The 144,179-nt window shown below is 40.8% G+C and overlaps 2 protein-coding genes across 2 annotated transcripts; one reads left to right on the top strand and one right to left on the bottom strand.

The window, feature by feature from the left end:
* Positions 1-8,518: 8,518 nt before the first annotated feature.
* ELF5 (E74 like ETS transcription factor 5) lies at positions 8,519-27,899 on the bottom strand. Its single transcript, XM_081892109.1, has 7 exons — positions 27,768-27,899; positions 21,423-21,550; positions 16,472-16,705; positions 15,951-16,001; positions 13,251-13,319; positions 9,967-10,162; positions 8,519-9,435 (listed from the first exon to the last, which is right to left on the bottom strand). The coding sequence occupies exons 2-7, from the start codon at positions 21,547-21,549 to the stop codon at positions 9,339-9,341; spliced, it is 774 nt and encodes a 257-aa protein (XP_081748235.1). The 5' UTR covers position 21,550; positions 27,768-27,899; the 3' UTR covers positions 8,519-9,338.
* Positions 27,900-87,293: 59,394 nt separating this feature from the next.
* On the top strand, positions 87,294-139,078 carry EHF (ETS homologous factor). Its single transcript, XM_081892067.1, has 9 exons — positions 87,294-87,449; positions 113,582-113,681; positions 118,910-119,155; positions 121,053-121,112; positions 123,543-123,611; positions 123,712-123,780; positions 131,951-132,013; positions 133,241-133,436; positions 134,231-139,078. The coding sequence occupies exons 2-9, from the start codon at positions 113,585-113,587 to the stop codon at positions 134,328-134,330; spliced, it is 900 nt and encodes a 299-aa protein (XP_081748193.1). The 5' UTR covers positions 87,294-87,449; positions 113,582-113,584; the 3' UTR covers positions 134,331-139,078.
* Positions 139,079-144,179: the final 5,101 nt, after the last annotated feature.

Raw genomic sequence — 144,179 nt, 5'->3', positions numbered from 1 at the left:
AAAAAGATTGTGTGGCTTGCTTCGGGATAGAACTGGGCGAAATTTGCTGAAATGTCCGGGGGGAAATGTCGGGAAGTGTAGATTTTGGTGAATTTCCTTAAGAATAGCTCAAAAACTTTTTTTAAAAAAAGATTTTGCAAAAGAAGCTGAACAATTTTGGACAAAACTAAAAAAAACTTTCACTTTTTGAAATGTGGCAACCCTAGAATTGCTTTTGAGAACCAAACCCACAATATGGTGGTACCTCGGGTTACAGATGCTTCAGGTTACAGACGCTTCAGGTTACAGACTCCGCTAACCCATAAATAGTACCTTGGGTTAAGAACTTTGCTTCAGGATGAGAACAGAAATCGTGTTCTGGTGGCACGGTGGCAGCGGGAGGCCCCATTAGCTAAAGTGGTACCTCAGGTTAAGAACAGTTTCAGGTTAAGAACGGACCGCCGTAACAAATTAAGTTCTTAACCCTAGGCACCACTATATCTCCAAGGTATGCCTGTAGTAGTTTTTGCATTTTTTTGCTTTTTAAAAACCTTTTTTTTTTGCCTTTTTTGTAAAAAATACTGAATACCTAGAAGAAACAATTTTTCAACCTGAGCTTTTCAATATGATAACAAGCAGACACCATATGATAAAGCTATTAAGTATTCACCCATGCTGGCCCAAGACATTTGGGCAGTAAGGTAAACTGGCAATAGTATCCCTACCCCAACCAGGGAAGAAGGGTGAGGTGGGGCGGTTAAGATCTACATCAGGAAATGTGGTGTGTGCTGATGGGGAATAAAGATCGACACCTAGAACAAAGGAGGGGAGATAGAATCATAGAATTGTAGCATTGGAAGGGTTCCTGAGGGTCATCTAGTCCCACCACCTGTAATGTAGAAATCTCAACTAGATTGTACATGACAGAAGTATTAAAATGCTTAAAAACCTCCAAGGAAGGTACACCACCTCTCATGGGAGTCTATTCCACGGCTGAACAGCTCTTACGGTCAGAAAATTCTCCCTCATGTTTACAGTGGTACCTCGCAAGACGAATGCCTCGCAAGACGAAAAACGCGCAAGACGAAAGGGTTTTTCGTTTTTTGAGTTGCTTCGCAAGACGATTTTCCCTATGGGCTTGCTTCGCAAGATGATAACGTCTTGCGAGTTTGCTTCCTTTTTCTTAAAGCCGTTAATACCCAGTGAATCCACGCTCCGCAAGACGAAAGAATCGCAATACAAAACAACTCACGGAACGAATTAATTTCGTCTTGCGAGGCACCACTGTACTTGGAAGAGCCTTTCTTGTAACTTGATCCATTGGTTCAGGTTCTAGTCTCCAGAGCAGGAGAAAACAAACTTGCTCTATCTTCCATGTGACAGCACTTTAGATATTTGAAGATGTCTATCATGTCTCAATCTCCTCTTTACTAGGCAAAAGAAACCCATTTCCCTCAACCCTTCCTCAAAGGCTGGGTTTTCCAGACCCTTGATCATCTTGATCATCCTCCTTTGCACACATTACAGCTTGTCAATATCCTTCGTAAATTGTGGTGCCCAGAACTGGACATAATACTCCAGGTGTAGTCTGACCAAGGCATAATATTTCCCTTGATCTGGACGTTATACTTCTGTTGATGGAGCCTAGAATAGCAGCTTTTCCTCCACTCTCTCTTTCATTTTCAATTATCTGGTTCCATCTGCTGGTGGCAGCATGTAAGCACCCCAATGAAGACAGACAAAGATGGATGACAAATTCGCATATTCAGCTGTGAAAGCAGAACATGTCAAAAGGCACATATATAGTTAAATATTTCAGCATGCTTAATTTTGAACATAGGAACAAGCCAAGGCAGCACAAAAAGAACAAATTCATAGGTAAGCATATCTTTGGAATATGAGGTTCTGGTGTTTAAGGATAGAGATGTTCCTTTAGCCCTGTCCTCATTGTTTCACAGTTCATACCAGTTTCACCATCTTCACCTGTAACATTGACAACTGGGAGTCTCTTTTACATGCAGAGGTGGCTCATGCCATTAAGAACCTTAACCTCCCAGGGTGTCCCTTCATGTTGTAATGCTTGAAGAGAGCTCAGGTTTGATCAAAATGAGCTTTGCAGGCACAGGTCTACACTTTGCAGGTCCATAGCCAAGGGTTTGGTTCCACACCCCCCCCCCCATCATTTTCCCTGGGAGAACCCTCTGTTTACCACTGAACTGGAACAAAAATAAATCTGTGGGAAATCTGATTGCCATTTGTTCCAATCAACAACTGCTCAGAAATGGACCTGGAAAGCATGGACCTATGCCTGAGAAACACAGCACAAAAGAAAGTCTGGATGAGCTCTAGGGTTTGTTGAGAACTCAAAAGTAAGTTAAGAAATCGTAACACACAGGAAGAAGATGAACCTGGGTTAGGAAGTGTGCATGTTATGATTCTATTTTCAGATAATACTGAACCAGTTTGGTATTATGTCTGAATCATGCCAATGTGTTGATGAAAGACAAAGGTCAAAATCCAAGGAAATATCAGCTTCTTTTAAGGAGAAAATGTGAATATTTGCTCTTTTGAATTACTTGGGAAGTGCAGGAAACCAATTCTATATTACTGCCTGGGTTCCTATTTTTAATTACCAAGTTTCACTCAAATTATTTTAAACTGTTTGTGTGCAGCAATCATCCTTGATGTAAAGAACTATGCCAATAGTTCCTCATTGAAGTTGAGGAATTTATGTTTCTCAAAGTAAACCCTTCCGGTTCCACATGTTGTTCAAACTTTGGGGAGTTTGATGTACCCTGCTATTTGAATTAAAAAGTGCAAAAAAATTCCATTGTGGGCATGTAAGCTGCTGTGTACATCTGAAGTAGGTTTTTGGGTCCCTGCCAGTCATTTGAACTTTTGCATGACTATCATGGGACTTTGACGCACTTGTTATAGCAGTACCAAGAATTTAACTACTGTATGAAACCTTTTAACATATCTAGCAAGATGCTGATTCACTCTGTGAAAGGAGCCGCAACTTTTCTCAGACTGCTTACAATATACTCTCTGTCAGTAAATTTACCGTGCAAAATGAATGCATGTCTAAAGTCACCAAGCCATTCCTTGCTGATGTATAATAATCAAATTCATTGGGTATTGTCCAGGCTCCCGGCAGTGAAATCTCTCCTTTCTCCATACTGTTTGATGTGATTCTTCAATAATTGAAAACACTGGAGAAAGCTCTGGATTTTCAAGCAATTGCCCTGCCTGTCTTCACAGGACTTTGCTAATCCTGAGCAATTCTATGACAGAAGGGTGGCTGTACATTTTGTGTCAATTTTCTTACTTAGCACCGTTATTCTGAAGGTTGTTCTAGACATGATAATTGTCCTAATTGGCTTTCACTTCCATATAGGAAAAGGTCTTAACATTGTCACATGTCCTAAACATAACTTGTTGTGGCTTTCTAATGGGTGTACACTTTATGTGTAGCTGTGCATTCATCATATAATGTGCTCTTCCCCCCCTTCAAAGCAGAAGCTCAAAAAGTTGCCAGCCCAGCAGCACTGGTGAAATATTCACAAGAATGGCAGCATGCTGTGTTTCATCATGTTGCATGTGGCAAGCGGTATAGCCATTCCAGGCTGTGATTTACTGGTGATGCCCAAGCACTATAAGACTTTGCAAAATTGGCTCTCCACTGCCAATGACATCAAAACAACAAAATCTCTGTTCTTCTTCTCTTTCTTCTTTGGTGATCACTTGTAGCCAAGTAAGATTGTCTTCCATTAACACATTCTTAACAGTGAGTTTGTAAGTGACCGTGGAGGCCAATTCTGGACCCACATGTCCTTCCACAGTGGGGACATTAGTTTCTGGGTGGGAGTTGATCACGGTGTGGATTTGCCAAGCGTGCCTTCCTCCTAGCACATTTCTCCCTTGCGTCCTGAGTTCAAATCTCTTCAAAGCCCATGACACCTTTGGCAAAGGCTGTTCTCCAACTGGAGCGCTCGCAGGCCAGTGTTTCCCAGTTGTCAGTGTTTATAATACATTTTTTTAGATTTGCCTTGAGACAGTCTTTAAACCTCTTTTGTCGACCACCAGAATTACACTTTCCATTTTTAAGTTCGGAATGGAGTAGTTGCTTTGGAAGACGATCATCAGGCATCGGCACAACATGACCAGTCCAACGAAGTTGATGTTGAAGAATACGAAATACGCACGTTGGCACAACAGAAAGGTTGACTGCTTTGGAAGCATCTGTTGCTCAGGCCCACTTATGTGTCACCACATCAAATATAGGGCTGGCTTAGTATAATATTCAAAGTAGCACAATTTGAAGATGTGGCTATGCTATTTTAGGATTGGTCCATGTTGTACCACAGCACACATGGCAAAGAACTGTGTCTTGGCTTACATGCTCACCTTTGCCATTGGACGGAAGGCATCATGTATGACCTGGCATGCATTTATGTAGAATTTAATGTGCGTATGAAGCAATTGTATGTTTGATCATTCTGTAACAAAATGAGGAAGATAGACCGTGTGGGCAGAACTTAGGTTGAGCACATAAATTCTATTGCATGTGGTGGTGGGAGTGTATGTGTGCATGTGTGAGGCCAAGAAGACCCATGACATGTAGAAGGTTCACAATCAACTCCCCACCTCATAATATATTTTTTATTGTTTTTTCGTATATCCAAAACAGTACAAACAAACCCAGTTAACCTCTGAGCTGGCCCAAATTTGCAGTTGGAGAAGTGTTTGTCTGAAAATGTCCCCACTTGGTTATGATGTAATGTTACTATATCAGAGAGAAGTGCATTTTACTATATCCCCTGAGAGGTCACATCCCACAGTATTTACAGTTGTACCATGGCAGTTGAACATAATCTGTTCTGGAAGTCCATTTAACTTCAAGATGTTCAAAAACCAGGATGTTCCTGCAGCCAATCAGAAGCCACGGAAGCCCCATTGGACGTTTGGGTTCCAAAAGAACATTTGCAAACAGGAACAATCACTTCCGGGTTTGCGGTGGTAGGGATCCAAAATGTCCAAGTTCCAGGGCATTCAGGATCCCAAGGTATGACTGTACACCGGGATAATTTCAGTCAATAACTCTGCACATGACACTGAGGTGTACTTCTACATGACAACTATCCTTCTTTGGTCAGAATTGCACTTATGAGCCTCTTATAAAACGCTACCTGAAATTAGTAAAGTCTTTAACTTAAAGGCTCATAATACAAATGCCCCTGACTTGAATTGAGGCAGGGTTTACAGTAAAGTTCTTTTCTGGATTGCATTGTAATTTGAAGCACGGAAGAATCCGTTCATTTCCCCAAATCTACGTAGTGGGGTCCCTGCAATAGACACAGCCACCCTCAATGCTTTTTAAAGGTGCCAATACACACCATGAAGTTGTTACAGTAAGTGTTGCACTTGGGATGCCGGTACTGCATACTATTGAGTACGCTCGGGGGGGGGGGCAGGGGCGGGGAAGCACTGGTCTAGATGAGAACTATGTTTCCTAATGTCAGCAGCACAGTCTGGTGACGCTGTTGTTGCAGCTTTCAGGCACTAGAGGGAGAACAGAAAGTCCAAAGGAGAAAGGCAATACCCACTTGGCCACTGCTGCTCCACCCAGAGGTACGTTTAGGGAAAACGAAGGATAGTGGAGCGGTATTTTAAGGTTGGAGGGTGCATGGAATTAATGCTGAGGTAATCAGAGGTGACATCACTGGGAATGACACAGGCTTTCCAAATCTGGGGCGGGCTCAGGAAAAAGGTTGACATGAATTCTGTTCTGTGAACCGTTGTGAGGCCTCCAGATGGTATATAAATTCAATAAATAAAAATAAATACAATGAATTGTAAAATAACATCCAACATAAATGACGCAGGTTACAATTACATTTTTTTATGCACTACAAACTACAGTGGTTTGGAAAATACACAAATCCAAAATTATTGTACAGGATTTAATATTCTTACACACACACACTTCACACCCATGCTTCATTCTGTATCATAAATTTATATGGAATGCAACTTCTGCTGCTGCTTTGAAAGGAATGTAGAATTCCACACTGTGTTCTACCTGAAAAAATTCTAGTGCAATTTTAGCCAACTCCAAGATGGTTGAATGCTTTTTAAAACACCAGCAGGCCTGAACATAGCACTCTATCACTGCCCACAAGTAACAAAATATTTGGGGACCTGAATGCAGGAGCTTCTTTAGATGCATTTTTTCTTTGAATTGCAGCTCCTCACACAACCCCAGTATGCTGTGGGACAAACTATTTTCGAAAGCCTCACTTGTAATGTGGGGATAAAGGAAGGTTTAATTATGCGCTGGTTGTTATTATGATTTTATAAGCCAGATGCCCTGCTAGGTGAATAGGGTTTTGACCTGCAAATAGCTATGGCAAACATAGCTGAAAGTCCTATATATACAGCTCCGGGCCTTTTCTCTGATGGTGTGCAGAAATCACTGTATGCTTCATTTAAATCTCAGCCACAACACGTTTTCTTTTAAATGTTTGCAATAACATGTCAAAACCAGATCCTGTGAATGGCAATGCAGCCTCACAATTGTCCTTTGCTGGGAACCGTCATATTAATAAATAAAACAAAGCTTTACAAAGCAGAGTCACAAGCACCCACTAGCAAGGTGTGGAGAAAACTCACATGAATTAAGACGCAGCTTTTTTGGCACAGGATTTAGCCCATTATTATATAATGCAGAATTCACTTGTAATTTGGCAGTGACTAGAAGGGCACATGCTCATAGAAAAAGCAGTGTGAGTCCTGTGAACTGGCACCTCACAGATGTGGTAAACTATATTATCGATAAGCCTTCTCTGTTGATCTTTCTTTTAAAAAAGAAAATCATAAATGTGACGTATTCTCTGTGTCCCCTTACCCAGTACCACAAAAATTCCACTGTTGAAATCAAAATTGAATCTAGTTCAGTAACTTTAAAAGCAAGGCTTCCAGGGAGAAGTGTAAAAATTATTGAGAAACAGATGCACATAATATATGTTGTGGCTCAGTCTTGGTGCTGTGTGTTGTGCAATAAACTGGGCATTTCCCCCCATATAAAGTGCAGTTGTCAGGTGTGTACCACTGTGACCTCACTGAAAATATGCTCAGTGTTTAGTTTAGATAACTAAAAAGGTGATGGGGTGGAAAGTTTGGTACATTGGGCAAAATTACAGTACATAAATGAGGCATGCCAGATTTCTCATCCTATGACATGAAAAGGACAACAGACTGGGAAAAGTAACACAGAGGGCAGACATCACCATACTAAATGCTTCATCGAAAGGATGCCATTTTGTCCTAGCTACAATCAAATGGTAAGGCAGGGATGAAGTGAGCCAAAAGGAAAGATACAAGGTCAACATTCAATTGGAAACCAGCACCTGCAGAAAAATCCCTAAATTGCTCAGATCAGTGAACAAACTTGACTTAAAATCTGTTAAGTATCAGGGAGTACACTTTAACCAGCTTTGATCTATTGTTCTTACAAGTCTTCCACATTGGTCTGGTTGAAATCCCCACAGTTCCTTTCTCTGGTCATAGCAGGATGGCCTGGGTGGGTCTGAGTCCTGATAAAATATCCACTTGCCAAAAGGGATTTATCTCTGCCAGCTCCTTGTGCGTAACTCAGTTCCACGTAATGTGCTTAGGATGTGCCCATCATTAAAGGATAAAAGAATTAAAGCGAATTCTAAAACTGACAAGGTAGGAGAGGACTATGTGAGTTTGCAGAAGCCCTGCTGCTTTAAAGATGAACAAAAACCCACAGTTAAACTGGTCAAGCACCACCTGAGGTAGAATCCTGAACCTAAAAGGCATACGTAATTGCTATTAGGTTATAGTACAAATACACTGCTTTAAAAATAACCATAATTCATAATCCGTTATACATGTTCAGAAGGATTTATATAGCCTGAATTTTTGTACCTGCATAGTCTTAAGTGCATGGCTGTGCAATATTTTTAAATGTTTCAAATCTGTTTAATTGTACAAACTGACTGATGATGAAATGTTGTGGAGGGATTTAGGAATACAAATAATGAAACTTCATTGCCCTAAAAAAACCAAAAACCTTCTAGGCTCTTTAGGAAGTGGAGAAGGGGGATATCACAGTTTTAAGTGCCTGATATAGAAATGCCATAAGCTTCTGAGCCTCACTGAAGGCAGGAGTGGAAAAGACATGCTAGTTACATAAGAATATGAGTGGCAGAAAAATGTATAAACTGATGCACGTATGTCCTCTGAGTTTAATAGGGATTATGATTCAGTGTTTGACCAAACTGTGGGAGGCAGTGGAAGACAGGAGTGCCTGGCATGCTCTGGTCTATGGGGTCACGAAGAGTTGGACACGACTAAATGACTAAACAACAACATGATTCAGCACTATTCTACTAGATTACAGCAGTGTTCCCACAAACTTATTTTTCATTATTTTTTGACCAGAACCACAGTATTTTGCTTTCACAAATTCCAGTGTGTCTGTCTGTCTCTCTGTGTGTAAAATAGACTCTCATTTTATTTTTTTTATTTAATTTATTTAAAATATTTATATTCTGCCATCCCCATGCTCAATATACTCCACTCCATAAAAACGAATGTAGGACAATATGCAGTCAGATAGTATTTGACTTACTATAACCAACCAGCCCACTAACAGAGTATGAATAAGTGATAACTATTTGCACTAAAGTGCATGCAGTGATGGAAGCACCAGAAACGGGGGGGGGGGGGAGTTGATAAAAATTGATAAATATATGGGCTCATTTTGAAATTAGTTTTCAAGCATGTGTTCTTTTGAAATCTATGGGTTTGGCTTTTTTAAAGTGACAGAACTGTGGATTCAGTGAGGGAATCTGATATATAGCTAAGTTCATCATACTTTCTTATCGACTTGGATAGGTTGGAAATATGGTGTCCCTTCTTCACATTTTCTGGTGTAACTGCATTTGCCGCAGGCTTTCTACTTTCTTGCTGCCTCATTGATCTCACCACATAAAGTGTGAGTTACAAATTCCTGCACAGTTTAGAAGATGCTCTGGGGAGCCCTGACTGGCAAACTGCTGCTCTTCTTGGCATTGGGAACAATGCTATATATATAGCCCCAGACTATGGTATAAGTCTACAGAGCAGTTTTTGGGTGTTATTTTGATAAGTGTCAAGCATTTGATGATGCTAGTCCAAAAAATATGGAGAACAGTGAATTCCCCAATACAATCCTCAAAGTCTATTGTTGCTATTTTATCCAGTTATGAATCTAGAGAGGTCCTGCAAAGAGCTTCCCTTGGTGACTTCATCTTGCATATTTGACAGTGAGTCCGAAGCAAAAGAGTATTTCATAGCTTGCTCTCTTGCCATCCATGTGCGTTCTTTCCAAACTTGTACACTAACCTCCTGTCCACTCGTTCCAAAATACCAGTTTTATAATAGTATCTGCAACAACAAAATTGAAGTTGGACTTAGAAACAGCTTTAACATACAGTACTACGTTAAATGTTTTACTATGCTAGTCAATAAGACATTCTTTTTGAGAGATCACTCTAGTCTTCTGTCAAAGGGGAACTTGCACACATACAGCACAGTTAAACTGCTCAGAGTTCAACACTTTCCCAGACACCTTGAAGTTCAACTCCCTCCTTTTGAAACACTGTGCATTATATTTGTTTTCCTAAGAAAACAGTTCAGAGTCAAATTCTAGGATTGTTGCCAAGGAAAATGGTAAGGTAATAGTATTAAGCGGCATATTCATTAGGTAGGTTGGCAAATGATCTGTTGACTAATGTCTCATTATCCTCATTTATTCTCCTCACAGATTTGGCAACATGATCCTATCTTTAATCAAAAGAGCCATAGCTGTGTCTCATGACCTTTGCATTATACAGCATAAAAATAAATAAATATTTGGAATGAGTTAAACTGTGAAATCAGCTGTCTTATATAATACCGATTAAATAAATAGCTCACCTGAGTGCTCTGCTTAGTTTTTCATAGGTCATTCTATCGTTTTTCTTTCTTTGCCCCCACATCTTTGCTAGAGCATCTGATTTAACAACTCGAAAGATGCCTTGGTCTCTGTCTTCCCATTCCAGAATACCACTGTTCTCCTCAGGAGACAGGAGGAGGTCTCTTACAAATTCCCACAAGTGAGAGCTCTGTAGACCTACAAGAATTAAAAGCAGCACATAGTTTTTACTAGTAAAAACTCATTTCAGAAGCAAGGGTTTTGAGAATTCCATTTGGGTAGGGGGACTATGATGCAGGGAAGGGGAGTTGCACACTACACTGCAAATCTGTAGAGCAAACTGACATGGGCCGTTACAAAAATAACCATGCTTGGCTGGAGATAGTGCTAAACAGCATTTGACTAGACCCCTTTAGGTGTCGCCCTAGGGACTTGTGAAGACTAAATGGTAATAATGCCACTGAGCACATGCAAAATGCTGTTTCCTCACTCCTGTGTAGAAGCCACAATCGGTTCTCAAATATCAGCAGTGACAACTGGGACCTGTAACAAATGTGGAGTGCTTCTGCTTAGTGTTCCAGCCATCAATCATACTTTCAGGATAATACATTCACTTTGTTTCCTCTTGGTTTTTGTAATATTTTCTCCTGCAAACCCTCCCCCCCCCCACATATGGACATTCAGAATTCCATGGCCTCTGGGCATTCTCAGTCATCACTGGGCTATTTCTGAATATTTTTACCCCCTTAGATGTTGTTGTTTAGTCGTTCGGTCATGTCCAACTCTTTGTGACCTCATGGACCAAAGCACGCCAGGCACTCCTGTCTTCCACTGCCTCCTGCAGTTTGGTCAAACTCATGCTGGTAGCTTCGAGAACACTGTCCAACCTCAATCTTTCCCAACATCAGGGTCTTTTCCAGGGAGTCTTCTCTTCTCATGAGGTGGTCAAAGTATTGGAGCCTCAGCTTCACGATCTGTCCTTCCAGTGAGCACTCAGGGCTGATTTCTTTAAGAACTGATAGGTTTGATCTTCTTGCAGTCCATGGCACTCTCAAGAGTCTCCTCCAGCACCATAATTCAAAAGCATCAATTCTTCGGCGATCAGCCTTCTTTATGGTCCAGCTCTCACTTCCATAGCTTTAACTATATGGACCTTTGTCGGCAAGGTGATGTCTCTGCTTTTTAAGATGCTGTCTAGGTTTGTCATTGCTTTTCTCCCAAGAAGCATGCGTCTTTTAATTTCGTGACTACTGTCACCATCTGCAATGTTCATGGAGCCCATGATCCTTCATGGATCACTGCCTTGTCATGGCAAAAGGGCTTGAATAACTCAGAGGAGCTATGAGCTATGCTGCGCAGGGCCACCCAAGACGAACAGGTCATAGTGGAGAGTTTTGACCAAATATGATCCACCTGGAGCAGGAACTGGCAAGCCACTCCAGTATCCCTGCCAAGAAAACTCCATGGACAAAGACCCCCTTAGATATTTTCCCCTAAATATTTTCATTTCTCAGTACCCTCATTTTTGCAACACAACTCTTGGTATTAATATTGATTCATCTCATTTATCTATCACTATACATACCATATTTACTTGAATGGAATGTGTACCATTTTGGCCAAATGACCTCACAAAAAATAGGGTGTGCATTAGAGTTGATGGTGCCAGCAAAAACTTTTTTGTTTTCAAGGTTTTGAAAATTGAGGTGTGCATTAGATTCGATGGCACATTAGATTTGCATAAATACGGTACATACATACAGTATATACAATGTACAATATGATTATTATGGCATTCTCATTGCTTATGGGTTGATACCCAGCTGTGCTTGAGTGTTGACACTTCTATTGAAATTAACTGTTGAACTCCCTATCCCCATGAAGCTGGAGAACAAACAATTTAAGGAAATGAATGAACTATGAGTGTGCTTGAGTCATCATCTCTTGAGTTCAAGGAGGTTTACAGCTGCAGGAAGCTAATGCTGATAATTTCTGCTGAACCTCTTCTATTCCCCAAATCCGAACTTGAAATGCAATGGCCCCACTTCAGATTTTAATAAGATGAGTCTGTATGCGTACATAATAAACTCAGGTTTTTCTCTGCTATATTTGAGACTAAATTGCAAAATCAGATCAAATAATAAGAGCTGGGTTTTTTATTTAAAAAAACCACACACACACACACACACACACATTACAGCTTATTCAACAATTTCAAATAAATAGATCTTTTTTAAAAAAGCAGTAAAGGGATATATGCCTGTGACAGACTTGTGAGAACAAAACTCGTCTCCCTCTACTATGAAACTTACTGAGCGAATTTGCCCTAGTCAGCACAGCCTTCTTTGCATGCTATTCATGCACACAGAAAACTGATATAATCACCATTTCCACTTTAGAGCTATTCATATATATTTTATGCATATGACCAAATGCCTCCACTCCTACTGACTAGTGGTTGGGTGGAGCTGTGGAGCTGCTTTGCTGATATTGCTGCCTCTGCTGCTTGCCAGGATGGGGCAGGGCCATGCAGGTGCACTGATGGCCCCACCCTTGCTGCTGCCCCATCCAGGTAAACAGCAGCAATGCCAGCGCCAGGAGGGTGGCTCCACAGTTCCACCCTGCCACACACGCCACAGCTGATAGCTTCCAAACCAATTCTTCCACGGATCCTTTGGATGCTATTCATATCCTGTCTTTATTCATTCTTGTTTGTTCAGCATTCTTCCAAATCATCCTCTGACTCTCTTTATGTCTTTATTCTCAGGCTTTGTGCTTTCTCAGCTGCTCCACCCCTTCCTCTGCTTCTTTTCTCCTCCCGACTAAATGTAGAGTTGCCATTTTTTTTAAGAGTATGAGAGAATTCCCTTGTGACAGGAATAAGTAAACGTATGGAGCTTTCCCTACAACTGGGCTGCAGTGACTTTGTAGCTGTTGTGTCTCGAAACTGCTAGTAAAAAACAGGAAAAGCCTAGTTAGACACGGCTGCTTCGTCATCTTTGGGCCTTCAAGGCCTACAACACCTGCTTTTTGAGTTTATTCTCCAGTAGCAACCTGAAAAGGTGTTTGTCTCTTGGATTAGGATTAGGAGTGCCACCTGGTGGCTGTGTGATATGTGACCATTGCAGTAGGTATGTAACTATTGCTTATATATGAGAACTGGAATAAACATTAAAATGAAAACAAGCACTGTTCATACGGTCTACAAGGGTATTTGGAGATATACTGCAAACAGTGACATTTTCTATGATGTTTCAAAGGTTATAGATGGCGGAGGTATACCTACTTGTTCTGCTGTGACTTTGAAACTCTTGGCTCTTGATGCCACCTGTCCTCAAACATGCCTTATCAATATCTGGAAAAGATTTTTTTAAAAAGCATGGACATAAATAAATATGGATGAATTTCAGGGTCGGGTGACAATGTGACTTAAAAGAGGTCAAAGTGTTCACCTAATAACATTCCATGCAATACTAAACCAACATGGGTCTGTGATTTATCTTAACATAAAAAATCCAACTTTAACATAAAGATAAAGCAAAATGAATTATTAACCAGAAGCTGGACAGTTAGCTAAACTGGCAGCCGAAAAAGAGAGAGAAGTACATAAGATACCAGCGGCCAGATTTCAATTATCTGAAAACATGGTTATTTGGAAACACAGTGTGTCCTGATTGTATCTCTATGTAAATAGTGCTTCTACCTACAGTATAATCTTAAGGCCATATTTATGGAGTATTGTAGGCAGTGTCAAAGTTCATTATTGGACATTGGTACCTCTGTGCTGCTCTTTAGACTGATCTTAGTGTTGATGCAGATTTTCCTTTTTTTGCAAGTGCTGGTGTTTTTTGCAGATGCTTGGAAAAGCACAGTGTAAACCTATGGGTCTGGTTTCTAAGAGACTTGCACAACCGAGAACCACAAAATATGATCTTATATTTACACAGGTCTTTGGTCATGTCCCATTTATTTACTTAATAGCATTTCCAAAATCTGTCCAAAGTGGCTTGCAACAAAGAAAAAGAGCAAAGAAAAAGAGGAAACTTCAAAAATAAATAAAAACTGAACAAAATAACTAGAAATGCTTCAGGCAATCAAAAAATTGGTCTAGGCAGAAATCCCCAAAAGCCTGACCAAAGGGGGTATCAAACATTGCTCAGTTCCAGAAGGAATTGTTCCATAGCCTCAGGACCATGCTGCTTCCAGTGTCAGATTTCACAGAGCACAGATAAATGCAAACTAATGCAGGGTTTATTTGATGAACAAAGATTGCAGGAAGATCAAGGACCAAACTTGAAGCTACAAACATGAGTCTGACCAAACTGCGGGAGGCAGTGGAAGACAGAAGTGCCTGGCGTGCTCTGGTCCATGGGGTCACGAAGAGTCGGACACGACTAAACGACTAAACAACAACAAAGCAGGGTTTATTTGATGAACAAAGATGGCAGGAAGATCAAGGACCAAACTAGCCATTGTGATAAATGCTCTTTTTTGTTGTTGTTGTTGCATTTTATGTGGGCATAAGAAGGAGGAGGAGGAGGAGGAGGAGGAGGAGGAGACAAAGAAAGCAAACATCAGCCATACAAATAGGGAGATTAGCAGCACTGTAGTAGAGGTTTTTTAAACCCTTTCCTCCCTTGCTGCATTTCTGATAAAAAAATACATTGGATCTTCTTTCTTCAACAGGAGGAACAATTTCATTTAAAGTGTATGTTAATATAAAGATGTGTTTTAATGTCATATCTAAGTTTGGCCTATGGTCTCTGAGACCATGGATCCCAGACTGTGTAAACTTTCATAGGCATAAACAAACAACTTGAGTTGGACCTGGAATAAGTGCTCCAGTAAACTGTATAGTTGGCATAACCAAGGCTGCACATGTTCCCTTCTCTGGACATTTAACAGGAGACAGACTGCAGCAATTTTGCACCAATTGATACTTTTTTAGTCTTAAAAAAGCCCCATATAAAACACATTACAGTAGTCAACCTTGGAAATTTCAGTCATTGTGGGCAAAGTTCCTATCCTATCAGAAGGTTGTAGGTTCGAATCCCCATGGTGGAGTGAGCTCCCATTGCTCTGTCCCAGCTTCTGCCAACCTAGCAGTTGGAAAGCACATCAGTGCAAGTAGATAAATAGGTATCGCTGTGGCGGGAAGGTAAATGACGTTTCTGTGCACTCTGGCTTCCATCATGGTATTCCGTGGCCCACTCCTTGGCCACTTCCGCCAGCCTGAAGCGGTTGTGCTAGAAGCGGTTTACTCATGCGGCCACATGACCTGGAAAGCTGTATGTGGACAAACGCTAGCTCCCTTGGCCTGAAAGCGAGATGAGTGCCACAACCCCATAGTCACCTTTGACTGGACTTAACCGTCCAGTGGTCCTTTACTTTTTACCTTTTTCCTGCACAACAGATTTAATTGCCAGAGTGTTGTTCTATGTACCACAAAACTTGCTTATCAATCTACGGTATTTTAAACAATGTGTGTGTGGGATAATTGTTTTCATTTGTTATGTATTTTTGTGGGTTTTTTATTGTAAAGCATCTGTGATCCACGGATGAAGAGTGGTATAGAAATTTAATAAATATTAATAATAACTAGGCTCTTCAATTGTTGCCATATTTCACCCTCAAGGACAGTATCACCTCCAATTTTCCTGGATTCAGTTTCAGTCTATGTGTCCAAATCCATTTGATCACAGCTCATGAGACATAGAGCTGGGTGTCATAAGTACAGTGGTCACACCCAACTTCAAAATTCCCAGTGGTTTCATTCACATAGATTCTAAAGAACATTGGGAAGAGCACTGAGCTTTCAAACACCAGATGTTAAATTTTATGGGACCAGGTTTGTCTCTCCAGTTTGTCTCTCACCCTGCGAGTTCTGGTCCCTGTGGACTGCTGTATATTGAAGCTGCAGTTACGGCTTTTAGCTATGAGCTTTCACTTATCTAGAAAAACACACACTTTAAAAAAGTTTACTTACAATCTTTTTCAGATGACTTTGTATCTTCATTGTCGTGAAAGAAGGAGACACCTATAGAGAAAACCAGAAAAGTTTTTAATAATAAATGTCTGTATTGAGAGTTTCGGTACATACACTGCATTAAAAAACCCCAATCCCTGGTCCAAAACAGACTCTTAAAACTACAATACTGTTGTAGCATTTCAGACTCCTCCATTACACTTCATCAAAAACCTAGTTTCCCTTGTATATTCCCTTTTTAATTTCCATGTCCTTGTTCCCCTGTCCTAATCTTGTCTACCTGCCTACAGCACAAGATATGATTTTGTAAAAAGATTTATTCTTGTGTAAAATTCACTTTCCACCTTGTTTTATTCTTGTTTTCCCCACACTGAGTGCATTTACATACATGCCCAGACCAAAGTGTGGTTCAGTGCAACGTATAAATCTTTGTGGATGTCAGTTCAATGCCTTGTGCAAATATTATCAGTCACAGTCAGAATGAAACAATCATACTCTGATTAAATCTTTGGCACACTGACCATGAGCCTTGATGTTTTGTAGGATGAAATACAGGTATTCACCACAAATGCCTGCAGCATTTAGAAACTCCTCTTGGGTCATGCCGCACAGTTGTTGGCCATTGATGTTAAAGTGGGAAAATGAAATACAGTTGGCATCCAGTTTGTATTGATCACAACAAAATTGTAGCCACTCGCATACGTTGTTTCTCGTCCAGTATTCGGGGTAAACAGATGTCCAGGAAGAATCAGAACCTGCCACAGTGCAATGAAGGGAAAAAAGCAGTACATTTAAACTGTGGATGGTTTATTTTAGACATCAAAAGTTTAAATGGAAACACTGTGTTAACAAATATTGGTTAGGGTTAGTTCCAATATCTTTGTGCAAGGATCACAATCTGTGGCAATGTCCTATTATCATAAACAGATAACGGTATATCACACTTGTATAGGGTTGCCTTATAAACTGGGAAATTCTTGTAATGTCCTGGTGGTGGCGGCTAAATTGGCGCCCGGGTAAATGTAAATATCCAGGACTTTGTCTGTTCCCCATTGGAAGTGCTCAACAACTTTTTGAACAACCGCCCCCAAAAGCTGAGCAACTGTGTCTGGATTTTTACTTCTTGAAATATGGCAACCCTACACTTGTGCAGCAGGAGAATTTCAGTTCCTAAACTGGTAACATTTGGGGGGACTGCAATAGCTACATGAGCAGTGTTGCACAATGTATTATGGGGCATAGATATGGGAAGACAGTGGGATGGAACAGGGCAAAACTGAGACAAAAATGACAGTTTAGGCAGAGAGTTTATGCAGAAATTCACAATCCTGCTCCCTTATTCACTCACTGATTATTCTTTATCCAGGCATTTTATGACATCTGAAAAGAGCTCTAGCCAATCAGTATTGGAGACAAACAGGCAACATGTATGCTTATCAATATTTATTAATCTACTTGGACCTAGTTTTAGCAGGAAATTGATTTTAACAGGAAATCTGTTTTTTATGATAAATGTGTTATGAATCATGATTCCTTTTTCATTACTATGAAATGGACTTTTCTCTCTGTATAAAATACATTTCTCTCTATATTCTCTACAGTGTCTGTTCTCTACAGCTTGAAGAGACCAAGACAACTGCTTTTCTGATGCTGAAATGTATTAACCTTGAAATGCTTTGGTGATTGTTTCTAAAACTTGATGGATTGACTTGATGGAGATAAATATCAGCTTTGCTAGTAATAAAAATGCTAAGGCATGTTCCTTTCTTTCATGAATGATTCTTGCCAGGTCTAGTTCAGTCTTCTTGATTGCTTTCACTTCTAAAAAGCTCAGATGATTTTTTTGAAAACACTGTGTAGAGGTGATTATGTATTTAATCAGTCTGCCAAATATGGCAACTTTAAATTTAGTGTCTTCTCATTTATTTTCATATTCTTTTGTACGTTAACACTTTTGAGGGAAGAATCTATATCACCTACTTGTGCAGTTGGGCAAGAATGGATAGCAATAGTGACTTCAAGAGTGTGTGTGGAATCATGGGCATGCAACACAAAATGTAGAATGCCAGGATAACATAATGTAAAATGCTGAATGAGAGCAATTGCAGGAGAGGGCTATTGCTTGAGGTTTTATTTACTATTTCTGCCACTGGGAAATGGGCCTCTACGAAGAACCTTGTTGCATTACTGAATTGGATTTTAAAAATTATCTGGTGGGAATTCAAAGCCACTATCAAGTTTTGAATGCATTTGGTGAAATTAATAAATTTATGCACTGTAATTTTATACCTACAGCTAAAATGGTGCTATTAAGTATTTTCAGAAAGGAACTTCAGGACACAGTGCACAAGTCATAGATTGTCTTTCTTTTACTAGCATAAATAATATAAATAACACTCCAGTATAAGAGTCTGGATCCTCCTACAACAGAACAATGGTATAGACAAATATTGTCCTAACAAAACAAATTTATATCTGCAATAAGTGACAAGATCCAGCCTCTTTTATGGATGACTGGTATTCATCTAATTTCTGGATTTATTCTACTACATTAGTTGTTCTGCGATGCTTTCCCAATGCTACTACATTATTGCTGTTAGTGTGTGTGTCCCTGAAAAAGTGCTTTCTTTAAAAAAAAGTTGTGAACGTGGCAAAAGAGTGCAGCATCCAAAATGGCCACCATGATCTCATGAGAAAAAAATGGGATGTCCTGTTTTTTCCGGGACACTTGGCAGGTATGGGATTGCAGCCGGAAGTTACAAAATATGCACTGACTGGAAATAAAGCAGTATAGCTGCCAAAAAGTTTTGCAGGCACAAATAGTATTGAAAGTCGGATTGTGTGTGACTGCCCTGATAGCATCATGAGCTCAAAAATCATGAATGTGCAGTAAAAACGATATCTGGAAGGAACCTAAGACTACATATAGCCAAACAATTCATCAGGTCAGCTTCGCGTAAGGAACACTTCTACGGCACTTGGTACAGTAGTACCTCGTTGTGAGTCCGGCCCATTTGGCGTCCATTTCATGGAATGTCCGTGGCAAACCCGGAAGTACCCGGAACAGGTTACTTTCAGGTTTGCTGCATGCACAGAAGCGCTAAATTGTGCCTCACGTATGCGCAGAAGTGCAAAACATGTGCGTGCACAGAGCAGTGCTTTGTCAAACGTCCCTTTCATCAAGCATCCAGGGCTCCAGAACGGATCCCGGACTCAAAACAAGGTACCACTGTATATTGCTTTTTCATTAGTCATTGCAGCTTGGCTCTGTACAACCTTTCCCAAGCAACAGGGAGCTATGTGAGAGAGTTATGTGCAGGCGTTGGCTGGTCTAGCTGCACATGGGGACAGAACATCAGGCTGCTCCTTCCAGCCAATCAGGATTTCTGAAGAAACAGGAAGTGAACTTACTTCACCCTCTTTCTTCTCTTGCAAAAGCAGTCCAGTTGTCTACAAGGCCCTGCTGAAGCAAACAAGAACAGAAACTTGCACATTCTCATCCTCAGCTCCTGGACTTGTGCATAATCTTTAATTCTGACCTGGCCAATTTGTTTATCATGACGAACTCAGCAGGGATTGGCTGTTGTCAATCTTAGTTTCCTGACATCATCATTTCATATTTGCAAATGATGCATTACAACCTAATGTTTGTAAAAATGGGCCTAAAGTTTATGTGGCACTATACATATGCTGTACACAGAGCTCATAATTTAAACAGAAACTAAAAGGAAAAACAAGTTTACAGAAGAATGAAATAAAAGGATGTGTTAAGAGAACAAGAGGAAAATAAAGGAGAAACCATGAAGATAGACACAAGTGAGGAAGGACACCAAGAGGCTTAAAAGTCAGAAGACGATAAAGTTAAGCTTGAAATAGTACAAAAGAAGAAACCAATGAAGAGGAGTATGTGAACAGGAAGCTTTCCCCCTATGCAAATTGTTGATGTGGGCTTTATAGGGCCACAGCACATGGTAAAGAGTTGAGCCCCACTACTCCCCAGCCTAAGGTCCTTATCCAGATCCTGCCAAAAATTTCTATAGCCCCCAACAAGAACCCTGAATTTTAGTTACAGATAGGTAGCCGTGTTGGTCTGCCATAGTCAAAACAAAAAAAATTCCTTCCAGTAGCACCTTAAAGACCAACTAAGTTAGTTCTTGATATGAGCTTTCGTGTGCATGCACACTTCTTCAGTGTGTATCTGAAGAAGTGTGCATGCACACGAAAGCTCATACCAAGAACTAACTTAGTTGGTCTTTAAGGTGCTACTGGAAGGAATTTTTTTTGTCCTGAATTTTAGGGCACAGATATGAAGCAAATGTATTATCTAGTTTGCCCTTCAGTAAGCAGAGCAACTTAGCACAAACATACAGTTAGTGAAAACATAGGGAAATACTTCTGGGAACAGCTCAGTTTTTGGAATAAGAATGGACCTGGATGTTATGGCATGGAGGTGCCATTGTTCATCCAATTCCCTTTTGTTTTCATATTATTTTATAGCGTATCGTACAACACTGCATGAGATGTTATAATTCTGTGTGCCTCCCCCTTCTCACCAGCCAATGATGTGAGTATAAGTTGGGAGATGCACAGCACGTATTAAACTCCGTTCAGTCATGAGACAGATAAGAGGCTGTGCTTTCTCCTCTGCCCCCACTGTTGTGCTACTCTGAAATTCAGTTGTAACTTCCATGATGGGGAGCCTTCTCTACTCATGAAGGCTCCCCGTGCGATTGAGATCCTTGAACCTCTCCATCTGAGAAGTTGCAGCAGAACATTTGATCAACTGGCATGAGCAGTGCAATGACAGGGGCAGGTCACATTAAGTACATCTGTTCTTTCCTCTGTGCAAGAATAATAATTGAGCTAGTAGTGTGTTGTGTAAGATTTTACAAGGGAAAGCAAACAAAGTAGTTCTGCATCTAGTCAGGCAGAACCTCTAGTTCTCCTCTAAGATGCCTGAAGGGATGGTGGAATCAGCTACTTACTAGGTTCCCAAGGAAAGGTTAGTCAGGCTTCTCTTGTGGATTTCTAAGGCATAGATTTATATTTCTTTGCTTAGGGTTTCAACAAGATAATAATTATCTCCCTTTCAGCTCTTCGATTGCATGATTTACATGGTAAGCTGCCCTTTCAGCTACCAGACTGTCAAGCAAATAAACCTATTTTCAAGGTCTGAACCTGAAATGTCTTACATATACAATTAAAAAAGGTAAAGAATGAAAGCAACAAATATTTATTTGCAATAAAAAAACGGATACGGTTGCCAGTGAGCCAGGTCTCTGCACAATAAATGAACAAGGGCAGTGTATCTGAAAAGACGGTCAGACACAGAATATTACATCACTGAAAGACATATTTATTTGGGTAGAGGATGTTTTGTTGTGGTTGCAGTACAATTCAAATTATTAAGTAAAAGTAGTAGCTGGCAGTTACTGTGTTGAGTGCTTGTTAACGAAGCACCAATGTACCCACCTGTTAGGTGATCAAATGGAGGGTAGTTTTCTTCAGGTGCTCCAAACAGTTCTGACCAAGACATCAGGGATTCACATAGCATTGTGTTTGGCAAGAAGGTATTGTGGCTTACTGAGTCCAGCATCATCCTGAAATATAACATTATTATTCTCATTGGTTAATTCCTACACATGCAACCACCACAACAATAGTTCCCCAGTGCTTAGTTCCCTATCCCTATCCTCTACCAAGTAAGCTTGACCACTCATGCCTTGAACTGATATATATTCTTAGTAGACTTGCAATAACATGTCACATTAAACTATAAACAATGTTTTAATGCAGGGGTTGCCAACCTGGCACCAGCAGGTGCTGCAGCACCATTGAAGGCCTTCATTGGCTTCCCCAGACAGGAGGTACAGATCCTGAGCTTTCATTTTTAAAGAAAGGTCAGTCTCTTTCACCCTTAGGAAGAAAGTTGTGAAGCAAAATGTGCAGGCGCCCCTCTAGCAATTTCTGTGAAATGAGCCATCCTCTGTTTGTTTTTAGCCAATGAATGAAGTCAGAGCTGTGTTTGGACACCAGCCAGTGAAAATTCATGGAATCCTGAGAATCCCTTCCCCTTTAGTGCTCTGGGGTCATCCCATAAATTTGAATGGTGGAAGATTCAGGGCAGACAAAAGAAAATACTTCTTCACACTTCATAATGGAATTTGTAATAAGATGTAGTAACCAACTTGGATAGCTTTAAAAAGGAAATTAGATACATTCATGGAGGATAAGGCTGCCAATGACTGCTAATAATGATAGTGATAGTTTATCTGCAATATCGGCAGCAGTGTGCATCTATGTACCAGTTGCTATGGAACAAAAGTTCCATTGTTGGTAGGCTTTCCATAGCAATGTGGTTGGCCAATGCTTGGAAACAGAAAAGATGGGTGTTTGGTCTGATCCAGCAATATGCTGCATTTTGTTTGCATGGAAGTATATATACACTTCTCTGAGCTTTAAAAAATAAAGAAGAATTTCTTGTAGTCAAAAGCAAGTATAATATATGAAAACTTGCCTTTGACTATAGCTGCCTTGAAACCAGAGCATTTTGCTCCATTTCATGCATTCCCTAGGCAAATAAAAGAATTTATTTATCTATGAAAACATTTATATATCGCTTTATCATAAAAATGTATTGCAGCAGTTTACAACAAGCAATTTAAAAATATAAAGCCAAACAATACTGTACATTCATAAAAAGCTAAGAACAAGCCAAAAACAAAAATAAATTAAGAGCAAACACCTGTAGACCATTCTGGAGGATGTAATCTTAATTTCCTTCATAGGCCCGGCAGAATAGAAAAGTTTTCAGCGGGTGTTTGAAAGTTGGCACAGAAGGGGCCCACTGAATCTCTATTGGCAGGGTGTTCCAAAAAGGGTCCTGAAATGGGCCTCATAAACTCAGTGAATGACCAAAGATGCTCCTGGATTAGAAACTTTGACATTCCACCCAATCAGGTTGATATTGCGACTCTACATAGTCAAGGATTTATGATGTGAACTGCCCTGGGATCTTTGGATGAAGGGTGGCATACAACTTTAATAAATAAAAATAAAGACAACTGAGAACGAGAGCAAGTTAATAAATAAGCAAACTTTTTGTTAAAACAAAGTATCTTTAATCACTGCTTAAAAAGTGACAGCTTTGGCCCGACCTCTTCATAACCACCACATTTAGGATTATGTGGCACATCTTCATACTGTACTCAGAAAATTTCAGCTCTTTGATAGGTTTGATCCCTGACATCTCTCTTAGATTGTCAAGCATAGTGAATGTCGGGGTAAAACAGACAAAAGGGGGTAGTACAAAATGTAAGGATATGTATTAAGTTATAAAATCCCTTGGCAAAGAACTGGATATTGAATTGTTTGGTTCAATTGATTTCACTTACACAATAAGAGGGATGTGAAATAGGCTGAAGGAAGGAAGTGACTTTTTTTGCATAGAGGCAGGACTAATATGCAGGACACCCTTGCTAGATTTTCCTGTATCTTAATTAGCTACATAGAGAAGACAAAAGCACTCAAGGTGCTCAGGGCTTTCTATTTGTCAAGGGATATACTGAAGTTAATCAAGTATGATTCAAGCTACGGGAAGAAATGAACAACTATTTGAGTTATAGCCCTGTCTCACCACAACCCATGGAGATCAGTTAACACCTTTCATTGAGAAAGAAAAGCTGTTCACTGAGATTTTGAAGGAAACTTTATTATGGCTTTTGACACAAATCCAGCCCATTGACTGTTCCATCTCAGATTACAATCATTTCTGAGGAAAGAGAAAATTGCACTGGAAGAATTCTGAGTCATCCTATAATGTGGCTAATCAAATAAGAGCTGATATTTGACAAAAGCAATACATCAAAGAGGGATTGCAAATTTACATTTTCTCTGAATGCTAACTTCCTTCCCTGCAATGGAAGTTGTATACAAGTGGATTTTCATGTGAAAATGAGGTGGCAAATTCACTTTTTATTTTGGCAGCCCAGGTTAAATGTTTGAATCAGCCCTTATTCTCAGATTTAATGAATGCAATCGCTCTTTCTACTGTTCTAAGGAATCTGATTGGTTTCAGGATTCCTGTTGCCATAGATATATGCATTTGACGTTGGTTCACTAATACACCCTTCATTCAAAGAAATCTGCCAGAAATGACTAGCTGAACTTCACTGGTGGATTCAAATTTTGCCTTTTTATTATTATTAGCATTTCCAAGCAAAACCAGGTATGAGGCTGCTAGTGTTTTATAAGGTGGAAATAGCAGTTCATAATTAGTTCGGCAACTGAAGCTAAGCTCTATCTACCTTTATGAAAGTTAATAATATTGTATGCTAGAACTATAACTGAAAGGCAAAGTGACCTTAAACATTTGACTTTAAACCTTTCTATTACTGCTATTAAAACTTTCTATTGCTATTCTATTCTGGGTGGGGGACACATTGTGTTCCTTCTGGGGTAGTTTGTCCACTTTTGGTCCCTACCCTGCACTCAGCTCTCACCTGGGGCACCTAGAAGCTGTTAGCATAAGACAGCAGCCACACCCTGGCCGGCTAAACCAGGTGAGGGTAGCTGATGGGTCTCAAATGCTCCATGAACTAGGAACTTTCCCTGCATGCAAAGACAGGCTCCAGCAGATTGAGCGGACAAGACCAATAGTGGGTCCAATGGTCAAGAAGACAGTTTTTGCACATGCTGTAGAGGGAACTGAGGGGCCAATGGGGCTCATCAACCTGGGAAGGTAGCCCTTTTAGGAGAAGGAAAACTTTAATCCGAAATCTCCACTTCCCTGAAGGATATCTTCAGGAGGAGAAAAGGCTAAGGAGTAAACCCTACACAAATCCAGAATGGAGTTCCTAAAATGGCAGGATGACACCTTGTACACCTCCTTGCGGCAATTCCTGCAGCCAAGATGGTGCCATGAGGGTGGTCTTGTTGTCTGGGCTTCCCAGGACCTCCATATACACTGTCCAGGCAAGGTCACTTGGGTGCTGCTAACACAGCGGTTTCACTTCACCCCCAGAGGTGCAGTCCATTGTCTCTCAAGACAGATGGGTGCCAACAACAACTTATTTATCCTACATTTGATGTTCTTATGTGGTAAACACTAGTTGCCAAATCAATAGTAAATTGCTTGCCTACTCATTTTTTAAACTGTTTACAGTACTTCCTTCTAGATGAAGTTTCAATTCGGGCTGAGCAAAACCTGCCTCTCCAAATTTCCCATACTATTTGTGGGTGGCAAAAGGGGTGGGTGGGCTGGGGAATTTTCAGATTATGAGGACATTTACCCACAAAGCTCACTTCTGAGAGATTTGGGCTCACATAATGTTGAATGACACTCTGTTGTTAGTTCATATTGGAGGATGAAGGAAGCAGTGAGTTAAGAGAGCATAAACTCAGATACACAATTACTGTATATTTGTTTTTGTAAGTGCTGAGGACTTTGTTAGTAATAGTAATATCTACTGTTACAAATAAACAGTGATATATAAAATAGCCTTCAATAGAGCAAATTTGACCCAAACCAAATTAAATAGTCCTCTCTCCTCAAATTCTTGGTCTATGTCTATGACAATGACAAGACTGGTAATCTGTACTTCAAGCCTAGAAGAATAGGCAGCAAAGATAACTGAAGCAGCACGACATTTTAACAAGACTGAATGTAAATTCCTAGCCTTAAATTGCATTCCCCCCCCCGTCTTCCCCCACTTCAGAAAAAAAAAGATACACACCAAAGCAGGCTGCCAAACAAGGTGACGATTGCCACTGTGAGCCACAACCAATTTAGCCTGGAATCTTGACTTGACTATCATAAGCTTAAGAAAAACGGTTTCTGCTCTATTTCCATGTCTTTATTTGTATTTCTAACAAAATAATTACTGGAAAAAGTCTGTGACAACAATATAGTTTTTGGAATAAAAGGAATACAATACAACAAGGTGATTGTTATAATTGCAGAATCAGGAATCGTATGGTTTCCTGGCAATTACTTTTTAGATCAGATTTGCGATATGAATCTAAATGCACCACTTCAAAAACAGTTCCATGGACCTCAACAAACAATTAGACAGTCTGAAGTATGCATGTACAGGACTAAAAAGGAAGGAAGAATTAATTTTATATATTTTACAATTTTGCCAACAATGTACTTCAGCATTATATCTGTTAATTGAAGGAATACTCAGAAATAAAATCAAAATGAGGCTTCTGAAAACATTTTAGTTTCTAATAAGTAGAATTTTGCAAGACTAATGAAGTCTCCTTTATCACATGATCACTAATATTCCATATATTCTGTATATTCCAGATATTCTATTATGAAAAAGCTGGCCAATATCCATCCAAAGTTTTTAGCACTGTTGGTTTCATAAAGAGAATTAAGCACATGCTTTAAATCTTTTCCATTGAATCCAGAGGGATTTAAACGTTGGGCATCTTTGGGAGAAGAAAAGGCTAAGGAGTAAACACTACATAAATTCGGAGTGGAGTTTCTAAGATGGTTGGATGGCGTATTGTATGCCTCCTTCCGAAAACTCTTGCAGTCAAGTTGGTGCCAAATGTATTGCTCTGCTTTGGATCATATCAGTATGACTGAGATGGGATCATTGTTTGAGCATCCCAAACTCACTGCCCAGGACTGCGGATGGGAGAGGTCATTTTGGTGTTGCTAACACAGCAAAAACATTGTGTGAAGCAGCAGTTACAGGTTACCAGTCTCTGCAGCCACAGAAGGCCCTGTGATTCTCCCATGGTTTGAGTTCACCCCCAGAGACGTACTCCATTGTCTCTTGAGGCAGACGGATGCCAACAAAAATGTGAAAAAGATTGGCTGGATCATTACCAAAATAATATATCATTATACTAGTGAATAAAATTTCTTCTGGAATCATCTTTTACTACAGACACCTCAGCATCTGGTAGATTATCAGGACTCTGGTTCTTTCGTTGCTTCCACTGGCAAATGGTCAAAGTGTATTGTGGTTGGAAACACATATTCAAAGTTATATTACTGTTATTGTTCAGACCCATATACATCTCCTAGAAAATTCAAGCATTGCCGTTTTTAGATTAAGCTTTGCGTGTTTCTCTTGAAACCACGTATCTTAAGGATAGCTTTCTTACCAGCAACCACCACCAGAGGTCTCAGCAGTACATAAGATAACATTTATTTACAGAAGATCTCAGCAATGCCTTCCACACCCACTAAATTGATAATTTGGTTTATGGTGTCGATCCTAGATAAAAACGCACATTTGCATGTATTTGTTTGTAATCTGATTTGCAGGATTAATTATTTTTATACACCAGGCCTTGGCACCATTCATTAGAACGATGAGGATTTCAACATTACCCAGTGCTGTGTTCTCTCATGTACAACAAAATTCATTCTTGGAGACCAGTGGCAAGAGCGGAAAGTTCTTTAATGAATGTTTATAGCCTTGCCCTTGCCATCTTTTCTTAAAAGGAAGTCTTATTGTTGTCAATGGAAACTGCTCCCAGTCACAAGCAAGTATGCATAGAATTGCAGTCTTAATGTTCTTTGAATGATCTTCAACACAAAAATTAGACCAGGTGCCATGATAGAAGTGCTCCTGTGTTGTGTTTGCTGTATGACAAGAGCACAAAGTGCATCAGATAGCAGTTCGGTTAAGAGCTTGAACAAATTAATGTTGCCAGCCTGGAAAGGTTGGCAGTTAGGGCAGAAAACACCGGTGACAGGTGATTTGCACTGCTCAGTTGATTTGCACTGCTAACACCACACTGCGCAGGAACCTCCTTTAAGACCCTTCAGCTAAATAAATAAACAGAGCTTACGTGCTGCTGGGAGTGCTTATTCTCTTCTCAAGGAATTGTTAGATCCAAAAGCAGGTCTCCAAAGCCAAGAGGCTTTCCGGCTCTGCGAGTTGTACACTGGAAGGAAGGCCACCTGTGGTTCTGTGATATATGGAACACTCTCCAGACAGGTCTGTTTGGTTTTTCAGGTTCTTATATACACACCCCCTTTGATGACAGTGATAATAAACAGTGTGACACAGCTGAAAGGAGAATGAGAGTAAAAAAAATGGTATTTTAAGTTCAGACCAGTTTCATTTTTAACCTTAAAGTTTTCCCTTCTCTTTATAAAACAGGCGGGTTTTAGGGGTTAAGAGAGGTAGACAAGGCCCCTGATGTTTTGAATTGTGTCTGATCTTTATAAAGCTAATGGAGTTGAAGCATTTTACTTTTTTTTAAAGTAGTTTTTTCCATTTAATTCACATACCTAGAAGTAGTTCACATATCAAAAGGCTGGCTATATATTATTAACATAGAAGAACAGGGGAAAACACTTCCCAAATTGTGGGCTGGGTTGTTTGTGAGAATTTCCCCAGAGGTGAGGAGTCAGAACAAGTGTAAAATACATGATTTTCTAGGTGACTTTCTGGGTGACTAGGTGTTAGGAATAAGAGGTGTTATTTGAAAAAGAAAGCAAAGTTTCTTTGAGGTTTTAATTTAGTAACTAGTCTGTTAAACACCAGACTACAGTGACAGAGAAGGAACAGAAACAAATGAGTTGCAAAGTAAAACTTTATTAGTTAGGCCAACAAAACTTTAAGACATTCAAAAGATGTAGAGTATTCCCCACAGCTGTCACCCACCCCCTTTTTGCTGTAAATTATTCATTATTAAAAGGTCTGAAATATAACTGTTACTGAATTTAAAATGACAAATATCTGTACTGTTGAAGTCATTTTTTTTGCTCTACACCAGGGGTCAGCAACCTTTTTCAGCCATGGGCCAGTCCACCGTCCCTCAGACCATGTGGCGGGCTGGATTATATTTTTTGGAGGAGGAGGGGAATGAATGATTTCCTGTGCCCCACAAATAACCCAGATATGCATTTTAAATAAAAGGACACATTCTACTCATGTAAAAACACGCTGATTCCCGGACTGTCTGCGAGCTGGATTTAGAAGGCGATAGGGCCAGATCCTTAGTTTGCCTACCTCTGCTCTATACCCCATTATTATTCTTGATAAATAAAAATATACCAAAAAAGGTCTCAATTGATTTTCATAATGGAAATGTTTTGTAATTGGCTGACAGAGTAAATTCTGTAGACTGTAAATGGTCATGTAAAATCTATACTGCAGGTGAAAAAAGGAGCTAACTCAGGGCCAATTATGCCCCAGAACCAGGACTTCCACAGGTAAGCTCCTCCAGCAGCTCCAGGGAGGAGATGGATCCAGTCCTGTGACGCTTTTGTGAGCAATGGAGCCTCTCTCCTTCCCTGAGCTCAGAGGAGACCACCAGACTCTGATGAGCTCAAGAGAGCTCTGAGGAGAGATTGCCACACTTGGAAACCCCGATACCTTGAAGGAACCAATGATTGCAAAAGGTGACACTGCTGTGTAAGTGGCCTGGGGTGAGGCTACTGTCAATGACGACCTAGCTTTGCTGTAAAATGTAGCCATTTGCTTCAGGCTTAAGGTGTTGCCTGAAGTGAGTTGCTTCATCCTGCAGCGTATGGTTAATTTGTTTTGAGGGTTGGATATATAAAAAAACTTTTCAAAATAGCTGAGCAGTTCCACATGATGCCATTGTATAATGCAGTTTACCTTTAGCACAAAGCTTCTAAGTCAAGCACTTCTGCAAGCTTTCATTTGCCAGAACTTGCTTCTGTTTTGGAGGAAATGAGAAAGAAGAAAGGAAGGAACCAGAAACAGTTCCTAACATAGACATTTTCTTGGAACTGGAAATCCCAAGTACCAGATGGTGCCTCCTTTGCAAACTTGTGATTTACACACATCCTGCAAAATATTTGAAAACCTGTCCAAAATTGAATGTAAATCATGTGCAATAGACTCTTCCTATCCCTAATCAGCCTGGATGACTTTTTCATCAATTTAATAGAGCCATATAGCCCTTAGGAAGATATTATTCTACTGCTAGTAGGACAAAATTTATCATGCCTGTGTATCTAAATATCTATGTAACAGCTGATTTTCCAGATAACCCACCATATAAATACAGCATGGATGCTGACTTTAAGAAAGGTATAATTCAGTCAGATAAGCAGGTCTGATTATAACTCCAGGACCATTAATTAAATCACTTCTCTTCTTCGTTCTGTGGGGGAGGATGCAATTTTCAGCAACCCCCCTCCCTGCAGATCCCCGCAGAACCCTCTAAATATGCTCCAGAGATTTGAGGGAGCTTCTGGAGCAGATTTAGAGACAGCACAGGAAACTGCAGGGGAGAGGAGGATTGCTGGAGCTTGTCTCTCTGAAGGGTTCTTCTCAAGGGTTCCCTTCCATTTGTGGACAGTCACTGATGGGTATCCCCCAGACAGTAGTTTGGTTCTTATAATAGGTGTACAGTGGTACCTCTGGTTAAGAACTTAATTTGTTCTGGAGGTCTGTTCTTAACCTGAAACTGTTCTTAACCTGAAGCACCACTTCAGCTAATGTGGCCTCCTGCTGCCACTGCACCGCCACTGCATGATTTCTGTTCTCATCCTGAAGCAAAGTTCTTAACCTGAGGTAATATTTCTGGGTTAGCGGAGTCTGTAATCTGAAGCATCTGTAGCTTGAAATGTATGTAACCCAAGGTACCACTGTAATAGGAAATCAAAGGAAAAATGGCATTTCTTTCCAACAAAGTGGGGTCGGTTGTGCTTTTGAAATTCTAAGTTGCCATGTTTGTCTTGATAATTAAGGGGGGGATTAAAATATGTAAATATATTAAAATGACTAAACATTAGGAAGGACTTTCAACAGTGGAAAGGACTACCCTGGAAGGTGATGGACTTGCTGTCCTTGGAACTCTTTAAACAGAGGCTGTGATTCCTGCCTTGCTAGGGGTTAGACTAGATGACCCTGAGGGTACCTTCCAACTCTACAGCTATGTTTCTATGATTCATAGAATCATTTGTAGATAGATTCTATGGAATTAATTAATGGATCACATAAAAAAGTAGGGGATCAATCAATTGAAACACTTTAATTGATTGACAGTGCAAAAACAAAGAAACGGGGAGTGGTATATATGCACACTTTCTGCAATGCCCCAGGGAAACATTGCTATTGTCTTTGTTGGGGCCTGTTCTTGAGTTCCTTTTCATTTTTCTTGATCCTATTTGCAAGGCAGTCAAGGGAGTCTGTCCTCTCTAACTGCCACATTCACCTCCCCAATTTCCCCTTTTAACCCTGCCCCTATCGCTGATCTTGCCTGTGTTTGAACATACCACACAAATCTGAAAAAAGATTCCCAAGAATTCATAAGTTGGATGTCTGGCATGCCACAGTTGGGACTGAAATGGAGGGGGTTTCAAATTGCACTTGCTTTACTCCCTAATTCTAAACCTAGCGATGGATCTTTCCATTCTGTGCTCCCCTCTGAGCAAAATTCAGAATGCAACAACAACTGAGAATCTCTGTTTCTCAGTGGAAAGAAGTGTCATCAAGTCAGAGGCAGCCGTTTGGTAAACTGGTAGAAGTTCACATTATCGCCATGTTTATTCTGCTCCGAAGTATTCATGTGAAAAAAGGGGGAAATTGTTTTAATGTGCATTATGTTTTGGAGTACTGTTCTAAAGATACCACATTTCACACTTGAAACCAACAGATTGTATCCAAAGCAGTGTTAAGTACCGTACCCTCAGTGCAAAGATTTCCATTTGAACAATGAGACTTTCCCCACCTTCCTTTTCATTGCACCCCCTAATTCTATTCTAGGGGTTCTCCCAACCTTCTGGAGCAGAGTTGGGGCGGGTGAGGAGTATGTGTGGTGTAAGGAGGGGGAGGAAAGTCTTGTTGCATAAGCAGAAATCCTTGTGCTGGTGGGACGTGTTTGAGGGTTTCTTTGCACATGATTCTCTTTTATGTTATACTGCATAATATTCCCTGTGGTCATAAGCAATGTATGCTACAGGTTGAAATGCTAACTTTTCATTAATGAATCACATTGCTGATGTCCCAAGGTATGGTATAAAGGTGTGTGAGGCTACCATGGGTGCTGAATCTAAGCAGACCTGAGTCAAGCCAGTGCTGGGATGCCATGTGAACACTTGCCTTGGGTTTCATAACAGAAGAAAGGTGAGATGTAAGAAAATAAAGAAAAAAATAAAATAAATGTGCAATGGCCCCCAAATTGTATGCATTATAAATTGTGCAAATATTGTGCAGATGTTGTAAATTGTATGAATGAAGCAGAATATTGGAAGATTAGGGAAAGGCAAAAGAAAGCCTTCATTCACACAGTAAAACTGTGGAATTTGCTCCTACAACTTGGTGGCTTTGAAAGAGGGTTCGACAGATTCATGGTGGATGAGACCATTCATGGCTTCCAATCACAATAACTATGTTCTACCTCCACTGACAGAGCCAGGAAGCCTCTGAATACCTGAATACCGGGAGAGATCATCAATGGGTTTGGGCTGGGTGTCCATCAATATGCGGATGATACCCAGCTCTACATCTCTTTCAAATCAGGACCAGTGAAGGTAGTGAAGGTCTGTGTGACTGTCTGGAGGTGGTTGGAGGATGGATGGCGGCTAACAGATTGAGGTTGAATCCTGACAAGACAGAAGTACTGTTTTTGGGGGACAGGAGGTGGGCGGGTGTGGAGGACTCCCTGGTCCTGAATAAGGTAACTGTGCCCCTGAAGGACCAGGTATGCAGCCTGGGAGTCATTTTGGACTCACAGTTGTCCATGGAGGCACAGGTCAATTCTGTGTTTATCAGCTCCATCTGGTACGCAGGCTGAGCCCCTATTTGCCCGCTGACTGCCTCGCCAGAGTGGTGCACGCTCTGGTTATCTCTCGCTTGGACTACTGCAATGTGCTCTATGTGGGGCTACCTTTGAAGGTGACCCAGAAAGTACAACTAATCCAGAATGCAGCAACTAGACTGGTGACTGGGAGTAGCCTCCGAGACCACATAACACCAGTCTTGAAAGACCTACATTGGCTCCCAGTACATTTCCGAACACAATTCAAAGTGTTGGTGCTGACCTTTAAAGCCCTAAACAGCCTCGGTCCAATATATCTGAAGGAGCGTCTCCACCCCCATTGTTCTACCCGGACACTGAGGCCAAGGGCCTTCTGGCGGTTCCCTCACTGTGAGAAGCCAAGTTACAGGGAACCAGGCAGAGGGCCTTCTCGCTAGTGGCACCCGCCCTGTGGAATGCCCTCCCACCAGATGTCAACAACTACCAGACTTTTAGAAGACATCTGAAGGCAGCCCTGTTTAGGGAAGCTTTTAATGTTTGATGCATTTCTGTATTTTAATATTTTGTTGGAAGCCTCCCAGAGTGGCTGGGGAGGCCCGGCCAGATGGGCGGGGTATACATATTAAATTATAATTATTATTACTGTAAATCACACATGTAGAGAGTGCTATTTCACTTAGGTCCTACTTTTGGGCTTCCCATGGGCATCAGGCTGGCTGCTGTGAGAACAGGATGCTGGACTAGATGGGCCTTTGGCCTGATGCAGTAGAACTCTTCTTTGATTTGTTTAGTGCATATGCTTCAGTCTGTCACTGAAATTGCTAGGATTCAATAGAGCTTAACTTCAGCTGCAAATATGCCTATTGTTGCTTAGCCAGAGTAATTTGTCGGGGTTTAAACTAAACTATGTATTTTAATAGTTTTAACTAGAAAAAATAAATAAATTACTACCCTATTTTAGCAACTTTCTACGTTGATTAAAAATGCAGCTCAGTTTTCAACTAACTCAACCTGATGGTCCAAGTCAGTGAATCGGTCTCATCTGTTATTTTCTCAGTTTATGACCCACTATTACTTTTTATCTCTGCAAGTCATCTAAGTGGCTCCAAGGAGGCAATGATATATATTATACGGGCTGGAAGATGTAGTGGTGAAACAACAGTAAAACCAGAAATGGCAGCAGGTTTCTAACACATTCAGAGGGCTGAAAGACCAAATGCTTAATTATAGTCGGCACATTGCAATATGTATCAATGCTCGTTCAGTCCATTCATGAGCTCTTTCCATTAAAAGTTCATGCTGCAAGCAACCATTTATGCTCTGATCTAGCAACAATATACAGAAACATATGTCCATGCGCAGATGCTTGAACAAGTGGAACACAAAAAACTGTGCTGCAGATAAAAAAAAAACCTTCACATACTAATCAGCCCATAGATATTCTAATGTGGGCAAAATTACAGCTTGTTTGAATATTCAGGGAGAAGGAAAGCCTATCTCAAAGTGATAGACTGAAAGCTAACATAGATGTTACAGCTCTCTTACTGTGACTTGGCATCAGAAAGTCTGGCAGATCACTTGCTTGAAAAATGTTCCATACTCTGAAGGTGATAAGAGGCAAGTGGGGTGGGGGAAGGACACATTTACAGTGGATGGATTTGTTTTATTGCATACAAGCAACAACCATTTTATGCTTGTGTAATATGTGTGCAACCGTGTGCATGCACATTGGCCCAAACCCAGAGGTGATCATCACAAAAATATTACAAAATGGGAGGGGGTGGGAATGGGGCTGAACAGATTGGGGTGATGATGTGGGCAAGGGGTCAGAACATATCACCCACGCAAATTGGTCAATGCCTATATATGAATACAATAGACACCATAGATGTTCCGGCAGCTTATATTTTGTTGTTGTTTTTGATGGTCCGATAGCTGATTGTATATTCTTCTATTTTCTTGGATCCTGATCTGTGTTGCTTTTAACCGTAATGTATGTACTTAAGTTTATCTTAATTTTACTGTGATTTGAGCTGTGTTTTAATCAATTGTTTGATTTTGTGTTTTTAATGTATTGGCTGGGGAGGGCAGGGTATAAATACTATTATTATTATTATTTTATTTTATTTTATTTTGCTGACACCAATGTTGTGTGGACGCTGCCAAAACATGCTTGTATGAGGATCACCCATCCCATAAACACCTGACTTGATGAATTACCCTAAGCTAGTTGAGCTTGATTTCCATTGATTTTTAAGGCACAGCTAGCTCCTTCCCTTTACTTCCGGGGCACTAATTTACAGTGAAATCCTTCAAGGAGCAACCAGTGTGGTGTAGTTGGACTATGAAGCTGTCCTACCAACAGGGGTGTCACTGACACTTACCAGGACAGTGCAGGGACAAGACAATGTGGAGACGAGGTTAGGGCAGTGCGATCACACTGCTGATAGTGTGGGATGAGCTCTGCTGCTGTGTCTGCACTACCCTAGACCCACGACTGCCCTGCCCCACTTGAATAAGTATCAGCGATGCTACTATTGAGAGGCTCGCTCTGTGGTGTTACCACACCAGCCTCTCCCAAATCCTATGTGTGTCTGCTCCGGAGTAAGTTCTACTGAGTTCAGTGGAACTTGCTTTCAGGTAAGTGGATATAGGATTGCAGACAACTAGATCCAACTGCCTGTGCAATTTGATAACCCGTAACATTATACATACATAAAATACACAAATACATCTTACATAGGTGGGGATCTGTTTACAGAAATCAAAGCAGACTTCTTAAATGTTAGCAGGGAATGAACCGGCTTTGAAACCCAACATGACAGACAGTGTATAATCAGTCTGGCCTCTAAGCGATGTATGATTGAGTAGCCCCCTATAGCAGCCTCATTTTCTTCTTGTTCTTACATGAGTTCTGCAAGGTCCTCTGACATACGTTTAGTCAATTTCTATAAAATATGGGAGTTACTAATTTTTAACTCAAGGCTAATCATTTGGGCTACATGTTCTTTAGGCTGTGCATACATTACCAACTTAAAACACAGCCAGGTCTTTCTTCTTTTCAATTCAGATGAAAGCTGTGGGTTTTCTTGGGAGAGGAGAACTGCAGTATTTTATAAAGAATGACTGCATAGATGTGGATTGTGGCTAACATCATGTGTACTCCACTTCCCAAACCAGTGGTGGGAAAGTACTGGATTCCGAGTAAACAGGGTCGTGTACACAGCCTTAGTCTTTATATCCTACAGGCAGAAAAGGTTACAATGATCTGAAATACAGATTTCTTATCAAAGCTGGCATAAATGGGAAGAATAAAGCTGATAGTTGTCACCACCACCTGTTAAGAGCCATTTTTGGCAAATACTTCCAGTGTAAATAATGCTAACCGCAAAGACTGCTACCTATTTAAATAATATCAAATGGTCAGTTCCAGGATTTAAACAAGAATTTATTGTTAAATTACTTGTTGATTACTTTTGCTGAACTAGTTTTGTGGATTTTCTGGGTGATTTTCTGGTTACTTTTATAATGTTATTCTATGCTGCTTAGAGACTATGGTGTTCAGTGGTATGCAAACTGTTTGATTGATTGATTAATTAATTAATTAATTAATAATTAAGAGTATGTGTAAAATTAAGACCACCCAAAGAAGGTATCACATTGTTTATGACTATAGCACCAGGCAAAATGCAGTAGCATCAACCATGTGTCTCTCTTCATGACACATATTAACAGAGGGTGTGACTCACTGGCTAACTGTATTTATATGCTTTCCAAATGGTACAAAATAATGAGTAAATTATTATTAAGACTATTGTTATGTATGGGATCCCCAACAACTTGGGGCCCATGGGTTGGAGGAGGAAGGAAAAAAATGTAGGATCCAGGGCCTAGGGCAGGTTGAGAGGGAGGAAGAAAAAAAAAGAGGATTTCTTCTTGTTTGGTGATCACTCGTAGCCAAGTAAGATTGTCTTTCATGAACACGGTCTTAACAGTGAGTCTGTGAGTGACTGTGGAGGCCAATTCTGGATCCACATGTCCTTCCACAGTGGGGACATAAGTTTCTGGACAGCAGTTGATCATGGTGAGGGTTTGCCAAGCATTCCTTCCTCTTAGTACGTTTCTCCTTTTCGTCCTGAGTTCGTGTTTCTTCAAGGTCCATGACACCTTTGGTAAAGGCAGTTCTTCAGTTGGAGCGCTTATAAGCAAGTGTTCCCCAGTTATCAGTGCTTATACCACATTTTTTAAGATTTACCTTGAGAGCATCTTTAAACCTCTTTTGTTGTCCACCGGTATTTTGCTTTCCATTCTTAAGCTGGGAATAGAGTAGTTGCTTTGGAAGATGATAATCAGGCATCCAAACAACATGACCAATCCAACAAAGTTGATGTTGAAGTCATTGCTTCGACACTGGTGATTTTTGCTTCTTCCAGTTCACTGGCATTAGTTTGCTTGTCTTCCCAAATGAGCCTGGCAGAGACTAAGAGTTTTCATGTGTGTATAGTATTAATTTTCTCTAGAGATGATTTGGGGGAATTAATGGACTTACTTTGTGTGAAATGGATGTTCTGTTGATGCAGAACGTGTGTGTTCAAAGGAGTGGCTTAGCGTTTGGGGGCTCACATACCCTGCCTTTGCCTAATTTTCTTTTTAGCCTCACTAGTTTGAAGTGGGTGTTTACTTTCCGTGTTAAAGATTGTTCACATTCCCACAGCCACTGTTTCATAACAAGCTATGTTGCCAGGGGTCTACCTTGCCATTGGTGAAGTTAGCCTCTGCCAAGGGCGCAGCTCCAGAGGCACGTGAAAATTGTGCCACTGGTGAGTGTGTGCATGGGTGGAAGGGGCGTGTGAATCCACCCTCCCTCTCCATCTCCAACCTGGCCTGAGGCCAGGGCCATAGCCAAGGCTCCCCTATGGATCATTGCTCCTGCCAGATCCCTGCCCCAGGCAGGAGTAGGAGCAGGAGGTCTCCAATGTGGCTGTCTTTGCAGTAACCTGAGAGGTGGCAGCACCAGGTGCCAGCATTCCACCTCTCAGGCTCTGGGGAACTTGTCCCGCTGAAGTGCAAGAATGATGGAGTCTTGAAGAGGAGGTGGGGAAGCCGAGTTTCTCTTTGCCCCTAGTGAGGATGGACAGACTGAGGATTGGCTGGGCTCTCTGGCACTGCTTGCAACACCTGGAAAAATTGAACTGTCCCCCTCCAACTGGCAGTGCCCTCTCCCCACCTTCCCCCCACCCATGTGTGTGTATTAAAAAGTAAAGTAAAAATGTAAGATTCACCCCATCTGTGGATGCCCCCCAACATAATTTAGGAAATATAGTGAGCTGCCTTAAAGTGAGTTTGATCATCCCTCCATCTAGCTCTGGGCCATCTACACTGAGGCTGTCAAGGGTGTGAAGGCAGGGGTGCCTCTCACCCCTACGAGGAGATACCAGGGATTGAACCTGGGACCGTCTACAAGCATCACAATTGCTTGACCACCGAGCTAACTTGTGGGGCAGACTTCAGTTTTGAGAGAGGTGAGCCCTGAACAGTGTGATCCTATACATTTCTGCTCAGAGGTAAGTCTCATTTAAATTCAGTGAGACATACTCTTAGGCAGTGCTTTTTTCTGGGGGGACGCGGGGAGACGCATACCCCTAAACATTTTGTGAATCTAAGTTTGGCCTCATTGAGGGGCAGTATTTCAATACGAGTCGGAGAGTGAGAGTACCCCTAAACATTTTTTTAAAAAAGCACTACTCCTAGGTCAGAAGCTCTATTTTTTCACCTCAAAGTCAGTTTGGTTGTTGGCTTCCACAGTCTCTCTCAGTTTCATAGGTGCCAATATAGCTCCTTGCCAAGGGTACAAGGGAGCAGGGGTGGAGGAAGCCTCTCTGGTACCCTGGGCGGTATGGACTGCACATGTGCCCAAGCTTGTATGGATATCGCACGTATTAAAGCCCATACGGGCTGCCGCGTGCACGGCATCCGTACCCGTATGGACCTCAGCCGCTCTACAGCTGGGGGGAGGCAGCGGGCCATCTTGTCACCCCTCCCAGAGTAGCACCTGGGGCCCGCTGCCCCTGCCCCCCTTTGTACACCCCTGCAAGGGAGCCTAGTACACCTTTGTGTGTTCTGCCATGCCAACCATTTTGTGGCAGTGCCCACACAACATTTTCTCAGGATTCTAAATGTTTCTGAGTTCTTTAGCCCTATAATTCTTTCTGTGGGGCAATAATCATGCAGTACACACTACAAGTTTTGATCTGTACAAAGATTTTGGAATATTCATGAGCAGCTGAATGAGAACTTGCCTACATCCTTATCTAAGGAGCAACTTGTTTGATTGTTGAAATCCATGATGAAGTCAACTCAAGTTGAATTATTTTATGTGTCGTAAATGGATTGGTGGAAGGTTCAACAGGTTTCCTAAGCTGACTCATGAATATAGATGAAAGCGTTTCCTGGAAATCTATAATGTTTCCCTGGTATTCCATATCACTATTTTCTGTCTGCTGTCACTGTTGATTGTGACCAACCATTCTGGAAAACTCTTCAGAAAGGTGGTTGAACCAAAGAATGGTAAGAACATTGCTTTTCTTTTTTCGGGGGTACGCAAAGGTATGCAGTACTGGCACCTCTGTTGTTGTTGTTAAAAAGTGTGGCACTTACCGTAACAACTTCATGATGAATATCAGCACCTATTTTTCTAGAAAAGAAGTGCTGGGTAAGAATAGAGCCATTTATAAACTGGTTAAACACAAGGAAATCTACTTAACTAAGCAATATCCATACATGAGCAGGCCCTAGGATGGGAGCTAAGATGAGAAGCATAAACAGATACATTCCCTACCCTAAAATTTCGTCATAGTTTCAATCTGTCAAGTAACAATACTGCTGATGCTCTAGTTCCCAAACCCTCTGTGGATTAATAATAATAATAATAAATTCTTGAGATGCATTTGTGCAACCTTGAAAACTTGTGTGTGCTGCTTATCTCTCCTTCATCTTCTTATCCCAGCTTCTTATCTGAGTCATATTGATCTGAAAGCCTATAAAAGATGATGCGCCTAATGAGATGTTTCAACAGGGTTGACAGCATGCTTTACATGTTTGCCTTCATTTCTCTTGAAGTGGTTGCAGGTCTTCATAACGGCCTACAGTGACACAGTTTAGGGTTGTGTCAGACAGTGACGGAGGCAGCAGTGATGTCAGTCTTGATCATCACCACGCCATTTCCTCAATGAGGGGGCTTATCTGAGAAGCAAATGGCAGCTGCTTCAGTGAGTTACAGATATAATGGCGCTATCTGACCTTGGGCTATTGATTATACCATTTTACTGGTTTTTGTACATTGCTTTGGTACCTCCAGTAATAAGCAGTTTATAAATTCTCTGAAATAAAAAAAAAAATAGTATACTTCATCTTTTGTATGTATTTATATCCTGCATTTCTAGAAATCATAAAGGTGATTTAAAGTCAAGTTTACAATACACGAAACAGTAAGGTAAAGGTAAAGGGGCCCCTGACCATTAGGTCCAGTCGTGACTGACTCTGGGCTTGTGGCACTCATCTCACTTAGTGGCCGAGGGAGCCGGCGTACAGCTTCCAGGTCATGTGGCCAGCATGACTAAGCCGCTTCTGGCAAACCAGAGCAGCACACGGAAACGGCGTTTACCTTCCCGCCAGAGCGGTACCTATTTATCTACTTGCACTTTGACGTGCTTTCGAACTGCTAGGTTGGCAGGAGCAGGGACCGAGCAACGGGAGCTCACCCCATCGCGGGGATTCGAACTGCTGACCTTCTGATTGGCAAGTCCTAGGCTCAGTGGTTTAACCCACAGCGCCACCCACAACCCTACACAAAACAGTACTGTAATGCAAAAACAAGAACACCCCAAACATCAGCCACAATGGGCCCTGGCAGTTGCTCCAACACACTGGATGTTTAAGCCAGTCCTCTAGGGCCTCAAGTGGTAGAAGTCCTAATGTCACTTACACCCGCTAAAACAACACGATTGATTCAAAGGAGTCAGATGGAAGAGCCAAATCATTCCCCATCTCTACTAGAAGGTTCTAAATGCTAATGGGGTTCATTCAGAAAATTGTGCCAGGAGGTTGACTATCCCAATGACACACATACTTGTACATATAATAGACTGTGATTTTCACCAAATAATAATATTTTTGCAGCTTAATCCTAAGGATACCTACTCGGAAGTAATTCTTGCTGATTTTAATGGGGTCTACTCTCAGGTTAGTGGGGTTAGGATTGCAGGTTTAGTAAGCTTTTTTTCTTACTAAGCTGTGGCCTCCATAGTATTTATGGATGTGCATAAACTTTATTTGCGCTGACACAAGCTATTTGTCTGTTTGTATCTCATCTTAATTCCATCCTGGAACTCAAGGCAGTGCACCTTGCTCCCAGATTATTTCCCATCCAAACACTGACCAGACCTAAATCCCCTCCGCTTCTGTTGCAGAAATGGCTCTCATCTTGTATGTGTGCATCGAAGCCCTTAGATCAGGACTTATTTGGATGTGGATCAGAAATTACCTGCTCGATTTCACAAAGACTAGGAAACATGAACAAACCTGTTGATTTTAGACTCATGTAAATGCCACGACTTAGGTCTGCTTGGAGCAGAATGTTTTACTAGGCTTGTTGCTTCTATAGAACTCTTTCAAGTTTATCAGCCAAGTTTTTTGGTTTTTTTTGCCAAGCCACAAAGATCCTGTCACCTAATCTTTTGTAAACTCATTTGCTTCACTGCATGGAGTACAAGCAAAGTTCACTGGCAACATAGTTTTCAGTACTCATTGGAAAAATCCTTAAATCAACCTCTCCCGAACCATCTTTCCATTACAGTTGCCTTAGTGTGTGAGTGTATACATGTGTACCTATATGCTGTGCAATCAAAGAATGATAAAGATGGAAGGGATCTTGGAGACAATCTAGTTCAACCCCATGCCTTTAAAAGAGGATTGGACAAATTAATGAAGGATAAGGCTGTCAATGGCTACTAGCCAACATGGCTAGACTCTACCTCCATGGTTGGAGGCAGCAATTCTAAATGCAAGTTGCTAGAAGCCACAGGAGGAGAGTGTTCTCTTGTCCTCAGGTCCTGCTTTCCAGTTTCCCACAGGTATCTGGTTTGCCATTGAGAGAACAGGATGCTGGACTAGATGGGCTATTGGCTTGTCCCAGTAGGATCTTCTTCTGTCCTTAATACAGGATCTACAGTATAAGTTGCAGCTACAGCATGCTTGACTGAAGGTCATATGGGAGACTATTCCAGTCTTGTGGCCTCCAGATCTCTCATCATTCCTAAGCACTGACCATGCAAGCTGGGGCTGATGTAGTCAAATTGTCTGGGTGGTACCAGGTTGGGGAAAGCAGCTATACATCCTTCGCTTTAGTAGCTCCAGTGTAAGAGGACTCTCCACCTCCTAAGGCAGGATATTCCACTGACGAATTGCTTTTACCGGTAATTTTTCTCCCCACATTTCTTGGATCCCTTTCTAAAACCTACTGTATCATTCATCACTTTCCAGTCCTCAGGTATGGAAGCTGATCTTAGGAACAATTTACATAGCTTTGTTAGAAGACCAGCAATTTGTTAGACAATAAGCTAATTGAACAGGTCAAAGTTTTCAAATATTTTGGCCTTATTTTCCAGTCTACAGGGTCATGGGGAGCACACCAGAAATATGCAAAAGATAAAGCGTCCCAAAGCACCAAATTCTGACATGCTTTTTCCACACAAAAGGTGGTAAACATATACCATCAGTCCTGGAAGTGTTCCAAGCTAAACCCTAGCACAGTTATTATATGCGGCTCAGATTTGGACAGGCACTCACCTTGCATCTACGGAAGCTATCCAATCAAAGCTCTTAAGGCAAATTTTATCTGTACCATCCTGTGTCCCAAATGCATCATTGTGCCTAGAGACTAATCTTCCCTCGGTAGAATTACAGATCTGGCGTAGGACACTTAACTATTGGCTTTGCTTAAACTCAAATCCCCCTGGTCCAATATCCCTAGTGCTGCAAGATTGTCACAAGAGCGTCTGGACTAAAATTGTCTATCAAAAACTTCACTCTTGTGGTTTATCACCACAACAGCTACTCACTTTGGGTTTTAGTAAAGCAAACAGTCTAATCTGTCAGCAACTAAATGATATTGAGTGTCAGAACAACTTGGCCACAATAAAGAATTTTTGCCCATTATATGACTATTTTCCACCTTCCCATTTCGACTCTCTGTCACCCTATCTGCATAACCTAGCAATTCTAAAATATAGACACACTTTTACTCTTGCAAGATTGAATGTATTGCCCTCGGGTGTACTTGAGGGATGATTCCAACAGATTCCACACGAAAAACACTTTTGTCCCTGTGGAGATGGCAGTACCGAATCGGTGGCGCATGCCTTTCTGGCTTGCACTCTTGATAAAGACTTGAGGAATGAGATTATAACTCCTTTTTTATTGTCCATTCGGGGTCGCCCAACCATTGCCACAGTGTCCTTTCTCTTGGCAAATCAAGATGAGCAGGTGACAGCAAAGGTTGCAAGGTTTTTAGCTGGGGCAATCAGAATAAGATCCACTATTTAACTATTGATTCAAAACCCTAAAATGTATTTTATATAATTGACTTTTTATTTTTATACTTTGTATATCATATTGTTGTTTTATTGCTATGGCAAATGCCTGACACAAATACAGATTCATTCACATCTGAATTATTAAAGAAATCTCAGGTAAAGGCCATCCAGATCCTGTGATTTGACCAATTTTAATTTGTCAGTGAGGCAAATGAGAAATGTGGCTTAGCATCTATACAAATATTATAGGTTACCACCTCCTCCCCCAGTGTCACAGCCCAACACAAATTGTGCCCCTGTACAACAAATCATTTTTTCACATATATTTTTAATATTATATATATATTCACACATATATTTGGCCTCCGTTGTTGTTTCTTGCAGTTAACTATTGCTACATTGTGTTTATGACTGAATTTTCCTAGAATGTCCATGGCTACCTGTTTTCAACCCCCAAGTGCTTCATATACATTTTCTTGATAATTTTTACAGCAACCCTTTAAGGTAGACCAGTATTATCATTCGGCTGCACTGCAGATAGGGACCGCAGCTGAAAGACAATCACTTGCCTAAGGCCACCTAATGAGTTCTCTGCAGAGATAACATTTGAACCAGGAACTTCCTGATTCACAGCTCAGTTTCTTAGCCACTTCAGTACAGCAGCGCTCATTTTATGGTGTAAAGATATTCTTGGATGCGGTAATCTGAGGCAGCCTACTATTTACAGTTAGTTTAATTCCTTCATCCCTGAAAGATTCCATTAGAGGCTATCTTCTAAATAATATAACCACACCTTGAATAATAGGAATAATTGGCCCTTGATTATTATTTTTTAATTTCTGGAAATACAAGACACACAGAACCAGGTCATGGAACTATTAAGTGACTTCCTCCTGAATATCTAGGAAATGAGCACGAGTTCTCTCCCACATTCCATGACAGCTGCCATGAAATACACTGGACAACTCATGACAAGAATATCACCTTGCACTTCAGGTCCTCTTATTGGAAACTGTCCGACTTGAGGAAAGGAAATTATCCATGAGCACTGAGAAGCTCATGGTGACAGCAATGTTATAATCACAATTAGATTATCATTATAGTCATTTTGTGAATGATCTAATAGGTGCAATCATCTACAGGATAGGTGAGATGCTGGCTATTCATTGTAGGATAGTGAGATGTGGCTGGCTTTTAGGTTTTAGAGTGATATTTTACATTGGGACAGATCACTAAGAGATGCTGGCAGATGGTTCAAAGCCAAAGCCCACTTTACCATATGTACTCTGATTCTGTTGCCTGCATGAACACCAGTATCCCCTAATACCCAACCCACCACTATGTAATATTCATAGCAAGATGGAATTTTACTGTGATCTTGGTGGTGGTGGGGTCTGGAGCCTCTGTTACATTGAAGAAAGGAGGAAGAACAGCAGCTGGAATATATTATTGTACTTAACTTTAAAAAAAATTAAATATGTACTTTTAATATTTTGTATTTTATATTGCATTCAATATTTTATATTTCTGCATGTTGTATTTTTGTTTTACATTGTAAGCCACATTGAGCATTATTGTAATAGAGAAGCTGAGTATAAATACTTAACCTTAACTCAGACCTGAGGGCAAAATATGGAAGCTGTATTTTTCCAGCTGAAAAGACCTGCTTACTTTTCCCTCCATGTGCACTGATTAGAAATGAAGCATGGTGACCGCCCCCAAACCTTTGCAGGTTCAAATAGTATTGAAAGTGGGATTTCATGTGACTCCTCTGATAGCACTATGAGCACAAATCATCATGAATGTGCAATATAAATGACATCTGGAAGGGCCCCTGGCACACTTAATTAAATGGGGATTACTTCTGAGTAGGAATGCATAGCATTGAACTGTAAGACTCATGTACTGTACTCAGTTACCTGGGAATAAATCTCATTGAAAAATAGGCATGCATGGGATTGTTCTGTAATTTCGTAGACTTTATCAAAAATACTTCCTTGCTGTATATGGGCTTAGTTCAGGTCATTAGTGGGTGAATAGTTTATTTTAAACCTTGTATTACTAGATATGTGCACAGTCCAGTTCATTTTCTCTCCAAGATAATTTAAAATAATCTACCAAAAGCCTTGGAGCTCCATTTCTGGCCATAGGTGAACCAAATACAGTATCCCCGAGGCTTCTGAAGGTGGGAAACCCCCAAGAAGGCACCTACTCAATTATGAAATGCTGTTCAGGGGGCAATATCCATACATTTTTCTCACCCTGCTTCAGGCTGAAGCTATAAAGAATGACATTTGATTACCTATGTCATTAGCTCAGGTTGCATAACTGCAAAGGTTATTGTTTATGCTGGTCCAATCTTTTAAGACTCACTGCCTTATTTACTTTTGCGATAACCTCCCGTGGCAGCAAATTCCAGAGCTTTACTAGACCCTGCGTACAGAAAAGTTTCCTTTTAAGGATGGGCCCTCATGACTAAATCACATACGTTATGGCAATGCGTAGAAATGATCATAAACCATCTTGCTCTCTGCCAGCACAATAAAAGAAACCAACCCAATTGGTTGTTCTTTTCCTTTTTAAAACTTCCTGCCATTTCAGTTTTCATCATTGATTTGTCATCTCCTTTTATTTAGATTCTAAATTTTAGAATATCCCTTGTGATGACCAAAAGACTCTTGCTACCTTTGGAGAACAATTGCATCTGTCTGCTTGTGTACAACCATGCACCTATCCTTCCAAAATGCATGTGAAGCACAAATCATGATCTATGCCCTTGCAATAATAGGAGTGCCCACAAATTTGACACAGAAAGCTTCTTAAATCTTTTTAATTGGCCCCAAATTGCTTGTGTACCTTGCACTCCAGTTAATCATCTGCATGACTTTGCATGACCTAGTAGGGAGCTCCTCAGCCATTGGAGGCTTTTGTAAATATTCCTGTAGCAAATTTAGAGATTCATATACATCATCATCATTTATCATTAAATGAGAAATCCATATGAGCTAGGTCAGTATTTGACCAGTGTAGGATTGACCAGTTCCAATCTAGCCTTTGGTTCCCAACTGTGGCCAGACACAGACACACAGACACTAAGCTTGTAGGAAGAGAAAGGACATTCCCTATTGTCTTCAGTAAGCTCCTGGTACCCAGAAATATGTCATCACTGAATTAAATTGGTTATGTATTGAATTTTGTTTTCATATTATGCTTTTCATTTTTAAATTTCATCACTATGTCAAATCAACACAAGGCTGCAAATGGAATTTTATATGCCCTTTAAAATTTTTTGCATGTTTGCTTCAAGTTTAGGCAGCAAGGGCATTTGCAGGAGAATTCTTAAGCTTCCCTTACATGTTACAAAAAGTGATGGTTACATATGGTTGGGGGGGTGGGGTGGGGAGAGGCCAAATGCTTTAATCAGTGTTCTCACTTGACACTTTGACAGAGTAGTTTTCCAAAGTTCACTGTGTGAGTCAACAGTTGTATGCAAATGGCTAGTGGCAAGCCCTAGGTTCTCACACTGACCTCTTCTTCCTCCCTCCCTTGCCTGAAGGGAGAAGTAATGTCTAGCCGGACATGGTCCGGAGGCTGCAGTTAGTGTAGAATGTGCCTGCTAGGTTGGTCAGTGAGGCAACCCGATGGGGCTGTATACTGCCAGTCTTGAAAGCACGGCACTGGCTGCCAATTCGAGGTGTTAGTACTAGCATATGAAACCCTAAACGGAACCTAAAAGTACATCCCACAATATCAACCATTTATACCCCTACAAATGGGTGAGCCACCAGAGACTGCCCAGTTAGTGTTGCCCTATGACAGGTCCTTTTCAGTGGTGGTCCGTCATTTGTGGAGTGCCGTCCCTGGTGAGGTGCATCTGTCTGTATTATTATTCACTTTCCAGAGAAATAGGAAAACATCCAGGTGTTTGGTAACTTTGAGGGGCAGTATTTCAATAGGAGTAGGAAAATTAGAGTACCCCTAAATATTATTTTTTTTATATAGAAAAAAAGGCACTGTGCCTAGGACCTAGTATATGGTGGCAGGTAGAATATTTGTGTGCACCTCAGTTAACTGTGTGGAAAAATGTTGGTTAAAGAAAAACAACATTCCCTCCCATTTCTACCCATTTCCAGACAGGATATCCAAGTCTGTCCAGTTTTCAAAGGTCTCCAGATCAATGGTAAGGGCAGGTCAAGCAGAAAACAAAATCTCTTTAAAAATCTGTCTTTAAACATTCAAGACATGCACCATGAATTAATAACTAATTGTTGGAGGCTGAGCTGTTCCCACCAGGTTTAATCTGTTCAGCTATTCAAACTCAGCTGATGAGAATCAGCTCCAGTGCTTTTCTAGACTGGTAGGTCATGTGCTGGTGAGGAAATATGGATGGCTGTACCTCTAGGATGAATGTGCAAACGTGAAGGTTTAATGAGAGTGATGAAGGACATTGTTCTTGAGCTCCATTGACAAAGCTTTCCAAGGCAGAACATAGCACAAGAAGGGAGGGAAACCGTTACCCAAAAGTGGTGTCATTGGACACAGTGAACAACCCTGATATGCTTGAATTTATGTTAAATGTTTCTTTACAGCTGAAGAAACATTCCTAGCAGTCGATAACAAAGGGTTTTTTGTTCTCTGATCACACAGAGTTTTGAAAAAAGCCACTCAACCTTTATATCTACTCCACTGAAATTTTACAAAAGGGATGAACTTACTGAAGTTGCTTACTGAAATGTGAGTAAGCTTATTCTATGATTGCTAGCCATTCTACTGGAATGGACCAGATGCATCAAGATGGATGTTTTTCCCCCTTTCAAAAAAAACCCACCCAAGTTACACAGGAAATAATGGCAAGTGAAAAATTTAAAAAGTTTTTTTGTTACAGTAGAGATTTTCATTGCAGGAATGATAGTTAATATCAGCAAATATTCTCATTTGTAAGAAGCCGTACTTCTGGAGTCTCAGCCTACTACAGGGTGAGTCTTTTAAAAGAGGCACCGTGGAACATGTGTACTCCGTATCCACGGGGCCTCTTTTAAAGGACTCACCCTGTACAAGCCCCTATGCTACTACTTCTAGAGTATTGTTTTGAGACTGTGGGAAGCAGCCTGAAAAACTGTAACCAGAACTTCAGTGTTCATAGATCAGGTGTCATGTACTCAACCTTGCCTTTTAATTGAAGGTCAGTGTGCTTGTCAGGTGAGAAACTCTAGAATGGAAGTATGAACAAAATGAGTGAGAAATGGTGCCAGGATTTGAAGGGATTAAAGGATTCAGTGAAAGATGAGAGTGAAAATGAGTTGGAGCCTCTATTTCTTAATCTCTAAATTTCAAAGGTGGGGGGGGGAGGGAAAGTAGCCTGTTCTATACTATGCAGCTGGGTACCTGGGTTCGTGTTTTACAAACAGAGAAAAGGAGAGAGAAGGTACCCTAGGTCTCTGGACTTCGATTAATCTGCTTTCCCCACAACACCTTGTGAATTTTGATGACCTGCACTTTGCAATTCACAAAGCTACAATCCCAACACTCTGAACGAACTGCAGCACCCAGGATTATTTGTGGGGAGCTGCAACACACATTTATCCCAGGATTCTTTGCGGGGAGTTTAACACACATTTTGTGTGTTAAATGTGCTTTCGATATATGGTGTGGATGAGACCTTTGCTGACAGTGCAGTGGAAAACTTGGATGCACTGTTTAAGATGGATCCATTCCTTGATCCTAACCAGGATTCCAGAATTGTATGGGAGTCCTTTCCAGGTTTTACAGTGGACTAGCTGGGGAAAGGCTACTTTAGGACAAAGCACTAGGAGGCGGTGTGACTGCATTCAAGTCTAGGACTAGAGATTTTTATTTATTTCTCTTTGCTTTTGAAACTTTTGAGTTTTTCTATGTGTTGTTTCTGACAGCCCCAGGACACTACGACACTGTGTTATCAGCATGGCTTTTTTTTCAGCCAGAGCTCACTTGGAGCTCAGTTCTGTCACCTCTCAGGTGGGCGCCATTGACATTGTAAGAGCACAAGGGAGAAGTTCACGGTGAGCTCCAGTACCACTTTTTTTTCTAGAAAAATAGCACTGGTTATCAAGGAGACATCGCCTCCTTCCCAAATTTAATAGCTGCTGGGAACATTGTTTGAAGCATTGTTCTAGCATCACTTGATTTTACTCATCCTGAGTGTTTGAGAAATGGAAGATTGTGATGTAACTCAGACTCCACCAAGACTTTGCATGGAATCTAGTCCCCCACTTCAAAGCAGCACACCCATAAATGTGACAGTCTGGATAAATGAAACTCTGTTTACAATGCAGTTTAACAAGCACAAACTGGTAATCTCTCACTTCAGGTGCAGATATAATGGACCAACTGGTTGAGTCAAATAAAAAGTAGTATTAAGACCAACTCTTAGTATTCCTCTGTTCTTTTATAGCTTTTGGCATGCAAACATTTTACCCCTACTTTCGGAAGACTTCTTCCTAAAAATTAGTTTAAATAAATTGCCTGATGCATACCTTGACTTATATTCTCATCTCCTCTAGAAACCTCCTGTTGCCGACTTCCGGAGGCGGCGCAAAACGGCAATGGCGGTCCTCTTTACTCAGTGAAGAGGGGCTCCGCGAAAAAGGGTCCTCCGCTACGGCGAAGCGGAGACCCATCCAGATAAACCGCAGGCAGAGCGAGCCTGTGGCCGTGGGACTCGGCGGGTGCCAGAAGCCCCCCCAGAAGCGAGGAAGGGACCTCGTAAGAGGCTCCGGATCGTGAACGGGGGAGCGGCGCTGTGAGTTCATCACTCTTTTCGCGGAAGTGAAGCCGCGCTGCTGTTGCTGATGAGCGCCGACCTTTCTTCTTGAAAAACATCGAGATTGGCTGCAATCTACCCGTGAGTAAGGGGTACCAAAGAACTGATTAAGGATTAACTTAAATTTGTCTATTTCGGCTGAAAACGGGAGGCGAGTAACAGGAAGTCCGCCTTCCGGTCCTGCTAATCAGAGCAAAGCAAAGAACCCGATGCGGGCTGAAGCGTTAAAAAAGAGACTTTGAAAGAAGTAAGAAGGGGCATTAATAGACTGTGTGTTTCTAGAAATCGAAAAAGAGTGAAGAAATAAATGTTTTGGTTCAGTGTGTTAGAGAATCCTCCTCCTATTGTGAAGAGATGTGGAATTGAAGGGGATAACCGAGTTATTGGACTGCCAGTGTTGCAAAAGAGTACTGTCAGGCTGCTGAAACTTTTCTCTTAACATAAACTGTTGCATTGATGGATACACTATCGCTTTAATACTGCCATCGAAACCTCTCCGTTACCTTGTGGCACTAATTTGAAACAGAACTTTCTGAAATCCTCCTTTCTGAACTTGGGGACTTCAGTTGAAATAGGAGCTTTGATGGTGGAAAAGAAACTTTCTTTCCTTTGAAAACCCCCCCTAGTGGATTTGCGGAGGCATAGTGGTCTGGGAACTGTATCCTATTGGGATTTTTTGTGGTTTAATTGTTTATATTCTGGACTTGCCTTTCTCATGGATTGAAAGACTATTTGACCTTGAACAGCAGCTGGGGAATGAGTGGCCCAGCGAAAACAAGAGCAGCTAAAGCTAAGGAAGCTTTAGCTGAGGAAGCTAAAGAAAAGAAAAAAGACAAGAGAGCTGGGCAGCTTGTCCAAACAACCTTGATTCATCATCGTAGATCCTCGGTGCCAACTGTGTTGACGGCGCAGGAGGAAGAAGTTGAAACGCCTGCTACAGAAGAAATGGCAGCTGGAGGAACTGATCTAGTCTTGAAACAAATTTTGGAACAATTGGCACTTTTGAATAAGAAGGTGGACGATCAGTCATCTAAAATTGATAGAGCTACATCTACTATCAGCAAGTTAACAGATCAGGTTTCGCAGCACACTCAGGCTATTGAGAAACTGCAAGGAGCTACGGCGGAGAACTACAAATTAGCTGCGGAAGCCAATCAAAAAGCTGAGCAAGCGTGCAAGAAGGTGGAAGAGATCAAAGGGGAAGTAAGACCTCTGAAAAGACAGGTAGGAGAACAGCAAGCCTACCTGTCAATGGTGGAACTGAAAAGTAAGGAATGTAATCTTAGGCTGAGGGCTGTCCCAGAGTTGGAACAGGGCAACCTAGAGAAATTCTTGACGGAGTTGTTCTCTAAATTTTGGGGGGTTGAAGAGGATAAAGATTTCAAGATTGTGACGGCCTTCAGACTGGGAAGATCGGTTAAGAAAGATAAGTCCAGAGACTGTTTGGTTTGTTTGAGAACAAGAGAGGAAAGAGACAAGATATTAGGCCAACATTTTAAAAAATCCCTGGAAGTCGAAGGCAAAAGGGCAGAAATTTATAGAGACATTCCCAAATATTTGTTGGACCTTAGAGCCACATACACAGACTTGGCCAAATTGTTAAGATATAACGCAATCCCTTATAGGTGGGAATTTCCTCAAGGTCTGTCATTCACCTATAAAGGAAAGAAGGTAAGAATTAAAACACCAGAAGACCACCAGAAGTTCCTACACGACAACGAGGAGGACCTCCAAAAGAGAGCCACAGATTCCTGGCCTCCACCACCGGGATTACCACCAGGATCCATACCATCTGGAGGCGGCCCGGCACCACAGCTTCCGGAAAAGGACGACAAATTAGATACCCAACTGTGATACCCAAGAAGTAGACCGGGATGTCTCTACAGCTTCTTAGTTGGAATATAAATGGCGGGAATTCTCCAGAAAAACGCAGAAAAGTATTTCATATTTTGAAAAAAGAACAATTGGACATTATTTGCCTGCAAGAAACACATGTGACAAGACTCCATAGAAAAGTGCTAATCAATAAAAGGTTAGGTCAAGAATTTATTTCATCGGATAAAGTTAAGAAAAGAGGAGTGGTGATTTATGCAAAGGAGAACTTGTCCCCAAAATTTGTATTTAAAGACGAACAGGGCAGAATTTTGGCAATTGAAATCCAGACACAAGGAGAAAAGTTTTTAATTCTAGGAATCTACGCCCCAAATGATGGAAAATCGGAATTTTTTAAGAAGCTGCATGAGATTATGCTGGACTATTTGGACTATAACAACATTATCATGTTGGGAGATATGAACGGTGTCGCCTCAGTGAATATGGATAAGTCACAAAGTGCTAATATAATGAAAGATGGCAGACTTCCAAAAACCTTTTTTGAAATGACTGACAATTTGGATTTGATCGACATATGGAGGACCAAGAACCCTCTAGGGAAAGAAGGAACTTTCTTTTCTGAGGCCCATATGACATGGACGCGAATCGACCAAATATGGATAACTAGAGGGCTGGCACCTAAGACTAGAAAAGTGGAAATCTGCCCAAAAACCTGCTCCGACCACAACGCCTTGAGAATGGAATTGAGACTAAATACAACCGGATCGTTCAGATGGAGAATGAATGACGCCTTGTTAAGAGATCAGGAGATTGTTAAGAAGGCCCAAAAAGTTTTAAAGGACTATTTTGAAATAAACTTAAAGACAAATGTGGAAAAAAGAATAATCTGGGACGCAAGCAAAGCAGTGATAAGAGGGTTTCTAATACAACAGAACACGATTAAAAAAAGACTCTGGAATGAAAAGAAGGAGAAGATCTTGGAGAAAATAAGAGAAGGAGAGAGAAAACTGAGATCCAGGCCTAAATCAAAGGAAGTATTGAGAGAAGTGAAGTTTTTCCAGGCACAATATTCGAAACTGATAAATCAAGAGGTGGAATGGAAAATTAAACAAATGAAACAAAGATCCTTTGAATCTGCTAACAAATGTGGAAAATTGTTGGCTTGGCAGTTGAAAAAGAGACAAAAACTTAACACAGTTACCAATCTAGAGATTGAAGGGAGAATGGTTCAGAAACCCGACGAAATTAGAAGGTCCTTTCAGAGATATTTCAAAGAACTCTATTCTCAAAGGCCACAAAAAAGCTCAGAGGTGGACCAATTTGTTATAACTAATGGATTACAAAAAATACCCCAGGAAATGAGAGCAACCCTGAACTGTAATATTACAACCCAAGAAATTGAATGCGCCATTCAGAACCTTCAACTGGGCAAATCTCCGGGACCTGATGGGCTTACTTCCAAATATTATAAGGTACTGAAGGACTCATTGACACAACCATTGCTGGAAGTTTGCAACCAGATTATGGAGGGGAGGAAGGCACCGGAAACGTGGAAAGAAGCCTTCATCACGTTGATCCCAAAACTAGAATCTGAAAAAACTCAACTTAAAAACTACCGTCCTATCTCACTCCTAAATGTGGATTACAAAATTTTTGCAGACATTTTGGCAAGTAGGTTTAAGAAAGTCTTAAATGAAGTGATTCATAAGGACCAAGCAGGCTTTCTCCCTGGTAGGCATTTATTTGACAACACAAGAAACATCATTGACATTTTGGAGTTTTTACAGATTAATTCAAACACAAGAGCGGTGATGATTTTTATTGATGCGGAGAAGGCCTTTGACAACATTTCTTGGCTGTTTATGAAGAAAAATTTGGAAAGGATGGGAGTAGGGCGGGGGTTTGAAAATGGAATAGAAGCAATTTATTCAGAACAAAAAGCTAAATTGATAGTAAACAACGTGGTGACAGAGGAGTTCAAAATTGAAAAAGGGACACGACAGGGGTGCCCTCTATCTCCTCTGTTGTTTATTTCAGTCCTGGAGGTGCTACTGAACATGATTAGAAATGACCGGTTGACACAGGGAATTGTGGTCGGAGAGAAACAATATAAACTGAAAGCTTTCGCAGATGACTTGGTATTAACATTACAGGAGCCAGCCTCTAGTACTAAAAGAGCGTTAGAATTAATTTCTGATTTTGGTCGGGTGGCGGGATTCAAGCTGAATAAACAAAAAACTAAAGTTTTAGCAAAAAACTTGACAACTACTGAAATAGAGGAGTTCAGAAAAGAAACAGAACTAAATGTGGTTAAAAAAGTAAAGTACCTAGGGGTGCACTTGACCTCCAAAAATTTGAATTTATTTAAGGACAACTATGAGAAATGTTGGTCAGAGATAAAAAGAGATCTGGAAACATGGTCAAGATTAAAACTTTCCTTGCTGGGCAGAATAGCTGCTATAAAGATGAATGTATTGCCGAAAATGCTATTTTTGTTTCAGGCCCTCCAGATCGTGGATAAGGTGGAATGTTTTGGAAAATGGCAGAGGGATTTATCTAAATTTGTCTGGCAGGGCAAAAAGCCCCGAATAAAGTTTAAAATACTAACAGATGCGAAAGAAAGAGGGGGGTTTGCCCTGCCGGACTTGAGGTTATATTACGAAGCTGCAGCCCTCTGCTGGTTGAAGGATTGGATCCTATTGGAGAACACCGATGTCCTTGACCTGGAGGGATTTGATAATGCTTTTGGGTGGCATGCATATTTGTGGTATGACAAGGTCAAAGTTCATAAATTGTTCAAAAACCATATTGTCAGAAGGGCAATTTTCATGGTCTGGTCAAAATATAAAGACTTATTGGAGAGTAAAACTCCGAGGTGGCTCTCACCGATGGAGGCCAAAGCACGTAAAAGACTCAATATGGAGGCCCACTGGCCTAAATATTGGGAAATAATTGAAAAAATTGGAGATAAATGGAGGTTACAGAGTATGGAAAAGTTAAAAAACAAGGTGCGAGATTGGTTGCATTATGCTCAAATCCAGGAAGTTTTTAAAGCAGATAAAAAAGTGGGTTTTCAGGAGGAAAAATCGAAACTAGAAACAGAGTTGCTTGAGCCAAAATCTAAGCTAATTTCGAGAATGTATAACTTGCTGCTTAAATGGAACACACAGGATGAGATTGTCAAATCCTCTATGATAAAGTGGGCACAGGACTTGGGGCATAACATTATGTTTGAAGACTGGGAAAGGTTATGGAACACCGGAATGAAATTCACGGCATGTACTGCCTTGAAGGAAAACATTATGAAAATGATATACCGGTGGTACATGACCCCAGTCAAGCTTGCAAAGATATATCACCTGTCCGATAATAAATGTTGGAAATGTAAGGAAGAGGAAGGGACATTTTTACACCTCTGGTGGACCTGCCCGAAAGTGAAGGCCTTCTGGGAAATGATACATAATGAACTAAAAAAGGTGCTGAGATTCACCTTACCTAAGAAACCGGAGGCCTTCCTTCTGGGCATGGTGGACCAGAGGATGGTCAAGAAAGATAGAACTTTCTTTATGTACGCTACTACGGCAGCGAGGATTTTGTTGGCAAAGCACTGGAAGACACAAAATCTACCCACATTGGAAGAATGGCAGACGCAGCTGATGGACTATATGGAGTTGGCTGAAATGACTGGCAGAATTCGAGACTTGGGAGAAGAAGAAACGGAGGAAGTTTGGAAAAATTTTAAGGACTATTTGAAAAAGCATTATAAGTTGTATGAATGTTAAAAAATGCTCCTTACTAGGAAGGTATAGCTTCAGTATCGGCAAATTTCTGAATTGATAAATAAGACACTATAAGACAGAAGTGAGGTAATGAAATATTTTTATTGTGTGGAAACTAAAAATTAATGCAATTGTATTGAAATGTTTACATCAGATAACACGATAAAATGGAAGATATATTGTTATGTATAAAACAAGTTAACAAATTGCTGAGGTTTTGGTTACACAGGGAATGCAGTGCTCGGGAGATGGGGGGAGTCCATTGGATTCATGGAAGTATGTATTTGAAAGTGGAAATTTGTTTATTAAAAACCTAATAAAATATTTATAAAAAAAAAAAATAGAAACCTCCTGTTGCCAGCTGAACCTTAATATTGATTTAAACTTCACACAAGAGTGTATATATAGCTTTCTGGCAAGGCTCTTAATGCATGCTCTTTTAGTTTACTGTGCCTGAATACAGCAGAAACCCCACATGCAATCTGAGGTTGCACAGTTCCCTGAGAGGACTAATTACAAATGAATGAAAAGAAAAGGCCACCAAGCCATTCACTGCCTCCCCTTTTCTATTTCTGCGATTGAGGACTGAAAGAATATTTTTCTTAATAGACAGGAAGCATTTAGAAGCAGTCTTTTAAAAAGTCACATGTATTTTAACAATCAGTAAGCTTGCACTCAATTGTATATTTTTCTTCTTCACAAGGTTAATTTGTTCCTTGAGTAAAGAGTGTAATGATTCCTTGAGAGGGATATTCTTCATTCAGGGAGCACAATGGGACCCATTCACATGCTTTCATTTCTTCAGCAAATACTGAGAATCCACTAATGCCAGAAAGACATGTGATGCAATTCCTTCTTAAGAATCTCCTACAGCCGTAATGATGTAAAAAAACACTTTGCAAAGAACAGTATTCGCTTGGCACTTCACTGATCTTTCCTTCCTATTATCATATTTTTTTGGAGGAGGGAGGAGTACCAGCTCTCACTCCCCGCCCCCTTGCAACACCAGATAGAAGATGAAAAATGGCGGCCAACACAGTTGCTGCTGTGTTGCCCCCAAATAACCACCTAGAAATATATTTGGCGATGGTGTGATGCCCACTGGCTTTTTAAGAAAGCACAGTGACACATGTAATCAGATGTCATATGAACAACCGAGCTGAAAGATGACAAGACATGTGGCCACATATTTCCTTCCCACTGCTTTCTCAGTGACTCTGTAGTCACCTTTTATGGGAAAGTAGTTAAAAAACCTTGGCAATTTAACCAATTGGTTGGCGGAGGGGGGAATGATATTTGTGATTGCAAGGTGATGTTGAATGGTCTCTTCAAATTTGAAGGTTCATTATTGTTCCACAAGATGTGTATGTCTTTAAGGGCCAGAGCAAATAATGTGACCCAGTTTTACAGCTGTGAAGGAGTATAGCAGGTGCTGCTAAGTTGTGTTAATTAAGCCGTGTCAGCAATTGGGTATAGTATATAAACAGCAGCACCTAGCTCTCTTAGTACCCTGGGGGATGGGTTGGTGGTTGGGTCATGCTTGTTGATATGTTTAGTGTAAAAAGAGTTTTTGTTTTTGTTCTTAAAACCTTGTTAAAGTTATTTTTGAATTCCTTGTAATGCGTGGTCTCCCCAGCAAGCTTTCTGCAGTGCAACTAAACTGCAAATAGCCAACAGGTGACTGTGGAATCCAATGGTTTCCACATGGATTACACAGTTTTGCAAAACTAAGGGCCTATTCACACCATGACCTGACACGTAGAAGAAGTGCTAGAAAATGGAGCACTGCAATGAGACTCTTTAAGTATCCCTTTCACATGTGCATAGAACCTGTTCCTTCCCAAGCAACCTGCCATAAAAGGCACAGGTGGATTATCTTGGCAGGGCTATAGGCATTCTCTTTTACATGGCGTGCTCACTGTGGGGTGAGAAGTGAGCATGAACTCATGACTTGCTCCTGTGCCCTAGACCAGGGATAGTCAACCTTTTTATACCTACCCCCCACTAATGCATCTTTCTTAATGGTAAAATTTCCTTACCGCCCACCAGTGCTCAATGGAAGGAGGATTCAGCTTGTGCCGTAGAACCCGCTACCGCCCACCTAGAATCCTGAAATGCCCACTAGTGGGCAGTAGGGACCAGGTTGACAACCGCTGCCCTAGCCTATGTACAATCTACGGTATACGTTGGGCTTGTATGTTGTCTGGTCCTCACATGGAACCAAATTGGATTTATAGAAAGAAAAGGAAGAAGAAAGCAGCCACCCCGCTCTCATTTTAAGCATGACCATGGCTGTCACAATTCTCCTCATGTGATCACAATGGTGGACAAAGGGAACACAAACTATTTTCATGAGGTCTAGCTTTCTAATAACAACTTGTCTGATCATGAAAATTTTGTGAGAGATGGATGCTGACAGACTACCAAAAATGCACAGGAATGAAAGATTAAGAGCTGTTTTTAACACTGTTCCATAAGTCTTGAGAAAGCTGAACGTCTCTCTTACATTATTTATCCTTTACTGCTCTGTGTTTGGTAGATATTAATATTCCAAAACCTATGCCCTTACTTCATTTCTAAATCCTTGTCAAAAGCTGACAGGCATTAACATGCACATTCTGTTCCAGAGGCCAAGCCAGACAGCTATCAGTTGTCAAGGTTTAAGAACTCTTCTACTTATATTTATGGTTCTTTTTCATGTCTGAGAGGGTGTGGCGCTCTCTTAATTTCAGTTGAAGTTCCCAGGACTGTTTTGCTCCTTTTGGGTGGGACAGGACAAAAACAGAGGGAACGGGCTGCCTTTGATTTGCACATTTGTAAAACATTTGCAAAATAACATGTTTAATGCATGCCCCGGTGGCTTTTTCAGCTTCTGTTTTCCTTCCCCAAAGGGGGCAGTCCGCTGCAGGAAAAAGACGACGTCTTGTTGCACCTCAAAGATGAAGAAATACACAGTGACATGAACTTTTCATGGGTCTGAGCCAAGGATGTAGTAGCGCTGTGTCATGCACGTCCAGACATCAAAACCTTTGTGGAAAGATACAGTATGATGCTGGCAGCAGGAGCAGAAAAGGAAGGAGATTGGATACACATTTTGCGTAACCATTATTGAATAAGAATAATATATAGTATCTATGTCACCCTGTAATGTTGTGAATGAACTTACTGTATGGCTTCAAACAACATTTTGCAGTGTGAGGTGGTTCTGTTCAGTGTGCCTTTTCCAGGAAACAGCTGCATACACACCACCAATTTAAACATGTCCCTTCCCCCAAAGAATCCTGGGAATTATAGCTCTGTGTGGAGTCAGCTACAGTTCCCAGCCTTCTCTAAAGGAGTGGGGAGTGTGCTTTATATGTAGGGGGTGCTTGCAGCCTCAGTTCCCCCCTCCATTTTTCTCCTGCCGCACTCCCTGTCCTCCAGAAATCAGCTAGCATTCTGTGGCTACTGAGAATGCTGAATCCTTATGGGGCTGTTTCGTACCTCTATCTTTATGTTGTCATCATCTCTCAATTTTTGTTTGTATGCTTATTTTCTTCTTCTGCATATCTTTCAGAGGCTGCAAGACCATCTCTCACAGATGCTATAGTGGTGGAGTCCTTGCAGCAGGCACCACCTGGTATAACCTTTCAACATCTTCTGAAAACTTTTCTGCACCACCAAGCTTATGCAGGGAATTAAGAAAAATATATTTCTGTAATACTTGAGCTCTGATTTTAATTTTTTACATAGCTATCGTAAGTGGCTTTTATATTCATTTTGATGAATAGCACTATACAAACATGTTTTTGTAAAAAAAAAAATAATTTTGCAGGGTCGTTGGATTAGGTCACCTTTGAAGGGTCTTCCAATTGTATGGTCCTTTGACTGATAGATTTCATTTCATTTTGATTCTGTTTTCAAGACCAAAAAACGTACCAAAGCAGCATCCGATACGAACATTAATACAAATACTAAAAAGGAAAGAGTACAACAGAATGCAGCATTTAAAAATAAAAAGCAAGTAGAACCAGGAGAGAGCTATCCATCAAATGCAGATAAAATAAAAATGTCACTGCAGTCTGTCTAAAAGGGGAAGTGAGAGAGTCTATTTGATAATTCCTAGAATTAGTACCTAACAGTGGTACTACCACTGAGAAGGCTCTATCCCTGGCTCACTTCCCCCCCAACTTCTCATTTTCCTGCCAATTTCTTGGAAGCAGCTCTCTGAACAATCACGAATTAGTGGCCATCTTTCTTCTGCCCCACTCTAACCCTTCCAGGAATAAAGCTGCATTATGGACTCTGGGTACTGAAAGTGGGGAAACTGAGGGAGGAATTCAACATTTTCTGATCGCTTCATCAACGCATGTATTTCAGCTTGCCAGATGAAACTGTTTTCTTTCTTCCAACCCCTGTATGTGGTTCTGGGGGTTCTCCCAACCCCATGAGCTAATTTTGATGGGCATGCAGTGTGAGGAGAGGAGGGCAAACCCTACTGTGCGAATACAGCACTTCTGTTGATGGGACCCATTCACTGAATCCTGCTGGCAGCTTGTTAACCACTGTCAGATCCATCTGGAAACACGGTTACTACAGAGCACTAGTGTATCCCAGTTTCTGTATGACAAGTTCCATATGACTGCATGGATTTTCCCCCCCTGCAGTTTCATCTGTTTTGCTCTGCAAACTCCATGCACTGCGCATAATATTATGCAAGATTTGAAATTACCTTTGCTACTGATTAGAGCCAGAACCCTTGACATACTTTCTTCACAAATAGCCTACGAAGCACTAAACGAGTATCTGCTCATTGCGCAAGGGGATGACTGGCTTGGGTTGAGGGCTTCCTTTTTTTTTTACGCTGCTCTTTCAAGCTGTTGCTTTGTTTCCTTCAAAGAACAAGAGAAAAGTTGTGAATGCTAATGAAATGGTTGACAGAGTGTGGCAGTGTAAAACAGGCATGTCCAAAGTCTGTTTTTCAGGGGTCTAATCCAGCCCGCTGGCCAGTTTGATCCAGCCCCGTGGCAGTTTATTTCCTGGGGTAAAATCCTAAAAAAAAGGGCCAACAATTTTGGTTGGCCTTCTGGTTGGCCCCCACAGCCCTTCACTTCATCACATCTGGCCCTCTTTGAAAAAAGTTTGAACACAAGTGGTGTAAAATTAAGGAAGCTGGATGGGTTAGAAGCGAAACATCTACTTCAGGTTATGTTTCTTAGAAGATGTAGCAATTAAAGTGTGTTTTTAAAAACAAAAAACATTAATGAAGTTTATCAAGATAGTACTTCTTTGAATACCAGGACTGGATAACAGCATCAGCAAGCTTGGAAACAGGACTGTTTATTGGTTGTTGTTTTTTTAAAAAAAATCTTAGTTTTTCTTACAGCTCCCAATTCACCACCAGAGGCAACACACTGTGTTCACAGCGTGGCATGAAACCAGGAGCATATGTTGCCTCTGATTGGTGGATGTGGCTTCACCGTAGCTCAGGATGAGCTTGATCCACGAGCCAATCAGTAGCTTGAGATGGCTCCTGGGGGGAGGGCTTAGGCACAGGGTCTATGTGTGGGCTATAAATGGGAGCTTGGGCTGTGACTTTAGCATTCCCATCACCAACTTCACTGCCCACCTTCCCTTGGTTTCAGGTTTCTTGCCATGGATGATTGTTGGCCAATGGTTGACAGAGCCAGGAAGGAATTTTATTAAGGCTTAAAACCACAAGATTTTCCCCATTCCCACTGACTTACACAATATTGTTTCTCTGCGGGGAACATTCATAACTGGCGCTGTTAACCATTGTCCAATATGGAACAGTCCACATGACCGTATCATTTTCCTGCATATGTAGACTCGACCTAAACTTTTGGTATCTCTGCAAAAAAAAAAGAGGAGATGACAGGGCCAAGTTATGTGTAAACTTCAAATACTGAAATAGAGGGGGAGAAACCATTACAAAATGGTGGATGGGGAAAGGATTAAGCATCTTCTCACTGCTATGTGTTCTCAGTTGTCCCTCTCCCCAAATGCCTTTTCATTTTTTAAAATCTATATATTTATAAAGTAAGCATGCAAAATGTGAAATAGTATAAAGCAAAGCAAATGGTATTTGTTGCACTTTACCCAACAATACATTAAGGCTGTGCATTACCCTGAATGTAGTTATGCTCCATTTCTGCATAAAAAGGTTGTTTTGTTGCCTGCCCTCCCTCCAAAATGATTTTTCAAATTAAAAAAAGACTGTTTCAAGCGGCTGCTTCCAGCTCTACAATTCTATGATTCATACACTGACCCAAGGTAGGGTTGCCATATTTTGAAGAGCAAAAAAGAGGACACATTTTCTGACTTCTACTTTTAATTATGAATCGCTAAGACGACTCTTATTTCAAGTACCCATGAAAAAGAGGGTGTGTCCTGGAAAAAGAGGACATATGGCAACCCTAGCAATTGCACAATTAAGAGCTAAAGCTGTTGTCAGGATAAAGCAGTTGTCTACTACTAATTGTCCAGCAGATGGTGCTATTTCCTGATCCTATGGATTTCTTTATTTCTGAGACGGTGCGTGCTCGGATATCTCTTTCCATGAATGATGGGTGATCATAAGGAGTAGGCTCGGACAAGCCAAGTAGTCGTCTATGCTCTCTGCAATATTTACACAATGAAGCTGTTGCAACTATTAAAACAAACCACACAACACTGTGTACTTTTCACACAGCCGAAACTAACCCCAAGTTGGCTCGGTGGAGTGCTTCTGAGGCTGGTTTGGTGCCATCTGCATTGAGTAATCGTATGACAAGACACTGATCAGGCCTGTGAGGGAAGGTGATCATTTCAGAGTTCTATTGTGAGAGCTCAGTGGTTCAAAAGTACACAGCGGTTTCTCAATCAGGATGGGCCTTGCCATTAGCCAGAGTGAGGAAGGCTCCTCAGGTGGAAGATACTAGGTTGTAGAGGGGGAGCAACACATCCTCACCACAGTCACCACAGCTCCCCAGTCTCTGTCCTCTGCCCTGTAGGAGGACAGTTGTATTTGCCACACAGCCTGCCCTGTGCTCCCTAAGCTAAGGTAAAGGACCCCTGGACGCTTAAGTCCAGTCAAAGGCAACTATGGGGTGTGGCGCTCATCTCGCTTCAGGCTGAGGGACCTGGCGTTTGTCCACAGACAGCCTTCTGGGTCATGTGGCTGGCATGACTAAACCACTTTTAGCACAACAGAACATCCTGATGGAAACCAGAGTGCACGGAAATGCCAGCCGTTTACCTTTCCTGCCACAGCGGTACCTATTTATCTACTTGCACTGGCGTGCTTTCGAACTTCTAGGTTGGCAGAAGCTAGGACAGAGCACGGGAGCTCACTCCTTCTTGGGGATTCAAACCACTGACCTTCCGGTTGGCAAGCCCAAGAGGCTCAGTGGTTTAGACCACAGCACCACCCACATCCTAAGTTAAGGCTGCTTCTCTCAGGGATGGTGAACGAAGTTGTTCCAAGACCAGGGGTTAAGTAAAATTCAACTCTCAGTCCAGCCAGCTCCTGCATGTGGAAATGGTGGTAGGTAGGCACCGTTTGCCTCAGGTATCAAATTGCCTTTTTATAATTTTATTTATAATTTTCATTTATATACATTACAACAATTATTTAACCAAAATTTTAACATTTCTGACTTCGACTCCCTTCCCCCTCTTTCTGCGGTTCTTTACATTTATTTCCGTCCTTTTCTGCATACTCCCAATTGTCTTATTATTTTATCCATCTATTCTTATATATATCTCATATATATTTTTGAAACTGCAGGTTTTTACAATAATCCTGCCAATGTCTTGATCTGCTTACAGTTTATTTGTAAATATTCAATAAACCATTTCCATTCCTTTCTAAAAGTTTGTTATCTTGATTTCTTATTCTTCTGGTAAGTTTCGCCATTTCTGCAGACTCCATTAGTTTCTGTAACCATTTTTCTCTTGTCTGGACCTCTTCTTCCTTCCATCTTTGGGCAAATAACATTCTTGCACCTGTGGTCGCATACATAAATAAATTTCTATACTGTTTAGGTAGTTCTGATCCCATAATTCCCAAGAATAAAGCTTCTTCTTTTTTTTACGAATGTTATCTTAAACATCCTTTTCAATTCATTACATATCATTTCCCAGTAAGCTTTAACCATATTGCAAGACCACCACATATGGAAAATGGTACCTTCTTTCTCTTTACATTTCCAACACTTATTTGATTTTGATTTCTACATTTTTGTCAATTTGTTAGGTGTTAGGTACCATCTATATCACTTTCATATAACTTTCTCTTAAACCATAACATGCTGTAACTTTTATATCTGTATTCCATAATCGTTCCCATGCTTCCATTTCTATGCTATGACCAATGTCTGTTGCCCAATGTATCACCGAAGATTTCACTTGTTCAGCTTTTGTCTCCCATTGAATAACATCTTATACATTTTAGACATCACTTCAACATTACCGCATAACAGGTCTCTCTCTGGTTGTGATAGTTGTTCCCCAAACCCCTGCTTCTTATCTTTTTTAAATACTTCATTCAAATGATGATATTGTAACCATGTTGTTAACATCCCTAATAAATGCTTAAACTCTTTTAATTTAAATTCTCCACTCTCCTATCTTAGCAAATTTCTATGTCACCCAACTTTCCATCATATTTTTTTTCACCGCTATAGCTTCCAGAGGTGAAAGCCAAAGTTGTGTTTATAAACTTATAAATTTATAAACTTATAAATTATTTATATTTATATATAAGTTTTTATAATTATCCCATATTCTATACAAATTTTTTCTAATTAAGATTTTCCTAATTAAGATATTGCAAACACAATCTTCAGTGATAATAAACCAGGAAATAGAGTGGAATATTAAATATTTAAAACAGAAACAATTTGAACAGGCCAACAAACCAGGGAAACTATTAGCTTGGCAAATAAACAAGAAAAAACCTGTATTAATACAAAAAATATAGGAGGAAAAGTTGTGGAAAAACCGAAAGAAATTGGAGACTGATTTGTGAGGTTTATACAGAACTATATCAAGCCAAATGGGGTGATTTAGAAGAAATTGGTAAATATTTAGAAGACAGTTTGGTCAAGACTTGCATGAATAATTTCTGCAAAATATGGAATAATGTTACGGGATGGTTTGTGTAATTGCAGCTTCGGTGTTACAGTCTTTTAAAAAGTTGCAGGTGCAATGAGTCAATTAAAAAAACAAGCCTGCTTCAACCAGTTGTTTGTTTTTGGTGTTCCAAGAAACTACTCCATTTGCTGTGTCACAAGTTCACTGTAGAGTCTCTCCACCTGAAATTCTAGGCAAATGATTCAGGGAGCGGGGGAATTGATTGCTACAGCATTTCAAAGCACCTTAAATGGCTGCAGGGGGTATTGCCTCCTCATGGCAGCTGAGCCACACATGGGTATTCTCTCCAATGAGACCCAGACTGGCCACTCCTGTTTGATCAACCTCCTTGGCACTTTAGACTGCTGTCATTGATGCTTGGTGATGGTCTCTAGATAGGGAAGTTGGAGAACTCAGACATTAACTGAAACAGAGAAATGCCACAATTCATCTGTATGCCTGAGGTCAGGAATGGAACTCTCTCAAGTAAATACTGTACGAGAAGTATTTGCTATCTTTTCTTTACAGTGTACACTCGGGTTGCGAATGTGATCCATGTGGGATGCATGTTCACAACCTGCAGCGGCACGTCTGCACACGCGCAGGTTGTGATTCGGTGCTTCTGTGCATGTGCAAAGCGCAATTTAACACTTCTGTGAATGCGTGACCCCTAAAACCCGGAAGTAACCTGTTCTGGTACTTCCAGGTTTCGGTGGGTCCGTAACCTGAAAAAACGCAACCTGAAGTGTCTGTAACCCGAGGTATGACTGTATTCCACAGACAAATAATCATAATAATTGCATTGTTGTTTTTGACATTTTCCTTCTATTGAAAGGCACTGAATGTTAGCCATCTTGCTATCTTCTGTAGATGAAACGTACACGGGTTTCAGAAGAAGCTGAACTGTAGCAGAGCGGAAACAACAGTGATTGCAATGAATAGAGGACAGGATGGAAACTGCTGCCTCCTTACATCCCTATCTGTAGACAAACCATTCAGGACAATTAACACAGTGAGGCAGTACATACCTGTACACTACTGCTTGCCTCATGTCTGTAGTTTTCTAGTGGCCTTTGCGTGGTAGTAGCTCAAAGACCTAATAAGGCAATATAACATACTTATCTTGTATTGTGTGGAAAGTGTCACCAATCAATAGACTGTTGTATAATTGGTGTTGGTCAAGTGCCAAACAATGTTTACATTTTTTCCATGCTAAGCATAAATACGGCATATGCCAGAACTTTCAGGAAAACCTCTTGAAAATTATTTCCTTTCCTTACTGTGTGAGGTGCAGAGCACAGGAGAAGTTTGGATCACCTAGAGCAGTGTTCCCCAATCTTGGGCCTCCAGCTGTTTTGGACTACAACTCCCATCATCCCTCGCTAGCAAGACCAGTGGTCAAGGATGATGGGAATTGTAGTCCAAAAACAGCTGGAGGCCCAAGGTTGGGGAACACTGACCTAGAGGACTTCCTCTATGCTCTCTGCACCTCACTGCAGTGAGGAAAGGAAACTAGACAACTCAAAGTAGGATCTGCTGGCTAGACTTGCGAGGTCTGAGCAAGGCGGAATAAATATTCCCCTGTGACACCAATTCTACAGTGATGGGGAGTAAGAGTCCATGGCAGGGCAAGTCATCACATCCAAATCTTTGCAGTCTTGTTGTGGGCCAGAGTGGGAGGGAATAGGAGTTGCTTCCCCCTGCTTTTTCATTAGCCTCTCTTTCCCCGCTCCTCCCATTGAACTCAAGGGGAAGGAATTAACATCTCTGTGGATGGCAAAGTTTCAGGGTTTGTTTAGCAGCATATTCAAAGATAGGACAACTCAGGATCCAAGTCTTCCCACCCTGAATTGAAAAGGCCTTTAAGCATTCTGCTGGGAAAGCATGAATTTAAGAAATTATAACTTTGATCGAAAGAACTCTTTAGCTGAGGAAGAAGCATTACTGCTCCCACATAGTCATGAAGGGGGTGGGGAGAATAGCAGAATCCTGCCAGTTGTCTTGCCATCTCATATGGCATCTCCATTTATGGTTGGGAGTGACTCTTGTCTGAAACTCTGGAGAGCTGTTGCCAGTCAGTATAAACCATATTGAGCTAGATGAATCAAGATGACTCAGCATTTGGCAGCATTCTAGATTCATTCCAGAGGGACCTCTGATCTTTAGGAGAGTTTATTTTTAAGGAGGCAAGAGAGGCTGCAGTGGAAAGGAGGTAGGAAAGCCTTGTTGCACCTTCATAGCATCTATTGCTGTTCTTTGCATCCAAGCCAATATGATTAACTGAAGGCAGGATCTTGGAAGGCCTATATATTTTGATAAATGAGATTAAACTTTGAAATCTCGGAATAAGCTCCATACAATGAAACAGCAGAAGACAATTGTTTGAAAACAAAAAAAAATGCTTTTACCTGATATTTTATATGACGAGACATGTCATGCAAAACACTGCATAATACCTGCCTACTTAGTTACTGCATAGGGAAATAAGATGCAGATGCCATCTTGTCAAAATGGTTGTGTGAAAGGCAGGAGAAAACTCAGCTACAACATTGTTTGAAATTGCAATACCTCTGTTTTCTAGAAAAATAAGGTGCAAGAATCTACATGGGTTTAATTTGTTGTAACAAGTTCTAAAAACAATAAATGTATTGTAAAGTACTCACCACTATATATATATATATATATATATATATGCAGGTTTTGGTGTCCTCGGGTGTTTTCCCGTGTAAAAGCTGGGGTGTCTAGGCGACGTTTCGACGAGGTCTCACTCGTCATCTTCAGGCTGGTGCTTTCGGCTTCTTGTTACTGGAACAGAGCAGGATCTCAGTGTTTGAGTTCCTATAAATACTGTTGAGGGGGTGTGGTGTATAGCCTCCAATGTTCTGGGCAGAGAGGAAGTTCCCAGGCTAGTGTGCCTTTTCTTCTTTTGTTCCTTAATTACTTGAGGGATATCTTGAGTGATTTCTTGAGTGATATCCTGAGTACCACTTAGGTGGGTCATTAGGTGTGGATTAGTCTTCCCGTGTACTCGCCCCTATACACGAAGCCAAGCCAGAGCACAACTAAGTGCAGTACAGCCATCTTCTCAGAAAAACTCTTCACAAAGTTCAAGAGGTCAAGACACAAAGACTTTAGCAACTAATCCACACCTAATGACCCACCTAAGTGGTACTCATGGGTGTAAGTCTTTCTGTCCTAATTTTTTTTTAAAGGCAGGATCTGCTTTGCATTCGGTATGTGTTAAAACTTGCAATGGCTGTATGACTCCTATGCTATCATGCACTGTATCACTATATCTGGCTAGAAGCATATCTTGCCCTGAGTTGCACAGAGATAAAAATCTATTCCCTTTCTAGGGTTTGGCTTTTATTGGTAAGTTCAAACAACTGCCAAGAACATAACAGACATAAGAATGAACAACATACCTCCCAGAAACCTAACTCAGAGCTGCATTTTGTGAGTGAAAGGTCTTGAAGAAAAAGTTTTGCTCAAGTAGTTTATGCTGAAAGAGGGCCTGCACTCCCAGAATGAATGGAACATTTATGGAATTTATTTGTTAGGTTCTTGTGGGAAAAGCTTATATGGGTTATTTCAATTCAGTGTTCTAGTCTTAATTCCACAAGGGTTGAAAAGTCCAATGCCAGCACTTACTTCTTGGGTCTTTTTCATATCTATTCATGAGCACATAAGAGAAGCATAGTGGAAGCAAAAAGACTGCTGGGAGCAGCAAAAACCCTGATCCTTCATCAGATACCCCAAAAGCAGTTGTTTCAGATCCATGCAGCTAAAAAAACACCTTGACTTCCATGCCTCTGTTCATGTCTGTTCATCACCACAAACAGACACAACTACTAGGACTGGTTTATGGCTGGAGACTTTCAATTCCTCCTTGTTTTCCTCTTCTTAAGCCACATGTTGAATTGCAGGCATAAAATATCCACCACTTTGGCACTTTAATCCCATTAAGCTCCACTCCCTCTTCAATATCCTAACCTATTTATGACACTGGTCTATATGGCCCTTTGATGAATGTCACATTTCAAAGAGGAAAACATTCCCAGCCTTTGGGACCACCCAGCTCATTTTGGTATGTCTCTTGCCACCCATGAAGGCTGTTGAGCAGAGCAACAGGACAAACCTCATTCATGCTCATCCAGACCACCAAACTCCTAACAATACAAAATCTAGTTCATTGCTCACTTGCCACCCTGCAAACCGCCCCACAATGAGCATTATTACTCTCCCTTCTTAGTGACCCATCCTCTCATCTCTCTGCCTTCTCTACCTCTTTCTATCTCTGATGCCCATCTTTTCCTCAGATCTGTTTCACAATACTGCCTATCCTATCCTACTTTGCTCTGCTTCCTAAACCTTTTTCTTATGAAGCTTATCTACACAGCCTGCCTGCATGATATCTCTGCCTCTTAATGTTCTCACTCATGATGACTGAGAACATTAAGGCCTGGCCAAAATAAACAGAGAAGCCTTTTCTCTCTCTCATGCAACACTATAACTTGGGGCATATGAAGCTGATTTGGGGAGAGATTCGAGACAGATAATAGAAAAGGCTTTTTCACACAATACAGGACTGATGGGCCTTTGTTCTTTTTTTTTTAGGGATTACACAAATTCATTCCAGTTGACAAGCCAATTGGAGCCTCTGTGAGCTGCTTAGACACTGAGGGTCAAACAACAGGATGTGGATATTTGATCATGCATTGTCTTCATCCTTCATAATTACCTGCTTGTTTTTATTCTCAAAGGTTTGTCTACTTCACATACCATTCGGTCTTAATTATAAAAAATTAAAAGGATATAGTGTGTTCTCCCTCATGGAGAGCACAGGTTGCGGGCGGGGCTGACAAGACACCTCACTGTTACTAGGCAAATGGTTTGGCCATCCTTTAAGCAGGGGCGGACTGTTACTGGGGAAATCTAGATGTTGCCATTTGTTGATTGACAGCCCTATTTGTTAAATACAATGCTCGCAGCGAGGAACTTCCTCTTTTCGCTGCTTACTTCGGATCACCCGCCCTCCCTTCCCTAATTTTAGGCTGTTTGCTTGACCTTGCTATGCCTGTCATGGGGTCATCTGCTTTGGGGCAGGGGCCTGGTAGGAATTTTATCCATTTGGCTTATTAGTGTGTGCCACTTGGTTTTTGCCTACTGCGTAGCAAATCGTCACAACTTGTAAGGTTTGCGGTTAGGCATTGGTCTTGGAATTGGTTGGTGGAGGGGTATGGATTCGGCTGTGCCTGCCCCTCCAAAATGCTGCTGCTTCAAGGGTTTTCCCGTAAAGGAACCCAGGGGCTCCCCATGCTTTTGTCCGAAACTCCCTGGCAAGGGGCTAGGGCCACACAAGCCCCTGGGAGCATTCTGGGGAGAGGTGAGGCATGGTTCCCAGTCCCGTCTCTCTCCCCAGGTGACTTACCCTTGCTGACTTCGCTGGGGGTGCGAATGTCAGAGCCGTCCCCGTGTGGGGTCAGTTAGTGCTACCAATGCCCAAGCAACCTCTCACATTGCTGTAATTTGAATAAAGTTGTGGCCAAAATTATGCCAAAAACCTTAAACAAAAATTAAGTGTCAATTGTGTTTTTCTTTGGGGGGGTGTCTTGGGGACCTCGACGTGCAAATGAAATCGAAAAGTTCACCCCTGTTTTCACCATTGCCACATTTCATTTGGACCAAAACCAGGTGAGATGAGAATTGTGTGATTGCATTTCCATCTTTTAAAACCTTTTCTCAGCAGGGAAGCCCAATCAGGACTGGGACTCTGGTATGTGAGAAGAAGAAAGCGTTGAACGTTGTTTACAACTGTAACTTACTTGCAGACATTTTATTTAGTAAGAGATAAATAAATGCAATAAACAGCAACAATTCCCCTGCTTGCTGTTTTCCCAGCAAAAAGCCACCCACCTACCTTGAAATAATTTGGTCCTGATGGGAGAAAAAGCCATATAGTTCACTGTCCAAGTAGTGATGTATGTTTTTGTTCTGTACTGGAGTTGAACTTGCTGCAAATAAAGAATAGAGCAGAGTTTGCTGCTCCCCCTTACCTATTACAGGTATGGTATGAAATACTTAGATAGTGTATTGATTCTGTGTTAGTATTATGTGGTGTATTTGCACTAGACTGCAAGCTTCTCTAAAGCATTCTGGAATCAGATGGGCTAAAGTCAAGTCTTCTAAGTCTCTTTATTATGTTTTTGATTAAAGAAAACAAGATTATTGGTAAAAGGCTCCACATTTTCTCATGTAAGCCCTGTAAGACCTTTATAGAGACTTGGGAAATGCAAAGAGTATTCACTTGCAGACATTATTTCAACAGCAACAACCCATATCTTATGTATCCGCACATAGTTAAAAGCTTGGTTCTGCTGGTCCAACAAGGCTTCCATTTCCTCTCCTCCCTCTGGGTGTCCCTCAGTCTCTTGAGGGTCCCCCAAACATTTGGAACAGATTTTAAGGGTGCACAGGAGGCTTGAGGGTACAAGAGAAGAAGTTCCAGCAGAAGTGTGTTGTATCAGCAGATACCACACAATGTCTGTTAATCTATACAGAAAGCCCAGAGCTATGACATAAGGCACAAACCACCCTTGAAGCTAGAAACCAGCACTCCAATCTCTGAAACTCTGAGGCAGCTGACCAGAAGATGCTGCTGCAGCTTTTCGCTGCTGTTGGGCCAATGAGGCGTCTGGCTACCTAGAGGTACTGTAATCTTCACAACTCAGGCTCATCCATGTTCACAGACTGTCAACAGACCCAGGAAGCAATTGTGTTCAGCCTTGTGCTAGAAAATGCAAGTGTTTTTCTTATTCTTCCCACTGTGCAGTGTGCAAGTTGGGAACCAAACTACAGTTCACTACCTCTCCATAAAATTATCTACTTACTTGTCTGCTTATTCTCTCCCCCCCCCCATCCTCTGCACTTGTATTAACAAGTACATAAAGACGAGCCTAAAGACCTATCTAATCAGGCATCCTCTTTCTCAAAGTCCACAAGCAGGAGATGAGTACAATAACACCCTCTTGCTCTTTTCCACCAGCAATTTGTTTTCAAACTCAACTTGTCTCTGGTCCCTACAGACTGTTCACCTGGCTTGTTTTCTGACACACCTTTTTTTTAACCCTATATCTCTGATTTACAGCATTAGGAATGTCTGTCCCCCCCCCCCTTCTATCATCCTGATGCCACCTAGGTTCAGACTGTACTACCTTCTGATCCTTCTATTCAAATGTCAAACCTATTAAAATATATTAGGGTAGTTTTGAGAGAAGATGTTTTTGAAAGATTCAAAGCCACTCATCTGAGGCTAAAGCTAGATTATTATGATGATGGTGATGAGCCCAGTATACCTGAAGGAGCATCTCCACCCCCATCGTTCTGCCCGGACACTGAGGTCCAGCACCGAGGGCCTTCTGGTGGTTCACTCCCTGCAAAACGTGAAGCTACAGGGAACCAGGCAGAGTGCCTTCTCGATAGTGGTGCCTGCCCTCTGGAACACCCTCCCATCAGATGCCAAGGAAATGAATCTGTCTTTTAGAAGACATCTGAAGGCAGTCTTTAATGTTTGATGTCCTATTGTGCTTTTAATTCTGGGAGCTGCCCAAAGTGGCTGGGGAAACCCAGCCAGATGGGCAGTGTAATAATAATAATAATAATAATAATAATAATAATAATAATAATAATAATTACTATTATTATTATTACACTAGATTAGGACCTGGGAGACCAGAGTTCAGATTCCCACTCAGTGTGGGAGAAAATTCCCTCTGTGGGTTCAGTACAGAGGTTTACACCAAATTCCCAATTAGTCACCCTTCATTCAGTAATGCATTGCAGGACAGACTCCCAAAGAGTCTGCAAAAGCATTTCTATTTGCACACACCCTATATAGGAAAGATATGTAATCTGAGCTGTTTATTATCCAGCCAACTAGCTTACGCCACCCCAGCACCTCACCATCTCTCATCCAACCATAGTCCTTGAGAGTGCTGATTCAACCCAAGGTTTTTTGGTGTACGTTCAGAGCCTTATTTGTATCCTTGTATGAATAAATGTAAAAATAATATTTATCTACCACTTAATATACAAAATCCACAAGCAGTTTACCTAAAACAAAGCAAGATCATAAAAAAAGAAATATCTATACAACATTGTAACAAAAATACCCCAAAAGAAAGGAGACTCTGTCAATAAAACTTCCAATTTAATATCAATAAACAGTAAAACAGAGTAACCTATAGACAAGGGAAATATGTAATAGGGGAAGCAAGGATGCCGCTCAAAACAATAGCCCCGTGTCTCTTTCTCTCTGTGTGTAAAGTCCAGGAATTTTCACTGTATGCGGTGATGTTATCACATTGGTAATTCTCTTATCCCTGGAAGCAGCAATTGGTGAGGTGGGGAAACCTTCTGACAGAGTGATGTCAAGTATCTTCTGATGTCACAAGGGAGAAAAGAGAATGAGATGGGGGTGCTACGTTCAGTGAGAGTTCGATTCACACTTCACCTTCCACAGATAGAAAAGCTGTTTCCAAAGAACTATTGATCCAACAGAGGGGTCCTGTCGGTAGAAGGAAGAGAAGGCAACTTTTGTGGGCCTAGCCTTCCTCCTGCTGCTTCCTATGGTGTCAAGGAGAATTTCCAAGTCCCACTGTGTGGGAGCTGATACTGGTGAGGAATTGGCAATAGTTTCCTCCCCTGCTTCACTGGCAGGACCAAAATCTGGATCCAACCCAACCCAAACACTGCATCTGCTGTCATGCCTAGTTCCAACCTGTGTGAACACAGGGAATATCCCCCCACCCCTTCTGCATTAACCCAAACCGAAAAGTCCCAGGACTGGAGACAGTGTGCAGTTTTTCAGAGTTGAAGATGCTGTTGTGCTGATGACATTGCTGCTTTTGCAGCAGTCAGCTTTTCTGTTTGCAGGACCTGCAGGTTTTTGTCGTACTTCAAAAACCTGCCAAACCTGTTTGGCCAGAGATGCTGGGAAAAGGAGGGAAGTAAGGAGTATCTACACCACTAGCAATGTTGTCTCTATTACATCATCTTTGGTTCTATTAAAAAGCTGTTGTCTGTGGCTCTGCATCCCATAGCAGGGAACAGATCCAGTGGCTCATACTGCCAGGGCTGCCATGGCAATGTTGGATTTTCCATTACACAATCCTATGATATGATCTCTGAATACAAGGCACCCGGAATGTGGGAACTTGATGTAATCATGTAATTAATTCCTGATGCTTGTATGTCCTGTGCTTCTGAACTCCTCGCACTTTCATTTCCTTATCTCTTGGCCCTTTACTTTGAAAGTGAGCGATTTATAAATAATAAAGCCAGGACTAGCTTTAAATTATGCAGTTTATAATGCTCCTTTGCTGTGGAAACTATAATATGAGCACAACAGCATCACAGCAAAGTTGTTGTTATCTAACACTGAACAGCCTAGCTTGTTAGCAGAAATACTAGTAGAAGCAATCAATGACACTCATACAGTATCTTTAATTATATTTCTAACTTCAGTACATTCCTTTGCTATTCAATTAAGACAACAATGCTATCATGTCACTCACTTTATATAGAGTATGCAGGATAACTGATTATACAGAAGGAAGTTTTTTCATGTATGGGCAGAATAGTGTGCAGAATGTATTTTCCATAACACTGAAAAGCTACAATTGTCTTGGATTTGGGGTAAGAGCTACCAATCTAGACCCCTTGTGTTTTCTCAATACTCCTGGTATTTCTTGTTTTGGAATGAAGGACTGGAGACATTTCACATTTTCAAAGTACAGTGGTACCTCAGGTTACATACGCTTCAGGTTACAGACTCCGCTAACCCAGAAATAGTACCTCGGGTTAAGAACTTTGCTTCAGGATGAGAACACAAATTGTGCTCTGGCGGCGCAGCAGCAGCAGCGGGAGGCCCCATTAGCTAAAGTGGAGCTTCAGGTTAAGAACAGTTTCAGGTTAAGAATGGACCTCCAGAACAAATTAAGTACTTAACCCGAGGTACCACTGTATTTGTTAACAAACAAAAAACTGTACCATCTTGTTTTGTTGCCTTTGCAAAACTCATATCTTCTCACACTTCCTATGACATTTATAGAGCAGATTTAGGCCAATGCCTAAAATGGAGAGAGAGGGCTGAGAATTGTATTTAGAGATTCCACTTTCATTCTTCATAAAGAAATGAAATTTTGAAACTGGTAACTAATCAGCTATTGATTGAGATGGTTTACTTATTTTGACCAGAGGTCAAAGAAGCTGACTGAAAATGTTGTCATCCTTGTTTAAGAATGCGCATGCACCCCAGTAGTTTGAGCACTAGCAGGAAAAAAAATTGGTCAGAAGGAAGGAACTAATTTGGAGGCCAATCATTACTTAAAAGGAAGTTGGAAAGCAACTATCACAGTAATTAACTGGAGAATACTTTTCTCACTATTTGACCTATATTTTGGTCCCATTGCAAGACTATAACATGTTTTCCTGCTGGTTTTGGGGATTGGTGTACACACACACTCTTAATGTTTTAGAATTGGAAGGTTCCCAATGAGAAAAACCACCTCTGGCTGAAAAAATGTTCCTCAGTAATGTTTTAGACTTTCCAGAAACTTGTTAACAAAACTATTAGGAACACTCATTGTAAATTTTGTGGGAGGCTCACAGATTGCACTGGTGTTTCAGTAAAACACACACATACTTAATTCATATTAAATGTGACTGTCGTGTTAGTCACAGAGACAAGCCAATTATGTATTTGCCATGGGAAACAGGGCTGGTGCTAACATTCAAGTCAAATTGTGAATGCTTATCACACAGAGAGGACAAAACCACAAGCAGAACTTTAGATTTATCGTATAGCATCTCAGAGTTTCATGTGCACCTTATGCAGTATCAAGAATGAAATCTGTCCAAGCAGGGAGTAACAAGAGCACTATTGCCTTGAAGTTAGAGGTTGGGAATCACTCTTATAGGTCTTTGATCTTCTGATTCATTGCTATACAAATTAAAAGCCTTTGGCTTCCAGCCCATGTCCAACTGTATTTGTCAGGCCACAAATGGCTCCTTATTTGAGCAGATGCTCTTTCATTTTCAAAATTCCTCTTGGCTCACCAGGGCCAACATTTATTATGCTTGCTCACTTGCGATCGCTTATCTCAGCGGTTCTCCTTCAAGGACTTGGTCTCTGATAAAGCTGTCACCTAAAACAATGCAGATTGTCTTGCCATCAAGGAGACAGTTCACCTTTTCCTCGGCAACATCTGTCCTATAAAATATTAGGACTTGGTTTCTTAAAAAAGAGGCTGCAATATTAACCCTGCTTACCTGGGAGTAAGCCCCACTGAATTCAATAAGTAGAAATAATTAGGAACAGGCAGTTAGTCAGCACAGAGGACACCTCAAGGTATCACAGATATCTGTTATTCCCCAGATAGTTCAATGTCATTGATTTTTCCAAGATGGGAGTGTATAAGTTGAGACCCCCTGAGCTGAGTCGACCTACTACATGACAGCCCATTTGGGCTTAATAAAACATGTTTTTGCTGCCTGACTTACACTAGGGAGGGCGGGAGGAGTTATAAATTATGCCAGGGGTTCCCAAACTGTGATTCATGGGCTATTAGTGGTCCAGGAGCTTAGCTCAGGTGGTCCATGGAATCTTTACATTAAATATTCATATTGATTTTTCTATTGCTTCTTACTGCATTTTACTGTATTAAAGTTTGAATTCTGTGGAATGCAAATTGTAATACAATAAAATAGTATATAAGAACTAACCAAATACACAATTACAAATAACACAGCACTTTATGATTGCTACAACAGGCAGAAGATCCATTAAGTGGTATGCTGAGACCATCAGCAATATTCAAGTGGTTTGTTGGAGAAAACACCTGGGAACCAGTGAAGTATGCAAGTGTAGTCTAGGGCATGGGATACTGAGTGCTCGAAGCTCACATAACTAGTTAGTTAGCCTGCTAGAATGTTGGTGGTTGCCAGAATTAATATGATAGATGGCCTCTGAAAGCTAGGGATATTTATTCATTTTTCTCTGAAAATGCATGTGCTGCGGTTCTTTTAAGAAAGCAAGCTTTAAGAAATAAAACACATAAAATATGACAATCACAGTAAAAGCATAAGGCAGGGAACAATTAAAATGGAACAGTCATGCAGAACCAACCACAGAACTGAGAAATACTTTTTAATCTGTCAAACATTTCAAAAAGAGCAGGCTTTCCTGAAAAAAGAAGCAAACCCTGTCCTGGACTTAACCCAACTCTCTGCTGAAGATGTTTTCCTGCTGATCTTTATCTGGAATCTAAAGCTGCTCCCGTTAAGAGGAATCTTTCTGAAGGAACATATATTTAAAGTGACTGACAGCAAGGAACTCAAATATCTTTAATACTATGAGGAAGAGAGGTGGAACAACAACAATTGGAAACACACCAAGTTCTGAGGGAGCAGATGTTTGCAGGTATGTTATGAACTGCTTGATCCCATTTGGGTTTTTATTTTGATATAAGGAGGTGGAGGCATTGTATCATCTTGCCCTGTTGCTCATTATTTTGTTTATTATTGATTGATAGCCATCTTGATTCTGATGGAACCCTAAGGTGGTTTGCATAATAAATAAAATGGTTTGGCATAAACATGTACTGCTTTAACTTAATGGTTCCTCTACTACAGTTGTTATCTTGATGCATGTGTTCTTGAATTCATGTAGTGCTGTCTCCTATGGACAATACGAAAAGCTTTCAGCTTGCATTTCCTGAGAAAAATAGACAAGAAAACACTAATATAGGTTTTCACTGTGCAATACACTTTGTATAAAGTGGTGTCATAACTGCAGGACTTTAGGACAGAATTCCAGGCCTTCACCCACAGGATGGGGTGAAGTAGCAGGGTAGACTTATCACATTTTAAAGCAAGTGAACTCTAGTTAGTGAGGATTCCCCATCAGACCACGAAGTCCCAATTTTCTGCACAGAGAGAGATATGCACTGACCACCCATTCCCAGTAGATGGACCAGTCTTCCATGTAGCAGAATCCCAAACTCTGCTCTTTTGTCCTAGGAGCAAGTTTGTGCTCGGAGTTGAGCTGTTCATCTGAATGCCTTAGATTCTTTCTAGAGTTGGAATGCTTTCATATAGCATCACTTGCTAAACGAGTCAACTCAGTAGTGCTCATTGACCCTTTTCTTATTATGATAATCACCCAATAACAAGGTGGAGCAATTTAGCTTTATCCTAAGCTATTATAGTCACCTAACCACGTCAGGGCTGGTGAATATGAAAGACTCATAAATAAACCACTGAAATAATGAAATGACCACAGAGAAAAATAATCTACGGTAATTTAAATAACAAAACCACAGCATATTGGGATGGGTGGGAGTAGTGGTTTTTTATCTGACGAACCTGTGGTTGCACTCAGTTTCTGCTGGGGATCATGTTTATGCAGCCTCATGAAAAATATAGGCTTTAGAATGGAAACAAAATATAAATGAGATAAAATGACAATACAATGTTTTCTTGGAGAAGGAGAGTATGTAGGTTTGTGAGCCTAAATTTGCCCCATCAAAGCTTAATCCGCAGCTTGTTAGAAGAGGCAACTCCCCTGTCCAAAAATAAATAAAAATAAATAAATCATTCTACAGGTTCCTAGATGCTAGGGCAAGATCTAGATAAAATCCTGTGCATGTTACTCAGGTTCAATTGGGTTTACTCTCTAACAGTGGATTTAGAGAGTGCAGCCTTTAAGTAATCAGACATATCCAGCATATACTATGGCTAGCCCTGGACAAACACCTGACATATAAGGAAAAAGTAATGACAGCTTTAGCTAATCTGAGAAATTGCAGAAGTGTAGACCATCGTAACAGTTTAAACATCTCTAAAGGATTACTATAAAGAAGAAGAAAACCACCATTTACCAGGGCGCCTGAGGAAGGAAATAAGGATTACTGTACGTACATAGCACCACATGTCCAAACTTATTCCTATAGTCAGACATTTCTTGAATAACAAGGCATTATTCTTAACTGTTCAGTGTAATCCTGAGCAGCTGGCTAAATTAGAAATCTTGAGTTGCAGATGCGAGAGTAGCCGGGTTATCACCAACGACTGAATTCAAGTTGCCCCAGAGCAGATTATAGGATTATAGTCGGAGATCAGCCTCCAAAAAGAGATGGCTAATAGAACAAATTGCCCAAGGAAGTTGTGGACTTCATGGATATCCTTAAGAAGCATGTAAAGTCCTCCTGTCTTGACCACTTTAACACATTGCGGCTGTGGGAAATCTGGAAGTCAACACGGACACTTTTTGCTGTAGTCACCTGCCCTGAATGTAGGTAATTCTACCATTGCAAGGATTAAGTGAGCCAGCTCTATGATTAAGTGATTGCAAATAGCTGTTGTTATTTTTCAAATGAAGGCTAAGACTGTCACTTTAAAAACAAAATGGGGTGAAAGCGTACAGATCTGTAAACCTTTAGAAATATTTTGTGTCATTTACAGAAAATAATTTGGGCACTAAATTAGATGGGGGTTTAAAACATTCGTTGCAAATATAGCAAGGTTGATATGCTTGGTTTTATGGCTTACACCAAAGTCCTATACCTACTTACCTGGAAATAAGCCCCATAAAACTCAGTGGCACTTACTTCTGAATGGACATTGTTAGGATTGCACTGTTAGTTTCATTCTTATTTATTATATTTCTTAGTAGCTTTATACAAAAAAAGCAACTTAATAATACAAAATGCAACCCAATAAAATAAGCTAAAACCTGCCACCACCATTTTATTTCAACCCTGCCATATCTTGTTTTCATCCTAAACCCTGTGTCTTTCATGAGGCTACATAATCCCTTATGCCAACAAAGATATAAAAAAGCAAAACCAAAACAAAACACCATAATCCACAGTAAAAAGAGGGTACTGCCATAAGTTTGTCAGAAAGAGTTGGATACCTGGTTGCTTCAGGTAAATTTAATCTTCAACATCCTTGCAACTTTTTGAGCTACTTTTATCCACATCAGTGTATTTATGCCACAAAAGATCATATGCAGTGGTTAAAAAATATACAAAAGTCCAGAGGCTGGATTCAAGTAACTGGTCCAACTAGCAGAAGCTCATATAAGGACTTCTGCTAATGCAATAGGGATTTCGCCTCTTTCATCTTCCCATGTACTCCCCAGCACCCAGTCGGCTCTGAAGGGGTTGGGAGAACTGTAAAACAAATGTGGAGAGGAGAAGGGGGTTGTTCTGTAAAGCAAGTGGAGGTGCTTCTGCTGATGAAACATTTGTAACAACTTCTCAGGTCACCTAATGTTCCTATCGGCCAGCCATAGTTAAGTAATTTGTTCATTTATTATTAACTGAATTTATATAGCCGTCCCATAACACAAATTCTCTGTGTGGTTCAAAATAAATACAACAGTTGAAAAGCTATCACAATAAAAGCTGTTACAAACAAAAGGCACATTTTTTTAATAAAAAAAAGATGAACATATTTTAAAATGGGCAGAACAATCCTAAACTCTAGATTCACTGACTGAAAGGGATTAGGACTGGAGAGAGGCATATCTCTGCCTGCTGACAGGAACTCCACTGGTGGAAAGGCTGTATCTGGCACCCCCCCTAAGCTCACAGAAAACTCTTGGGGCAAATACAGTCTGCTGTTGGGGTTCCCACTGGCTCCAGCTAGTGCTAGACACAAATGGAGGTGTTGTAAGGACAGGGCAAAGGGAAGGCAGGGATCCAGCGGCATTGGATCCAGTGGAGAGTCCCCAGGATTGGATCCACAATCCTCACCATCCTGGAATCAGTGGGGAAAAAATGCACTGGGACAAAAGTAAGGTAAGTCCCCAACCCCCTAAGCTAGTACAGAAGCCAGGATGACTTGGGAAGTGGGAACCAATCCACTTGGCATTCTGCAAATACCCCTTAGGATCCCACTGTAAGAGGATCAGGCCATATGACATAAGGTAGTTAAAAGGTCTGGGTGGACCAAATGGTCTTCATCTGAAAATATTTTATCTATTAACTGAATTTATATAGTCTATGGTTTAGAGATGTTTTGCGAACGTAGTTGGGGGGGGGCTATGATCTAGGGATTTTAATTCAGGATATAATAGTCAAGGCCCCAAATATTCAGTAAAGGTGATGTGATAATTTGTGAGTCAGCAACAAGATCCTTAGGGTTTAGACACCTGCTGGGGTGCCTAAATTTCACCAATTTCCATTTCTAATGGGGATAATGAAACTGTGGATAAAAACATGTTGGAAAGGTTTTTAAATGTGCATCCAGGAATGGATGAATGTGCATGTTTGTTGGAATTAGGTGTACACTCATTAAGAAGATGCAACTTTCTCTGGCTTGTATGTTCTTGGCATCTAGGAAGATTTGTTTGTTTGTATTAACTCTGTGTGTTTGTTGAGACCTCACTGTTTCCTGAAATTCAAATACAGTGGTACCTTGGGTTACATATGCTTCAGGTTACATATGCTTCAGGTTACACACTCCACTAACCCAGAAATAGTGCTTCAGGTTAAGAACTTTGCTTCAGAATAAGAACAGAAATCAGGCTCTGGCGGCGCGGCGGCAGCGGGAGGCCCCATTAGCTAAAGTGGTGCTTCAGGTTAAGAACAGTTTCAGGTTAAGTACGGACCTCCGGAACGAATTAAGTACTTAACCTGAGGTACCAGTGTACAGTGAGCAAAGGGTGCACTCTCTGAACTCAGCTGCAAATGAGTATTTTTGAAAGTGCTCCTGATTCATCGGAATTTTAAAGCCGTTAATCATAAACCTGATATTTGCATATTAATACCACTGTACTTTGTGTTGATATTAGAGATAGGATGAACTGGTTCCAAAGTATTTGCCTGTGGTAGCTGTAGACAAAGGTGTATTCACAAGCATGGAGAGGGCTGAACAATTCAGAGTCCAAAGGTACTGAGCGAAAAATGAAAGCGAGTGACAGGCAGGTATGTCTGCAATAAATACAAAGAAGGAGGTTATTGATTTGCAGGTGCTTGATTCGTCTGCATTTTAATTTTTTTTTTTTTGAACACATCCATTTGTATGTAAAGGTAAAAAAACCCCCAAACCTCTTTTACATTGTAACTACTATGCAGCTTCACCAAAAATTGGAGATCCTTTTCTTTTTACAGGCTACTGATACCAGCTGTTATGGGATTTTAAGGATATTTAAAATTCCTGATTTTTAATTCGCCCCCCTATGTTATAGAATTTTTGATTGTATGTGTATCATATTTTGTGCAATTGTCATACACCACCTTGAGATGTCTGCACAACAATCAGTATATAAATATTTACACCAATAAAGTTGTGGAATAAATTTGCCCACAACCTTATATCTGTGTCCTTGTGTCTTATTCATCAACGGGGGGTGGGTGGGGGGTGGCTTCGGGGTCTCGGCATGCAAATATTTACACAAATAAATGTTTCTTTTCCTTCAATTCTATTCCCTTTCCACAAAATTTTGCAAATTTAAATACCGGTACCTATTGTGGCAGCGCCAGTGCAACTGCCCAGCCCCAACCTTGCTACTACCCAGTGCTGCCAGTGTCTGGAAGGTACCCTGAGATATCATACCTGATCAAGGAAGTGATGCACCATCACTCACCCCCCCCCAATCTGGGAGTAAACAAAGCATTCAACCCAATACCTTATCTACCATACAAGCTGCCGCTACCTCACTGGCTCACCTCACTGGCTACCTACAGCTGCAACCAATTTCACAGACCCCAGTATACCTCTAGCAACCAAGCCTTCTTGCCAGCAGATGATAAATGCACACCATCTGGTTGGTATCAGTCCAAACGTAATGTCAAATGTAATGCCTGCATGCCGCATGACCCTACCACCCAGACGCTCCACTGCATACCGCATTGCCTGATCCACTTTCCATATACGTGCTGGTTCCCTTGCACCACACCAGTGCTGCTGCTATGGAGCCCCCCCAATAATGGTTAAGCATGGGTGCACTGCCTGCAAGGAGTCAAAGTCAGAAGCCGCTGCCAGGATAAGATCAATGCATGCACTGCCTCCTCATGCTGATGCTGAATGTCTGGTCACTGTGTGTGTGTGGCTGGCATGTATCACTAGCCAGGGGGCATGGCTTGCAGGCACAACCCCACTTTTCTTCACCCTATTGATGAACGTCCTGGGGAGTCTTCTGTGAACACCCCCACTCTTTGGGCCTTAATGCTGACCAATGGGAATGCACATTTGGAGCGGCACTGCAATAAATAGCACAACAGCATCTATGTGCTCATTATGTACAAAATAAGTGAACCATATTAAATTGGAATCTTGTGGCATATTTCTCAATCACCATTTGTGCCCCCTGCAATATTTAGCACAGGAAGAAGAGCGTTAACTGTTCCGTCTCCATGTTCATATTTTTCTTTCCACGATCATCATCATTCTGTCAAAGGTAGTTGGATGCTAATATAGTGCCTGTGTAAGTTGTTTGTACTTAAGTGATCATATTTACTGTCACAAGTGAGTCACAATATTGTAACTATATGGCATGATGTATGCATATGAAGAAATCTTGTGTATTTTTGACCTACTTCTGGAAGCAGAGCTGGTTTGAATTACATACCATCATGTGAAACTCACAGGTGGAATCTATTGGAGCTGAGGTCAACACTGGTCTTTCCTGCAGCAGTCACAACAGATAGTACTTACCTGAGCAACCCAGTAGAGGCTCAAAAGTAGAATCAGCCTACCTATGGGATGCATCTGGCTTATTAGAACTGCACCTTGGCCTCATGACAGCAGTCAAACATCTCTGCTGCTGTTGCCATTTCCAATTGCTCTGACTGTCCTTAATCTACCCACTGCGCCTAGTCAATTTCCTTGCCTGCAATTCAGATTCAGGTAGCTAGCCACGTTGGTCTGACGCAGTAGGTAGAAATAAATAAATAAATAAATAAATAAATAAATAAATAAAGTCCAGAAGCACCTTAGAGACCAACTAAGTTTGTTCTGGGTATTGTTCGTGTACATGCATGAAATCTGAAGAAGTATCTGAAGAAATGTGTATGCACACGGAAGTTTATACCCAGAAGAAACTTAGTTGGTCTCTAAGGTGCTACTGTACAGGTTTTTTTTTTTATTTATCTTGCCTGCAATGTTGTGTTTCATTGCAACCAGAGAAGATATGCTCCTCCATGTCCTTCATAGCCACCTAGTTGGGATTGGAGGAATGGTCACTGAGGGGAAAGGAAAACAATGATACAGACCTTGACCCATGTCAAGAGCTACAGCTAGTCTTGCTTAAAAAAACACTAATGTTTTACAACCGTGATTTATGGCATTGTGTCACAAATTACAACCCTTTGTGAGAATTGGTGTATCTCAGTATAAGAAACTGAGCAGCAGTCCCGGATCAGATATTGCATCCATCTTGAATGGATATTGATCTACCTGGATCAGATATTGCATCCACTCCCTAGGTTGCCTTAAGCAAGTCAGTGCCTCTCAACCTCCTATAATCAGGACTGGTTTTGTTTGGCATAGTCTTCCCCTTTGCAGCATGAACTCCTCCCCTTCCCTCGACAGCAACAGCTGACAGGTGTGCAGCATGACAGTTTTATTCCACTGCTGTAGCTGAAGTGATGGTAGCAGTAGAAGCAAAAATGCCACTCTAGTTGTCAAGGTATAATAGTAGCAGTGCTGGCTGAAGGGGGAAATGGTGACTAATCAGCCCTGAGAGGAGTGTCAGGCCCAGATAACTATAGCCACCATTTGGGGTTGACAATGGGGTCAGTGGTGGGCTCTCAGCAGTTGTTTGATAGGGCTGACCTCTGATGTAGAGTCTGCTAACAAGTATTGGTAAAGATACAATAAACGACAACATAATCTGCTCAAGCAATATATGCTAGTGGTGTCTTCTTGACGTGCAGGGCTGGAATTTTGGGCTGCCCTGGCACATGATCCCTTTGTTGGCTAGGCTGAGGCAGCAACTTGTCCAAGGTCTCCCAGTGAACTTTATGGCTGGTCAGTAGGGATGGGAAAGAAATTTTATTGACGTTGCATTCAAAGGTAAACTTAGAAATTCATATTTTCTGGAATAATATGCTAACCAAAACATTCCTGTCCTTTGAAATTGCATTCTGTGGATTTTGTGATGAAGTTCTCTGTTCAAGTAATCCAATCCAAGTAGTGTGCATAAAAGTGAATATAACAGTGAAAATTAATTGTATTAGGAAAATTGATTTGCAAAGCTGCTCATGTTAGGGGGAGTTGCATACAAATATGTGTATGCTGATGAATTTTCATATGAACTTGAATTTTTTTTAAAAAAAACCAGGTTGATGTGGAAATATGGAGAACTCAACTTACAAATGGAAAAAATGGTAACTGAGAGTAACCAAAATTGACAGATTTGCCCATCCCCACTTGTCAGAGATGTGAACCCAAGAATTCCTTGCCAAAGTCCAACATCCTAACACTGTACCACCCTTTGACAAATCACTATTCTTTGACCATCAGCTGATACAAATAAAACAAATGTCATGCTTATTTTGGGAGTATATAGCTGTACAGCAGTTTGCATTTTTGGACATATCTTGGGGATATGGGTATGGACTCTGGGTATGTGGCTATAGAGGCTGCACTGATTAGCACTTCAAATTTTATGACAACACCACTGAGAAAACCAGACCAGAACATGCTCATAGCAGCCTTGAACCACGACCAGCTGCACTCTTATGCATGCAGTACTTGGAGTTCTATGTATGCTACTCCCATCACGTTTTAGCTGAGACCACAACAGCATGGAGAGTAGATAACAAATCAATAACATTCCAGGGATTTTAAGTTCTGAAAGCAACATTCGTGAATAGAATTGAGGAGTCCAGATTTGTAGACTAGATCTCCCACCCAATGGAGTCTAGTTTCCAGCCTCATGGGTAGATTATTGGTCAACAATGGAAAAGTTGTGTTTGGTGTCTTTGCGACAACTGAGCTACACCTTCTAATAAGGAAGTTCTTAACTCTTTTTATCCTGTGATGAGGCTATTCAGTTACATAGACCTGGCAACAGAATTTGGTATCTCTGTCTGCAGGCATGTGCAAAGGTGCAAAATTGTGCTACACCAGCCCACTCCTTTGGACTAAATGCAAAACTAAGCCCCCCCCCCCCCGTACCCACTGTGGCTGTTCTCTCTTATTAGTTTATATCCAACCACCAGCCATTTTTCTGAATGTGTCAATCCCATCTATCTCTGGTACTCTGTTCCACATCCTAGTCAGGTTAAAGAGGTGCAGGAATTAAAGCTACAGTTTGCTCACATGTGGTTTCCTTCACCTGGAGCCAGTTGGCACTGCATTCTTCTGTACAAAGTCTAAAGCGCAGCTACTTCTAAATCCATTTGAACAGTACCAATTGTGTGGAGCTTCTCGTGGACCCAGTGCTGCATGGCCAGGGCTTGGCAAAGCAATGTACAAACTGTCTCTGTTCTGAGCAGATAGCAGAGTTTGGATTTGATATACCGCCTTTCACTCCCCTTCAGGCGTCTCAAAGCGGCTAACATTCTCCTTTCCCTTCCTCCCCCACAGGTGAGTTGGGCTGAGAGACTTCAGAGAAGTGTGACTAGCCCAAGGTCACCCAGCAGCTGCATGTGGAGGAGCGGAGAGGCGAACCTGGTTTCCCAGATTACGAGACTACCACTCTTAACCACTACACCACACTGGCTCTCAGAGGCTGGGTAGAATATGAAAAGCACCATGGACACCGACACAAGTCTGACACTTTGGCTGCCCCTTTGTGCATTGATTGCCACATCCACAGTCACTCCTTGTGCAGGTATGCAGTTTTCAGTTTGTGCCAAGTTTTTGTTTTGTTCTGTTTTCTACCGTGCCTTTGCGGTGTGCGCACACAGAAATAATATGGGGAAAGGAAAGGCACAGAGACAAACTCTCTAATATATGACTTAGTTCAATGAGGGTAAGTGAACACCAGGGAGGAGAAAGATAATCCTTCAGTGCTGGAACATTTGCTTGAGCTTGCAGTTAATGCAAATCTATTCCATACTGTTCGTTTTCTGGTTATTTCCCCCACCCACCCCCAAGCCGGTTTGAGCTGTCAGAAATGATGGCCACGTTTCTGGAGTTTGCTTTTCTTTCTTCAGGTTATATTAACTGCCTGAAATAACTTGTCCTTAGCAAAGATAAAATAAAATAAATGGGATTGTCTTAAACACACACACACACACAAACCCCCCCCCCCACACACACACGAAACCAATGCCTCATCCATTAACAGGGCTCTTTTTTGTTCTTGGGACAGAAGTGTAACCTGGTTAGACTTGTTTTGTTTGTGCGGGAAGGTGTGAGTTGGCTGGCTGTATGCAAATGTTTGCAATCCCTGTGGGGTTTTTTAAAGTTTTATTTTAGACGATCCAATCAGAATAACAGGAAGTGACCTAAGGAATTCCACAATTGGCCAGCTAAACATTCTAAAATATGTTTTAAAATTCATATCACAAGCATCTGCCTTCACTGCTGCGAGGTTTTTTGAAGTGATAGCCTGCCACCTATGTGTACCTAACATCTGGCATAACATCTGATCAGTCTTTTTGCTGCTGCAGCTAAAGGATTTCCCCAACAGAACCAGCAGCTAAATGAGGTAAGGGCTTTGAACGGCGTGCTGCTCAGCTCCTTTTAAACAAAAAACTCTGCCACTAGGGATAAAATCTAGAGGTGCACAAGTATGAACTAATCTCTGGCATAACGATGATGTTCCAACCCTTGCCTTGAAAAACGCAACTAAAATGTTTTGATCAAAGGGTGTTGAAAAGCTCTCATTAAGAGATTTTGGCTACGCACGGGCAGCTCAAATCCTATTAAAATAAATGGGTTTAAAATATCCTAATGACGTGCAGGATTCATTGGCTCAACCAGCAGGACAGTGGGCATTTTGTTTTTGTTTAAAGTTGTTCTACTAGTGCTGCTGCTGCAGCTACTACTACTAATATCTTTAGTTACAATGATTATTGTGCCATTAGCCCTGATTTAGTAAGGTAAAGTAGGCTAATATTCAGAGGGATAAAATGTAAACAATTCTATATGTTTTCAAGTATATACCTGGCACCCCAATTGTGGGCATGCCAGCTTCTGTATACTGAATTGCTCCTAATTTCTCAAGTGTTTCAAATTATATTTGTGGGTTAGCATTGAAGTATGGACATTGTAATCAGGCCTGTTGAATATAATATTGTTGCTGATCATCCACAAATATATTGATTGCCTGTCTAGTGAAGATGTTGTAATGTTCTCACAAAACCACTGGTCTGTTTCAATTGGGCTTCTGGGTCCAGTTTCCAGATTGTTCCCTATCGCCCAATTGCCATTAAAACCAGGGCTACTAATAATTTCGTATCATGAAATTGTCTCACTCCTGTGCTGTGTTGATCGACAACAAATTTACACAAGGTTTCACAACGATCTTGGTCAGTTATTATTCATTTCTTAAGCCAAATTCCACTTCTTCAGTGGTAGGTCACCATGTTGAATCCATGCTCTTATAGTAATAGGTTAACATTCTTTGAGTTTCTGAATATAAGAATAGCGTATAAACAAAGTTATGATCTTCAGAATTTTCATCTGGCTGTATTGGTGTGTTCCTTTCCATTGGCTTTCATTGACATTTAGTTTGAATAACCATGAATCAACGACAGTAGTGCTATTTAAAATATTCTTTTCTACTTGCAATTCTGTAATGGCAAACTGCACAAATTGAGGTACATATTATATATGCTGAAGAGGCACTTTAACTTGTTCAATAACTCCTCAGTCATATATGTGCAGGTTTTTTTTAATGCTTGATTAATCTAGAATACACTGTTTGGTGTACCAAAGAGAAAACCTGAGTACATAAAATTAAGATATAACTAACTGGCCAATATTTTAACCTAACCCCTTCTTTTTATTAACCACAGTTGCATTCTTATCAATGGTGCTGGTGGTTAAGAAGTGTTTTATGTCAAGTGGTATAATGAAAGGCATGCAGGCTTCTTGTTATAGAAAATAAATGCAAAAGAGTAAAATAGCTTCAGCTGTGATATACATTTTTTTTGGGGGGGAATAGCACAAAAACACAATGTGTGCAGATACAAAGTGGAAAACAAAGATTAAAACTGAAGCAGTTAGTCACTCTTTTTTATCCGGTAGAAGATGTTCTATTTCCCATTCTCTTTTTGTTCTTTTGACCAGCTGCAAATGCAAATTTGGCTGTGATTGTCTGAACACTTATCTAGAAGTAAGCCTTATTTAATATAGTGAAGTTAATATCTGAGTTAATTAATAGGATGGTGGAGTAAACATAAATAAGGTTGTAATCCTAAACATAGCTACAAAGGCTTAAGCTTCACTGAACACAGTTTACCTTCCAAATAAACATGCACGGAATTGCACTGTAAGGCAATGTTTACAAGCTAAACCACTGGCTTGCTTCTTTCTTTCTTTCTTTCTTTCTTTCTTTCTTTCTTTCTTTCTTTCTTTCTTTCTTTCTTTTTCTTTCTTTTCCCATCCTTCTTCCAATCTCAGGGTAGTGTAACTGGTTCCCCCATTTTATTTTCACTCGGATAAACAGTCTTTTTTTTTAAAAAAAGGAAAGAACTGTTTTCAATGAAAATGGTCAATTAGTTTAGAATTTCAACATAACTGCACAAAACCAATAACCTTCTTTATAATAAAGTTGGCACATTTGTTAAGTAGCATTGCACAGACACATGGTTACTCCCCACAAAGTCTTAAATTGATCACAAAGGAAGACTGATAGAGTACTGTGAAGAAAAAGCAAAGAAAGGGATTACAAGGAAATAGGAGATCACATTGTGTATGAAAAATTGCTGTGACATATGGTCTATTAATCCTGGAAAACACAATTCCCCAATATGCCCAATGATCATGCACCATCAGAGGAAATAAGCATAACATACCCTCCAATGTTCCTCAGAAAATAGGGACATTCTACTACAAAATATAATCATCAGAACACAGTGGACTTTTCTAATAGTATTTGTTTAAAAGTCAGATTGTGAACAACTAGAGACTAGGGAGACAACTATGAAATCTAACTTGTCTCCAGCAAGGAGAAATACATTTCAATCATCTGGTTGTTATGGTATTTACCCCACTCACTCCCGGCAACCGAAATTGCTGGGAAAAGGGGCTTATGGGGCGGTAAAGGCCCACATGATTTGCCCTGCCTGCATAATTGCAATTTTCGCTCAAGCACTGCGAATTCACACCATGGAAAAGCCGTTCCCAAGCCACTGGGGGTGTGTTTGTGTGTGCAGAGGTTGTCAAGTGAGGGTATGCAGAGAGGTCTTCTTGACAACTGCTCCCCAGCTTTGGAATTTACTTTATCCTCAGGTTCACCAAAACCTGGGCCGAAGGCCACAAATTAGCAAGCTTTTAGTCGTTTGGCACTATGTTATTGCAATTCTCCTCCATTTCCCAAGTATCACAGGTAGGGAGGCTAAGTTATGTTGAGATAGCGACACTCGAGACCACTCAGTCATCTTCATAGCTGAGCAAGAACATGAGTTTTGCTTTTCCATATCCAGATGCAACACTAGGCCTTGTGAACTCAACTTGTCTGTTTTTGAGGATAGGGTGAATTAAAAGGGCTTTAGGCTGCTACCTATAAAGTAAATCCAAGTGATCTCAGGGGGATTTTTTGGTATGCACTCTTAGGATTGCTCTTGTGTACAGCCGTGATCTTAAGACCTTTGGAAACAAATGTGACATAATTGTACAAAGCTAGGTTTTAATGCAGCATGAGTAGAGGCAATTGAGGACTAAGCTGCATAAGCCACGAAGCATGGGACATTTTTTAAGGATCAATTTTCATGAGGGAAGGGAGGTGAATTCAAAAGGGCACTATTATGTCTTGCAAAGAGGCACTTTTAACATACATTTTAAAAACACACACGTATTTCAATAAAGAAATGTTGTGATATTATAATACCAAATGATCAGAACTGTTTTTCTAGAAAAAGAGATGCTGGAACTCACCCCTTGTTCTCTTATAATGTCAATGGCACCCACCTGAGGTGTCAGAACTGAGTTCCAGTGAGTTCCAGCTGGGAAAAAAGCCCTGCAAATGATAATATTGCAGTAAACTTAGCACTACTCTAAAATGTGTACAGTTCTGAAATATTTTTTATCACAAAAAATAATAGTGAAATAAATCTTGAATAGACTTATACACTTGTAAATGAAATATAGCTTATTTTCTGACCTATTTTCTGGGGTCTGTAAATTTAGCAGCAGAAATGGCTCCCACTCTTTCTGGGGACCATATCTCTGCTTGCTTCTGCTTGTTTTCTCTCCTGCATTCAGCTGACTACTCTGTTGACCTCTGCAAACGTGTGTGTGTGTGTGTGTGCACACCAGTGGACAGGTGACAGAATTTGTAAAGTAGCCATAGCAATAAATTTGAAACATAACTATTTTAAGACTTCACCCGTGGTGCCTGATTCCCTATAAACTGAAACAGGTATATAAGCTGTCCCATGACAATTTTTGGAGATGTGGTACTGATTATTTGTACAGGATATAGAGGATATAGAAAAAAATCAAGGTTGTTGGAGGAAAATTTTGGGCTACATTACTGGATATGAAATACTGATAAAACCAATACATATTATTTTGAATTGTTTTGAAGGATATGTGGATGATATGTGAATGACCACCAACCCCCTGACTGTGGAGGGGTGGTGAAACTATCTGCTCCTCAACATTATAAAGTTTTGTTGGATACAGCAATAACACAGTATGAGCAAAAGATAATGTGATTGAGAACAAATTGGTTGAGAAATGAGCATTTTTCATCTCTTTTTGGTGGTGATGTTAAACCATATTCTTTGCTTTCCTTGGTTTGAAGGTGAATTGTATTAATTAATTGGAAAATGATTTATTGTAATGGTTAAAAAAACCCTTTTTCTTTTTTAAAAGGAAAATGTCATCATGAACTAAGGAACTCTGAGATATGTTGTGCTTAAGATACCATATCGGAAAGGAACACTACTTTTTGTCTTTCAAGCAATAATGCCTAGTTTCAATAAAGAAATATTGCCATTTGATATAAAGTCCCTGAAGTACTAAAGAGCAGCTGTGTCAGGGAAAACTCTTGGAAAGCTGAATTTCATTTCATTACATTTTTTTTTAAAAGGCTTTTAACTTATATTGTAGAAAAGTATTTCAAGAAATGGTTAAAAGTTGACAGCTAAAAAATTAGCTAGGCCATTTTTCAAAAAGAAATGTTTAACTTAGGGAATTAATTAGATAATGTGATGTCTTGTGAACATATGCGATCTGATGGACATACAAAAACATGTCTAGGTGAGTTTCCCTATTAATTCCAATTGACTGGTCAGCTCAATGTTATTTTTTCTTTGCAAACATTTAGCTGTCTTCTCTAAATGAACAAGGAAAGCCACAAAGGTCGCTAGATCAAGGCACACATAAATAAAGGTTATTGTAAGGTTAATTGTATTTCTAGGTTATTGTAAGGTTAATTGTATTTCTAGTTCTCAGAAAGCATATATAACTCCAAGTAGTTGTGTTATTTGGTCAGCTTTTAAAGGCACAAAGTAAACATCATTAAGCAAATTAGATACATAGAAGTTGACATCATACAGTAAATGTCAACAGTGATAATAACAGCTTCACTGCTGAAGATAATACTTTAAAAAGTATAGTTCATTCCCTGCATAAATGGATATAACCTAATTTAGATCTCTGTTGTATGGACTTCAATCATGTCTGGATATATTTGCTTGACTGCATCAATATTTCAAAAAATGTCAGTTGTACCCTCATTTTAGCTTGTGAAATCCCAAATACCCCATTCCAAATTAAGGGCCGCACATTTCATTCCCTATGCAAATCTGTCTCATTTGACTGCAGCTATGAAATGGGCTCAGTCCGCATCCTCAAAGCATTAGTACAAACACTTATTTGTGTCTGGGTGGGGTTAGAATTTTTCCTCTTTGATATCCTGCAGGCAAGAGGGTGGCATCTGAAGGACCACAATAATGTTCTCAAGTGGAAAAGTACCATCTGTTAATGTTTCAGCCATGGGAAACATATAATTGCAAGGTGCCTTCAAAGATGGGCAAAGGAAAAATAATGTGACGGCCTCTTCTAGACTGGATAGTTGTGAGCTGATGTGTCTTCTAGGGCATGTTGTGTGAGTAGAAGAAATGCAATTAAAGCTGCAATCCTATGCAAAGTACAAACAGGCTAGGGCCCACCTAAGGCATTTTGGCACCTCAAGTGGACTCCAAAATGGCACCCCCTTTCTTGCCAGTGAAGAAAGGGTCGAGGAATGCCTACAACAGGAACAAGTGGGGAAGAAAGATTGACAACTGGATCTGCTGCCCTGGTGGACCCTGCTGCCTGAGGCAGTTGCCTTGCTTTTGCCTCATGGGTGGGCCGGTCCTGAATAAAGTTCTACATCAGAATCTGCTCATCTGTGGACTCTGTCTCCTGAAGCATTTGCTTCAACTTCAGTATCAAGAAGTTGGATATTTTATATATAGTGGGTAATGTTGCTCTGAAATGAAAATTTCCTGCTCAACTCTGGTGCTCTAATTTAAAAGCCATAGTACACAACTATCTGAACCGGAATAAGAAAACAATTTACCCAGAGCTCCTAATAAATTAATTTATATCGGGGATGGGTCACAACTCAGTACAGTGGTAGAGCTCATGCAAAAAGTCTTAGATTCTGTCTAGTAGAGCTGGAAAAGACTCCTGTCTGAATCTCCAAGAGATTCTGCTGGTTGGTGTGGACAATACTGAGCTACATTGACCAACTTAGTCTGACTTGGACTATGTTCATGGAAGACAATCTTACTCGGCTGTGAGTGATCGCCAAAGAAGAAAGAAGATAAATCACCTTCCTAGCCTCTTTATCTTTATCTTCTTTATCTAACTTTATCATGTCACTACAGTCCTATGCAGATAGCTACCTATTTTCCAGAACTTCTGATTGCCCAAATGTTTTGGAATGAGACACAAATGATTTGGATGTAGTCCTGCAAAGACATAGTTAAATAAAAATGAGCAGCTGTAAACAGAATCTAGGTAAAGGTGATGTAACTTGGACAAATGTAATTCAGACTTCTTTAGTATTATAATATATTACTACTGTATTGTTGTGACATTCTTTCATAATTAAACCCCAAACTATATGTAGAATGCAGCATGCTTAGGTTACAGGTGTATTAAACAGGAAGTGTAGTTGAAAACATGGCTTGTCAACTAATGGAGTAATTAACTATCCTGTTTTATATAAAAAGAGCCATTTTCCATTGGATGCAACTACTGGATTCCTAATTTAAAATAAATATGCATTTATTTCTTCATTTGGAACAGATGACAGTGATAATGATCTACTTTAATGTGATGGCAGGAGTGCAATTCTAAATTCAAAGATCAAGAAGCTTTCAAAGTCTATCAACTATACGTTTATAAAACTATCAGATATAGTCTCAAAAGGAACTATAAGTGATAAGGAGAAAATGCTGTGCAGTTTCTTCCAAGCTTCTTGGAGGAAAAGGAATTAAGGAGTAAAACGAGTGATGCCGACTTCACATATATACAGTTATGGTGATGGCTGCTGCTGAAACACCTCCGATCCGCTCTTTTGGAGTAAGATCTAGCAAAGCTTCTCTGTTCTCTTTTCTTCTGGAGTATTGGAGGACTCTCTGCAGCTGACCGTGAAGGCATACAGGGGGGATAAGGGTAACCAGAAATCCATTTGCACATATTGATTTCCATTGTGTAAGCAGGAGGACATCATTGGATGTCATCCATATAGTCTCCAGCCTAAGCGCTACATGGAGCCGTCTAGGGCTTCACTTGAAACTTTGTCTTGACTTTTATGCATACTGCTGAGGACATTGCTCAAAACAAGTGCCTCATTCTGAAATCCTGAGCAAAGTGGTGGTGTGGTGATGTTCCATATAGCATCATCATCATCATCATCATCATCATTATTATTATTATTATTATTATTATTATTTACCCATCTGACTAGGTTGCCCTAGCCACTATGGGTGGCTTCCAACAAATTAAAATAGAAAGAAGTTAGTAAGTATTAAGGAAATCCTAATGAAAATATTCAACTTTTGTTACTTGAGCAAGGTTCTAGCTAGTACTTTATCTGTACTGTAGTAATAAAAAAGATTAGAACAAAGGAGTTTTATTAGCAAAAATCAATGTTAACATCATGATCCCTGAATCGTGAAGCCAGAAGGCACCCTCAGATTCTACTACAGCTGCAGCACATGGAAATTCAAAAGAACACAGGACAGGAAAGATGACACAGGCTTTCTTCCTACAGACCAGCGTGAATACTAGCAACTAACATTTTGGTCCTGTTCTGAATAGGAAAAGATTGAATAAAATGCATACCTTTCATTCCCTGAGATGTGGGGCAGTAGAAGCTATCTGAGTCACAGTGACTTGGGGAAATAAAGGAGAAAGGCCACAATACTTGCTGGTAACTGAATTAACCTGGTTTCTTGGCAGGCAGAGGAAAAGATGGGGGTGGGGAATGAAAATATGGTAGCCTTTGGGAAAATTTCTTCTCCAGAAGAGAACAAATCTTTTCACAACAGTTCTACATGCTCAGGTTCCTAGTTATGTATCCTGTGCTTTCTTACGTTCTTAGCCAAAGATCCAGCCAGGAAATATTAATATGATGATTCTTTAAGTGATTCAGCTATATTTAAAGCCTTTTTGTTGTTAGATGCAACCCTGAATTTGCATGAGTCCTAAATCAGCTTTGATATAAAACTGAGTTTGGGCGAGTGACTAATTTATAATACAGTATAATTGCTCTCTCATGTCATCTAAAGACCGTGTAAAAATCAGCCAAGATGTTGTGGTTAGAAAATCCTATGTACCCAACATAATTGTCTCTTTTTTTATAATGTAATAGGTTTGACCAAAACATACAATTATTATTGCACAACTGCATATAAATGATTCAGAATTCTGTTGGTTCATCTTTGTGGTGTAACTTCAGAAAACTTTGAGAAATACAAGCATCTGACTGTATGGAGACAGGAAACATTAGCACAATCTCCCTGGCATTTGAATGCAAAGTTCAGATGTTTGAACCTTTCTTCACAGGAATGAACCTTTGTAATATTTATAATATTTAGTATTATTTGGCATAGCTATAGTGAAAACATCCCTCAAAGTATTTATTAAGGGCCAGGGTCTTTCTAAGTGTGGCAATAGTGTTCTGAGGTTCCCTCCCCCAATAATCTAGGCTGACAGTTTTTCAATTAATTTGAAACACATCCTTTGGGTGAATTGTAAATATATGTTCATTTTGCTACAAGCATATACTCTACTGACACATGCATACTCTCAATTATTTTATATTTATCTATGTATCTTTTATTGCTTGTAAGTCAGCTTGAGGGCCAGTTTGACCCAAATCAAATTGATGAGGCATAATTTCTGAGATAAACCAATAAATAATTTGAGTGTTTAAAAGTAAGTATAGTAGCTGGAGAGTGCAATTGCACTGTGGATTTTAGAGTTGTCTGGTGTTCTTTGATGATATCCTCAACATCTATTAGCAATCCCTAGTTTTCAGAACTAGGTTTCCTAAAATTCTGCTCACCAGGTAAAATAGATACACCAGCTTATTAGATTGTGTAGTGGGGAATGCAGGGGGCTTTCAGTCCAGTGGCCTCATCCAGCCCCCTCTTGCATATAAGGAATCTTGATGCAATGGTGCAAGATGGAATTTGTTTTATGCAAAACCACTTCTGTTCACCAGTAACCTGAAACAGCATAGTAACACGGAAAACTGTGTTCAGCTATGAAGCCCTCTGGGTGGCCTCAGTCAAATCACTAAGGGTACAATCCAGTACATATTCAGTGGGGCTTAAGCTATCCAACCCTGAAAGAGGACAACCACTGTCTTTCTACTTAATTTATCTTACAGGGTTACTGTTAAACACTGCTCTGAACTCTATTTGGGAAGCACAAAATATAAATATAACAAATATATACATCCCAGTAGTTGGGAGACATTGTTACATTAACCATTCACTGGAATGCAAAAATCCACCACCAGTCTGAAGTAGTTTCCTTCCAACAGTATGACCATCTTTTAATTATTTTTTTGGCTGGATTTTGTTATAATTTACTATCCCGCTTGGCCAAGAGAATCTTGCCAATACAGTGGTACCTCTGGTTATGTACTTAATTCATTCCGGAGATCTGTTCTTAACCTGAAACTGTTCTTAACCTGAAGCACCACTTTAACTAAAGGGGCCTCCTGCTGCTGCCGCGCCACCGGAGCACAATTTCTGTTCTCACCCTGAAGCAAAGTTCTTAACCCGAGGTACTATATCTGGGTTAGCAGAGTCTGTAACCTGAAGCGTCTGTAACATGAAGTGTCTGTAACCTGGGGTACCACTGTAGTGTAAAGATGTGGCTCATGCCTTTGGGGCATTTAACACATGCAGTATGAATGCACATCAGAGTTGGGTTTATGGCAGTCGGCTCAAACCCTACGTCTACAGAAGCATATGCTAGACAGAGCTTGCCACCCTAGAAGAATTTGTTCTATGTACTGAAAAGCTCCAGTCTCATATGCATAGAGTACATTTTGACAATCAGGCACCTGCTGAATCCCAGACAGGAGTGCTGCTTTCTTCACTTCCACTTTGTACATGCGGTCAGTTATCTCCTACACAAAACACACTTACAGTAAGAATCAGGGATATGATGTCTAGATCAGCTGCTGGCATTTCCTGGCCTTTTTTTCTTTCTTTTTTGCTGCTTTGCCAGCTTGGGATTTGAATGTACGTAGAGTTGCCAGTAGCACTAGTACCTTAGTATTTGGAAAGACAGGTGTTGGTACTCATAGGGAGGAGGAAAGAATGACTGGCTCCATGCTTGCCATCTGGCTGTGGCTGTTTCCTCCTGGCTTGCCCCACCCTTTGGCCCTAGGAGCGTTCCTGAGAGAGCTGGTGTTTTTCTCTGGCCTGTTGTGTCTAGGTATAAATATTCTTTTTTTTGCTGGAGTTGGCAGGGCCTGCTTTGGATCTACTTGGGACATGAAGCTCACTGTTGTCACTTGTCCTGTTGGTAAGCTTTAGGCTCACTTTTTGTTGCATTTTAAATGAACTGCTAATTATTGAGTTGTTTTGTGTTATGCTGCAGTGATAATACAACTTCTGCCGTGCCTTATAATCATGTGCAATTATTGTAGACTGCTTATTTCCAGTAAATCGTTTCCCCCAGTAAATCACTTTGAGCACAAATGTATTTGTGGAAAATGCAGGTATGTAGCTATGAATAATTGGCTACAGACTTTGCCCTGGAAGCCAATTGTCCCGGCTGTGGTTACGTAATGTTAAGAGAAAACACGGGGTGGAATTTAACATAGAACCAAGGAGATCATTCTATAAGTGCAAGCATTTCTGCTTGCTCTATGGAACAAACTCTCCTCTAACCCTCCAAGGCACTTTTCTAGGGGGGGTCCTCCCAACCATCCAAATGGGTTTGGAGGGGCACACAGGGGCAGAAGACAGGGACAATCACCATTGCATTAGCAAGAGTTCTTGTGCTGGCTTCAGCTAAAAGCTGAATCCAGTCCACTCTCCATTTTCTTCTTTATTCATATGTTCTTGGGAGCCTTCTCAGCCCAGCAGACCAAATCCAGAGCTCCCCAGCAGGTGATTTTTACAGGTGGATGGCGCTTCCCACCTGTCAATTACCTGACTGCAGATGGTGGGCAGACATGGCTTGGGGAAAATGGCCCCCCACTGCTGTCCTAGCTGTGTGTGGAAAATGGAGCTTGAGGGGGCTCTTTGACAATCTGTTGCCTCATCACCTGGAGCTTGTTCTGATTCTAGCTTCCTGACCACATTATAACAAACATAGATTAGTAAATGTAGGATTTACCTTCCTATTTGGGGATGCATTTGGTTGTGGAGAATATAGAATGTGTGTGTGTGTGTGTGTGTGTGTGTGTGTGTGCGTGTGCATGCAGTTTTTGAGTATATTTAATTTAGCATTTTTTCAATGCAGTCTGCTCCTCTAAATCGTTTATTCTAACTTCAGACTTGTTCATCAGATTTGGCCCCTTCCCACCATCAACTCTCTGTTGAATGACTGGGAATATTGACTGAAATATCAACAGCAAGGAATGCTTATATACAGAATAAACAAACTGAAGCCATGTCACCCTGGCATCTGTGTCAATGGGTGGAAAAGACCTGCAGACGGGCAGCTAGCAGCCAATCTGTGCTTCATCTCATGTTCCTGTGACTTTTTAAAATCTGTGGTATGTAATTGCAAATCTACGCTCTTTGGGGTTTCATTTGGCAAGTTAGTTACATATCCTTTACCACGCTATAATGGGTCTCACCGTTCTCCTCTTCTCTGATGGATTAATTCAGCTTTACCTCCCTCACAGGGTTATTGTGAAGATAAAATGGGGTGGAGAGGAAATGTGTGCACGACCTTGAACTCCTTGAAGGGAAGGTGGGGTATAAATGCAAAAATAAATGCAAAAATAATACTAATAATAAATGCAAAGACAAGTAGAGCAGTTGTATCTTTGCATTTATTATTAGTATTATTTTTGCATTACCCACAATTTTGGGTAAGGCATAAGTGATAGTTCCAACCATTGACCTTGACATGAAACAATTTTAGTTCCATGTTTTACATTGCTTTGTTTTTCGGTACTTGCTGCTACCTACATAGAGATCCCTAGAAAAACCTTTTGATGGCTGGCTGGTTGGACTGTTTTCTTTTCCTTAACCATGATTTGCATATACCTATTGTACCATGATCCTGAATTACAGAGAGCTTGAGAAGTCGTTTGTTCCACAATGACTTCCCCTTTCATCACTTCCCTTTAATGCATTTGCTCATGGTATTGTCATTTAAGGGTAGTAGAGCAAAGGATATGGAGTGAATGAGGGGAAAGCTTGCTCACACTTCCTTCACAATTTGCACACTTGCTTATAGCTGGGCATTTGCTGTGTGCTGCTCGGGTTCTGGTTAATGGAAAAGGACAATGTCACATCTCATCTTGGGAGACTGCTCCTCCTCCAATGTTGGAAACCATGGAATATTCACAACTGACAGTAGAAAGCCATATACTTAGGAAAACTCTGTGGAAAAGTGCTCTCATCAAACCAGCTCAGGTTGCTGAGGCCTTTTTTTGCTTTTGTTTTTCAAATAGCCCAGCAAATCAAAACGTGGTGTGAGCTGTTATCAGGGCTAAGCAGCAGGTGCAAAAAATAATATAGTATAATAAATAACCATGCTGCCAAAAGGTAGGGTTAATACCCTTTGGAAGGCACTGAGAAGATAACAGAGAGCCATGCCAACAACTGAATTAACGTCTCTGTTTACGGTGAATTTTACCTTGACAACCCGTTTCCAGTCTTTTGACATATAAATGCTCCATTGTATTGAATCTAGTCTAACTTAAAGCAAGAACTGTGAGAGCTATTTTCTGCAGCAGCGTTGGAGGAGAAACATTGGGAGGGGGTGGGGAGAGGCTTCTTCCTTGAGCTGATGAGCATAAATACCTTTTCCTTTCGCTGTTGTTGTGAGCACCACTGGTTTGACACATGTGCGGTTGGAGCCAGAGGAACTTTATTTGTGTGCCTGCTCCATGAGAGATCAGAAGGATGGCAACACGAGAATGGACCTTATCTGGCGTGGCTCCCCGTTTGTGAAATTCTCTCCCCAGGGAGATTTCCCTCAAGCCAGGCGAAAACATTTCCTTTTAACCAGGTCTTTGGCTTCAGCTGATTAACTTTCTATGCCCTTTAAATGTGCTTTTGGGAGGGGGTATTATTGGTTTTGGGACACGGGTGGCACTGTGGTCTAAACCACTGAGCCTCTTGGGCTTGCCGATCAGAAGGTTGGCGGTTCAAATCCCCACGACAGGGTGAGCTCCCGTTGCTCTGTGCCAGCTCCTGCCAACCTAGCAGTTCAAAAGCATGCCAAAAAGTGCAAGTAGATAAATAGGTGGGAAGGCAATCGACATTTCCGTGCACTGCTCTGGTTTCAGTGTTCTGTTGCGCCAGAAGCGGCTTAGTCATGCTGGCCACATGACCCAAAAAAACTGCGGACAAATGCCGGCTCCCTCGGCCTGTAAAGCGAGATGAGCGCCAGAACCCCAGAGTCGTCTGCAACTGGATTTAACTGTCAGGGGTCTTTTACCTTTATTACTGGTTTTGTTTTGTTTTTATTATGTATTTTGTATTCTCACTTTGTGTTTTTATGTTGTGAAGCACACTGTAAACTTTGGATGAGGGGCAGTATACACATTTAATAAATAACAACAAAATTTTATTCACACTTTAATCCCACTGAAATCAGTGGGACAAGCTGGCCATGACTAACTTAAGTAAAATAGAACTCAGGCTTGGCCAATGTCTTTTGGGTCACCCAATCTATTATTTTAAGGTTTTGTTTCTTCAGGGTGGCATTCTGCTTACCACTCAGACAAGTGCATGTGCAAAGGGGCTAACTGCAGTCATTTTTAACAGCACATTTCTTGAAGGTGCTGGTTTGATTTCTACTTACCGTATATGGGATCTGGAGACGTATTAAGAAAGATAGCGATGGCTGACGCCTTTATGCGTGCACTGACTTGACACTGCCCAAAACTGCACATGTCAAGCTGCCCTCAATTTCTTTTTATATGTTGTGTTGGAACCGCAGCAGCAAAATCTTATATTGCTTTCTTGATCTTAAATAATATTTATAGAAAATGAGCAAACATCTAGCCAGCACACTCTTTAAGCCAACACCCCCTAGAATAAGGCATTGTATTGAAGTCTGCTTCTGGAATGCCAGACTATTTGCTTTAAAAGGAGCATGCTGCATTTGCAAGCACAAGAACATAACAAGAGCCCTGCTGCATCACACTGGACTTCTGTGCCCAAATGTAGGGAACGAGTGCACCAGCACTCTCCCACAATCGCTTCCTTGCCTCTGATCCTGCAGGTGACATATAGCCATCACAATTAGTATACTTTGGGTCGTATCTGGTGTAGAGGTGGGGGAGAAACTGGATTCAGTTCCCATCTAAATGCAAAGTTGCCAAATTTGCACTTTGTGAAACCATATGCAAACTGAAACGCACTCCTTCAAACTTTGCCATTGTACCCATTTTTCACTGCAATTCAAGAAATTCATATGCTAGTTTAAAGTGTGCATATAAATGTATACGGCAGTGAAAATAAAATTTGAAAATTGCATTAAAAATTGTGTATGTTGGGAGAAATTTGCACTAAAATGCTGATTACTCCCCCCCCCCCCAAATATTGCAAACCGATGTGTAGAAAACCAAACTTAAGACTGGGAAACAGAAAGAAAGCAAAACGGACATCTTCACCCATCCCATATCTTGTGGTGAATTTGTGCTTGTGGAAATGCTTAAGGCAAGGCACCCTACATTTACCAAATGCACTTCTCAGTGCCATATTCCTTGCTGTTCCAGAGGGTTCTCTAACTCACAGGAGAAGCTCTTGGGGGCAGGACACACAGAAGCTGCCACTGGGTAGGAGAGATCAATCAAAACCAGATGCCCTTTCTTTGCTCAGGAAAACCACCATTGAATACAACCTATTGTCAGTCTTATCCTCCATGATTTTGTCTAATCTCCTTTTAAAGTTAACCAAGCTGGTGGCCATTACTACAATTTGTGGCAGCAAATTTCATAATTCAACTAGGCATTGCATGAAATAATTCCTTTTGTCGGTCCTTAAGTTTTCCTCATTAAGTTTTGTTAGTTAAGACTGGGTGCTAATAATATGAAAGAAGAAGGGGGCCACTAGGGGGCACATTGGAAGATGGCCGACAATACCATCTCTCCGACCAACACAGGGTAATTAAAAGGCTGTTATGGGAGTAGGCAGCCTCCCTTGTTGCCCCAAGGAAATGGGGAACACTGCCCTTGCCTGCTGTGCCCATAAATCACCCCCTAATTCGAAAGAAGGGGGTGAGGGCCCTAGGCAGAATGCCCCCGTGTGGACCTCGGCTCTCCTGGACGCTGTCTCTGATTGCGCACTAGTTGCAGCAATTTGGAATAACTAATTACAAAAGAAGCAAATGCACATATTTCAAGTGAAGAAGGGGAGTGAAGTCTGATAATTTAAGTGATCTCTGCGAAAGAAGATGACGGGCTGGAGAAACAGGAATATTTTACGATGAAGATACACCAAAGGCGGGGTATGTTGACAACGGGGCTGAATGGGGGGGGAAACCTTTTTTACTTTCCTTCTATGTGATTTACAGGAACCCCTCCTCATTAGAACCGTGGGTTGAAATGACCCAAGCAGGATGATTAAGGTCTGTGTGGAGATAAACTTTAACCAAAAGTATGCTTTATGGAGACTGAGAAGCAATAAGAGCTTTTGGGAATGGCGCAGCAATTAATTCGGAGTCGCCATCTTGCCAAAGGATTTATAGCCAGGAGGAAGAACGGGCTTGTTTTCAGACTGCATTCCTAGTGAATCTCCTCAGAGGTTTTGAGAAAGGAGGCAGATTGGTGAAGATTAATGACGCTAAGACTGTTTTGATGTATGGAAGTGATGTTATATGGAAAACGTCTGGATATGGCTACTGGATAAAAAAAATAATATACACGCAGGATTACAAACTGTTCTAACCAGCTTGCGGAGATTATCAGAGGTCACAAAGAGAAAGGAAAAATATATGAAAATAACAACAAGAGATGTGGAAAAACAATAAGAAAGGACTGGATAGTAGTGTGAACATCATAAGGTTAGATTTGTGGGCATTAAAACAGCAGTAAGAAGCAAGAAGTTGATTGGATCCCTTCGGAACTTGAAATAAGGTTACCCCCAACAAAAATTTAAAATTCGGCTGTGTAATTTCAAATTTATATAATTTGGTTTGATTTGATGTGATTGGTCGGTTAATAAAAAATTATTCTTAAAAAAGAAAGAAAGAAAGAAGAAGTGTGCATAATGTTATGCACCTTTATCATGTCCCGTCTTGCCGCCTGCCCCCCCCATGAGCCGAAAAGCCTCAAATGGTGTAACCTTTCCTCCAGCCCTTGATCATTTGAGTTGCCCTTTTAAGCTATTAAGCTAGACAGTGCTCTCCTTCATCACGAGAATGCTTTCCAGAATATATAAAACTAGCATGAACATTCGTAACAAAGAAGATATTCATTCTACCCAAATGCCAATATGTATAAATATTTACATGACTAGCAGCCGCTATTTGAACTGGAATGAAACCTTCCACTCCCACTACTGGGATTTCCCCCCCAATGTGAGAGGGAAATCTGGATTTGGACCAAAACTTTAACAAAGGATGGAAGCCCCCCACCTATGGTCTTTCAGCACACATGCACCTTTTTAACTTTTAAAAATCATTTGTGCAACTGCACAGTGTCTAGCTTGGCCCTAAGATTTTTCTGAGTATTGTTATCTTACCATGCTCATTTGAGTAGGTGACTTGCACAACCAGGAATCTGTGTTTTTGAGCTGGCACTTATAACAGCTAAGTGCTAAGCACATCTAAACTAAAGATAGCTATGGACAGCTTCAGACTTCCCTTCAGACTTACCCTCCCACGGAATGAGCCCATTGGATTAATGGGAAACCACATGGGGGAAACAATAGATACTTTTGACGTTTTCCTACACCACAAGAATTTTAATCAAAATGAACAGCTATGTACAATCCAGAACATGTACAATCCAGTGTATTGAGTATGATGTCATCCAGATGTTGTTGGCTGACAGCTCCCATCACCCCTGACCATTGGTCATGTTGGAACACTTACAGGAAATAGTAGCATTCTACATATATTTTAGGCTAACCAACCAGTCTAGAGGAATGTTTGCTCACCTGCGTTATGAAGTAGAGACAGCTTTGGGGTAGATTCATATAAATGTAAGACTGATAGGAAGAGAAGCTTGCTTATTCAGGAAATAGCTACCTACAGCATCATTCTCAATGAAGGTATTTACTTAGCAGGCCAAACTTAACGCAATTCATGATCAATCTCGCATCCATACATGCGTCATCCTTTTCAAAGGTAATCTAAGCTACTGGCCACCAGCTACTAACCACTGGAATGAATGCCAGCCCATCTGTGCTTTACCTGAAGAAATGCTTCTGATTGTTTGTCTTTTTCCTTATATAGTGGTACCTCGGGTTAAGTACTTAATTACTTCTGGAGGTCCATTCTTAACCTGAAACTGTTCTTAACCTGAGGTACCACTTTAGCTAATGGGGCCTCCTCCTGCTGCTGCGCCACCGAAGCACAATTTCTGTTCTCATCCTGAAGCAAAGTTCTTAACCCGAGGTACTATTTCTAGGTTAGTGGAGTCTGTAACCTGAAGCGTATTTAACCCGAGATACCACTGTAATTATAAACTAAGGTGGCAGTGCATGAGTAGGTTAGGGTTACCCTGATTTTTTGCTGATTCCCTCTTTCCTCTACAGCCCACTACACCGTATCATCCATGCCATTATGGAGGGTACAGTAGCCACCAGGAATGGCTTTTGGGAAGGCATGGGTGACTAGAGTGGGGAGAGAGAGGCGGGAAGTCCGCTGACTGAAATCAGGATCCAAGTCATTGGATTTTATATCCATTCCATTTAACTTTAAGGGCTTTTAAAAGGTTCTCGCAATAATAACAGCAGGTTAGTTACTGCTGCCATCAAAGATGCTAATCTTTTCATATGGAACAAAGTGTTATATTTTAGAACAGTAATGTGGATTGATAGGGACCTGCTCATATTCTGTACCCCTTCTCGGGATTGCTCCTGAAACTCATTCTCGGAGCACTCTGTGCTTCAAGCTCCCTCTTTTGTCCTACTGTTCTACAGTCAGAGTTCATTTATTTCTCCACGCATTCCTTCTCTGGCCATCGCTAACCCTATTTGCTTTTTATTAATTCATAGCCTTCTGATCTCTTGCCAACTACAATCCATCTTCCATTTCTTCACCATGGGCCATAGAGCTGGGTGCCAATGACTTGTGCCCTCCTTGCAATGAGTTTTTGTTTTTTGCAGTTGTGTCTTGTGCCATCACCACAATGCCTCACAGGATGGGAGAAGAGAGGCTGCATGGGAAGGCAAAGTACACACAGAGCTCCTACCTGCCACAATGGTCTCATGCATCATTGCTTGCTCAAATGTGCCAAGAGTTGGTGGGTGGGGTTGCAGGACTCTGTGGTGCCCTATGACTAAGCCACGTGCAGGTGCTGTGCCTTAGGGGAAGGATCATGTCCTTTGTGTTTTGTATCTTGGTCCCATGTGAGTCTGGGAACGATCTAGTTACATTTTGTTCTGGAATCCATTGTTGATGAATAAATATTCTAATATGATTATATTTATTAAGGTTGGATTACATATGAAGTTTGGAGTGTATTTACTTTCTTTATTGTAATCCCAGCAGCATGTGGCCGAATAGGTTGGATTTGTCTGTTTTCAATAATGATGGGCCAGCAGACGGTGGCCTCTTTGAACTCTCTAGTTTGATGGAAAAAGTTGCTCGATTTATTTCTCCGGAAAAGTGGGAAATTAGAGTTGAAGTAAGACGAGTTGAGTGGAATCTAGTGAACCCCAGTAATTGTAGTTTGTAAGCCTAACGCAATTGCCGTATTGCAGAACGTATACAGTACTTTCTCCAAGCACAATTTATCATTTTATTTACTTGCTCAAATGTTTAAGGCATTAAGGCACCACCACTCCAATAGCATAAGAAAACATCTTCCTCAAGATCTTACTCCTGGTAGCCAGTTCAAATCTCACAGGCATATATGTGAAATTAAGAGTTTTTGCTCCAACATGCATCACTTTACACTTGTTTGCATTATTAACAAGAGAAAAAAGTGCAAGTCCAAATACTAATCCTTGGGGGACTTCACTTTCTACATCTTCCCTTCAGGAGAATTTTCCATTACTGATCCACAAGAGGATCTCTTTTCCTAGTCCATGATTGTTAAACTTACTCAGGAGTATCTGGTGAGGTACCTTATTAGAAGCTTTTTGAAAGTCCAAGTGCACTATTTAAACTGATCACCTCTATCTATATGCTTGTTGACACTCTCAGAGAACTCAAATAGGCAGAAGACATGTTGGCTCTGCTTCAGCAAGGCTTATCCTTCTATGTGCTTCATTATTTTATCTTTAGCAATAATTGCCAAATGTTCTAGGGCAGTCATTTAGAGAATCTAGAAATTTTACCTCATTGTCATGAGCAGTCGATGTGAGGATAATTGAGGTTACCCAACATTGCAACATTCCCTCTTTTGGATACTTCATTCTTCAGTCTAATACAAAACAATCTTGTAATTGCCTCAAACTCCTGTCAGATAGAATGCATACAATACAACCTGTAATCTCCTCCAAAAGCATTGCCAATCCTTCCTCAGCTCTCAGCAAAATATTAAAATTTAGGATCTGAATTCAGTGAGCTTCCTCATTTGCAATTGTTCATTTATGATGAAAAACATACATAAATAATTAAAATTACAGATCACCTTATGATGCATATATGTTGATCAGTCAACATAATGCCACATATATGCATATCTTAATGAAGAAATACATATTCAATCCTACAAAAACAAATTAGAGTTCACGAGCCATTCCAGATTTTCAGGCTGTGATATAAAATAAAATACTACAAGGGCATCAAAAATACATTTACATAATTTAAACATAAAGCTTATTAAAAGAAAACATTGCAGACCACTTATTTCTTAGCATTTTCTAAAACTAAAAGACTCAGGGCTGGGTTCAATTAAGAAGAATTGAGCTCTGAGGCCAGGGCAGGCTGTCATGAATGCTCTGGGAGTGAACCTGAGGGAAGGCCAGTTCCCAAGGGAAGCCCTGCATACAAGTCTGCCTGCCATTGGCCAGTCTGAAGGCAGGCTTGGGTCCAATTCTTGGCCAGCGAGGTGAATATTCAGCTGGCTGGGAAGCTCCAGCGACCAAAGGCCAGGCCAGACCATGGTGGGGGTTGCCAGGCCTGCAATGCTGCCAAACCATGTAAGGCTAAGACATTTTCATTCACCCAGGCCCTTATTAATTCAACTAAGCCAACGTGCTTGTGGAAGCCAGTGCAAGGACTCCCACTAGTGCAACAGGGCTTCCCCTGCCCTGACACACAAAATTGCTCTGGGAGTTTGGGAGAACCCCAGAACAGCATGGAGGAAGGAGAGGGGAGATTGCTGTGTTTGGCAAGCAGAAATGCTTGTGGTGATGGAACATTGAATTTCTCCCTCTGTTGTATCTTCATCTGCTGGGGTTATCCTCCCTCTATTGTGGGGTGGGATTGGACAACTGACTGAGGTAGGCGCAGACCTCCAGGTATCCCACCTGAGGGAAGGCAAAGCCAAGCCTATGCTGTTGGAGCTGCTCCAGATCTAGGGGCTGCACGCATCCACGCAAAGGGCGCCCCCCGTTTTAAGCGGGGAGCGGTCATTTTGGTAGGGTGATCAGTTGTTCAACATTGCCCAAGTCCCTAAAGGTTATTCTGACTACAGTTTTCAAAGTGTGGCGTGTAAACCAGCAAATGGCTAAAATTCCTGCACAAGGGTGATATAATCCCCTTGGCCCACACCTTTCAAAGTTGGAACATAAAGTAGAGCAGTGTTTCCCAACCTTGTGCCTCCAGATGTTTTTGGCCTACAACTCCCATCATCCCTAAATAGCAAGACCAGTGGTCAGGGATGATGGGAATTGTAGTTCAAAAACAGCTGGAGGCACAAGGTTGGGAAACACTGAAGTAGAGTATTGGTAGCCCACAAATATCTCCATTCTAAAACCAGGAATTGATGGTGCAAGCACCCAAATCAGAACAGTTTGGCCATCACAGCTAAACTACTGTTGTTGAACGAGTCAACCTTGTACACTCCCCGCACTGTGATAGTATTGTTCCCCACATAACATTCCCAGTGTTTTGGTATTACACATGTCCTGATTTAGCAAGACGATCCAAATTGCCACTAATCAAAACAGGAGTAATTGATTTCAAATGTACCATCTGTCATCATCATTGTCATCATTTGTTAACAGGGTAAATTAAACATATATAAACAATGAAACAGAAAATGGAAAACAATCTATAATGCAAAGGGTGGAACTCAATGTGGCTGTAATTGGACTGTTCTGTCAGTGCCAAACAGAATGAATTCCCCTCTCTTCCCCTGCATGCTGTTCTGGTGGTTGTCCTGTGGGAGTAATAGATAGCACACAGGGTGGAAGGAGAGGAGGAAAACCCCGTTGCACTAGTATGCCACATAAGTCTTTGCACTGATTTGCAGTAGTGCACCAGGTTAGTTGAATCCAGCCCAGGCTATCTAAAATGCTCCTCCAATAACATAATAATCACAGGTCTTACCCACTCTAATAAAAGATGAGAACCACCATCTTCACTACCTGAGGAAAGAAAAGGTCTTAGCCTTGTGTCTAGAATGATGGTGGTAGTGCCAGGTTTGTTTCCTTGGAGAGAACATTCAGCAGATCAGCATTTCTGGGTAAATGTACCGGTAAATAGTCTTAGGCCTATGAATTCTGAAATTTCTGTTCGACTGATGTGTGTGTGTATTGCCTGAGAAATATATTTGTGTTTCTTATGGATTACTTATTTATTTCAATGCATTTCTAAAGTGCTTCATAATCTTAAAATCTCTAAGTGTGTACACTATGTACAATACAAAAACAATGTCCATGAAAAACAAAGATACTGCCTACAGTCAATAAATCAGTATAAAAACGTAAATGCAAATAAGGCAGATTAAGGGGATTAATAGACAACAATCAGGGTCCAATCTTATGGGTCAAGGAAAGCCTGGACAAAAAGATAAGTCTTTGCAAGACATCTAAAGCAACTGATTTTTGCTGCTTTGAGTATGGCAGAGGGAAGGCTATTCCACAAAACAAGGGCAACAGCAGGAAATGCCTGTTTTCAGGTCCCCAGCCTATAATATTCTGTAGGGTGCGCTACCACAAATAGATTGTCACCAGATGATCTAAGTGATCTTACAGGTCTGTACAGAGGAAAGTGGTCTCTTGGGTAACCTGGTTCTGAGTTGTTGATATCTTCATATGTTAACAACAAGGTACAGTATCGAATGTTGCCTGGTAATTGATTATTCATAGGAATATAGGTTAGCACAATGCTAAGGGGCATTGTTGTAGTCTAAGACGCTGAATGAAATATTGTGGCTACTGCAAATGCTTCTTAAAAAGTAGAAAATTTTATGACAGGTCTTCATGGGATATGGGCATCCATCTATCTCAGGACGCAGTGAGGGAGTGTGCCTTTGGGGGTGTGTGTGAAGTTAATCTGTTAGAGAGTTAAAGTGCCTGCTGTGGCTGTAGAGACCAATTCAGGAGAGACTTGTTTGGTTGCAGCTGGGTTAGTTGAAGGTGTCCCGTTGTCCTGCTGCAGATACACCATGGCGTTTCTTCCTCTGCGCTCCACTCAGCAGCCATTCCTCCTCTGGTCACTGCTATGGACGCACAACCTGTATGTCTCCAGGCACTGTGGTCGTCTGCAAGGGATTCCCACACAGAGTGCCTGGTGCCCAAAGCCAGCTCCTCGTGGAGCACACATCCTTGGGGATCCTGCCATTTTCCATTCGGTGGACATGGCCAAGCCAGCTAGAAGTTGCCAAGACAGGAGTGCGAACATGCTGGGAATGTGTCCTTGGGGGAGCACATCTTTGTTTGAGACTCTGTCCTGCCATGCAATGCCCGAAATCTTCCTGATGCATGTGAAGATATTAGTAACCAACAATTCTTATGCAACTTTTTGCTGGGCTTTGCCTTCTCTTCTGTAGGGAGGGAAAGTAGGGAGGGAAAGATATAAAGAAGTAGGGAGGGAAAGTAGGGAGGGAAAGATATAAAGAAGTAAGGTCAGTGTGACAATGTCAAAACAATGTTGTGGGTTTCAAACCAGAATTTTGCTTTCAGTTTGGCACTGGTCTGGTTTTGGAAGTAGTAAAACACAGCCTAGGGAGGGGCTTTACAGAGGGTTGGCACTACCATCACATCTGCATCTCTGCTGTGCATGGTGGCCAGGGCAGAAGGCAGGGGACACACAGACTGCTAAACCAACCTGAAACTGGTGCAGTTTTGGGACTGGATCAGGACCAGTATTATCATGTAAGAGCTGACAGTAAGAGCCGTCCGACAGTGGAATTTGCTGCCAAGGAGTGTGGTGGAGTCTCCTTCTTTGGAGGTCTTTAAGCAGAGGCTTGACAACCATATGTCAGATGTGCTCTGATGGTGTTTCCTGCTTGGCAGGGGGTTGGACCTGATGGCCCTTGTGGTCTCTTCCAACTCTATGATTCTATGATTCTATGTGACAACAGCCTGCCTGGTTCAGGATCCAATGGACCCTGAGTTGGTTCTGGCCCACCATTTCCCTGCCCGTCCAAAGCACTGTTTGGGGGCTTTATACAGCTTGTCAACAGTGGCACACCCACCCACAGGTTTGGGCAGAAGGAGAAGCTCTATGCCAGGTTGGTGGCTGGTAGGTCGTGAGGGGAAGGTACCAGGGCTCCAAATTACCCTTCCCCTGTCCAACGCAAAGGGTGTTTGTTAGTAAAACTCCACAATACTTTTGACCAGTTGTTTTTTTATTATTATTAAAGATTTTCTTGATTTACAAAAGTGTTTGCAATATCTCTTGTATTTTTTTCCATGTAACATTTTTACAAATCAGTTTCATTTGTTGAGACATTAGGTAGAAAAGGGGGAAAGAGGTGGAGGGGGGGCAAGATGGGTGGGGGTGGGGTCGGGCGGCGATGTTTCTATTTTACTTACTTTATGTAGGGTTTGGTGTCAGCGTTGCCTCTGCAGGTTATTTGCTGTTCGCTTGTGTTCCTTTGGTGGTGAGAGAGGTTGGGGTTGGCCTAGGGTGAGGTTATTCATTTGTGGTTGGCTGTGGTGATCTTTGTTTTCGTGTGTGAGTGGGGTGGGTGGGTGTTTTGGATCAGGTTAGCCATATTGATTTGTATGCTGTTGGTGGATTTTTGTCGTTTTCTTGTTGGGCTGTGTATGTGATAAAGGGGAGCCATACCGGGGTGAAGGTGTCTTCTTCTATTTGTCCCCGTGTCAGTTTCAGTTTATTGGTTAATTTTCCTAGTAGGGCTGTTTCCCATACTATTTGGTACCATTGGTCCATGCTTACTCCTGACAGGTCTCTCCAGTGTCTGGTTATGTTGCTTCTGGCTGCTGAAAGTAGGTGGGTTATGAGTTCTTTGTGGTGTAAGTGGGCATTATTGTCTTGGAAGATGTTTAGTAAGGTCACTTCTGGGGTAGTTTCTAATACTTGCTTGGTTATTTTACTTATTTCTTGTATGCACAAATTTTAAAAAATAGACCAGTAATTCTATAAAGCATGGAAAGCTTGTTTAGAACCATCTCTAGATTCCCTGAAGGAAACTTGGGAAACAGATGCTGGTTTAACAGTTCATATGAATCAATGGTGAAAGCCTTAAGATCTATTTCAATGTCATTTTGAAATACTGTATTGTTAGACTGATCCAGTGAATGATTGCATTTAGTATTCCCATGAGACTCTGGCAGAAGAATTTGGCAGTGGATAGTAAATGTTGTTTGGTGCTGTGTGGCTCCGAGTGCTTTTCTAATTCATATGTTATGGAGCTGTTGTTAAGACTGGAGCTTTTTCATAGATTATAGTATAATTCACAGGGTTGTATCCATGGAAAGCATACCTTTTATGCAAAAAATCTTTGAAGTATTTCCTAGAGTCTGGGATTGAGAAGATGCACGCACATCATTGTTAAATCAGGCTTTTCCGTTTTTAAAAAGTCTCATAGTACTTGACATCAAATGTCTCTCTAAATATACAACATTACATTTCTGTTTTGTGCAGTCTGAGAGCAAATAGTGTTTATTAAGCATAGCAAGGTAAAACATTTTGATAACATTTAGAACACTTTCTTACATTGTCTTTCTGCTTATCTTTGGTCCAACTTTCTGTCTAGTTGGCTAATTGTTAATCAAGGTTAATCTTTAGCCTGCATTTTATGTTGACATAATATAAATGTTGTTTATTCCAGATGTTTGCATATATGACTGAAAATAAGTTTTAAAACACTTTTTTTAAAGAGTGCACAGCTGTTCAGAACTTACTGTATTTCTGGCCCTTTATTCCAATGTTTTAATGTTTAATGTTATCAAGAAATTATTGCACAAATTGAGGGAGCGATCCAAATTTAGGGAGCATGTGCTTTATTTGAGGAAAAATATGGTTTTAGTATAGTATATAAAGCTTTTAAACTCAGGTTTTGGAGCGTCAAATAACACTAAATACATTTTACTACTCAAAGAAAGATCGGGGGAGGAAATTCAGCTTTCTTTCTTTCTTTCTTTCTTTCTTTCTTTCTTTCTTCCCCTTAATGTCTTTCAAATGGGAGTACCGTAAGCAAAGGTAGGTTGCTGTCTTGTTTTTTGGTTTAATTCTGCTTCCTTCCTTATTACAGCTTACTCTTTTATGGATGGGTGGCTGTAGAAACTTGATTCATGCATATGAAAATCAGGCACAGCAATGTTTTGCCAGTAGGAAGTTTTATTTAAGCCAGAAAGGGGTTGTGGCAACTTGTTCCTAACCTGGGCTGTGGTATTTGCCATTGTTTGCTTTTGATGGGATATTCTTGGTATTTGTGGAGCAAGAAGTTTGAGCTAAGTCAGCTGTTTGGTTCATTTGCAGATCATGATTTTAGAAGGAACTGGCAGAATGAGTCTTAATTCAGTCACAAGTCTTCTCCACGAGCAGCCATCCTGGACAGATGGATACCCCACATGTCATGGTAGGAAGAATTCACCCGTGGTGATCTGTGAATTGACTTGGGAGTTGTAAACCTTTATCTTGCCCTTATTCCACTTGCGGGGGGGGGGGGACACTATCCAGTCTACTTTACTGCAGTATTATTGTTTGTATTACAGTTTTACTGTATTCCTTAAAAAAACAAAACAAGAAAATTCCACGCTACCAAAATGGAATGCAGTGTAACCAATGCAATTTATATTCTATGGTAATTTATTATACCCTATTTATTCCTGCTATTTATTTGGAAGATGATGATTATACTCTATATATCACAACATTTTTTTGGGGGGGGGGAGAATCTCTAAGTGGCTTAGAAATTAAAAACCAAAAAACAGTAAGTAAATGATAAAAATCCATCAATTAAAAACAACAGAGTAAATGAACAGAATAACTAAAATATAGTATAGTTTAATATAATATAATAATATAATATAATATAATATAATATAATATAATATAATATAATATAAATAAATTTCCTGCAAAGGAGTGTACTGTCAACAGCAGCCATGATGCATACTGCTCCCCAATAAACACCACATTCTAATCTAGCCATGACATCAGGAGAGATCATTTCTACAACTTGAAATTCTCCATTCCAATTCTGACTGTTTTAGTTAACACTGAGTGGTGGTTGTTGCCACTGAAACTCAGGATGCCACCTATGGCCAGAAGTTATTTGGGGTGAGATAAACCTCTTCATTTGGCACAGGACTGAAATCTACATTAGACTTGCTCTCAAATAGGTCACGTATGTAGGACAGACTCATTAAAGCCTTTCTGTCATTAAATGCTAAGCAATTAGACTAAAAGCCCCTAATTTCTGTATGTAGAAATATATTCAGGTGTTTATTGGAGACAGCAGTTTCCATTGAGTCTGCTGTTGACGGTATACATTTTTTCATGAAGTTTATTTGAGATATCTATCATCTATCTATCTATCTATCTATCTATCTATCTATCTATCTATCTATCATCTATCTATCTATCTATCATCTATCTATCTATCTATCTATCTATCATCTATCTATCTATCTATCTATCTATCATCTATCTATCTATCTATCTATCTATCTATCTATCTATCTATCATCTATCTATCTATCTATCTATCTATCTATCATCTATCTATCTATCTATCATCTATCTATCTATCTATCTATCTATCTATCTATCTATCTATCTATCTATCATCTATCTATCATCTATCTATCTATCTATCCCCCTAATTTCTGTATATAGAAATATATTCAGGCTGTGAATCCATGTAGATTTAACTTTTAAAACGTTTTCCTTAACTCTAAATAATCCATTTATTTATTGCATTTATATCCCACCTTTTTCTCCAAGCAACTCAAGGTAACATACATGGTTCTCCCTCTTTTTATTTAATCCCCACAACAACCCTGTGAAGTAGGTTAGGATAAGAGGCAGTGACTGGCCCAAGGGACCATGAACCATGGCCAACAGGACCTAGTCTGACACTCTAACCACTAGCTCACAACACTACCTTTAAACCTGGTCACATAACGTGACTATTAGTCAGTTTTCTTCTGACAATTCACCATACAATTATATTTCTCCAATTATTATTTTTTAAACTATCTCTAAAAGAATTTCTGGTTATTTTATTTTAAAATCCTCATAACAAACTCTTATTGCCAACTTTCCTTTTATCAGCAATGTTTCCTCTTGAAATTGATGCTTCACAGTTGTTCCAGTTTTTGAGTTGTCTGACAAAAACAGAATTTCTCAGTAAGGATATCAGATTCTGAAACTTCTTAAAATTCACTTGTAGTTTTGAATGCAAACACACCTAGGTTCCCAAGTCAGATCTTCCTCCAAAAATCACATGAAGTGTAGAAAAAAAGAGTCATTTGCTTGTCCATATTTTTTTTACCAATTTGGTTATGCACATGGGTGTTGCCAGATGGGGCAAATGGGACACGTTTTGCCTACCTAGAAATATACTTTGCCCCACTTCTGTCCTCCCACCCTGATCCCACCTCCCCTGGTTCTGCCACTACCTATGCATTATTTAGATTTAGAGAAGCTAGACTACTCCTTATATAAAATGTGGTATAGAATAAAACCCTTGCAAATGTGATCCTCCAGACACAATGTAAATATGTAAATAATACATATATTCTGAGTGTATACGTCTCTGTGCTCCTGTGTTGAGTTCCTTTCAATTTTCCCAACTACTGGGAACATATTGACTATCTTATTTTATTGCATAATAAAGAACTGAGGTCACCATCACAGTTTTTAAATAATTCAATCCTCTGGTAGTCTGTCCACTTTGAGATACTATTGCAGGGTTTAAGTGATGACTTGCTGGGAGAGAGACTGCTTGCCTACATTTCAGAAACACAGACTAACTCCAAATTGACAGTGGGATGTTTAATATTTATTCTTTCAAGCCCTGTGTGCTTGCATGCCCAGATACATGTGCATACACAGATATGCTGTTGCACAGTATTGTTTACTTTTCAGGTTGTTGGTTTTTTTATATAAAAAATAAACCAATATTTCAGATATTGTTTTATTCAGTATTGGTATACTTATTAATATTTGCATATTTAAGAAGCAGCTTAGAGTTTGGCCTTGAAGTCCAGGGGAGGGGAAACATTTCTGCAAATGTCAGACCAGATCTAAAATATGCATAATACAGACGGGCTAGCCCAAACGATCTTGCCAAGAAATGCCCCTTTGGAGCAGTCTTGCACTTCAGAAAAGTTCCTCTTTTTATTAATAAAAGCTGATGAATGAATGGATAAATCACACATATATATATCCCTGTGTTTTTAATGACATTATTGTAAATCTCATTGAGATAGATGTAAAAACCGATTCAATCTATCAATAACAATAGCTATCAAAAGGTGTGTGTCTGCCATTTCTGCTGCGAAATCAAGAGGAAGTCAGTCAGTATGTCTTGTTCACTAATATGCTATCTGAGATCTCTGGCTTCACCGATAGAATGCTTGTATTTAGAACAAGAGCAACAGGAACAACAAAACAAAAACAAAAAAATTCCTTCCAGTAGCACCTTAAAGACCAACTAAGTTAGTTCTTGGTATGAGCTTTCGTGTGCATGCACACTTCTTCAGATACCCGAAAGCTCATACCAAGAACCAACTTAGTTGGTCTTTAAGGTGCTACTGGAAGGAATTTTTTTGTTTTTGTTTTGACTATGGCAGACCAACACGGCTACCTATCTGTAACAGGAACAACAAAAGTGTTTCCAAATTTCCAAAGCCTTTCATGAACCCTAGAGCAGATCTAGACTAGCTTTTCTGCACCTGCATTGGAACTGAAAACAGAGGGAAAAATTGGGTTAGAGAGACTTGGAGAGTAGAGACTCTGTAATATTGAGCCATATATGAATTTAGGATTCTATATTGCTGGGGTATTGCCTTCTCAAGATTGGGGTGGAGGGTATACTGCTCCTTTCCTGTCATCCCTCAAGGATAGATCACAAATAATGATGGAGGAGATGGTTTCTCCATCTCATGGCCTTTAGCCTGCAGGGTGGTTCAAGGGTCTATCTTGGTGCCCATTAATATCTACATGAAACCACTGGGTGGAGTTGCCTGGAGATACAGGGTGTGGTGTCATCAGTACACTGACAACACCCTACTCTTATCTCTCCTTCCCATCTAATCCTAGGAAGGCAGTAAAAGTTGTGAATGGGTGTCTGAGGTCTATCATGAAGTGGATGACAGTAGAAAAACAAACAAACCCTAATCCATAGAAGATGGATGCGCTGTTGACTGGAAATATGGCTGGGCCTGGAATAGGTGCACAGTCTATTGTGAATGGGGTTCGACCCACCCTGAAATTCAGATTTGCAGATCCTCTTGGATTTAGTGCTGCTCTGAGAGGGTGACAGCAGCCAAGAATGCTTTTTACCAGTGATAATGCCAACTGCATACTTTCCTGGATACAAACAGCCTCATCACAGTAATTCTTGCCTAATTGCTATAGTGACATCCAGATTACTTTACTGGAATGTGGTCTACATGAGACTGCCTTTGAGGAGTCTTAAGAGTCTAAAACTGCTTTGGAACACCAAGATCTTGCCTGGGGCAGTCCTTGGTAGACATGGAGTACCAATTGTGATACAACAATGGCTTCCAGTTGGTTTCTGGGCCCAATTCAATGTTAGCTTTGACCTTGAAAGCCCTAAATGGTTTCGGTCCATAATATCTGAAGACTAGGGGCTTTTTTTTGCAAGTGTATTCTGCAAAATATGTCATTGATTCAATAACATGCCTTAGTGGCGGACTTAGACTGTAGTATCCACACATAACCCCACTTTATTAGTTGTTCTGCATTGCTTCCCCAACTTTACTATACTGTTGCCATCTGGAGGGGCACTCTGGCACTATGGCACACACACACACCCAGGATAAAAATTAAACCGTAACAGCTGTAGTATCAAAAAGATAAAGGATTTCAGCAGGATGTTACGGGACATGTACTGATTGGAAACAAAGCAGTGTGTCTGCCCCCCAAACCTGTGTAGGTGCAAACATTATTGAAAGTGAGATTGCATATAACTGCCCATATACCACCATGAGCACAATTTTTTTTTAAAAAAAAAGACACCTGGCAAGGTCTCAAGGTTATCAACACCTGAAGTTTTCTCTCTCTCTCAGATGCCTTGTTCTCTCACCTTCTGTCATACAATGGGCAGTTACCTAGGACAGGGCCTTTTCATCAGTGGCACTAAGATTATGGAGCTGCCTTCCTAGGACTCACTTCACAGTGGATTTATAGTAACTAGATGGAAGCTGTTCAGAGGACCTTTGGGGACTTCTGCTTTTATTATATTTTTACCACCTAAAAATACCTTTTTTTGCTGTTTTTGTTGGCTTTTGTTGCTACTTAATCAGTTATAGTATTCTTTCTTCTGCTGTTTAATTATTTGCTGCTTAATGTTTGAGTTGCACCCAAACAAATTTTACTCAGAGCAGGCCCTTTGAGATGAATGGAGCTAAGTAAGGCATGCCTTTTAATTTCAATGGGAGAAATGCATCTCAGCTTGCCAGATAAAATAGTGTCCCTTCTCCTCCCCTTGTGTGCTGTTCGGGGGTGGGGGGAGGCAGGAAATCTGTATATAAAATAATACTAATGCCATTTTACCTACATTATTTGCTGGCGATCAGTGATCAGGCAAATGACTCGAGTTTTTTCTTGCAGCATCAGGCAGTTTCTTTGGAACTCAGTGGCATGAGATACACCCTCAATACTGGACAAAGTATCAGGTCTGGGAATGGCTTCAGCACCTTTTGGACACCAACCAGCTCGATGCCACCTGCATCCCTTTCCAGGAGTTTGATATTGGTGGGGAACACCTGTGCAACATGAGTTTGCAAGATTTCACCCGAGCAGCTGGCACAGCTGGGCAGCTTCTTTACAGCAGCCTTCATCACCTGAAGTGGAATGGTAAATAAAGCACACTAAAGTATCAGGGATTCCAGACCGGATGTATACGATTCTGTAAATTACTTGTTCCTGCATGGCACATCATTGTTCCCTGCAGAATTTGCTTCCAGGTCTGATGAAGTAGCAGCTGTGTTTCTTGCGGCTGGATTATGACGGTGCAGTTGGGGCTGTGGGTGTGAAAGATCGTACTGCACAAAACCTTTGCTTAGTGAGAAATTTTTATGTACTTTTTTAATGATGGGTTCAGTCATGTCCTGTTCTCCCATCTCTCAAATGTTACTAGCATCCCCTTCAATTTTTTAAGGAGAGGCTTTCTTCACACCAGGTGTGGGGAACCTCTCTCAGTCAGAAGACTATGTGCCCGGGTGGTGGGCAGGGCTAGAGGTAAAAGTGGTCAGAACAATGGTGGTGACTTTTACCTTTGTACAGTAGGCTACCATGCAGATACCAGGGCTTTTTGCACACAGCATGCCTCTCCTCCTTCCCTCCATTCAGACAAGAGGCATAAGCAGAGTTCAAGAGCACAGTCCAGCCAGGCAAAAACACTCAAAGAGGATGAGGAAAAGAGACAGTGATTGGTGTGTCTTGGGAGGGTGTGTGGCCTGGAAAGAGTTCCAGGGACCAGATAGAGAGGACTGGAGGGCCACATTTGACTTCCGGGCCTGAGGCCATAGCAGAGGCGCTAGCTTCTCCAGAGGATCAGGCCCCCCCAATGTGATGCTGTGCAACATTATCTAAATATTGAGGGGGCCAAACTCCCTAAATTAGGGAAGCCAAAAGTGCCTCGGTCCCTAGGAGTTGGCACCTTTAGGCCCTACCATTTCCATTGCTTCCTACTTTTACGTGTTTCATTGACATCCCTCCTTAAAACTTATATGTGAACTTTAAATTCAGTGTTACAGGGATAACATTAGCTTACCCTTTAGCTTAGTTTCTGTATTGATATCTAGTATGCTAATGATCTGCAGGTTAAAACATGCCCTTCATATTCCTTGAAACACCTTGGGATAATATCTGCATAACTGCAGCATTCATTGAGCCAGGCAAATTCATCCTATTTCAGGTTTACGAACCTCCAGCATCTCTTTTATATGGTAATCAGGGCAATATCAGGTCTTTAAAATAGCTGAATATCATGAATGAATGAATGAATGAATTTATTACGGTCATAGACCAGAAAAAACATAAAAAGCAACAATAGTTTACAAAGGGAATAACGGTGTCAATTAAAAATTGTAAAATTATACATAAAAGCAATATCAAAACAAAGTTTGTAGCAAGGCCATCACATAGCAAACTGAGTAGTGCTGAGCATGAAATCTATGCCCCAGAGACCATGCTGGCAGTCTCAGAATGGCCTCTTTAGCTGTACCAAGTAAATAGGGAGGTGCAAGCCAGGACGTGTGCAAAGCCAAAGAAGAGGATGGGCAGGGAAAACACTGAATGTTTCAGGTAAACATAAACCTATAACTTTGCAAAGGTTTTATATAGGCTCCCAGCCCTTGTGAATCTGAGACTTGAAAATGTATTTTCATGAATTCAAAGTGCTGCATTAGGATATGGTTGCTGAATGGCTGAGGGTACAATGGTTTTTGTGCTGAATGCTGCACAAAAACCTCACACCCAGAGGTGTGTTTGATACCTGTGTTTGCTTGCGATTTTGATATGTGCATGCCAAGGAGCTGGGGGGGGGGGAAGAATCCTGTGAGAAGACACTCTCATGCAGAAGTTATAAAGCAAGTGACTGCTTTTCTTTCTCGTTCTGCTAGAAACCTGTGATTGGAGAGCTGTCTGATAGCCTTGGTTCTTCTTGTCGAAACAGACCAATTGGTTTGGTGGTGTGTGCTTAAAATCCTGCCCTTATGTATATTGAACTGCCCTTTGCATTCTCTTGCAGGCCAGTGTGGAAGTGAAATGTACCCTTCACACAATGTCATTGTTAAGACAGAACAAACAGGTGGGTGATGCCAGCAATATTGATGTCCCAATCAACATATGAATTAAGATGATGTGAAGAAATAAAGACAGGCACATTTATCTGAAAAAGGACAGGGAAGCACATTTCAATGTTACCATAATAATAATGATGATGATAATAATAATAATAATAATAATAATAATAATAATAATAATAATAATAATATCCACTAAATATAAGGGGAATGATGTGAGTCAACATTAAGCATTTTTAAAGTTTCATTGATCGCAATACATGAGAGTCAAGCATGTTCTTGTATTTCTTGTTGAAGTCAATGGGACCTCTTGTGGAGGGACCACATAAAGAAGGGCCTCAAATTATGGTCACAGAGTCCGGGTCGGTTCATATGGGGAGAAGCGTTTCTTGAGGTATTGCGGTCTTGAGCCGTTGAAGGCTTTATAGGTCAAACCCAGCACTTTGAATTGGGCCTTGAAACTGATTGGCAGCCAGTACATTCAGGCTATGGTACAATGCTACTGACATAGTATATGTTCTTATCAAGCTTAGCTTTTTTTCAGATATCCCTTTCTTTAGTAGACATGCTATGGCAGTGCTGGAAGTGCAAGGGAACATTTTGAGCTTCACCTTTAGAACTCTAGGCAGGGCAAGTTCACCCAAGTCAAAGTCCAAGGTGAGGGGAGATACCACCCTCCACCAGACCTGAAGGCAATGGGCTAGGTTAGGGAATGCTGGCGGTGTTGAATGGCTGACACAGCTCTGTCCTTCAGTGCACTTTGTGGCTTTCCCCTTACCGACAGATTTGTCATTGACTTCAGTTGAATGTAGACTGCTTGCCATATTTGGCATTCCTTCAGTTCAGCTGTATGTGATTACCAATGGTGGCTGATGCCAATTGGGACTGGGTCCCTCCCCCCCAAAAAAAACCAATTTAAATTAAATGAAAGTGAAGAAATAAAAAGGAAACAAAAAGTGCACACAAAGTACAAACCCCCCTGTAATTCCGTACATAATTGTCGAGCACGTTGGCATATGAGATGAAATTATCATTCTGATACATATACATTTATTTATAACTGACTATATTTTTTAATACATTCCATTCCCAATGTCGTTTTATTTGTTCATACACAATCTATGGCTATGAGCAATCTGCTCGCATGTTGCAAGAGTTGCCATATTTTCTATCCATTGATTAAAGGGGACTGGCTGAGTGGAATGCAAGCAGACCAATAGTTGGTGGAGACAAAACGAATGACTGGCAGAGCCAAGTCATTGAAGTCTTGTCCCCATCGTTCCTAGTCTTGTCCCCAGACAGGCAGTGCTATCCCTTGGACTAGCTCCATTCGCTCTAATGGACAAACCTCCACTGATGATGACTCTTTTTAACTTTCTGTAAAGGAAACAAACCGAAGTAGAATGCTACTGGAGATATTCTGATACCGTGCAGAACTGCAAAAATAAAAATTCTTCCAAGCCCCTCTTGGGTGAGGCTTGTTTTTAGAGCAAACAATGGGTAGATCAGGTGTCTAAACAACAAGAGGGTGTGTGCTATTTGAAGGACATAGGTTTGGGATGCCCAAACACGTAGCTGGTAAGCAGAAGATCGGCTAAATTCCTGTGTCATAATTCTTAACCTAGCCAAGAACAATGACTTAGTAAGTGATTCATTTTCAGCTGTAATCACATTCATTGCTTTAAAAGACAAACCGATCCCCAAAATCACCTTGTATTTTGAAATACAAACAAAAACAAACTTAACAGCTCCAAATAAGTAACATGTGTTTGTACAGATTGATGATACTTTTGTAACAATACCACGCTAGTATCATGCTTGTTACCCGTGTGCTATGGCTCAAAAGGAAATTTTGGAAGGTTTTCGAAACCTTTGTGTTTTTCTCTGTTGCAACAATACATTTTGCTTCTTGCGGTTCGTTGTAAGGGTGCCAGGTCAAGACTTTAGAACTTCAGGGCAACTTCAGGCTCAGTTTCAAATGTAGAACATGTGCAGAATTCTGCAGCTACAATCTCTCTTTCCTCGTCAAATCACTATGAAACCACTGGGCCATATAAAATGCACTGGGAATGAATTTAAGCAAGAAAGTTTTGAGCAGGGCCATCACTATCCTCTTGCCAAAGCAGCTGTTGTCACACTGGTGGGGTGGGGGGTGAAGCATCCTCATGGGACCAGATCTGGCTGAAGGAACAGCGACCTGGACCTGGGTGTAGGAGTTATGATGGTTTGCCAAGGAGAGCTAAAGTTCCTTATCTGCAAAGGATAAAGTTCCTCATCTAGACCACTCAGTTTGCCCCACTACTTTTTTAAAAAAGAAGTGAGACATTCAAATGTTTAAGGTTGTCTGGATTGGTGCTGTGTGTCCTGAATATGGAGCATTTAAAAAGTTGCTTTACCAACATTGACTCTTGTTTCTTTTTGTTTGCTTGTTTAAGATCCGTCTTTAATGGCGTCTTGGAAAGAAGAGAACTATTTCTATGATAGTGGATATGGTGGCACAGTAGGTAACTAACCCAACAACCTATAAAGCATTTTCAAATGGTTCTGGGATACTCTTTTAACAAGACATTACATCACTGTCACTCTTTCATTTTGAATCCTTAGAATTAGTGGACAGCAAAGCGTACTGTCGAGCACAGATTGCAATCAACGCTACTAGTCACCAGCCTACTGGTAAGCATATTTAACATCTTATGATTTACAGTGGTACCTCGGGTTACATATGCTTCAGGTTACATATGCTTCAGGTTACATATTCCGCTAACCCAGAAATAGTACCATGGGTTAAGAACTTTGCTTCAAGATGAGACAGAAATCGTGCTCCAGCGGCATGGCAGCAGCAGGAGGCCCCATTAGCGAAAGTGGTGCTTCAGGTTAAGAACAGTTTCAGGTTAAGAATGGACCTCCGGAATGAATTAAGTACTTAACCTGAGGTACCACTGTAGTTCAGATGCTTCAAAACCTGGGCAGAGTCAGACGGCCACCTCATGATATCTGATTTCTCCCAAACTGGAATGAATATAAACATTGTGTTGCATATGCATGGTTCGTTGCCAGTTTTGTGCATGGTTCAGTATGTATATAGACTTCAGAAAAACACGGATTGGTCTGTGATCTGAGAATTAGAATGAGAGTGGCTGTCTCTGCCTTGATTCTTCCTTACTACATTACACTTTGAGTTGGTCAGAAATAGAAGACTATGAGCTGAATCACACCTGCACATTCATCACAAGTGATTTATTTATTTACTGTTCCATCCCCCTCCTTCTTCCTGCAAGGAGTTCAAGGTGGCATACATGGTTTTACCCTTTTCCATGTTATCCTCAGCCAACCTTGTGAGGTAGGTTAGGCAGAGATACAGTGACTGGCCAAGGTCAACTAGTAGATGACTTAGGATTTGAACTTGTCTTGCCCTTGTCAAAGCCCAGCACTTAACCACTACGGCACAGTGTGCCCATGCTGTGGAATTTGCAGTGCTTAATTGCTTCCTTTCTTGCAGCTGTTAAGGCACAGGAGCTCTGCCAGCAGAAAAAGATGGCCGTCCTATTTTCAAGTAGGCCATTAAGAATGGCAGAAAAAAATGCATTTGAGTGTTCAATGTCATTTTGATCTACAGCAGCTGTGCAACCTGATTTATCTCGGTGCACACACTTCAAACAAGTGAGCTCAGCAATTGATCACTCTTTCCCTTTTGCTGTCCACCCATTCTCATTAAAAATGGCTGCTAGCTCTTCAAATCTTTCCTGACAGTGATGAGGTTCAGTCAAGCTCCCTGTTGTGGTGTGTTTATCCACTTCCTTGTTGGGCCTAGAGAGGTAGGATGGCATGCCAAGGGCACAGCGCTGTAAAAACCAAAGTTGCATATTCTGAAAAAAACACTGATGTGGCTTTTTTCCTGAATCATATGCAATTATTGTGAGCACAATTCAAAGTGTTGACCTTTAAAGCCTTAAATAGCCTCAGCCCAGTATAGCTGAAGGAGCATCTCCTCCCCCATCGTTCAGCCTGGACACTGAGGTCCTCCTCTGAGGGTCTTCTTCTGGTTCCCTCACTACAAGAAGTGAGGTTACAGGGAACCAGACAAAGGGCCTTGTTGGAAGTAGTGCTCTCCCCGGGGATCACCCTCTCTTCAGATGTCAAGGAAATAAACAACTATCTGACTTTCAGAAGACATCTGAAGGCACAAGCAGAAAATATAAAAATAAGATAAATAAAAGAGAGGGACACCCACAATATGTCTAGAACTAGGGTCAGTGCCAAGTAATCAGGGTATATGCTAGCAATCCTGCCCACAAGCTGGTCATACACAAGAGGCAGCTAATGACCTCTCAGTGATGGAGACACACCCCAGCACACAATCCACACCCTCACCCACACCAAGCAAGATGAAGCCACAACAACACCAGTCCACAAGGCCCAGATGTACAACCAGTCCTCAGGGAGGAATTATAATATCTTTATCCAGCCACTCTTTTAGGAGCATAACACATGCTCAAGAGATGGAAGATGTGATATGCAGCAAAGTGCCCAATTGTGTCCTGGGAAACTCACACACCCCTCCCTGGGACAAGAGTTTCAGACCCACCCAGAGAGGAAAAGAGCCTTTTGCCAATTGGCCAAGGGGAAGGACAAGGAGATGCAATAAGGAGCATCACAAACATACACTGACATCAGTACCTTCCAGTGTCTCACTGTATAGGTTGGGAAGCAGGTGAAGAGAGTCTGAGGCCCATCAGAGGATGGGGAAATATGCCCCAATAACTGTTTGTATGCCTGGAAAAACAAAGCAGTTGCGTTAGGAGTGAAGGATGGAGGGAACTTTTGATACTTCAACCCACACTGCAGACACTACTAAGCAGCAATAAGCAGCAATAAGACAAATCACAGAGCATTTGTCTTCCCTGCACCTGATTTCAACAGTCAGTCCTCAGCGCCAGGAGCACAGAGGTTGCAAGAAGACTCTTAGGTGGGAAGAACACCTACTGTTTTCCATTCTTGAGTTATTTGGCTCAATCCCAGAGTGCACTCTCGTAAAAGGAAAAGGAGAGGCCCTCCCACATTGAGGCACATTGAGCCAACAAACTGAGGAGCAAATAGCCTCGTTCCTCCATGTTCCAAGCAACCCCTTTTGCCTACCACTCCTTCTGGTAGGTAAATACAGCCCCATGCCACACACGGTATTAGTTATGATCTCCCCATGGCAGTTCGCTATAATTAGGTATTGAGTCCTCTGTTCAGGCCATTGATGTGGGCACAGCTATTTTTGAATCCCTGCCCTTTTCGACTGAAGTCAATGGGGGGGCGGGGGTAATTTCCTGCCCCAGGTCTGGAGCTAGTATAAATTTGTGCTGCCAATGGATCTATGGGCATCGATTGAAGAGGTATAGGATCTGGAGCAAGGGTGCTTTCTCCCTTGTGCTGTGCACAAACTTCATGCAACTCTACCCTTGTTTTAGCTGCATTACAGGCATCTCTTCAACCACAGAGCAGCTCTGCCAACCAGGATATTCTGCAGGAAGGAATCACAGGCATTCCACTGGTGCAGAGGTTTTCAACCTTTTTGGGTCTACAGCTCCCTTGACCAACTACATTTTTGGGGCTCAGGAGCCCTGTTATATCACCCCTTGCCTACAGAGCCAACAGCCCCTCACCACTTTTTGAACACCCTCCCATGTGGAGTGTTCCCTCAGCCTCCTCTCCCCACTACTTGGGAATCCTCCGGGCAGCTACTGGTCTCTGAGCTGCCCACCCTGCTCCAAAGAGAGGTTTCTCCACACACTGCCCCACAGAGGCCTGGGAAGCACCCCCTGGCTAGCCCCAGAGGTACCGTTCACCTGGAGAGCTTGTAGGCAGGGCTGCTGTAAGAAACAGCCATGCAAGTCTTTGGGAAGCAGAGATGTGAGAGACTATCAGAGGAGGGAGGGAGGGAGGGAGGGAGGGAGGGAGGGAGGGAGGGAGGGAAGGAAGGAAGGAAGGAAGGAAGGAAGGAAGGAAGGAAGGAAGGAAGGAAGGAAGGAAGGAAGGAAGGGAAGAGGGACAGAGGCCAGTGTTGCCCATGGCACCCTGACCATCATTCAAGGCACCCCAGGGTGCCATGGCAAACTGGTTGAAAACCACTGCACTGGTGTTTCTGTCATGATGGCAACATAGCTGCCATTCTGCTGGCACAGCAGGGCTTCTACCGGATCCAAAAGCCTCTTTAGCGAGCAGAACTCCAGTACAGGATTGTGCCCTAATTTCAATAGAATAAAATAACTAGATAATTCAAGAGTAGTGAGGATTTCTTTTCCCTCGGAGAGTAAATTTAAATTCCTTGGAGTCTCATTCTCAGGGCAAAATTCCCAATGGAATTTGGTTTTAAGGCTGGTATGCTTCCATAAAGGCAGGACTGTCAAGCCTTAATTAGATTTTGGGACTTTCCCACAAGCTCAGCAAATCGTACAAGAGGATGGTGTTCTCTGAACTTGACAATGCAGAAGGAAGCACAAATGTAATTAGCTGGTTTTCAGCTGTGGGTACAGATTTCCAGCAGAACCTAATGGAAGGCCATTTTCCTGGAGTGCTTATCAGTGTTGCAACAAAAAAACGTTCGGACACGTTTGTGCAGAAAGCCTGGCAGTTACTGTAAGTCATCTGCACATGCAAATAGCTAATTTCCATTGGTGACTGTTTATACATGTGTGTAGGTGGAAGAACACGTGTGGGCTTTAAGCTTCTCTGGCACTGATCTCCTGCAAGGCAGACACAACACAGGTTCCTGGCACTCGGTGATGTGCCACTGATAAATGGAAACAGATTGCCACTAGCAGATTAGGCAGGCAAGCCTTCAGCTTCTTTGGCTTGTTTTTAAAGTAGTGAGTGTTCAGCATACTAAGTGTGTTAAGTGATGAACAGAGAGAATTTCTACCTTTCATTACTCTGGAACTTCTAGTGCTCAGAAATCTGATTTCCCTCCCTCCTCCCTCCGGCATACTGTTGCAACAATTTCTAACAACATTGTCTCTTATGCCCCTGAGACCTGTTGATTGTCCCACTTCCTGAAAAATAGGGATGGCTGAATCTGTCAATTTTGCTTTCTCCATTTCCAAGTTGTTTCTCCACATTTCTACATCAAATTCTTTTAACTGATTTTTTTTTTTACTGTGGATTTTTCTTATTAAAAACATTTTTGTATGAGGTTTTGACTAATATACAGTTTTGCAAAGTGATTGCCTCTCTTTGTATGTTCTTTTCACTAGTATAGGCACTTCCATGCATGCTTTGCCCTAGTGTATTCATTTTTGTACACATTAGTTGGCTGGGAAACTGCATTGCAAAATTCAGGGACAATGCAAATTTCAAAGCGGGGTTGTGTTTCAGTCCGTGTATTGTTTCAGAAATTGCAGAAATTGCAAATGAGGTTGGTCCGCCTGTAACTAAACCAAATTTCTCCCCCATCCATACTCAGAAACACATTATTATGTGCTCAGGTTGGTTGAGCTCAGTGCTTTTCTTCTAGGAAAAAAGGTGCCAGTACTGTGTACCCTTGAGTACCTCCAGAAAAAAGCACTAGTGAGCTAAAGGGGAAAGTTGCCTTGTCCTGTGGCTCACAGCTGAGGCTGAGTAGCTGGGAAGCAAGTGTGAAATGGTAGAGTTTGAGATAGAGGGTATCGAGCCAGGCAGTGTCTGGAAGACCACATATGTGAAAGGTTGGTGTCTGGAGTTGACTGCCTTTGGGTAGATGGCAGAAGGAGGACAGCACATTGGGGTGGTATTTTGAAGTGTCAGAGTCTTGGAGACTTTGCTCTGCTGGGGACGGCAAGAGAGACAGCAGCTAGAACATATTATTGTTCTTGATACTATATTGAATACATAATTTCCATATTTTACGTTGTATATTTGTTGTTTTGTTGTGTGAGTTGCTTTGAGTGTTATTTTAACTATATTAAATCTAATCTAATCTAGGCTGCATTCACACAGCACTTTCTTCTATTTCCCCAGGGTTTTCCTAACTGTGAATTTCTGCATTATATTTGAGCTAACAAATGAAGTAAAAGCCACTTTCATAAATCTAGTGGAATGTAGCGGGAGATTAGCACTCCTTTTTGTGTTAATTCCTTCTGAGGAAAAAATCTATTTGCTCCATTAACCCAGCTCCATTAACCCAGAAAACTACAGGGGTAAAATGCTGAAATTTGGGGTGCTGTACTCGCATACAGTTCCTGCTGTCTTTATGGGGGAATGATGGGGAAACAGAAACGCACATTTTTGGAAAAGATGAGGGAGTAGCAATGCTGTCCAATGTCCACTAGTATGAATGAAATTTAGTTTAGCATGCCAGTATATCAGTCAAGAAGCCACAGTTCCATAATGCAACAGGTACCACAGTGCGAAAGGCACATTAAAAAAAAGGACAGAAGAGCTGACATTATAATCAGGAAAACTAATACAATATTTTCCATCCACCCCTGCTATTTCACCACTACCCACACTTTGCATTAGATCAGTTACCAGAAAATAACGAAGGAGGAAGTCTTTAATATAATTTCTGGAAAATAATGGGCTTACAGAGGATACAACAAAGGGTGTGGCAGGCCTAGCATTAGTGTGTCATTTAATTTCAGTTTGGTCTGAGATAAGTTTTCCTCCCTGCCTCGCAATATTAGAACTTGGGGTTATTCCTCAATCAAGTTGACTGGCAGTGGGTTCAAGTGTGAGAAACAGAAGTATCGCTTCACCCAGTGTGTCCTCCAGTTCTGGAGTTCCCTGATGTGGTGATAACCATAAATTTCAAAAGGCGTGCGCACGCACACACACACATATCTGAGACTTGTTTGTTTAGTATGAAGGTCTGGAGAGGTTTACAGAATTTCTCGGGGTCAGGAACCAATAATGCTAGGCCTGCGAGTGGAAGACTTTGCATGAGCATGCCTGGCACCAGCAGTCAGTCAAGCATTAGCCAAGGGCCCCAGTGATCAAAAGGGCCCTTCAGTGGCCTGACCTGGCTGTGCCATCTTATTGCCCACATTGCTTGCCCCTGGTGTATCTGTTTTTGCCTTGGGCAGGTAGCACTATTGCTTTTGAACAGGAGCCAACCTTGGTTCTTATCTGTGGTAGCTGCCTGCCATTTTAATTTACCTCAGATGCAATGACTCAACCTTTAGATCCAGGGCCAATGTGTTTTGGGTCAATTAAAATGGTAGGCGGCTACTATGGACAGGAGCCAAATGAACCTACCCTATTCTTTTGATTGTATTAGTTTTAAACAGATTTTAATATTGTATTCATAAAATGTATGTAACCTGCTCTGGGGCCTTGGGGTGAAGGGTAGGTAAGAAATCAAATTAACCTGCACCATTATGCTAAAATGCTGTCTGGATACCCAGCAAGGAAAGCAGTAATTGCTGCTGCAGAAAAAAGTCAAGTTGTATAGTGTGTGTGTGTGTTGCCAAGCAGGGGAGGGGGCATCATGGTGAGAACCCTCTGAAATTTGCTGCTGTCCTAGAGTATGAGTCTACCTGTCCCCCTCCCCACTTTAGCCCTTGCTGAACACCTGAGGAGGTGAATATCCAACAAAGGAAGCCTAACATTGTCTATATGTTTTTCCCTTGCTGTCTTGGTGCTAATCATGATCATTTCTGCACCCTTCCACCTCTGCTAATTCAGCTTTCAAAAGGCAAAGGGTTCAAAGAAAGGGACTGGGAAGAAGGACAGGAAGATTGTGCCTCTTTAATGAATTACTAGTTATTTTATGCTCCTTTCTGGTGTTCAAGCAAAGCACCTGGCTCCTGTTCTGAATGCTCCAGCTACTTCTTCACTTGACTACTATAATACACTATCCATTGAACTGTTATAAAATGCAGCTTGGAAACTTCAAAATGCAGCAGTTCTGCTTTGAGCTGGAACCAAATAGCAAGCTCACATAGATCTTGTGTGACCTTTACTAGCTGCCAATTTGTTCCTGGGCTCAATCCAAGTTGTTGGTTTTGACCTTTAAAGCCCAAAATGGTCTGAGCCTGGGTTAATCTGGGAGTTTCTCTCTCCATATATTAGTTAGAGAATTATATGTTAGATGGGGAATTGTGGTACTTTACATATTATTGAATTCCATCTCTCGCCAGCCACTGTTAGCTGAGCCCGTGGTCAAGGATGATGAGAGCTGTAGTCCAGTAATATCTTCTGGAAGGCCACAGCTTCTTCATCCCTGACTTGGATCATCTGGATAATTTCCCCCCTTGTTGCGGCACTAATATGCATTTTAATTTGCCCCCCTCCTCCCAGTGTTTAAAAAATAACCAGTGACAAGGGCCACAAACTGAGGATTGCAACTGAAAGAAATGTAATAGTTTATTGATACACTTGTGTTTATTGATAGGGAGAGGAATAGTAAATAAATAATATTATGAACTTAAATAATTGCATAACAAACAAAAAGGAAAAGTCAATCAAGGCAGGACAATGTAATAGACAACACAAGGCAATGTAAATAAACAATAATAAAGACAGATGATGGCTTGGATTATGAAAATTCCGCTTGGTGAAATTCATTGGACCTATTTAATGGATGCATTTAAGGACTTTGGGAAAACATTTTTGTTCTTTGAGCCTTTTGTGATTTTGGAAAGTGATAATTTTATTAGGTTTCTGCTGCTTTATTTTCAAACAGATTTGAAGGTTTGGCACTGAATGAAAATGTACTTTTATGCTATGTTTCTTCATCTTGCAAGCTACTTTGAGAACAGAATATAAACAATACATTTTTGTGTAGATAAGGCTTATCATGTGATTGTTTCTAGAAACAGGGTCATGAGTGTGTGTGCCAGAACAGGTGGAAGAACTGACCTACCCCCCTTTTCTGTTACAGAAGATGCTTCAGGGCTGAAAAAAACACAAGACCACCTTCCAAAATCTCACAGCAAGAAACACAGTAAGTTAGCTACTACAGAACTATTGCCCGGTAAGGTGGGGCTGAGCAAATATTTACTGACATAACAGATAGTGAAGAGAACCAGAGCCAAACGAATTGCACACAAAATGCCCACTGTAAACTTCATTAGAATTCAAATGTCTGAGAAAAAACCTGAAGATCCTACTCTATTATACTCTTTTAAGCATTATCTCCTAGGGATAAATGGCGACATGATAGCCTTGGCTATGAACATCCCCTTCACCTTCACTGTCCAGTCAAAGTAAGGAATGTACTTTAAGACATTTGTTTGAATGTTGTAGCTTGCCAGCTATGCAACTTTAACCTTCTCCCACTGTATCTGGAGATGAGTTAGGTGGTTAGACAACTACAATGCTCAAAAAAGTACACAACTGCTCTTTTTATCTGTTCTTATTCCCATGAGGATGACCATTCAGAGTCTGGCACTAATTTGGGAGTTCTTCTCAGAATGTCCCATTTGAACTGGGCTCAGTTGCATATTTTCCCTTCATTCAAAGCAGACAAGAGTACAGGAAATAACACTGAACGTAACTGATTTGCAAAAAAGACTCTACGATCTGAAATTAGAGACAAAAACAAAAATGAGTTAGGTATTTGTCCTTAGTGAGAACCTCAATACTACAAATAAACTTGTAGGAGATGGCTTGTTAGCCAAGATGTCATTCTTTCATACAAATGTAAACTTTGTAGTGGTAGGCATGGATTGAATCTTTCATTGATTAAACATTTGCCATTGGTGGGGATGGAGGAGATAAACTGCATGTTCTCTTCTGCTTTTCAAACTGTCCTCAGCTAAACAGTTAGTGGAGGGTGTTTCAGGGAAATGTGGCTTGGTTGAGAAAGATCGAGCACTCTCTTTCCTCTTGTCAATTATCCACTGCAAATTGCTTCCCTCTAAGTATGCTTTCAGAGGCAGAAGGAAGAGCCTTTGGGCTTCTTTATACACAGCTGCAGTGTAGCATGTCTTTTGCCTGACACCAAATGATGCTTCCTGTGGTCAGAAAATTTTCTAACTCTCCTCGATTGATATGCTTGTCTAAGGACAATATACCATGTAATTTTTCACCTGTTCAGAGAACTATTGGTTATTTCTATACACAGCATAAGGGATGACCTCCTATTAGGAACTGGGGGGGGGGGAAGGATTATCCCCATGTAGTAGTTGTTGCTGTGGATAACTTTTCATTGTATTTCATTTTATTTTAGCTCCTCGAGGGACTCACTTGTGGGAATTTATCCGAGACATTCTCCTGCATCCGGAGAAGAATCCAGGCTTGATAAAATGGGAGGACCGGTCTGAAGGCATCTTCAGATTCTTAAAATCTGAGGCAGTAGCTCAGCTGTGGGGAAAGAAGAAAAACAATAGCAGCATGACTTATGAGAAACTCAGCCGTGCCATGAGGTAGGTTAACAAGAAGGGAGAAAGTTTGGGCACAGAGTAACTGTGCTTAGTTTGGAATCCTACGGTGTGATCAATGTATTTGATATAGAGCAGGAGAGTTGAGCACGTGGCCCTCCTATATTTTGTCCAAGGCCTATTGGCCCAGCAAGACCAATGGTCCTGGATTTTGGTAGCTATAAGCCAACATTTGGAGGGCACTGCTTCCTCATCCTTGATATAGGAGTTCCAATGAAATATAAGTAACCACACCGACTGATATTTGAAAAACTGTGATGCATGATATTGCAAAATGTTGCATGTAGCCTTTTATTGGCCTAGTGGCTATCACAGAGAATTGTCACAATTCCAACCAAGTTAGGAATACTTAAATCTCTGTGAGTTAATTGGTTTCATTGATTTAAAGTATGCCTAATTTCATATTGATTTCTTATTGAGCTATGTTACTTTGAGCCTCTGTGTTCAGTAAACTAATGAGTCAATATTTGTTGGGGCAGGGGGATTACACTTGCCTGTTCCTGCTCTGACCTTCACCGGAAAGTGGGTGGTGGGTCTGCCACAGTAGCTTGTGGATGGAGTTTGGGGTTTCTAGACCCTGTTACACTCCTGATCACATCATGCAGTGGGTTCTGAATCCCCTATGAATCAGCCTTCAAATAAGCTCACCTATTTTCTGTTTGGGGAAGAGGAATAACTTAATTTGCCAAATCCAATTTTAATTTGAGTTCAGGGGGAAATTCACCAACCATTCATTAGACAGTTCTGATATATCCAACTTCATTGCTCCTTTTTAACAGATACTATTACAAAAGAGAAATTCTCGAACGTGTAGATGGTCGGAGACTAGTATATAAATTTGGAAAGAATGCCCGTGGTTGGAGAGAAAATGAGAACTAAGGATCCACTTTAAAAACAACTGTACAAATTTTCACCACCAGGAACTTGTCATGGATGTAAATATTTCAGAGACTATTTTCTTCTATTTATGTACAAAAAATTGAGGGAGGACGGGCAGAAATCTACTTCTAATGGGAAGAAGGAACACTATGGTTTATTGATGTTGAAGTTATTTTATTTGATATATGTCCTTCTATGGGGAAAGATGTACACAGTTTTCTGTGACCTATGATATAATGCTGTATGGTTGTGTTTGGGGATGTGTTTTCCTTTCTTGTGAAGACTTTAAAAAATGTATTCCAAGAGAAATGTGATTTATAACAATACTGTGAGAGAAGAATGTACTAAGATGAACTCACAGGGCATTACTTTTTACTTCAGAGCCTGAAAGTAAAAATAAGGACTATTGCTTTCTGCATGTAAGAGAAATTAGGATGCATCTATATATTGCCCTTCCCCAACCTGGAGCCTTCCAGATATTGTGGCAAATGGTCAGTAACAAGGGGAGTTGTAGTCTAAAACATCTGGAAGGTGTGAGGTTAGGAAAGGTTGATCTATATCCTTTATCACAGTGCCAGGATCATATGAGAAGATCTGGCCACTCAAATCTTGTGTCTGTTTTAGAGGTAGCTGAGTAAAACTGTGGAATATGATGACTGGGGGATATTATTTCTGTAGTCAATGTGCCCTTGCCCTGTCTTGGTCTCCATTCTTGACCCTCAATTTAAGAGATGGATTCATGTTCCTGGATGAAAGACTATTTGTTCAAATAACTGTCCTGGAACATGAGAGTCCATGATCTCAGTAAAAGGGTATTCTTTTGTTCTGTGAACCACCCTGAGGCCTCTGGGTATAGGGTGGTATATAAACTCAATTATTATTATTAATAATAATTTTGTATTTTTTAGTGGAATTTGATTACCAGTTTTATGAATGCTTAGCTAGCTTATTTAAAAAACCCAAAAAACTCACAGTGACAGCCTTCCCCAACCTGGTACAAGTTGTTGAAATGCAGCTCCCATCACTCCTGCCAATTGACTATGCTGGGAGTTGGAGTCCAACAATACCTGGACAGCACCACATTGAAGAAGTGGTTGGCTGTTAACTTGAGACACATTTGAGTATCTTAGGCAATCACTGTGCCAAAATCTCTGCGAAAAAGTCAACTTTTTGGTCAGATGTAATCCTCATACAGAGAAGGGCTATAGTTCTGTGGGGGAGCACATTCTTTCCATGCAAACAATCTTAGGTTCAATTTCCAGAATCTTCCAGTAGGGTTGAGAGGCTCCTGCCTGAAGCCTTGGTGGTGCCAGTCATTGTAGACAATACTGAGCCAAATGGTCTGACTCAGTATCTAGTACCTTCTTATGTTTCGACTTAATATGGGTTTAATTCCTGCTCAGATGTAAGAGTAAGAGCAGGATAGAAATGTAACCATATACAAATATATATATATCAAAATCTAACAATGGTCAGATGGAGATTTGGGGCCTGCCAAATGTTTCTGAACTCTGGCAGTCACAGCCAGCATGGCTAATTGCCAGAGATTGTGGAACTTGTGGTATGGCAAAATCTGGAAGGGGCAAGATTATCTACTCCTTGCCTAATACAAACTGTACATCAAGCACTCAAAAATTCTGTTTCTGGCTGCTATATATACATGTTGGCCTAGTTCTCACTCAGGTGAGATCTTGACTGCACCACATTCCATAGTTGAATTCTCCTCCATTCAAAGGCCACTCCTTCCATCTGACCTCTCAAGGAGAAAACTGACGTCTCAAGGAGAAGCCTAGGGTAGAACCTTACATCTAATTTCTTTTTGTAACTATTTCTTTGTTTTTCTTTTTTTATGGAAGACCATTCCGTCACATGAGCACTTACAGGCACTGTGAAATGATATGGTCTAGACACAGATTTACCCTATCAGGGGAAATTAGGCAATTGTTGCAAGTGCTTAACTTAAAAATGGTCACTTTGGGCTCATTTATATTTGCCCACATGATTTAAATCCAAACTGGAGTCTTAATTTCAAAGTTTCCTTTTAAAGTTCTTAGATGGCAGGTGATAGCTCGTTTTCTAGGTATATAATGGAAGAATAAAGCAACAGAGCACAGCACAAAACTGTCAAGGCTACTGGGGGACTTGGTCAGGTTTTTGCAGAAGCAACCAAGTCTTCTACAGCCTTAAAGGTCAATGAGTTGATGATGGCGTAAGCTTTTGTGCCTCCCTCTTTGGTCTTTGCAGAAAAACACACATAGGCATGTCAGGGAGACAACACCTTTTCCTGCTCAGTTATTGCCAAAGCTGTCACCATCAGTTATAGTTATGTGACATTTTTTACTTTACATAAGGTGGGTGGAGGCAGGTTCATCTTATTTACAAATGAAATCATAGGACTCCAGCCGTCAAAGCAAGCCTTTTCTTCTTGTGTCTTTTTCTTGACTTAACATTTGTTCTGTCTCTGAATCAGATTCCACCACCCCAGCTTGCTTCCTATTGCCATTGTTAACTTCATGGGTCCCCGCATCTAACCAATTATCTGATCCTGCATAAATGTTAGGCGATGGGTTGGATTTGTCACTGTTGGGAATTACCAGTATGGAGTGTTTCTGAGCCAAAAGGTTATACACATTTATAGCCAATCTATAGTCCTAATGAATGAAACACACTGAATGGATAATTTTGTACTTCTAATTTATCAGTGCTTGGGAATAAAAGAATAGCACTACACGATGGCCCAGATCACACACAAAGCTATGGCAAAGCGTTGCCCTGCTTCCCGGAGCTAAGCCATGGTTTAGCTTCGCATTACGTCTGAATCTGAGCTCATAATTTGTTTTCCCCAACAAATCATGAATGTGGGGTCAAGAACAAACCTTGGCAATATTCGTGGCTTGTTTGGAGCTTGACAAACCATGAGCCTGGGATCAGACATAATGCCAAACCCAAGCCATGCCTTAGCTTTGGGATAGCATAGCAGCAGGAGGACTTGAGGAGGAGAAAAGTATCTGTACTTTCAGTCATTTATAACTAGCCTTGGCTTGGATAACGTTACGTGCAAACTGTATGTGCCGCCTACTGTAATATGTAATATGAGAAGGTAATTAAAAGAATTTCTGTGCTACATACAAAATGGCTGACAGTTGTGTTAGTATTTAATTATTGTGTTGGCTCGAATTCAAGCCCTCAGCTGGTTAAATTAGCTGTAGTCCTTTCTGGTTTCTTATTTTGTCCCACACCTTTCTTGCTTTGGAATTCTTGGAAGTAATCCACATTGACTAATGCTGCTATTTCACTGTCACATAGATCTTGTGGTAACTACTTATAATTATGCCATCATGTAAAAATACTTCTTTGATGACAATTTTACGGGAGCTAGACTGTTCCCAGCAGCTCATCAGTTTGCAGAGATATTGTAATTAGGTGTGAACCTTTAGGACATAAGTACATATTTGCATTGGTAAAATAGTTGTTCTCTCGTCCCAGCAATCCCTAGGGACCAAAATTCTATGAGAGGGTCTAGTGATTTATCTCAGCACCCCCTTCCTGTACTATGCAACAGGGGTGGAGAACCTGTGGCCGTCCAGATGTCATTGGACTACAACTCCTATCATCCCTGATTATGTCCATGCTGCGTGGGCAAGTGAAGTCCAACTGCACCTGGAAAGCATAGGTTCCCTATCCCGGCTATACAGGAGTCTTTGGTAGAAACTAGCATAAAACCAGCATAAATTTGTAGTGTAGAGAAGATGAGGAACAGTTCTTCCTCTTATAATGAGCAGGAATAGTCTCTTTCTGAGTTCATAAACAACCTTCATTAGATTATTTCTCAATCCTATAATATCAATCCACGATACTGAATAATAGTATCAGATATTTCCCGCTATTGTTCAGGACTTCATTTGATTTCAGGACTCTATAGATTTGGAAACAGAAGTAACATAAGATTTACTCTGCTATAAACAGAGACAATAGATTTATTAACTGCCACAGATCTTGCCAAGCACATGCGGTCCCAGCCAAAAATGAACTTTTTACCATCTCTAACCCACAGGATGTTTATATGAATGTTTATATCATAAAGGCATTTCTGAGATTGCTGTTCTAATACGGTATGTTGGCAAGCAATGGAGTGATGATTTTTTTAAAAAACAAAACAAAAACAAAAGGTTTATATATATATATATAATATTACTCTGGTAAGATTTGTATATATTTTTTATTTTAGCATATTTTTAATATGCATAAAGTTCTATATAGGATAAAGGTGTTTCTATATTTATATTGGTTGCAAGCAAATCACATGGTCAAAGAATTTGTTGTGCGATCTGTCTGTGTTGTTTGCTACCTAAACAAGCTTTCTTAGCACATATTTTTTTGTGTACTGATTCTGTGCTTGTTTGATTCTGTGCTTGTTTATTCACAAATAAGTTTCACCTTGTTCAGTGCTCCTCAGTACATTCGCATAGGATTGTAGCCACAGTGAGCTTTTTAAAAGATACTTATTGGGAGCTGCTGAATGTCAAGTTAAATGTTGGGACATTTATATGCTTAGCATTCCAGCTTTCATGTTGCTGAATAATCTCAGTTTGTTGCTCCATCTTTGCTGTCTAAATGTTTTCCAACAGGACAATACTTTGGGTATTTTTGCTTCAAATGTCAGATTAAATACTGTCACAGAAGTGCCATAAAATGCTTAACACTTATTTCTGTTTATGAATGCTAATTAAAACAATGCTTTTCTTTGCTTCCTGTGGTTTTTTTAAAATAAATAATTTGAATTTCCCTCATGGCAGTTGCTTGAGAAAGAAATAATATAGTCTTGATAAGGCAAGATGTGAAGTAGGAAATTAGAGTCATGGCAGTTTGAGGCATCTCTGTATTTAGAGAGTTTAGAGGGCTTCAGTTGGAATCTAACAAAACAGAATGAATAAAAATGGGCATTTATTCACAAGTGGGCAATGTTAGCATTTTGGAAGAGGAAATAAATTATCTTTTATTTTATCTGTCACATATTCCTGACAGAAATGATTCCTATGTTTCAGTTAAAAAGTTTCTTTTAAATTATGACTCATACCGATTTCTGTTCACAATCTCTCTGGGCACAGTTCAGAAAACAACATAAGCCTTCACTGGTAAACATTGGTCCAGCAAAATTAATAACCACATTTCTATTGACATCAGTAGACACAATGACATTCTCCCAGCTCTCAGTTCATCATATCTATTTCACATCATGTTCTCATCAGCATAACTAAAACTCATCTGTTTTAATTAGCAACACCTCTTTAATACCAGAGTCCTCTAGCATAACATATGCAATTCTTGAGACTGGTAAGATTTCATCAGACCATCCAGCACTAGATGATTCACCTGTTATACTTGCCAGATTACTTTAATAGCTTTGCAATGGATATGTAAAATATTATGAAGCTTCCATGTTGAAATAACCTTCAGGCTAGAAAGCATCTGGGACTTATTTGTCTCATGCCCAGATAGACCTCTCAACAACAAGGCAAATTCCTCAAGACAAATGTATTGATGATAGATAGATGATAGATAGATAGATGATAGATAGATACATAGATATACCCATAGAACCTCCCTAATAATTTGTAAATATGAGCTAAGGAGAAATTGATTACTCTAACTACCTCCAGCTTCTTGATTTGAATAGGGAACAGCCATTCAGGGGAAAAAATAGGCAAACATTTCTGAGGATTTTGGTCAAACCTGTTTGGGCTGCTGTGAACTATCCTAGCATTCTAATGATCCATCAGACATCCAAAGCTTGCATAGTTCTTCAGAGCAACATGTGCAGAGCTAATTGTTGAGATGGGAGGGCAAACAAGGAAGAACCAGGAGAGACCCTTCTGCAATTCCCACCCCATCCAATCTGTTTGCACTGGCTCAATTTTGACTACAGTCCTATGCAAGACATGAGAGAACACGGGACTTCATTCTCAGCAAATATGCATTGCATCCCATGCTGTCCTAGAATCCCCAACACTGCTGATGCAGCCACCTCTGCTTCTTCCATATGGCTGTGCTGGCTGGAGCTTATGAGAGTTATAGTCCAGAGCACCTTGGGGCAACAGGTTGGAGGAGACTGGCCAAATGCTACAAATGTATTTCAATTAAGAAACATCACTGCCAACTGGTTCTTCAGAAAGATACGGCAACGCCACAGGTAACACTGCAATGCAACAGGTTAGCCACAGCATAATCTAAATCTCCCCCATTCAAGCTGAGGTTCAGAAAAAATGGCAGGTATGGAAGTAACTGTGCTTCTGATCAGACAGTTTAGCTCAATGTGCAGGAATAGTGGCAAAAAGAATACTACCATATTCCCTGTCTTTCACAGCAAGAGCAGGGAAACATTCCTGCAGTGCAAGGAGAAGAATGCATATTGTTGGTGAAGCAACAGCAATTGGTACAATTCCTTGCCCCAATGGATGTTGTCCCATCAGTCATGTGAGATCACTCTCTTATGAGCTGTAACAGAGCAGATCTTGGATTGGCCTGTATTAGGTATCTAGTATTAAGACTTACAAGATCTGGTGGTTTCATAATTCTAAGGTATAAGGTTCATTATGTGGTACCTAAAGCCACTCAAGTTGCAACTTCCAGAGTCACAGAGCAATTACAGCTATGCTGAGTTTTCAGATAGACCTGATAGAGGCAAGTGCATTTTAACTAATATGGGTAGATGTGTTGTAATAGATATTCACCTGTTGACTTCATCCTCTGTTGTTGTGTTGTTGTTTTTAAATGGCATTGTGCTCATCTTGAATGGCACATCACCACATCAATCACTCAAAGAGCTTGGATGCCAATGAAAAGAAACCACAAGGAAAATGGATAATTGCAACATCTTGCAACATCTTGGCTATGGTAGTTCAAAACAATGACTCTGCTGGCATTCATCCTGTAGCTTAGGGATGATCTAAAGTAGATGAAAAACACTGAATTTCTGTAATAGCTCTTAACCACTTTGGCAATTAAAGTTGGAAGGATTTTCTCATAGCAGAAGCAGAAGTGACTTCAAGCTACATAAACGCTATGGTAAATTCATAAAAGCAGTAAGCATGAAAAAGGACTGCTTTTTCCGCTCTGTTGGTGTTGCCAAATCCACAGCCAATAGAGATAAAATGGGGCATCATAGCATCTAGAAACTGTATCTTCATGAAGAGTCAGGCAGCAGATCCCAGCCTTACTGTAGTGAAGTTCTGCTGTGGTTTTCTCTAGCCATCCTTCAATATTATTGTGGAAATAAAATTGTATTTGAAAATGATGGTGATGAAAAAACATGATGCAGTAACAAACAATAACCCCCTACCACATATGCACACACAGTTGAAAAGGCCTGGGAGAAGAGGGATGTTTTTGCCTCACACCTAAAGATATGTAATGACGGCACCAGGCGAGCCTCTCTGGGGAGAGCATTCCACAACTGAGGAGCTACTACATAAAAGTGAGTTAAAGCACATTTTTGAAGAGTAAATGAAGAAGTATTTAGATGGCTTCACTTTAATACTCCTGAAAACAACTGCACAGGCAGTTTTGACTCTGGAAACATTTTGAGGTATCAATTTTAACAAATAGAATTTATTCCAACAATTCTTCCCAAGAAAACTACTTGGGACAAGGGATGTGGAAGAAAATCAATTCACTTTGCATTTATGGGTGAACTGCTGTAATCTGGACTTTCCAAAAGAGCCCAAGAACCAAAGTACAGCCATCCTGCAAAATTCACACATTTCTGAATTTTGCAAGGCAGTTTGCCAGTCAAGGAACTCAAGTTGATCCATGTGGTTCTCTCTCCATGTCATTTAAGCTCTACAACAATCCTGTGTGGTAGGTTAAACTGAGAGGCAGTGACTGGACCAAGGACAGCCAGCGATTTTCATGGCCAAGCAGGGATTTTAATCCTGGTCTCCCAAGTCCTAATCTAACACTAACCACCACACCACACCAGCCATTGTCAGATACTCTCTTTGTGATTCCAGTTTTCTCAGCTCCCCCATATGATGTCCTCCTCCTTTCTTTCCTGATGTTTGTCTATGAATTAATACCTAGGAAAGATAACTAGCTTTATTAAAACAAAACAGAATAGCCCCAGGAGATTTCAGTATAACCAATTCTGAGATGCCAATTTAAATGCTAAATGCAGAGTGTCTCAAGAAGATAGCCTTTTCTGCTGAAGAAGCATTTGTTTTTGAATTTTCAATTATGCTGTGGGAAGAGGGAAAGTAGTGTAGTTCAGCACTGCTCACAAGCACCAGAGCAAGGTGTTATGAAAGCTATTTTGCTACCACCAAAAGCTTCACCTTGTGTGTTTTCCCCTGCCCACATGGCTTCATGGGATGCTACTTGTAGGGGAGGATGAAACCACTGCATGGTGGCATCATGGCACACTGTACATTTTAGAGTAACAGTTGTAGGACATGCTCTTCTACCATAAAATTTATTTTGTCAGCTTGATGCCTTCCAGATGTTTTTGAGTACAACTCTCATCTGCCCCAGCCAGTTTGGATGCACATCTGGAAGGCACAAGGTTGGCAAAGGCTATCATAGAACATGGAATAAGCTGCCTCAAAACATGGCAGACTATGATTCATTTAGCCCAGTACTTGCACTGGCAGAGGATCTCCAGCAACTCAGGCAGAGCAGTCTTTCCCACTTGCTGTTTTCTGGCCCTTTTAACAGGAGACATGATGGATTGGACTTGGGACCTTCTGCCTAGAAAGCATGAGCTCTACCACTGAACTATAGTCCGGGGAAAAGGATAGAGGGCGATCGGTGGCTCCCATAACACCTACTTTTGTCCTCAAATGTTTCTAGACATATTTGATTCAACAATCATTTCCCAAATGTCTCTCATTTGATAGAATCTTGCTTCCTTCAAAGTCAATCCCTGTTCAATGGCAGTAAGCAAAGTACTGGGTTGTGCATTTCTGTGATAAACTTCCCAACCCTTGGAAGTCTCAGAATTCAATGTGTTTGTCAGGGTCATCGCAGAAGGAGTTTTTACACACACACACACACACACACACACACACACACATCTCAAGTCATGTTGATGAGAGCAGCAGGCTGTACAAAGCAGCTAAAACACACAGTTTTATAAATCTCCCAATTGATATAATCTAGAGGCCACTCAATCAGAATTATATGAGTTAGTCCCTCAAATCATGAGACTCATTTGAAGTGGTGAGCAGAATTAAATTGAATTAATGTCACAGATTCAATAAACAAACATCTGCATTGTGTATGTAATATTTATAATTTATTCTGGGTTTTTTTTACTTGCTTTATGGCAAAGTACATACTGGTTCTTTTGTTTATCTCATAATATTATTTATATTTGATTTCTGCTCAGGTAAGGGTGATGCTGAACTTCACTGAAAGCAGAAACCATAAACAAAAGATTAGATGGTTCAAGGTTAATGTGCTCAGAAGCCATTTACCTCTAGGTCATTTGTTTTAGTCTGGAACAGCTTGATAATTAATTTTTTTGTGTTGCAACTTATATGGCCTCAGCTCTTAGTTGTTCATTGCAGTGAAGGGGGGGGGAGCATCAATCTTACCCATAGAAAACAAGGAGCATATTGAGTTCTATCAAAGTTCTACCTAGATTTACTGCTGATTTGACGGATCCTGATTAAATAAAAAGGCAAGTTCATAGTATAATGCCAGGAATAGTAAACATTTTCAGAGGTCTCTCACAAACAGGTCAACTTCTAAATTGAATTCTTTTTCAATTTCTGTTTCCGATTCTTGTTTTAAATTTTTGTTAATTGCAGTGAATACATTTAGGCCGCATGCTCACAGGAACTTTATCTGGGA

The sequence above is a fragment of the Podarcis melisellensis genome (genome assembly GCF_964234715.1).
Source record: "Podarcis melisellensis genome assembly, chromosome: 1".
NCBI lineage: Eukaryota > Metazoa > Chordata > Lepidosauria > Squamata > Lacertidae > Podarcis > Podarcis melisellensis.
The sequence above is the reverse complement of the archived record's forward strand: the minus strand, read 5'-3'. Positions and strand labels throughout refer to the sequence as shown.

Bases quoted from the DNA above. Each gene is read 5' to 3' on its own strand.
- ELF5 (XM_081892109.1), bottom strand. From the start codon at position 21,549: ATGATGCTGGACTCAGTAAGCCACAATACCTTCTTGCCAAACACAATG. The intron at 16,706-21,422 runs GTGGGTACATTG...GCACTGTGGCAG, and splicing joins TCCATTTGATCACCTAACAG to GTTCTGATTCTTCCTGGACA. The intron at 16,002-16,471 runs GTCAGTGTGCCA...TTTTCTCTATAG, and splicing joins ACAAAACATCAAGGCTCATG to GTGTCTCCTTCTTTCACGAC.
- EHF (XM_081892067.1), top strand. From the start codon at position 113,585: ATGATTTTAGAAGGAACTGGCAGAATGAGTCTTAATTCAGTCACAAGT. The intron at 113,682-118,909 runs GTAGGAAGAATT...TTTTTCTTGCAG, and splicing joins TGGATACCCCACATGTCATG to CATCAGGCAGTTTCTTTGGA. The intron at 123,781-131,950 runs GTAAGCATATTT...TTTCTGTTACAG, and splicing joins TACTAGTCACCAGCCTACTG to AAGATGCTTCAGGGCTGAAA.